Source organism: Lygodium microphyllum, chromosome 14 (genome assembly GCF_053477565.2).
Source record: "Lygodium microphyllum isolate KBCC chromosome 14, Lygodium_microphyllum_v1.1.10, whole genome shotgun sequence".
NCBI lineage: Eukaryota > Viridiplantae > Streptophyta > Polypodiopsida > Schizaeales > Lygodiaceae > Lygodium > Lygodium microphyllum.
The window spans coordinates 112658266-112802444 of NC_141148.1; the positions used below are offsets into that span (position 1 = coordinate 112658266).

The 144179-nt window shown below is 43.3% G+C and overlaps 1 protein-coding gene across 7 annotated transcripts; it reads left to right on the forward strand.

The window, feature by feature from the left end:
* Positions 1-10323: 10323 nt before the first annotated feature.
* Positions 10324-101253, forward strand: LOC148026003 (uncharacterized). Of its 7 annotated transcripts, XM_087693236.1 has the most exons (12): positions 10325-10560; positions 10953-11080; positions 11186-11248; positions 12483-12601; positions 96101-96216; positions 96378-97218; positions 97322-98053; positions 98733-98918; positions 99173-99268; positions 99868-100038; positions 100120-100203; positions 100316-101251. In XM_087693236.1, the coding sequence occupies exons 1-12, from the start codon at positions 10328-10330 to the stop codon at positions 100586-100588; spliced, it is 3042 nt and encodes a 1013-aa protein (XP_087549362.1). In that variant the 5' UTR covers positions 10325-10327; the 3' UTR covers positions 100589-101251. The 7 variants fall into 7 exon arrangements, 6 of the variants coding, with proteins under 6 accessions (XP_087549366.1, XP_087549362.1, XP_087549364.1 ...); XR_015693175.1 differs by lacking the exons at positions 100120-100203; positions 100316-101251 and having other exon boundaries at positions 10324-10560; positions 98733-98967; positions 99868-100003; XM_087693238.1 differs by lacking the exons at positions 10325-10560; positions 10953-11080 and having other exon boundaries at positions 11209-11327; positions 100316-101253.
* The last annotated feature ends 42926 nt before the right edge of the window (positions 101254-144179 follow it).

Below are 144179 nucleotides of genomic sequence, written 5' to 3' on the forward strand. Positions count from 1 at the left end.
TTGCATCTGTTGTTATAACAACAATTGCTATTGTTGTTATTGTTGCAACAAAGCAATCATCTATTGTAAAGCATCACCACCACTTGAACCTGCAGAATCTCCCATCTTTACATACTTGCTCCCGACTTTCATGTCGGATTCACCACTTGTCGAAGAGTTTGGGGTCAAAAGTCTACCACAAAGGTAAGAGATAGTAGGGTGAAGGGAGATTCATGAAGAGGAGTAGACAGAAGAGAAGGGGTTTCAAGAAATAGAAGATGTAGAAGAATACGCATAGAGGTGAAGCCTATCAATTTATTTTTTCATCCTAAGAAGATAAATCTCTTGTAGACCAAAAACGTGCATTAAAAATACATTCCTCTATGTTACTCAAACCACCAATCTAATGCTTTTGTTGGCTCCAAAAGGGAGGTAAAATACTATGACACTTGATGAAAATACTCCCAAATCACTCCTTCTTCTTCTCCCAGTTCGAAGTGTTGTTTGCTACCTGTAAATTGCGATGGCACGTCATACGATTTCGCCAATCCTTCTTTTTGCATAAAATCCCCCAAAAATGGCTAAAAGCCACTTACTTTTTTTTCATATCATCTTGTTCTAGAAGTTGTCTACAGCTTTTGGATATTTACAATAAATAATATCTAAAATATAAAAAATAGGCTAAACTTGTCCAAAAATCTAGTATTTTTGAACCATCCACACTACGAATACTGACACCAATGACTAATATGGCATTGACTCTCTAGATCAATAAGAAAGCCGAATGACGATGCACTCTAGAGTTTTTCACGCTGTGTCTGTGTAGTGGCACAACAACATCGTGGGCTCAAGTCATAGGTTTTCTCTAGTTAGTTTAAGTTTTCTGATATTGTTATTTTCATTATTGTTTGCCTTGTCACCCTATCCCATCTCTTAAAGGTTCATCTTTATGGTTTTTAATTATCTCTAAAAGCAAAGGTTTCTTTATGTTAATTTAGCTTATGTTCAAGCACGTCTATGTGCATTATTTGGAACCAAGCTTTCCCTTTTTTCTCAAACATTGTGTGTGATATGATAGTATACTTAATTCACAACACCTCACAAATGATTAACCCACAAGTAAAATGTTTTCAAGTTCAAGTTTCAATGGTTTGAGTGGTGGATTTTCAGTTGGGATTTCTTGATTGTATTGTTTGTCTTTTTTCAATTTATTCGATTTTCAAGGTCGTTTTCCCTTCTTATTTTGTGCATGCCTTTCCCATTTAATTGTTAGTTGGGTGGTTCTTTTTTTTTTAAATGTAATTGTGTGAAGTTGTGTGTGTGCACTTGTATGTTGATGTGCTTCTTTTTATGCCCTAGTATTGTGGATTGTGTGCTTAGTGAGTGTACTAGAAGATGCATGAGTGCACTTGCACATGTGCACTAACATATGTGTGTTAGCCTAAGTGTAGTGGAATCTATAAGGATTATGTGCAAGGGTTAGCATGCTAGGTTTACTTGCATATGGGTGTGTACTAGGTTACGTGTGCATGGATCGTTGTGCATTAGGTAGTGTACTTGAGCCATAAACTAGTGCACATGTGCTCGAGTATGATGATGTAGTGGTTAGGTACACCATGGCACAATGTGTGCACTAGGGTTCATATGTAAGAGGGGTATTGGAAGGTAATATATGGTCATGCAAGGGATTTATGCATTGTACATTATGCATAAGGTGAGCAATGTGCATTAGGGTGAATTAGGGTGGCTACTTGTAGTGAACTATATGTAGGGTATGTGCAAGTGAATGTCCTAAGATAGCCTACAATGGGATATCTAGTGCATGTGTGCACTAGGTACCATGCGTTGTATGTATGCAATAGTATGTGTGCACACTAGTGCATGTGCATTATGCATGAATATAGGGTAGTAATGCACAATGTAGTGCACCAATGTACAATGAAATGAGTGTGGTTGGGTCAAGGTGTAGGCTACTTATGTGGGTGCAGGGTATGCAAGGTGCACTAGTGTGTGTGAACAGTGCGCCAAAGTGGGGGTGTGCTAATGTACATGTACGCAAGGTGGATTGATGTGCCCTATGCATCGTGATATATATGAATGGAGGAATATACAAGGTGAGTACACTATATGGCTTTGAAAATGTGATGTACTAGTGCACACCTACACTAGTGGGCATATATAGTGCATTGCACCATCCACTGTGCAATATGCACTATGCACAATGTAGTATGCTAGTGCACTATGTTGCACACTCAAATTGTGCACGTAGAGGATGTCATAAGGGTAATATGTATTAGGCTAGGAGCAAAATGAGTTCACTAGTCGAGTTTATGCAAGGCTTGGTGTTAATGCACTGTGCACTTGTGCACAGTTCACATGTGCACTATATGTGTCATTGTCATGTGTATATTATACATTATACATATGTATTAAGCACCTGGATAGTCTACTATATAGTGTACTATGGTGAATGGCTAGGTGTTATGCAACACTGGCTTTATGTGCTAGGCTATGTGCAAGGTAGTACAGTGCTCTACATGCAGTGCAATAGATACAATGTATGAGGTGTCGTACACTAACGTGGAGTACTATGTGTGTATGCTAAGATATAGTAGTGCACTATATCTAGTGCACCACACGTGGGTGTATGGAGATGTAATGCACTATGGTGAGATTAGTCCACAGTGTATGTGCACTAGGATGGTATCCTTGTGTAATGTGCTCTAAGTGCACAGATTCTATGTGTACTGAATGAGTTGTGGGGTCATGCATAGGTGGACTGTAAGGTGTCACCTTCCTTTTTCCTTCTTCCTTGTTCCCCTTGATCCCCCCTTACATGAGTTGTAATGGACCTAGAATGAGTTATCGTGTCGTGCATGGGTGCACTGTAAGGTGTTACCTTGCTTTTTCCTTCTTCCTTTGTTCCCCTTGACCCCCCCTTCTGCAAATAAGGAAGGCGTCAAGTGAGAGAGAGGACAAAGATACAATAGTGAGTGCACAAGTATGCATCCATCTATGTTCATGGAGGTGTGTGCATGTTCAATAAGATATGTTAGTACACAACGGATACACAATGCATGTGCACATATGCATAGTGCACTATGGTGGGACTAACCTAATAGTGGAATCTATGTGCTAGGCATAAAGCTACATGCATGATGGTATGCAAGGTGTATGTGGGTGTTTGTACACTAGAGTGTGAGGTTTGTGCAAGGGTATAGCACACTAGGTCAATGCGCTAGGATAGAGCAAATGCATGGTAGTGTGCATGAGTAAGGCATGTTAGTATACTAGGTTAGTGTATGGCACACAAAGGTGATTGCACCAAGGTTAGTACACAATGTAGAAATTACATGGCACAACATATATGATTTGAGCAAGGAGTAGAAAATACATAGCAAATATGAGAAGAAAAGAGATTGCTTTAATTACAAACAAACTAATACAAATATGGCTTTGTCCATCCATGCACTTTCGCTATGAAGCTTAGATATGGTGATCTAAACAAATGATAGGCGATGAGCTTAAGGATAGCTGGAAGAACTCTGACTGGGTCAAAGATAGATTGGTGATGGCTTTAGAGGGGTCTTCCTTTTATAGCCCAAGAAGGTAGTCTAGTCGACATGTCCAACCATATTATGAATCTTCCCTAGTTGACCAAGGAATATTTCCTTTATCGTCAGCCCGAGGGCACTACCCCCAAACCCCTATTAGAGGGGCCCTGAGACCCCCCAGAAAGGGGCCGCTTCCGTGTCCCCCCGACCCCAAAATAGGGACCTTTGATAACTCCCACACACCTACAACTCGATGCATTATGCCTTGAGTTGCTACTTGCATAACTACTCTATCTAATCTAAAGGCTAAATCCACAAAGGTCACATTTTTGCCATCTGATCATATAGACCTCGTCTAACATACAAGTTAGAACCCATCCCAATCAATGTTTATGCTCACACATGGCTTCTCCTCATAATGGGGGCCTTATAGCTTGGAGCACCATGGATCATTAGTGGCACCTTACGAGGGTGGGGCATTGAGCATATCTAACACACCAGAGGTTGAACTAGGGTGAAAAGTTGAGGTTAGTACAATGTGGAGTGCACTAGGATACATGTTACAATGCAAGAGGGTAATACACTAGGATGGAGAGTGCACTGTGGTGTACACATGTGGTAGGTTATGTATGTGTACATGTATAGCAATGCAGTGCACTATGGATAAGGGTTAGTGTGCAAGGTATAGCAGTCACACCAAGTGTAGTGTAACAAGATAAAGTGTAGTTTGTGTACTATCCTAGTGCACGAGGATTGATACTTCATGGTGATGTGCACTAGTATGTGTGCATTAGGCAATGTGCACTCATGCAATGCACAAGAGCTGGTGCCCAAGGATGGGATTTACTGCACTAGCTGTAGTGCACTTGGGTACACTGGGTGCATTGCAAGGTGCCACCTTCCCTCCTCATCCTTCCCTTTGATGCCCCTTGCAAACAAGGTGGCATCATACTAAGAGTGGAAATAAGGAGACATAATGAGTGCACAAGCATGTTGTTACCCCAAGTGCAAGGAGATTGTGCACGTGCATGTGCATGTGCACTAGGATGGGGCTAGTGAATGGTGGTGTGCACTAGTGCATTAGTGCATGTAGGGTGTACACTAGTGTAGTGTGCCAAGGTAGAGTGCACTATGCATGAGTGCATGTGCATGTGCATTGTGTATGGGATAGTGATTAAAAAGAAAGCTAAGAGGTAAAATATTGACTTATCTATTATGGCAGGCAATCGAATGTGCTTCGCAGGCATTCGAATCTGCTAAGGGTGCCAAGGTGTCAAATGGCCCCCACCATGCTCTCCTCTCTTTCCTCCTTTAATGGAGTACATTCCCCCTCGATAAATGAAAACAACAGGCAGAACCCAACAGACATGCAATAGCATAGGATCCATTGAATCAGAGACGATGATCAAACAAACGTGATGAACTGGAGGCTGTAGCATTGAGATGATGGCACACAACACGAAAGCAATGGCCACACTACCATGATGATGATGGCAATGCTAGTGTTGGTGATGATTGTGGCTCTAGGCAATTGTGAAAATTGACAGACTATGTGAGGGAGGGAGTAAGCAGGGATGAAGACTTACACACCTCTCTCTCTCTCTCTCTCTCTCTCTCTCTCTCTCTCTCTCTCTCTCTCTCTCTCTCTCTCTCTCTCTCTCTCTCTCTCTCTCTCTCTCTCTCTCTCTCTCTCTTATTAATACATAGTGAAGTCCTTAAGTTCCCCTTTTTTCCTTCTCTTTGTTGGGATGGCTCTTGTAATGGCCAAAAGTGCAATTGCACATGATATAACAAATCATATTCAATATATTCTTACTCCTCTCTTCCCAAGCATGATGAACATATACTCTTCCAATCCTGGTTCTTTTAACATCTCAATGTATGTTCTATCGAGAATAATGGAGTCCAAATAGCCTTACTACATTCCTTTGCAAGTAGTCTTACTGCATTCCTTCACTCTTTGCAGTTACCATATGTGGTTCCATTATGTTTCTACTTGGTGCTATGTGTTCTCCGAGAAAGAATTGTCATGAGACTATTTTATTCCATGAAAAGCGACATCAAGCATTATCTTCCCATTAACATGAACAAAACTTGACTATTCACATGTGTTTCAGAGTTGATACATGCGCACCCTCTTTTTTTACAACACAAGGCATGTAAGTGACTATGTTGTTGACTTGTTTTTGGTCCAGGCACAACAATAGAACCAAACATTGCTCTACAAGCTCAAAGCCAGGACCATTGAACACATCCTCATTATCTCAAGGATTTCATCTCATAAGGCTTGTGGCCATCTCTCAATTAGTCTACTCACATATTTAAATGAATCTAAACAACTCAATGGAAATAGAGAATACACTTATCAATACTCACCATGTTGTAGTCATTACATCAGCAAGCCACATTACATGATCTAGATGTGCACCTTTCACTCTCAACCTTGCTTCCATTTCTATCCATGTATAAGAGCAATTGCCAACAATGAGCTTAAGGAGATAAAGAGGGGAAGAGAGTTTCGCATATCATGTCCCTCATCCCCTCACACTGTCAACTTCATGTACTTTTGCTTGCATTCACTACTTACTAAGAGGAATGGGATAAAGAAGTAGGGGAAAGAAAGGATCTCCTCATCACCGTGTCCTCAATCCACATACACTTTCACACTTCCTCTCCTTCACTATCACTCATAGAGATAACAAAGTAGCAAGAAGGATAAACACAACGTTTGCACAAACATGAATAGCTTGTTCTATTCTTTTCATCTCTTTTATATATGGGTTTTAGGGTTAGGCCCTCCCCTTTCCCTTTGGGTATCTAGCCCATTTGTGGCCACATGGCTAGTCATCCTTTATTACATGGTTTTAAGGTGACAATAGAATAAAACTTTCTCATTTTTGCCTCTACCGCTAAAATTACAAATTGCACGAGAGAAAGCCTAGTTCTTCGATTTATCTTACAAATTAATAATGTAACTACTCATGGTTTACATTTCATTGAAATGTACAACCACTTTGTTGCACTTTGTAAACAATAGTCCTAAATTAGTTGTGGCACTGTATTTACTCTCTTGCTTGACTTACATCCTCTTGCTCTATGTATCGGCTCTTGCAATTAACAAATGGAGACTCAAAGCAATCATTTTATTTAAGCCAATACAAGCTTGAGATACAATTTCAACATCACCCATGAAATTCTCTTATGTCTATCATGCTATAGGCATGTGGTTCTATGAAGATGTTGAGGATCTTATACTGGATAGAGATAAGTCTAGACATCCTTCCTTGAGGTAGTTATTTTGTCAAGACATTCCCAATATTGCAACTCTTTAAGGATATGCCACTTTTATCGCTCACTCATAAATGTAGTGATTTGACAAACTTGCTTGTCCGTAATGTGCAAGGTAGCATTCGCTTTGGCTTCTTTGAAAATAAATAACTTTGCCAACTTAAGCTCATCCATCCAATAGATTCACTTGAAATAGGTGAGACAACTTGTGTCAATGAAGCAATAAAGTCATGTTGACGTTAAAGATAGAGGGTGGTTTCTAGATAGGCCAGTTGACTTGTGTCAATGAAGCAATAAAGTCATGTCGACGTTAAAGATAGAGGGTGGTTTCGAGATAGGCCAGTTGACTTGTCCACATCCATCGACATGTTTTGTAAAAGGGAGATGAATTATAGATCCTTTCAATGATCATCGTGAGTTGATTCCTCCAATCATAGATTGTCAATGAGTACATGGAGTGGAATAGGAAAAAAATAAGACCATGGATCTATCTTGCTCTATCACATAATTAATGGAAGTCAATCCTCATGCTTAGGATATACCTAAAGGTTTAAAGCAAATTTTCAAAAATGCACTTCTCAATTTAAATCAAAGCAAGATTCATGAAAACAAAATATAAGAAACCAAGCTCCTTTATCTCATTATCGAATGTTTTTACAAAAATTTAGATGGGTCTAAAGTAATGGGATGACCTTGAGAGAGGATCCCTAAATTCTACAATCGATTCCTTGGGAGGTACTTTCTTAACATCAATTATAGTCAAAGGGTAATCCATCCCGCTTATACAATCACTATGACTCTAGAGGAATATCAAATGCATGAGGGTGTATTACAACTCGATCAAGCTTCACGATCTTTACAAGTTGGGAGTGGATGTATTGATTGTGATTAACTAATTTATTGTCTACAAGGATGAGAGCATTGTAATCTTTTGTTTCAATGAATCAAAAGGCTAAGAAAATATATAATTGTTCTAGTATTTTAGCTCTTTTTAGGTCCTAGCTTGGATGATCTAATTGAAGTATATAGCACTTGGAATACTTCATGGTATGTGAGTTGATTAAAGAGGATTTGAAAAGAAACCAAGTCCTTTGGTCATGAAGTGCAATCCATTGTCAAACTTAATTAAATAAGAACGAACAAAATCTAGGCTTCTTTCCATCTAAAATTTTTCGCTCCAATCTCACATGAGATACACCTACCCTAGCATGGCTAGAGAGGCAACATTTGGCAATTGCTTGATTGCCTTTCCTAAGTGGCATCATTTGGACCTTATGGAACACATGGGCTTAGCTAGTTAGGTAGTGTCCAAGTCACTCGTAGGAGAAACATATGGATTGACCTAAGGGTTCCTACATACTTGCTAAGTCTCCTATTGACATTCTAGCATCTAATCGAAATGGATCACTTCGCAAGTTGGATTAGAAGCTGGCCCACACCACACTTAGTTCTCACTTAATTCAAAGAGAGTGATAGATAAGAGGGCGTAGAACACTATCCCCTTTGCTTATAACACATAATCTCACATTAGTGCCTTAAATTGGTGAGCAGGCCAGGTTCAAGGCACAACCCTAAGTAAGTCAATGAGATTGGCCCTTGTCTTGAGAATCCACATAACTAATCAGGTCCACCCATTTATAGGGTGCTTTTATTGAGAAAATCACCCACCTCGCTTCCTATGCACACACCTAAATCATCTTTAGTTTTCAAAGCAAGCCCTAACACATTTAGATTTAGTTAAGAAAGTATTTTTCTTAATTATATTTTTAAAATATTATTCCTTTACATATATTAAGGGCACTAACACAAAACCAAGGTAGGCAGACCTTTGAAAGTATTTCTCTATTTCAATTTAAAAACATACATTTTATTTAGGGTATCAACCATCCTAGCCATAATCCAAGGTAATCCCACCCATACTTTGGCCCTAGCTAGATTGAGGGCCTTTAGAACTCCATTAGATTTGCAAGTTGCTTATCTCTTCTTAGCACACCATGGACATCAATACCAGAGCCCCACTCGTCTCCCCATGCATCTTGAGAATAGAAACTACACCTATGGAGAGACTTATTGTCTTACTAGCACAGGTCCTAGCACTTAGGATGGAGACTAGTTTTTGGTGGGGGGAAGCCTAGTGAGGGATCTAGGGATAGTTAAAACCACCCTTCATATTGATATGTACAAAAATCCATTTAGAGGAAAATCAAATCTAAAGCAACAAGTTTGCTCTAATTCAATAGCCTTCTTTTCCTCATGAAAACATTTCTTTGCAAGTAACTAATCCTTCGTAAACAATTTCCTAACTTGATTTAAAGCTAGCACAATCACTGTAACGGAACAATATTGATTTTTAAACATTCAACTATTGTCGGTTTATGTCTCATGTATTTGACGACAAGAAATAATTCATTGGACTTTCCATTTACCCCTCAAATTGGCTACAGATAGTGGTGGATTTGACGATGAGAAAGAAAGAATTAGACGACTATAGGTATTGTTGGATCAATTCACATGAAGGGTAAGGAGACAGGGGTTGGAAATAGTATCTAGTTGACAAAAGATTGGGGATGAAATAGACGGAAGGGAATGATTAGATCCAATGAGGTTCATGGTCACATCCCTGCTTGTGGGGTATTAGGGAAGTATTTGAGCATCATCTTAGTATAGGAGAGTTATTTTGGTGAATTAGGAAAAAGCCTATTCCTTCTTTCGAAATGACTAGCCATGGAGGGGCCTACTTGTGGTTTTAAAGGCAACTCCCCCCTCTTGCCTACCTGACTACGAGTTGAGTTGAGTGAATTGGAAGTCTATGAGAGTTCAATGCCTTCTCAACTTATCTTGTTATTCAATGCCTTCTCAATCTATCTTGTGCTAATCCATTCCAAAATTAGTCTTCCATTACTTTTAAGAGGGAGTTATGGATAGTTTGATGAGTTCAATTCCTCTCTTTTCTCCTACTTTGGCCACATAAAGCACTTGACTTCCTCAAAAGGATGGATTTGATTTGTTCTTTTCCTCTTTCTGAATTTGAATTGAATCTGATTTAGGAATCATGATGGTGCTCAATTTGGTGACATGATCTTTATCATGTTATCCCTTTAGTCATCATTTTTCTTCTTTTAACCCTTCACAAGCTTTTTGTTTAAAATTAAAACAATGAATTTTTATTAGATCACTTCTCCTCCATTATTATTCCCCCCTCTTATTATGGTTATTTTTAAATTCATAATACCTATCTTGAAACTTTGAAAGATGAGCAGTTCCATTAGATATGAACATATATTTTATTATGCCTTTTGGAGATAAGATGCGAGAGGTTTGAACTCATACACCCGTGTAACTCAACACACACCCAAATCACTACACCATGACCCTATTGACAAATTTGAGGTACATTAGATTCGTGTCCAAATATAAAAACTCGTAGTATAACTAGGAGCAGCCTATAAAAATCAGCAGCATAATAACGAACCAACTGCTGTTGCATTAAGACGAATCTGAAATCAATGTTTAGACGTTTGTTTGTAATTATCATCCATAATCCTACGAAAATATTCTTCTTGACATCGCTCCCTCACACACACACACACACAGACTCTCTCTCTCTCTCTCTCTCAAACACAAGCACAGAGAGACAACCTCAACTAATGGCTGCCTTTCTGACACTGCTCGTGATCTTGCTGGGGAGCTCGACCGCCATCTTTGCTTTGTTTGAAGACGAAGTGGGCGTGTGGGACTGGTATCTTCCTTTCTTTATTTATTTGTGAGAATTCTAACAGCTGTTGTTTGTTTCGCGTACATACTCTCTGTGCTGTGTCCTACAGCTACTCTATCCACTCGGTGCAGCAGTCCTTATGTGATAGCTGAGGTGTTGTTTGTTTGTTTGTTTGTGCTTGTGTGTCTATGTTGCAATTCAACGCGATGGTTGCACACCAGAAAAGCTGGTGTGTTTTAATTTTATCATTGCACTTCATGACGGCTGAGTGTCAATGGTCTGGAATAGGAATACACTGCTATGCCGCTAAATGCTTGACCGTTTCACCTTTTTTGGTTGGCTTGGAATTTGAAGGGGGTAGTGTATTATTATTAGATTGATGTACATCCAATTGATTTGGTGATTTTCTGCTTCAGGCATAAAAGATACATTGGCAGAGTAAAATATGCCGTGTTTCACACATCTTCAAAGGGAAAGAAGCAAGTTATAGTGACTACAGAGCAGAACGTGGTTGCCTCTCTTAATGTCCGCAATGGAGAAATCTGTGCGTGCTTACAAAATATGATGTTATTTGGGCTGAAGTGTATTGGAAAGGTAGATAACCTCCATAATGGAATTAGTACTCACATGATACTGTCTTTCCTAACAGTTTGGAGACATGTGCTAGGAGATTTTGACAAGATCGAAGGTCTTGACATTGTTTATGGAAAATGTAAGTACAAACGCCATATGAAACTTGATCATGAATATCCTCCATGGAAATTTTGGGTCAGGCTCGAGTATATTTGCAGGTTTGTCAACCTCCACTTAGCAAGAGTTCATATGACCCAAGGCTTTGATGAAAATGCTTAATTATTGTCATGCTACTGGTTATTAATGCAATCTATAGGTTGTGCCCAAGTGTGAACCAAGGGTTGGGGATGAGAGTTGCACCTCGATAGCAACCAAGTGATGACAGATTACGTGCTATCCGCACAAGTGCAAAAATGGGCATTTTACATGGATGGAATGCGTGTGTACCCCAATAGTGCATGTTTGAAGGTGGGGAATTTTGTGGGCATACAACATTTAGGATGTAGTAATAGTAGTGCAAATGGAAAAATACATTATGGCCTTTCAAGCTTCAATTGATATGTATTCTATTGGAGAGATAGAGACATCATCACACTAGCTCAGAATTGAGGTAGGATGGTATATGCATGTTTGCGGATGCACACGTTTGCTAGTTATGCCACCAAGAGGTTGAGTCTGAGGAGCAATTCATTTGTAGATGTACTACATCTTATGAGATCAGAGAGAGATTTCATTGCCTTTTTCAACAGGGGTTTGGGTCTCTCCTTAGGGTGATGTACTATGAGGATCTTATCGGAGCTCTGAATACATAGAGAGAAGTTTTTGAGGAGTCGGAGAGGTAGAGGCAGTGAGCCAGCAGGTTCTTATAGATTTTTTTCAGTGCTAGCTTACTTGGTGCTACTACTACAGTAGTGTCACCACACCATCGTTGAGTTAGAGGGGTCACAATAGACCAGGGCAGCCACACTCTGTAGAGTACAATGCCCACCACCCCGTCACCGTGCCCAACACTCTAACCTTCAAGAGATTTTGAGACATCATTGCTTGCCACCGAAGAAGAGTACCTCCGTTAGTGGATTCCATGTCTTAGACCACCCCATGATAGATATTCTTGTCTCGAGGAGGGTACGGGTGGGACTCTATTGTTAGTAGTTTTGTTAGCTCATGAGTGAGTTTGGGCATGTGGCTTAGTGGGCTAGACATTGTAGTGATTTTAGGTATTTTTTATGTGCCATTATTATGGTGAGTCATGACTTATTGGCTTGTGAGACACACTTATTTCACTTTGCACTAGTTGAGTATTTGCTCTGATTTTTTTCTTCTTGTGCTCCTAAATTGTGTTACCGTTTTTTTTTTTTTTTTTTTTCATTCAGATGCCATTACTCTTTCAGGAGGGAACATTTTGAGGGCATGGAACATTAATGATGGACATTTGATATGGGAAACATATTTATATCCATTTATGTCCCCTCCCATCCTCAATGTTACACCAGTAAGCTTCTATCTTTTTTTCACTTTGTTTTCATGCTCTCACTCTCACTCACTCATGCTGTGTCTGTCTGTCTGTGTGTGTCTCACTTTCTCTCAAAAAAGCGGCAGCCTTAGCACTCGCTTCTCATGTTGTCACTGTCGTCCTTCTTGTTGCTTCTCTCTCTCTCTACCCCCCCCCCCCCCCCCCCCCCCCCCCCCTCGTGCGTGCACACACACACACACACGTATTTACGTATGTATGTTTCCTTTCCACATTTTTTTTCCCAGGACATAGCAGGTTTCCTCCCCTTTTGGAGGACTTGAAATCAGGCAATATTTTAGTGGATTACATTTTGAGTCTCACAGGCAGATATTCAGGCTCAAGAGGTGTACCATCTACCTCCAGGTCCTTTGAGAGGGGAACCTAGTCCCTCACCTTTGTAGACAAAGTCTCCTTTGATTGCAAGTTGGCCAATTTCTCAGCTTTTGCCTATGTATATGCTGCCTGATGGAAGCAGAGGCCTAGAGGTGGGTGGACAACAAGAAAGAATGAAGGCAAGAGAGTGAAACAAGGCTCCCAGACTGTGATCTCAGGCCAATACTGAAGTGAGAACTGAAGTATGTACAAGTATGTGGGCCAATAAGGAGGCAAAAGATGAGAAATTGGCCGACTTGCTATTAGGGAAATGGTGGACCTTAGTAAGTGGGCCATGTGGCATAAGTAGTGATGCCTGAAATGCAAGGAAAATGGACACCCAGACTTATGGTGCAAATTGCCCTAGACCAGGGTGCAAACACCCTGATGATGCCCACAATATGGAGCTAGACATACTAACTGAACACACTTCTCAGTGTCACAAGGGGAATAAGAGCCTGAATGAGATGAGGGGCTACAAAGGGCATACATGCAAGGGGCTGAGGGGTAAAAGGGCATACTAGCAATGGACTGAGCAGTAAATGATATGGTACCCCTCTCAACCATGTTGCAAAATGGGTGCACAAAAAAGTAGAGAAGCAAGAAAATGAAGCTGTATTGAGAATCCCTCATGTGAACAAGTATTATGAACAATAATATATCGCCTCGTTGTGACTAGCAGGGCAATAGACCAAGTTGATATCCCTTGCATGAAGCTGTTCTGTAACAAAATCATGGTGAATGTCAATGTGTTTCATGTGGGCATGAAACACAAGGTTTTGTGCTACAGTGCTACTACAATACCACATTGATGGTCAGTGTGCATAAGAGTTTGCTCTTCAACTAAAATGTGTACATCATCCAACAAATGCCTCTGTGATATACATTCAACCACAGATGACAATGTGGTGATAGTGGATTATTTCTTGCTCAACCAAGAAATGCGTGCATGTCCAATAAAGAAAAGATTACCATGATTGATTGACGTGCATCGACATCATCAGCTCAATTTGAATCACTAAAAGCATGTAGCTTGAAGTCACCTTGTTGGATAGAGTAAGCCAAAGAGAGAGTACCTTGCAAGTAATGAAACACAGTTTACAACTTGCCAATGTGTATACTTTGGGCTGTGCATAGATCTGCTCAAATTGGAAATTGCATACTGAATATCTGGCTGCCTGTTACATGAATATACAAGGCATCCAACTGTGAAAATGTGCTGGAAGCAGGAACACGGAGATGAGCAGAGATGAAACACAAAAGAACAAAGGAACACTGATCTGGAAACATTGAATACAAGGCTGCACACAATTAGACCCTGCACATTGCAGAGTGTCAGTGAGGGTGCTGAACTGGTGGCAAAAAATCAGAGGAAGGCATGGATTATTAGGAATGGAGCCAAGAACAGACTGACCTGCTGCAATGCCAAAAGATAGGACCTAAAACAGGTCAACCAAGATGAAGACAAATGTTGCCAGCTGCCTACGTGGCTAAAATAGGAATACACTTGTAACTCCAATAAGTGATCAGTGCATAGTGTAAATAGGCTAAAACAGATTGGTGGAGGAAATGAAGAAGCAGCCCTAGTCTCCACCTATGATGTTAGCTGGCCCTATTGGATGAGGGTGACCTTTTGGATAGAGGAAACGACTGTTGGGAATCTATGATAGCTTGCGGTTTTGATGAGGGAGGCCTGCTGGCCCTGTTGGATGAAGGCGACCTGATGGATGGATGAAACAACTGTTGGGAATCTGTGATAGCTTGCATTTTTGATGAGGGAGGTCTGGTGAAAGCTGCATTTTGGGGAGGAAACCTGTAGAATGATGAAAGAAATCTGCTAAATGATGAAAATTTCCTGTTGTTAGGTGAATGCCTTCAAAATGATGTTACCAACTGGTTGGGGGACTGTTGACAGGCAGAAAAGGGTTCAAAACAGGTCAACTGGTTGTAAGGTACAAATATGCAATAGATTGGATGGAAAATGCTGCAGTAGATGGTTCTGGATGCTTTCTTTTATGATGATACCATGCGAGAGTGCACAATGGAACATGAACATGGAGAGAAGAGGATCTGAGATGAAACACGTAAAAACAGAAGAAACACTGATCTGAAGACACTAATAGAAGGCTGCACACAATCAACCCCTGCATGTTGTGGAGGTGCATCAGTAAGGGTGCCGGACTGATGGTAGAAGATATCACCGAGGAAGATGAGTGAGAATGATGATGGCTGGAATGATGATCAGGGAATGTGAGGAGGCATGGACAGGGACAGTTTCTAAATAGGCAATGGAGCCAAGAACAGACCGACCTATTGTAATGCTAAAAGATGGCACTAAAACAGGCCGTCCATGACGAAGACAGATGCTCCGAGCTACCCACTTGGCTAAAATAGCAATGCACTCCACTAAGTGGTCAGTGCAGGTGAACAAGCTAAAATGGAGAAGAAATCCTAACCTCCACCTATTGTGCCTGAAATGGAGAAGGCTGAATGAAAATAAACTGACAGATCGTGACATTGACAAAGCTCCCAAAGTCATCATTTGACTAAGACCGAGGCTCACAAGCAGGAGATGTAAATGGAAGAAGACAGAATAACATGCCTACTAACACCAACAGCCTGACTATAGGTAGTGACATGAAATAATCACTGATATCATGCAAATACATTTTGATATTGGCTCCATTGGAGTGTTGACGAATTTGCAATCCTGGAATTCAAAAGGTGTAAGCAATTTTTGACTGTATTTAGCCCCCAAAAGACCAATACCCTTGTTATCTTATATATGGAATTTCCAAATAATATTAAAGCAGTCCCAAATTAGACATAGCAAGTATCTCCTATAATCACCCCCATCTTTTTTGACATAGAGGTAGATTTAGTTGGACTATTCAAATCTTGCCTAATGGAAACAAAGGTACAAAGGTGAGTGAAGGAGGATAAAGATAAAAAGCAAGATGATGGAAGAGAAATTTGTGAGAAATCAGAATCAGCTAGGGAGGAGAGAGAAACGAGATAGTGATAGTGAGTGGGCTGAAGCAAAAGAGTAGTACAGTGTACTTGCTAAACTGAAACATAGAGTGAAAGTGCAACTTTAGTTTAGGTCATAGGTTGACCTAACCAGCCTTTCACCAATGAACTAGAGTTAGGTTTGTTTACTCTAGAGCCTAGTGTCACTACTTTACGTTCCTAAGACACTAGGTGTGTTAGCCAGTCATTACCTGGACAGTCAGTGCCACATCAGCACCGTATGTCAGAGGAGGTGCCATGTCATCATTGCCACGTCAGCAGTGCAGTCGGACTGCACAGTCGGCCAAATTTCTGCTGTCGGCTGCATTTAATGCAGTGGACCTGATGCTGTTTTTAAATTATTTCTTGGCTATTTATAGCCGGTTCCTGTGGCACACTTTATCATTCGCTCTTCAGTGATTTCAGATTCTGATTTTGAAGATCTGTTGGCTGAGACAGACTGTGCTTGGGCTGATGGAGATTGAGGTCATCAAGTCGGAGACATACACAGGTATTTTCTCTGCCCCCTTGTGTATTTCTGCACTCTTATACAGCATACTACACCGCAGATTTTCTGTGTTTACACTATCTCCTTCTCTCTCTCTCTCTCTCTCTCTCTCTCTCTCTCCTCTCTGTGTTCACTCTCTCTCAGTCTTTGTCCTACTCTTCCACATCGCTGCACTTTGACATGGTGTCAGAGCGGTAAAGATGGACTGACTGAGGGCTGAACCTATCTGAAGAGGAGATTTCAGCGTGACACAAGGTTGCTTTTCCAGGTTTCGGGGGCGAGTGGGAGGGTTGCACATCGGATCAAGGCTGAAGCGAGCGTGGGCATGCGGGAAAGGAGTCTAATCGGTGAATTTGCTGCAGGTTATTGCTGTTCGAAGGAGAGGAAGGCTGCGTTTAAGGCCTTCCATTGCAGATTTTACATTTTCATCGCCTTTGGCGGGTGAAGACGGTTTGGGCAGCGGAGGAATCAATCCTAGAAGAGTGCGTTTTCATAGTCAGAGGGGGCTGTTTTTTGCGTTTGTGCAGGTATTGCAGGTTAACATGTCTACAGAGACTGATTTGGAGTTCCAGGCGATCATGGACAGGAAGATGCCTGTCCTACCGGATCTTCCAACGGATCAAAAGCTTGATGGTGACAATTACCGCATTTGGCGGGTGATGATGTTGGCCATTTTAGAGTCTTATGATTTGGCGGAACTAGTGATGGAGGAGATTAACAGGCCCTCCGTGAGAGATGAGTTCAAACTCTCTTCCAATGCTCGTGCGGAGTTGACCAAGGCCCAATCTTATTGGGACAAATTGAATGCTAGGATTCAATCTTTTTTGTTTTCGTCTTGCACCACAGCCACGATAGCTCATATCGAGCATTTGACGGTGGCTCGTGAGATATGACTGGAGCTCGACCAGATATATAACCGGATGACCCTGATGAAGAGGGTTTCTTTGGAGGTGCAGATGCGGACTTTGTCCGTGAATAAGTCTTTTTCGCTTGGGGAACACATTAACAAGCTTTGGCAGCTTCAGATGCAAGTTCAAAATGCAGGGAAGCCTATTTCCTCCGAAGACATGGCGATCACTTTACTATCCCAGTTGTCGCCACGATTCGGTACTTTTTATTTTGCTCTTATTGCTTCAAGGCAGGAGTCGACTCTTCGGTGGGAAGAGTTGGTTCCTATGGTCTTGGACCAGGAGGAGCAATTGAAGGGACAGAATGCTTCCAAATCAGAGGCATTAGTTGGTCAAGCCTCTTAGAAGAAGGGGAATGACCAAAAGAAGAAGAAGGAGAACAACAAATCCAAGAAGGACAAGGAGAAGGAATCAACTTGCCATATTTGTGGTAAGACTGGTCATTGGAAGAAGGATTGCCCCGACAAAGATAAGAAGGATACCAAGAAGAAGGACACAAAGGACTCTGGAGCGGTGGCTGCACCCTCATCAGCTGCTTTTCTACACTTAGCAGTCATTGAGGACTCTACACCGACAACTTCTGATGTTGCGATGACAGCTCCCCAGGCTCGAGAGTGGATTGTGAACAGTGGTGCCTCACGGCACATGACTCCTTCTTCCGTTGGTGTTGCGACCTTTGCATGGGCAGATTCTCATTGGAGACAACTCTTCTGTGTCTATTGCTGCGCGGGGTGAGATGCAGCTTATTCCAGATGGATGTGGTGGTACCCATACCTCTGAGGTGTTGCATGTGCTAGGATTGGGGTATCATTTACTTTCAATTCATAAGATTTGTGCTCTTTACCTCTTGGTGGAGTTTGACAGTGATACTGTTCGAGTCCTTGATCGTGGATCGAGGAAGGTTCTCTCTGCAGGGTATGAGAAGAATGGAGTCCACAAATTGAAGTCTTTTTCAGCTCTTACTTCTCTTCTTCTTACTTCTCAGACAGAGTTCGAGCTATGGCATGCTCGGTTTGGCCACTTGAACTACGAGTACCTTCAGAAGGCATCGTGAGGGTCCTTTGTCTGAGGCTTGCCGGACATAGTGGTGAGCTATCAGCCATGTGTCTCCTACATTCGTGGGAAACTACATCGGGATGCGATTCCCAACAAAGCTTCTAGGAGGTCTACTTCACCCATGGAGCTTGTATCTACGGATCTTTGTGGCCCGATGAGGACCGAGTCCCTGAAGGGAAGATTGTACTTCATGTTGATCGTAGATGACTACAGTAGGATGACTTGGGTCTATTTCTTGACTTTGAAGTTGGAGGCTTTCTCTCATTTCAAGGATTGGCTTCTTTTTGAGGAGAACCGTTTTGGCCGGCGACTGAAGACCTTGCGTTCAGACAAGGGAGGTGAATTTATGTCTAACGAGTTTGCTTGTTTTTGTGCAGATAGGGGCATTCATCTAACACCAATACTTCCCAAGAGAATGGCATTTTGGAGTGGAAGAACCGAAGTGTGATCGAGATGGCACGCACCATGATGGAGCACCGACAGACATCTCAGTTTCTGTGGACCGAGGCAGTGGCTACCACAATTCACATCCTTAATCGATCTCCCACTTCGGCCGTTGACATGATGATACTTTTTGAGGCTTACTTTGGGACTAAGCCTGATGTCTCTTATTTCAGGATCTTTGGGTGTGACGCTTATGTGCACATTCCGAAGACACAGTGTGATAAGTTCGAGGCGGCTTCCCGACGACAGGTTTTTGTTGGCTATAGCTCCCAATCCCAAGGTTATCGTTTGTTTGATCCCGTTAAGTGGGATGTCTACACGAGCCGAGATGTACGGTTCGTGGAAGTACTGGCTACAGAGAGCGAGGAGCACCTCGTTCTTGGAGATCCAGGGGAGAGTTGGGCTCCCGAGATAGTTTCTTTGGAGCCAGAGTCTCTTGATGGAGTTTCTTCTTTGGATTCAGAGTCTTCTCTTCCACCGGCCACCCCCGAGGAGCCTCTGCCGGTGGATGTTCCTGAGTCTTCAGCAGATGGAGAGCGACGGGGAGAGGTTCGGGGAGAGGTTTGTCCTCCTCCTCGTTGGGCCCGTGACACCCTCCGAGATTCAGGGATCGAGGGGGTCCCTGAGGAGTGGGAACCAGAGGATGGACCGTGGAGGTCATGGAGGAACTAGGCACATTCTTCGGAGCTTGTTTGCTCCAACTATTGTTTGCTGATCCGTGTTATGCAGGATTGAGAGCCCACTTTAGTGAAGGAGGCTTTGTAGTTTGATCATTGGCGGAAGGCCATGGAAGCCGCGATGGAGGCTATTGAGAGGAATGGCACTTGGTCTCTTGTGCCTCGTCCCTCTCACAAAAAGGTGATTGGTGTCAAGTGGGTCTTCAAGACCAAGTACCTTAGCGATGGTTCTTTGGACAAGCACAAGGCTCACCTTGTTGCTAAAGGTTTTGCTCAGCGCCCAAGCATTGATTTCCATGATACTTTTGCCCCCACTGCTCGTATGGCGACTATTCGAGCTGTTCTTGCCTTGGCTGGCCATAGAAGATGGCCTATTTATCAGTTGGATGTGAAGTCGACCTTTTTGAATGGTGACTTTCAGGAGGAGATCTATGTTGAGCAGTCTCCTGGCTTTGGATCCTCGGATGGGAAAGTTTACAGGTTGAAGAAGGCCTTGTATGGCCTCAAGCAGGCTCCGCGTGCATGGAACGAGAGGATTGACTTGTTTCTTCAGTCGAAGTTGGGATATCAGTGCTCCAAGGCCGATCCGCAGCTTTATGTGCACACTTTCGAGGTTGGTCGTGTGTTGTTTGTGTTGTATACTGATGATTTGATTTTGACAAGGGATCATGCACAGAAGGTCCGAGAGACCAAGATAGCTTTACATCAGGCATTCGAGATGACGGATTTGGGGCTTCTTCATTTCTTCTTGGGTTACAAGATTTATCAGTCTCAGAGGGGGATTTTCATCTCTCAATAGTGGTACATTCAGGAGCTCTTGGTGACTTTTGAGATGGAGACTTGTCGGCCCATTACTACTCCTATGGATCCGAATTTGAAGGCCACTTCACACTCAGACTCTCCCGTGATGGATGCTTTACGCTACCGTCAGTTGATTGGATCCTTGATTTGGCTTCTCAACACTCGTGTTGATCTTTGTTTTGCTGTGGGTCTTTTGGCAGGGTTCATGACGGAACCCAAACAAGTGCATTGGCAGGCTGCCCTGAGGATTCTTCGGTATTTGAGGGGGACCTCTGACTTAGGGATTTCTTATCCCATAGGTACATATGCTTCCGATTTGATTCTTGTTGGAGTGACTCGGATTGGGCTAGCGATGTGGACCACCGACGGTCTACTACATGCTTTTGTTTTATCTTGGGTACAAGTGTTATCTCTTGGAGTAGCAAGAAGTAGCCCACGGTAGCCCCTTCTTCTACTGAGGTGGAGTATTGGACTACGTCTTCCACCACATGTGAGGTTGTGTGGCTTCAGAGATTGTTGGAGGAGCTTAGCTGCCCCCAGACTCGTCCTACTCTGCTGTGGTGCGACAATGAGAGTTGCATTGCCTTGGTACGGAATCTAGTATTCCATGCTCGGACAAAGCACATTAAGATCTAGTATCACTTCATTTGGGAGAAGCTTCTGGATGGGACCATTGATGTGGAGTATTGCAAGACGGAGGATAATCTTGCAGATTTGTTTATGAAGGCGCTTCCCCAGGCTCTTCTTCGGCAGCATTCCAGATCCCTCAGTCTTTTCACCCGTCCAGGATCTGAGAGGGGGTGTTAGCCAGTCATTTCTTGGACAGTCAGTGCCACGTCAGCACCGTACGTCAGAGGAGATGCCATGTCATCATTGCCACGTCAGCAGTGCAGTCGGACTGCACAGTCGGCCATATTTCTGCTGTCGACTGCATTTAATGCAACGGATCTGATGCTGTTTTTTAATTATTTCTTGGCTATTTATAGCCGGTTCCTGTGGCACACTATCATTCACTCTTCAGTGATTTCAGATTCTAATCTTGAAGATTTGTTAGCTGAGATAGACTGTGCTCGGGCTAACGGAGATCGAGGTCATCGAGTCGGAGACATATGCAGATATTTTCTCTGCCCCCTTGTGAGGACTTGTTTGAGGCCATAAAGAGCTTTATGCAACTTGTATAACATGTGCTTTTTCCCTTTAATCACAACCGTGGAGGTTGTGACACAGAAACATCCTCATGTAAATGCTCATTCAAGAATGCTATCTTAATGTTCAATTGATGTACTTTCTAGCCATAATTTGCAGCCATAGCAATCACACATCTCACTGTACTCATATGGGATGTGGGAGCAAAAGTTTCCTCATGGTCTATGTCCTTCTGCACATAATGTGTTGTCGCACGGAATATGTGCAGGAGTTCGTGAAAGTTGCTCATCGCAGGAATGCTTGGCGAGACGGAAGCCCCCCTTCACAAAAATCGCTTGTCGCAAGGACTCTATGCAAGAAAATTTTCAAAAAGAAGTAGAGTAAGGCAAATATCTCTTATTAAGATTCAAGAAGCCTCTTCGAAGATTTGAGAAGCCTATTTCAAGAAGCCTCTACAAAAATTCGAGAAGCCTCTTTCAAGAAGCCTCTACAAAGAATAGGATGATGTGAGATCTGTTAGAGATATCATTCCCTGGACAGCAGTGTTGCAGAGCAGTACGGCCAGAGTGCCACATAAGCAGTCGCAGGAGCCATGTCAGCAGTCGGACTAGTTGCCATGTGGCAGGTGTACAGCAGCAGTTGGACAGGTGTACAACAGCAGTCAGACAGTTTTTATGCACTCAGCTGCATTAAATGCAGCTGACATGATTCTGGCCATTCTTTTTGTGGTATTTTTCTGCTATTTATAGCAGTCCTCCAATAAACTTTGCCCACTTGCATCTGACAGAGATAGCCTGCTGGTGATAAATAGCACGCGGGCTGACAGAGATCGAGGTCCTCAAGGTGGAGACGTATGCTGATATTCTCTCTGCACCCGTGTATATTTCTGCATTTCTATACAGCATTCTGTACTGCAGATTTTTTGCGTTTCGTTGTCTCCTCTCTCTCTCTCTTCTCTCTGTGTTCACTCTCTCTCAGTCTTGGTCCCACGCTTCCGTATTGCTGCACTTTGACAAGAGCACTCTTGATATAAGTAACTTTTCAAGGAATAGGGTACCTAGAGCACCACAAGTGCCTCCTTATATAGTTTTCAAATACACTCATTGTGAAGAAAACTGCTAGTGTTTGCATTGAGGAGACACAGAGTGTACGACCACGACAGAAACACAAAGAGACAGACACAGACACAAAGGGAAAAATTCAAACCCTAAACGCAAAACTCAAAAACTCAAACCCTAAACGCAAAAACTCAAAACTTAAACACGGAAACTCAAACACAAATAGAAGAAGGGAGAGAGAGAACACTACTCTGAAGTGAATGAATGCTGTAAATGAATGTAAGAGTGTACAGTGTGCTCAAGGGTAGAGCAATATCGGAGTGTGATGTCCAATCGGAGACGGACGGATCCCAAGTTTGTGACCACCACTTGGAGTGTGAAGAGAGAGAAAACTGTAAAATGATGGTCCCAGAGGTTGCTGGAGAACCAAATGCAAGTTGTACAAGATGTAGAGGGCAGAGGGTGGCCCTAGAAGGCTGCAAATGCAGCAGACAGAGTGTCGCTTGATAGAGGAGGGCTGCCAATTGTCGCCAACTGCGAGAAGCTGCAAACGTAGAGAATAGATAAGGTGGGAGGTGTTGGCGATGAGGAACATGGCCAAACACAGTAGGAGGGATGGCGCCAGACAGTGGGCGACAACTAGAAGAAGGCGCCAGGGCATTGCAAGGTTGGATGGAGTGGTGACAGCAGTCACAAAGACTGGACAGCCACGTGGAGGTAGATTGATGGTGGCTGAAATCTGCCCTGGAGAGTGTGAAATCTGCATAGACGGAATAAATCTGAATGGGGGCAGCTTGTCTATTTATAGATGTGGAAGGGCATCCCAAAAATTAGGGTTTTCATTGAACTCTCTTGAACCGCTCCCCGTTTTAGGGTTTTTACTTTAAAAGAGCATTTTTTAGTGTGTTTTAGGGATGCTTAAGAGGCTAATCAGCAAGTAATGCATATTTTACCCCAACACCTCCTCTCACGCCCAAAACTGAGCCGAAAGGTTAGACCAACCACTGTGATGTTTATTGACCCCAAGGCGTTCCATCCCAAAGCAGCTAGGGCATCAGACAAAGGGTGCACGTCAGCTACCCAGTGGCCTACCAAGATTGTAGAGGCGATGGTTATCTTACCAAGGGAATCCAAGTAGTCACCCCACAGAGGACAGGGCATTGGACAAAGGGTGCACGTTGGCTGCCCAATGGCCTACCAAGCCCTACAAAGGCAGATGGAACCGCATGGAACTTTTTTTTTTTTGTTTTTTGAATAAGTGAAGTAAATTTTATGGGATGCGACCGATTGAGTAATAGTGACCCAAAAGACGGGAGTAGGGAGGGTACATCCAATATATCACAAAACAGTACAAGCTAACCCATCCACTCAGGGTGTTGATGACGAGGAAAAATAGGTGATGAGATATCCATGTGATGAAGGAGGATGGTGGTGTGGTGACAACTACCGCCGGTGGAAATAGCTTTGGATTTGCGTAAATGGTGCTTTGCACAATGAGATGCAAAGTATGCTATATGCTGAAGGATGCTCATGCAGTAGGTGCCACTTGGACAGTGTCCCTCATGGGGAAATTGTTCACTTGCCCAAGCGCTCTAGTACAAAGATGATGAAATCATGCAATGCAAAGGGCAAGGTACAACTGGGGGAAGAAGCCGATGCCGAAGACAAAGTGCCGAAGCCTGTAGAATACCAAGAAGGGTAGGAACCCCCTCTCAACCTGGACGTAGATGCTGAAGAAGGAAGAGAAGCCTGATGTCGGTCTTCATATGGTGCCAAGAACCATAAGGAATGAAAGAAGATGAAGTGGATGAAGCACTCCGCTAGAAGAGCAAAGAGCAAGGTAGAAGTCACCGCCATGATAGCATCGAGAGAAATGCTGCACGATCCGCCTCGGAAGGGGAAACCACCATGCTGGAAGAAGAGCAAGCACTCCTAGGATGATGAAACCATGAAAGGAATGATGCGCAGCCCCATGTCTCTAGCCTAGGCAGGACCAAAGCAATTTGCAAGTTAGTCCTACATTGAAAGACAAAACCCTGAAAAAGAGATGAGAATCTGCAAACACAGAGGTTAGTGGTGAGATGCTCCAAAGCAAAACAGAAGAGAAAGAAAATCTAACTCAAAATAAATGCAATGAATGTGTATGTGTGAGTAAATGCAGTGGAAGACAAAAGAATGGAAAAGCTAAGGACAATGAATCCTATGGGCCCGACTCTAAGAGTGTAAAAAATGAATGCTAGAGTGACCTAGGATATTTGAAAGGACCTAGAGACATACTAGTCTAAGAAGGTGGCCACCATCGCGCACGTCCAGTAGCAGGGCTTTGCCAAGGGAACTTTGACAAGGTGGGGAGGAAGGTGAGATAGATACATGAAGTGCAACGGGATCGGAACCTGCAGACCAATCAGCCAGTCCCTCAAGGGTAGTGAGAGAGATGGGCTGCTGAGGTTGTACTCGAGCCACATGTCCAACAGCAACAACGGGTGCTGAAGGAGCAGATGAAGCGAGAGCGGAAGGCATAGCCCCACTGGGCTGTGCAGTTGCAGTGGTCTGTTGAGGCTTTTTAGGTGGAAGACCTTGGGCCTTGGAGCGACACTCCTCGTCCACATGGCCTACTCTCTGGCAGTATGTGCAATGTTGGGGTAAAAGGCCTTTGGGCCTGCCCGTGTACAATGACTGCCCATATTTTTTATTCATATATATATGAAAGTGCAATAAGGCTGTCATAATGAAACCAGCCTTCCTTCTTGGAATGGTTGGTGATAACCTGATTTAAGAGTTAATTACAGCAATAAATAAATGCACATAAAATGAAACACACTTTACCATAACATTCTTGGACAGTATACACCCTATTGGCTCCAAAATTGGTGCCCCTTGCGGTATTTTTTTAGCTTTCTTTCAATTGGAAGGAGTACAACTTGAGATTCTTCAATCTCCTCCTCCTAACCAATTGCTCTTGCTGTCATAAATGACCAGCAAGCCTTTTGGGTCATTTGCCCCTTGATTCACCTAGGACTTCTTCTCCAATTTGACCCTTGGCTGGCCAAATGCTGGCCCAAATCAATTCGGGATGGGCCGGCTCCTAAAATCCCTTGATAATCTTCAATTATCAGCTGCTGATTTCAGTCCCTTGAGCCTTCAATCTTTGGCACGGATCCCAAGGTGACTGCTAAACCCTAATTTCTGTTGTAAATTAGGGTTTACTGCAGAAATTACAGATCAGCCCACCAAAAATGGCTGAGATCTCCTCCGAATGGCTGAGAATGGTTGAGCATAGGCTGAAGGAGATAAGAGAATGCTGTAGAGAGAGAAAATTCTGAGATTTGTCGCGAAGAACTGATCAAAATCAGCTGCTGCCCTGTTATACCAGCCCCAAATGGATGCACCAACAACAATAGGAGCATCAGAGGCTATGATCTTTAGGAGAAAGTGCATCAACAGCAATTGTCAGCTTCCCAAGGTCAAGCATATGCAATCTCCATCACCAAAATGGTCTCCAATGTTTGGGAAATGGCACCAAAAGCTGGCAACAACAGTCCAACACATCTTTCCAACAGCTCCAAAATGAAAAAAACGAGATTTCCCTCTCCCTTCAGCCCTATTTAGCCTTTCCCTCACTTGCATGGGAAAGTTTTTCCAAGTGGCAGCTTTCCTAATCCATTTTCAGCAATTTTCAGCCATTTAATTAATTTTCAAAATTAATTAATTCCGAAAATTAAAAAAATTAATCCATTTTCGGCAATTTAATTAATTTTCCGAATTAATTAATTTCGAAAATTAATTCAATCCTTAATCCATGCCCAAAAAATTGACCTTGCCCATCCAAAAATTAATTGGCTAGGCCATTTGCAACCCAAAGTGGTCCCATGCATTAATTGACCCTTGGACAAGCATTAATCCATTAATTAATGCCTAGTCCAATGGCCAATTAATGGTCCTAGGGGCAAACTGACATCAAAATTCACCTAGAATCTAACAAGTGTAACTTGTCACAACTTTTGTCTTTGATACCCATCTTTTTCACAGGGTCCTTGGACCTTCAACTGTAAAAAAAGTAGCTTGCATCTCACATGTGCATCTTTTAATTACACATTTGATTAATCCTTTAATTAAATGTTAATTAAACATAAGCAAAGCATTAAATTTTCACGTCCTCATGACACACAACATTGTTGGACAGCACCTACATTGTGTGTGCTCTTCTCTCCCGCATCTCCTGCATCCCTTTCAACTGGTATTAGAGCCACTCTTTCGCGGGCTCTTCCTGGCATCTACACAAGATATGAGAGCTTGCTTCTCACTCAGTTCTCAGCCATTCTTTGGCATGAACAACAGGGTTTCATGAAGAGGCAGCCATAGCTTCCATCATTGAAGCTTGTTCTCTTCACCTCTTGTTTGGACTTGTCCTAGGCTTGTGTAGGCCTATTGTAGGCCTTCATTGGGCTCTTGCTTATCCCCTACCCACCCTGATTTGGCTCCTCAAGTATAGCAGCATGCTCACGCTTTATTTGCGTTTGTTTGCAAAAATGGCTCAAAAATCACTCTTTTTGTTATATCTCGAGCATTTCGGAATCCGATTCAGGTAAGGTAAGAGTCTAAGTTGGGGTTTTGGCACGCTCCGGACGTGATGGTGATGTCAGATTTGCCAAATCCTGATGACAGAATATTGTGCAACAGATTTCAGGTATGAGAACAGCATGTGTTTGTATGCCTATGGCTTATGTGATGCTTCTACTGATGTCTATTGATACCAGATCACTTGTGGATGTTATGTCTCTTATGTGAGACGCATTTGGAGCTAATTTAGCTCAGCCATTGACTGTTTTGAATAATCCCAGATCTGTCTAAAACAGGGCAGCCACTTGCTACTTCAATTTTATGTTTATAGGTCTTGGCATTTGATGCCCGATTATGCCCGGTTGGTGCCTATACATACGGGAATTTGATTTGTCTAAAACAGGGCAGCCACCTGCTATTTCAATTTTATGCTTATAGGTCTTGGCATTTGATGCCCGATTATGTCCGATTGGTGCCTATACATACGGGACTGTATGTCTATGGTTTGCCTATGGATTTGAGCTTGGATTGAGCACTGATTTGCTCAATTTACAGAGGTTATATGCTGCTGGAAACTTCAGGGCTGAAGCTATTTAATGATTTGCCAAGTTATGCCTATTGCGTACAGGGTGCTCCCGGCTACTTGGGTTGATGTATTTACACATTTGGATGATGCCACATGGTTCTTCTATGCTTCGAAATTGTTTTGAGCTGAGATTAGAGCTCAATTTTATGGTTCATTGTCACTTCCTTGCAGGAGGCATTTCACTGTCATGACATGGTTTATGTCTAGGCTATCCAGTACGGGTTATGATGTCTTGGTGAATTCTTTATGCTTTGGCTGTGGACGGCAGTTGTTTGAGCTCGTCTCGACACTCATTTGAGTATCCCCTTGAGCAGTTGGACATTGACTCCGCTTTTTCCGTTACGACTTGGCTTTTTCCGTTACGACCTTGGATGCTATATGGGATTTGATGCTCCGATTATGGATCTTGGCTATTACTTGGATCCACTTATAAGTATTGAGCAGAGACTGCTCCCTTGTTTTGGCAGTTGCCTATTGAGCTGTGATTGCTCGTTTGCATTTGATATGCGGGATACTTACTGATCAGTGGACTTGGATAGTGCTTGGGATTTACAGTTATGGCCGTCTTGCTTCTCTGTTGTATGGCATCTATGCTATTTGGGTTGCTATTGCTCGTGTATGTCACGGAGCAGTTAATCTTTATGGCCACCCGTGTATGCACATGGTTTGCTGCTATGTATTTTACAGAGCCTCTTACCTAGATGCTTTTACACAGATATTTGGGCTTTTATTGGAGCTTGATTCTTGTAGGTTTATTTGCCACCTGCCGTTCTTGACTGGACATGTATGTCAGTACATGGTATGAGACACTGCAAAGTTATGTATACTCCTATGTTTTGGGGATACTTATGCATTTATGGCTCCGAGGCATGCTTATGCTTTTATGGCTGCGAGCTACAGTGGTTGGATATGCCATGCTTTTGTCTGCTAGGCTTATCCGTGTGGGAGCTTTTGCATCCGTGGTTGATACCTTTGTGTTCTTCCCTTTTGGTTTGGATGAGTCCCCTTTGCAGTATGCTATGACGACTTCAACTCTTCTAGTCATGCAGACAATCCTCTTGATGAGTGTGCTCTCTCTGATGAGAGTTCCCCTGATTCTTTGAGCTCCTTGGATGTATTGGACAGCCCTACTCATGCTATTACAGAGCAGTTGTCCTCTTCTACAGGTTTTACAGGTTCTGTTTGCTTTCATCGTGGAAAGACAGGGCATGTGAAGCGTAAATGGTTCAAGTGGATTAGAGAGCAGAAAAGATTACGCCGCACTAGACATGAGAGCAGAGTCAGTGATACAGTAGGTGAGACCACTGTTGATAGTGGTATGGTGTATGTAGTTATCCATGATGATGCATCTGAGCCTAGACTCATGGCATTGTGTTACCCTGTAGAGTACTTGCTCAGTGATACGGCCTATACCTTTGATTGGCTTTTAGACAGTATGGCATCTTGTTATGTTACTCCGCATAGAACTTGGTTCTCTTCTTACAGGGAGGTTGACGGATGTATTTCTTTGGGCCTTGAGCAGGATTGTCATGTTATTGGTATAAAGGATATACACTTGGCTTTACCAAATGGGTCTTCTCTTATGCTCCGTGATGTCTTGTATATACCTACACTCAGTAAGAGCTTGATATCTGTCAGTCAGTTGCATGGTGCAAGATATTATGTCTCTCTTGGGGATACTTCATGGGAAATCCGTCGTGGTTGCTTGGTATTGGCCAGAGGTGCTAGATATGACAGTGATTATGTAGTGCATGTCTCTCACGTGGGAGATTCTATGGTTGCAGTTATACAGATACCACATGCATTGTTATGGCATTGTCGCCTAGGCCATGTACGACGCACTGAGATGGATGCTTTATGTGATATGGGCTTATTGCCTGCTCTTCCCCATGCTACTTGCCCTCATTGTACTCATGGTCCGTGCAGAGCCTCTTTGGCTTATGGCGATCGTGTAAGGCATGCTCCTCTAGATCTAGTCCATGTTGCAGTGTATGGACCTATGCCTTCCCAGTCACTTGGTGGAGCGTCGTATTTTGTGACCTTCATGGATCATGCTACCCATCGTGTTTGGGCTTACCCTTTGGTATGGATTGAGGATGTTGTTACTATGCTTGACAGGTTTATGGATTTTGCTGGTAGCAGGCCTAGATACTTGTAGATGGATTATGAGAGTCATGCTATCTCTCCTAGCTTACGGATCTCTTGTCAGCAATATGGCATTGATTTCTTATGCCCACGGTATTATGGGATTGCTCATGGCATGTGCCTGACTTTACATGCAAAGGTTGCTTCTATTACTTACCACAGCTAGGTTGTCTTATGGCTTTTGGGCTAAGGCCCTTATGACGACAGTCTACTTGGTTAACAGGACACCGTGCTTGACTTTAGATGGTATTACACCGGATGAGGCATGGAGTGGTATGAGACCCTCCTATGATTACTTGAGGATATTTGACTGCCAGACCACTGTCAGTATGCCATATGAGCCTATGTCACGCAGATGTCTTCTCTTTGGTTATGGAGATGGTGACTTTACGACTTACAGGTTTTGGGATTTGGATGCCCAGCAGGTTCTACGTAGCTGTCATGCTGTCTTTTATGAGACACAGACAACTCTCAGGCCTCTTGATGCGCATTCACTGGGCTTTATGGCTGATTCTATAGCCGTATGTCAGTCTTCCGCTTTGCTGAGGCCGCATACTGTTTTAAGACCCTGTTTGACTTGTGTCCGGGATGCTGGCCCTCTTTTAGTGATCGACTCTGGAGAGTTTGGATGCTCTCCGCTGTCTTGTATGTGCCACGTTGATGCTATGTGCTACTCTGATGATGATGATATACAGCCTTGCACTCATGAGTTGTGCTGGATTGCTTCGTTGTATGGAGCTGCGGGATCACTTGCCTCCTGGATGTCTTGGACTTGGAGATTCCCGACACTTATTGCACAGCTCACTTTTCGATTGGGCGTTAGGTGAGATGTCATGATTCTTCATCCTGTCTCTTTTCTTTTGTTTTGTTTTTTCACTCCTCGTCCCATTGGCCTTTTAGTAGGAGGTTGTTGGGGTAAAAGGCCCTTGGGCCTGCCCGTGTACAGTGACCGCCCATATTCTTTATTCATATATATATGAAAGTGCAATAAGGTTGTCATAATATTGTTGGACAACACCTACATTGTGTGTGTTCTTCTCTCCCGCATCTCCTGCATCCCTTTCATGCAAAAATGGTTTTTCTTAGGGAGTTGTTGCCAAATAGGTCTAGATTCTTTGGTTCCATTTGAGGAAGACGAGTCACCCTTTGATTAGCTTGCCTTCGGATCTTGCAAGTTTTTGCCACTGGTGGTTTTCCCTCCCGAAGAAGAGGCAACCAACCCCTCTGCTCCAAATAAGGCTGTGATGAGGATTTCTTGTGGACTTGATCATGTAGCCTTGCGTTAGGCAAGAACTGGCACTCAAACTCGTAGAAGGTTGGGAGATGATGTGTTGAATGAAATTGAAGTATTTTTCGGGCAACTTATTCAAGAAGAATGTAACCTGATTGTCATTTGAGTCTTTGACTTTGGAGAGCCAATAGTGGCATACTCGGTAAGTAACCGTCTACATTCAGTTAGCTTGACTTTCAGATAATTCCCTTCCTTAATAGAAAACTCTTAAAGCTCAAAGTTGAGATTGATGCGCCGAGTACGATCACGAGCCGTATAACGGTCGAGAAGGCGACTCCAACGCTCTGATGCTAGAGAGAAGTGCTGCAATTGAGAGTAAAACTCAGGAAGCAACCCCTGCATCAGCTCAACATTGGCTGTGGCATTGCGGGCTCTCCATTGACGGATGTAGTCAGGGTGAGCTAGTCGAGGGTCTGGCATAGGCTCTAGACCAATGACGAGGTTCCAAAGACCCTGAGACTCAAACACTTGTTGCATGAAATTAGACCAAGTGGTAAAATTTGACTCATTAAAATGTGTCTTATCCGTGAAGGCATTCTTGGCCGTTGCAATAGGAGTGGTGTTGCTTGGAGATGGATAGTGTGAAAAAGTATAGTGGAGGTAGGAGGGGAGAGTGGAGTACACTTGGAAATGGGCCCCAGAGTGCCCACCAAGCATGTGGGTAGTGTGCAAGGTGGATCCATAGGTAGGGATGGGCTGACTAGGCATGGGCATGGTAGCCACATGAGGAACCCAAGGAGGTGGGATGGGAACACGGGGAGTAGAAGATGGGAATCCTTGTGTAGATGTAACCTAAGGAGAGTGTGAAGATGCACCATAAGCTGAGGATGGAAACCCTTGCGTATGAGTAGTCATGTGAGATGTGAACATAGTACGGGGGAGTTTCAGAAATGTGGAAAACAGAAATGGGAAAAACTGAAGTTTTGGAGTTTCGGCCAAATTTTGAAAACGGGGAAATGACTTTTCGGATTGTACACTAAAATAAATACAGTATTATGTGGGTATGTAAATATATCAATGCCTACAATAACATGTACCCAAATTTCATACAAAACTTTTTGAGTCCATGTTATATGATTGAAATCATGATTCATTACATATATCACCACTCATGAGTGAAGATTGAAGAGTTAAGACTCAATGGTTGAAACTTAAGACAACTTAATACAATTAAGACTCAATTTTCAAAATTGAAGGCAACAAATGAATTATAATTTATGACTCCTAAATCATCTATGATCTAAAGAGCAGTGAAGACTGACATTAAGAACAATAGAGATTGACATCAAGAACAATGGAATAAGAATCAAGATGCATAATAAATGAAATCAAGATACAATGATACATGTAACTATGTCATGTGAATAATTAGTTAAAACTCCAAAGTCCAATGAGCACTGAGCACCACCACTTCTTTGATCTGTCGGAGCCCTTGTATCCCTTGATTGGAGTGACCTGTCTCCAATATGGATCCAACGCCATGATTAGCCTTTAGGTAATGGGGGGAAGAAGAAGAAGAAGAAGAGGAAGAGGAAGAAAAGAAAGAAGAAGAGGAGGAGGAGCAAGAGGAAGAGGAAGAGGAAGAAGAGGAAGAAGTAAAGGCTAATGGGGGGAAGAAGAGGAAGAGGAAGAAGAAGAAGAGGAGGAAGAGGAAGAGGAAGAGGAAGATGAAGAAGAGGAGAAAGAGGAAGAAGTAAAGGCTAATGGGAGGAGGAGGTGGCGGCGGCGGCGGGAGCTGGAGTGCCCCGAAACGGACCGCAAGATGCCGAAATGCCGGTCTGCCGTTTCCGATTCGGTCCGAAACGGCCGGTCTGTTTCGGCAGCCTCGAAACGCCGTTTCGGGGTACTAAGGATGTGAAGCTGGGGATAGTGAGGGGGATACCCATCACAGTTGACCTAGGAGTTATGGGTGTGCTCATTTGCTGAAAGGTGAGAGGCACTATGTTAAAGGGTGGCATTCCCCCTAACGGAGTATCATGGTGCAAAGAGGTAGAGAATGGGGTGAAGGAAAAGGTGCTAGGAGCGGAGATGGGAGATCCAACCCCTAGGGTGTGTGATGCAGATGTGGAGTGTAATCCAAGGTTTGGAAAGATGATGAGAGGTGATCAAGGTGTGATATAGAAGAGAGTGGGATGGGAGGGAAGTGAGAAGTGTGTGTGATATGCTCAAATGAAACAGAAGTTGTAGATGTACCTGAATTTCGTCTGCTTCATGAGCCCCCTCTATTGAAGCTCACATATGCAAAGCCATCCAGATTCTGTACCTCAAAAGAAGAAACATGCGAGGGTTTTGATTCATGCAACACAAAAGAATTGTACAAACTTGACATTGGAATTGGCTGAGATGATGAAGATGGATAGCCAGACGTTTTGAATGCCGTATGTCCTCCATGATCAGAGAGGTGGCTAGCCTCACCAACCGGTCCAGATGTGGTAGCAAAACTGGTAGGAGGGGTGTAAACATCACCGTACTTGTTGCAATAGTACTCCTCAAAGTCCTCCTCTGTCATGTTATGAAATCTGGAATAGGAGTAGAAGAAGGTGAAGGTGAAAGTAGACTGTTGTCCTCCTCACCGAGTCCATAATGTCGTCTCAAGCCCTCCAATGATGGAGAAGCCTGATAAGACATCATAGGAACTGGAGAAGAAGGTGTTTGGGACATTGTGATTCGGGTACGAGTCGTATTGTGTGCCTCGCACAAAGACTAGCTCTTCTTGATATCTGCAGGATACTCTTTACAAGAGCACTGGCTCTGATACCTTGTGAAGAAAACTGCTAGGGTTTGCATCGAGGACACACTGAGTGTACGACCATGACAAAACACAAAGAGATAGACACAGACACAGAGGGCAAACTCAAACCCTAAATGCAAAAACTCAAAACTCAAACACAGAAACTCAAACACAAGCAGAAGAAGGGAGAGAGAGAACACAACTCTGAAGTGAATGAATGCTGTAATGAATGTAAGAGTGTACAGTGTGCTCAAGGGTAGAGCAATATCGGAGTGTGACTCTAATCGGAGACGGACGGATCCCAAGTCTGTGACCACCAGTTGGAGTGTGAAGAGAGAGAAAATTGCAAAATGATGGTACCAGAGGCTGCTGGAGAACCAAATGCAAGCTGTACAAGGTGTAGAGGGCAGAGGGTGGCCCTAGAAGGCTGCAAATGCAGCAGACAGAGTGTCACCTGATGGAGGAGGAGGGCTGCCTACTGTCGCCAATAGCGAGAAGCTGCAAACACAGAGAACAGATGAGGTGGGAGGTGTTGGCGATGAGGAACAGGGCCAAACGCAGCAGGAGGGATGGCGCCAAATAGTGGGCGACAGCTGGAAGAAGGCGCTAGGGCATTGCAAGGCTAGATGGAGTGGTGGCAGCAGTTGCGAAGGTTGGTCAGCCACGTGGAGATAGACTGATGGCTAAAATTTGCACTGGAGAGTGTGAAACCTGCACAAACGGAATAAATTTGAATGGGGGCAGCTTGTCTATTTATAGATGTGGAATGGCGTCCCAAAAATTAGGGTTTTCACTGAACTCTCTCGAACTGCTCCCCGTTTTAGGGTTTCCATTGAACTCTCTCAAACCGCTCCCCATTTTAGGGTTTTTACTTTAAAAGAGCATTTTTTAAGTGTGTTTTGGGGTTGTTTAAGAGGCTAATCAGCAAGTAATGCATATTTTAGCTCAACACTCATATCATGTTGAGTTTTGTTTTGGCTTTTCAAAAAAGGCCTAAGGCTTTTTGATACGTTTGTTTTTTTTTTTCCAATACTCAAAAGCTAAAATGTTTGTCAAAAATTAAAGTCTCTAAGGCCCTTTTAACAAATAGCCTTACACTTTAAGGCCTTAGTCTCCCTACTTCCACAGTGTTTAGAACGGCACCCATCTTGAGTCAACGGACTGCCCATGCTGTGTATCTTCTACGACCGTTCTGCCTTTCAGCCTGCGGAATATATGCTGACATGCTGCGTTTTGAAGGCTGATTCGTCATCCCTGCAAATTGTCAATTATCAATTATCATCATGGCCATCGAATTACCTGCATCATCAATAGACATTGTCATCGATCTTGCAATGTCATTAACCAGCCCTCGTCTTTGCTCGTAATGCCATCACATTGTGTTGATTATGCCATCGTTTCCCTGCGATGCGTGCGTTATCCTGCAGAAATTGCCATAAGCCATTATGCTTTGCGATTTCTTCACTGGCCGTTTTCTACATCATTAGTTGCCATCCAACTCTTTGAGCAGTCCTGATTAATCAGCAGCTATATTTTGATCAAAACTACATGCCGAATGAATAAGGTCGCCATGATCGTTAATGCTCCGCTCTTATAATAAATGCCAACTGGCCGCTGAATCAATCTTCTCTTCAATATTCAGAAAATGTAGCTTCAGGAACCATTTTTTTACTAAACCACATCGATGCTTTCATCATTGTTATGGTTTTCAAATACATTGTGGAATCCTTGTGTTCGTGAAATACTTGTATGATTGTCATCAGCTTGCTTGACTATTGGCATCGGCGTATTGCATTGTGGCATCGGATTCTCTACCACAAGGTTGTAGTATGCATATCTCTGCTTCATTGAATGATGGTGCATGTTTCAACTATCTCATTGATCAACAACTCCAATAGCCACTAGATTGGATGCATTGATAGTGACAATAATTACAATGGTTCCTTCTGCAAGATATCCAATACAATGTCTCCTTCAAATACAACTATAACGTATACTGTAGAATGAAGAACATAGGGAGCCCTCGAACACGCATAAATGTTCTATTGTACGTAGCAAGTCTCCCAAACATCTTGATTCTCAATATTCACAATGCAACTTATATTGCCACAATGATCTTTCCTTCGTCATAATAAACTCGTCACCTTTAAAACATGTTATCTTTTCCATATTTCACATAGTCCTTAATAACCATCTCCAGCTTGAATGAAGGAAGTCTTCTCCTAGATCAGAAGTTATGGCTCATCTTGACTTCTCCTCTGATTCTTCAAAGCCTTAGATTTTCCATGTATACTTGGTTTCGTTTATGCAAAATGTCCTAGAGAATATGCTCTTTGAAATGAACTCCATGCCCAGTCATTCATGATTTCAAGAAAATATGCAATGTTAGATCCATGCCATGCAACCATTCAAGCGATGCTTCACATAAAAATAATGGATGCATTGAAGAAAATGTGCCTAGCCTATCTACATGTGCTTGTGCGTCATGAAAAATGCAAACAAAAAGACACACACAATAGAAAACAAATTCCTAATGACGCTGACTAATGAGTTCAAATTCCTGGCGAAAAAATTCCGCTCTCAGGTTCATAATGGTGGATGTGCAACCTCATGACATTGTTGCTATCAACTGTGCTTTGTACTTGTCAATTATGCCTTTAGCCTTACATTTGAGTTTAAAAACCCATTTTGTGCCAATGGCCTTTGTGCTAGGTGCAACCAACCTTTCTTCTTGGATAGGATAGTAAATAACCTGATTTAACATTAATTACAATAAGCATAAAATTCACTTAAACTGAAAATGCAAACATTACCATTTTAATCTTTGACATTGGATGCCTTGTTGGGCCCAAAATTGGCGCCTGTTGCGGTATTTTTTTATCTTATATTGTAAATGAAAGGAGCACAGTTGAGATCTTTTGATCTCCTTCGCTAATCCAAGTGGCTCTTGTTGTCAGCAAACTGACCAGTAAGCCTCCAAACTAATTTTCCCCTTGGTTTGCTCGGGGATTGGCCTTCACCTTGCTCCTTGAAAGTCAATTGTTGGAATTCAAGTCCTAGGCTCTCAATTTTGAGCATGCATCCTGAGGCAGTTGTCAAAATCCTAAATTTTGCTGCAAATTAGGGTTTATGGCAAAGATTGATTGAAATCTCTTCCTCTAATGGCTCAAACTGCTAAAAAATGCTAAGATAACTTGAGAGATGGTTGGGGATGAGAGAGAATGGTGTAGAGAGAAAAAATTCAGAGTTTCCATTGTGAGAAATGTTGAAAAATTGCTGCTGCCCTGCTCAAACAGACATGGAAGTTGTCATCTATAGCTTAAGACCACCAAAAAGATTGCTATCCCCTTGTGTATATTGCCATCTAAACGAGAAGGACCTTGGGCTGCTATCACCTACTCTTGGAGGGCTCCAAATTACTCTCACATGTTGTAGGACTAATTGCTGGTGGTTGCAAATCACATCAGTAGGCTCTCCTTGCTCTCCAACAGCCTTCTTCTCTCTCACAATGACTGGATAGACTCCACCAGCACCTAAAAACGTTTTTCCTAGTTGCATGGACAAGTTTTGCCAAGTGGCAGTCTTCTAATTCCATTTTTCAGCTTATTAAATAAATTTTCAGATTATTATTTTTGAAAATTAATTTAATGCTTATTCTAGTGCTCGAAAAATTAATTCCACCAGAGCCAATAATTCAATTGGCTAGGTCAATTTGTCTTTCTAGTATCCCTGAGCAGTTATTATTCCTTAGACTGGCATTAATTAATAATTAATGCCTAGTCTCTAATGTCACCACCGACATCAGTGGCCAATAAATTGGTCTAGGCCCAAACCTAACATCAGGTACCACCTAGTACTTGTTAGACATAAGTTATTACAATTTTTGCCTTTGACACCCATTCCATTCTCGAGTTCCTTGGCCTGTTACCATGAAATAACTACCATGCGCATGACGTGCTAAACAACCTTGCACGTTTGATTAATAACTTAGTCAAATGCTATCGGCAAGATTTAAGTATCTCAAAATTTCACGTCCGCGTGATAGACCTTCCCCTTGAAATCCTTGTAATCGTCCTCGATTGCATTGCATTTTGCCAAAGAAAAAGCATACTGCATTGAAATTTTCTTTAGGCATCACAGTCATGACATTGGCCACTGTTGTCCAACCATGCCATATGCCCCAAACCTACTGAAAATTTCCACCCAGCATATACATAACATAAAATTGAAAATTAGTCGAGAATTGTTGCTAGAAACCCATTGGATGCATCATAACTCATGTTTCTTAACTGTTTTGACTATCAACAATGGGGAAGTATTAATTCAGCATAAACCATGGCTGAACCTGCCAATGGCATTTACTAACATGCTGCTGTCTATGGAACTAGTTGTAAACCATTGAAAATTGAGTATAATTTGATCACAAACTGATCACTTGCTGATCTGATCACAAATTGCTGCAAATGTGATCCCAAATTGATCACAAACCGATTGCAAAAACTAATCAGTAACTAACGCAAAACTGATTCCGAAAGTGACCATAAACAGGTCTCGAACTACTCAAAAACTGAGCTGAAATTGATTAGAATTTGATTTCAAAACTGAGGCAAAAGATGCCAAACTGATCATGAACTGATCTCAAACTGATGGAAAAGTATAGTCTCAGAGCCGTGGTAACAACTATACTCATTTGCATACATCTCACAGTGACTAGTACATTGAGTAGTCATCTTATGGCAGACATACTGTCAGCATAGTACCTTGGATGCATGTTGAATATATCCGAGATCCACTACATACAAGAGCTGTCCACAAGTAGAGGAGTGGAAGTGCTACCTTTCCCTTGAGCATTAGGTAATGCTCTAGGGACTCCTACTCTACTGAACTTGACTGAGCCTAAATTCGAGTCGGCTCTAACGAAAAGGCATCTAGGTAAAGGTGCAACAACTAAGGATGGTCTGCCAAGTTATCTTTTTCCATCCACTTTGCATCTATGACAATGCTGAAGCTTCACCAAGAGGCATATGGAAACTTTACCTCTAATTTTACGTGCCTCAAGCCTCCACTAGGTTGTAGGCTTTTTTTCCCCTTAAGCATTGCAATGCTGTATACTTTCACATTGCTGCAATTCCAACTTAACTAATATGCAACATTGCATCCAGTTGACTAGCCCCTCATGTGTATCTGACATGCTAGGAGCACTAGATGCATAATGAAATATTCTTGTTTGCATACTGTGGACCATTGCAATGTGATTGTGCATGGGAATTTGTATACTACTAGCCATACCAAGATATATTTTCCCATACATTGTATGTATTACTAGTAGCATTTTTCCTCATGACCAACACTATATATAGTATTTGCATGACCGCATTAATACCACGAGTCCCAAACACAGTGGACTGTATGTATGCATTGCCAAACTTGCCACTTTGTGCCCCAACATCATGTCAACTTTGTTATGTATGGGGTTAGGCATATTACCAGCCATACCCGGATATATTGGGCCGTGCATACCACGTATTGGTTGTTGCATGCCATAAGGAGTTGTACCATATATCTCCATATGCGGTCCTTGATCCACCATAGCATGGAAACTAGTGCCACCACCAAAGTAATGTGGCTACCCCATAATTGCATTGCATGCCCTACCGTCCAAAAAACATTGGATTGGCACTTCCAAGTTGGCCTTGCCTATGCATCATTTGCCCCATTGGTATCATTTGCTTATACTCACTATCCACATTTGGAACATCATGCTATTGTATTGGCTCTTCCTTCGGTGCGTCTTGCTATCTCGAATCTCTCAAAGATGATTTCCTTTTCTTGCCGTTGCTGCCCTTCTTTAAGGGTTCAAAAAGCGCATAAACTAAGGATCATTTTCCAATTGTGTAAACATTTCAAATGCTATCCTTAGGTGATCTTTAAACAGGTCATTAAATTCCTCTTGCTCTTGCTAGTCATAAGCTTTTGAAGGCCTAGAAAGACCCACATTTTGGTCCAAATCAACATTATCAGCTTGGTGTCCATGCTACATGCCTTGTCCAAGATCAAGCATTGCATTTTCCCTGACACTTTGTGAATTTTCAGATCGAGAGGCATCATCCTTGCTTGATCTCATCTCACTATTTAAAGACATTCTTGCTGTAATGCTCAGTTGAATACAATCTGAGCACTAGAGCAAAGCTTCTGACCTCCAATCAGGTACCTCATGTCCACCAATTTGAGCAAATTGATGGTATCCCGGCAATGGAACCATGCAACCAACCTTTCTTATTGGATAGGGTGGTAAATAACTTGATTTAACACTAATTACAACAAGCATAAAATTCACATAAATTGAAAATGCAAATATTATTACTTTTATCTTGGACATTGGACACCCTGTTGGCCCTAAAATTAGCATCCCTTGCAGTATTCCTTTATCTTATATTGCAAATAGGAGTACAATTGAGATCCTTTGATCTCCAAGTGCCTTTTGTTGCCAATAAACTGACCAACAAGCCTCCAAACCAATTTGCCCCTTGGTTTGGCCTTCACTCTGCTCCTTGAAACACAAATTCAGCTTCAAATCTGATATTGATTGGCTAGCCTCTTGAATCTTCTTGAAATTCCTCAATTTCAACTGTTGGAATTCAAGGCCTAGGTCCTCAATTCTGAGCATGCATAATCCTGAAGCAGTTGTCAAAACCCTAAATTTTGCTGTAAATTAAGTTTACAACAGAGATTGATTGAAATCTCTTCCTTTAATGGCTCAAATTTCTGAAAAATATTGAGATAACTTGAGAGATTGCTAGGGGATGAGAGAGAATGTTGTAGAGAGAAATTTCAAAGTTTCATCTCGAGAAATGCTGAAAAATTATTGTTGCCCTGCTCAAACAACCATGGAAGTTGTCATTTATAGCTTAGGACCAACAGAAAGATTGTTGCCCCCTCTTGTATATTGCCATCTAAACCAGAAGGACCTTGTGCTACTGTCACCTACTCTTGGAGGGCTCCAAACTACTCTCATGCTATAGGACTGATCGCTTGCGGCTGCAAATCACATCAATAGCCTCTCCTTGCTTTCCAATAACCTTCTTCTCTCTCACAATGGTTGGAGTAGACTCCTACAGCCCCTATAAACGTTTTTCCCAGCTGCATGATTAAGTTTTGCCAAGTGGCAGCCTTTCAATTCAATTTTTCAACATTATTCAGCTTATTAAATAAAATTTCAAAATATTATTTTTGAAAATTAATTTAATCAATATTCTAGTGCTCAAAAAATTAATTCCACTAGCCAATAATTAAATTGGCTAAGCCAATTCGTCTTCCAAGTTTCTTGAGTAGTTATTAGCCCTTAGACCGGCATTAATTAATAATTAATGCCTAGTCTTTAACGTCACCACCGACATTAGTGGCCAATAAATTGGTCTAAGCCCAAATTTGACATTAGATACCACCTAGTATTTGTTAGATATAAGTTATTATAACTTTTGTTTGATATCCACTGTATTCTCAAGGTCCTTGGTCTGTTACTATGAAATAACTACCATGTGCATCATGTGCTAAATAACCTTGTGCAGACCAAAAATCTCTAAATTTCTTGTGCAGATAAAGTAGAAGTCATGTAATGTTGGGTTGTCGGATGTCAATTCGAACGTTGAAAGAGGAATTGAGTAGAATGCACAATTTCGGGATGCCTTAGGATTTGTGTGTAGAGTTTAGTCCCTTTGATGGATCGTGGGCAAGCGCAGCGCTAGTAGCTACTTTTGTGGACTGAGGTGGTGGCAGCAAACGGTATTGCAGGTAGCGGTAGTTGTGGTGAAAAGTGGAGCGAGCAACAACACATGCTGTAGGTGGTGATGTGATTGGGAGTTGCACAGGTGTTGATTGGGAGTAAGTGGCGTGCTAAGTATTAGGGAGTAGGCGGAAACGAGTAGGGAGTAGAGGGCAGAGCAGAGGTGGCGGCATTAGGCAGGGAGCAAGGGCACACGCCACAACTCGACTCATGTTGCACAAGTATGTGTGGTGACAAGAGAGCAGGTGGGCACTTGTACGAGGTGCAGAATAGAGTGTGCGTTGTTACAGACATACCATGGTCAAGTGTACGAATTAATTCTTGATCATGCCATGTGAATCCACACTCCATGCAAATGCACCCTTAACAGGACAATCTCGAGCCAACCATACGAACCCACCCTTGCCATGCCATCATAGAACCTTCTAGAAGATATGCCATGTCATCTCCTGCATTATCGATGATGTCATCATGGAATAACATTCTAGAAGATCTGTAGCCGCGCTTCAATACCTATAAAAGGAAGGGCTTGCTATAGAGCTCCTTAGTCTTGCGAAATTGTTATGGGAGCACTAGATTGTGCTTGAGAGACTAGACTAGATGTAAGATTTATTACAAGAATTTTGATTACAAGATAATCCCATGTAGGGGCACAAGGTATAATGATAACTTAACAAGATACAGAAAATCCCACAACCTGAGATTGTAGGTATAGAAAACAGGACTCAATAGGATATGAAGGATCCCATAACTCGGGATTGTAGATATAGATACAAGATATCAGAATTACAAGATCTCTCTCGATGGGGATGAACAAGATATAAGAGAGTACTAGACAAGATCTTGTACTATGAGATTACAAGGGGACAAGACAACAGGAGTATAATGGAAGACAAGACAAGACTAGATACCATGACTAAACAAAAACTAGAACTGAAACTCAAAATTACTTCCTTAGAGGTCTTGACTCACTTTCTAGCCAAAATGAGTACCATGGAGGCGACCGTTGAAAGGATCGTGGCCTCTCTTCAAAACCTCCAGCAACAAATTCAAGACTTGAATGAATGACAAGCGCAACTTCAAATAGAACACCCTATGCATCTAGGCCGGACACTTCAAGAGATGCAAGAATAGATCAAAGATTTGCAGAACAACAAAGAAAGTGATCAGATAATTCTGTGTGTTTATCTCACCCCAATAAGAGAACCCAAGATCAGCATGCCAGAGAAGTTCAATGGTGATCGTTCGAAGTTCAAGGGATTTCTGCAACAAGTAAAGCTCTATACTTGCATGTAACCAGATAGGTATCTAGATGATGCTTCCAAGGTGGGATTCATTGGGACTTTGCTTCGTGGTCAAGCTTTATCATGGTTTGCCCCAATCTTGGAAAAGAATATGCTAGTTGTTTATAACTATGAGACATTTCTTTGCAAGCTCACTTCCACATTTGGAGATGCAGACACTGGTTGAGTAGTAGAAACAAAACTTCGGAAGCTATGACAAGATAGCCTCCTTGCCTTTGCTTATGCATTTGTATTTAGGCAATTAATCTATGACCTCACTTGGCATGACGTGTATTTTATGAGCCAATTTAGATGGGATCTTCAAGATGACATCAAGGACCTCCTGCTCACTATACTTGAGTCAAAAATACTTTATGATTATACTATGCAAGCTATCTAGTGTGATAATAGATTGTTTGAGAGGAATCAAGAAAAGTGAGAAGAATTAAGGTCTCGCCAATGGAACCAAGCCCTAATCAGAGAAGAAACCAAGCCCGAACCGATGTAAATATATAATACCAAAATTTAGCCCTTGACCCCATAAGAAAATCAAAGATGAAGAGAGAATTATCTATGTCTATATTGTGGAAACCCTGGACACATCACCCTAAATTAAGAGGGCTAGAACCCTAAGAGTTGTTGCAACCATCCTCGAGCAAGAAAACAAGGATGTCTGGTCGTAAATGAGATCGTACAACTAGACCTTGATATAAGAAAGGGTCACTTGATCCCAGCCACACCCATGGGAACTTTCCTTGTTATCACAATCTGGATGATCCTGTTGAGAAAGACCCTTTCCCTCACCACGACGTACGGAACAATCCGTACGGTACGAATTTGTACGTTAAAACATGCCTGTTTGGGCCACCTGGCCTGCGCGTCCTCATTCCGCGTTTCTTGCTCCCCCGCATCTCGCATTTCCCGTGTTTCCTGCACTGTTGCACTTTTTTGGGGGGTAGGAAGCCTTGGATACCTCATTCCACCCCCTTTTCCAAATTCCAGCCATGCAAAAGGTGCTCCTCTTTGGATTCCTTCCAGCTTGCAGCCCTCTCTTTTGATTCCTTCTAGCTTGCAGCCCTCTCTTTGACCGTTGACCCCTCTCTCTTTGACTGTTTGAACTTTGAACTTTGACCCTTCTCTCATCTACAAAAGGTGCTCCTCTCCTCCATGCTTCCACACCAATTTAGCAAGCACTTACAAGTTACCATTCTCATCTTTCTCTCTTGGATCTTGATTCTTGAATGGACTTGTGATTTGTCATTCTTGAATCTCATCTCCCATCCCCTCTTTCGCGCACCCTATCGAAGCATTTGCCATTCTCAAATCTCATCTCCCATCCCCTCTATCCCGCACCCTATCAAAGCATTTGCCATTCTCATCTCCCATTCCCTCTCTCTCACTCTTGCTCTTTCAACTTTAACCCAACCCTCGGGCCTCTCGAGTCTCCTTCCCTTTCAACTTTCAAGACTCAAGTTTCAAGAGTCGAGACTCAAGCATCTCTCTCTCTCTCTCTCTCTCTCTCTCTCTCTCTCTCTTTTGGGCCTCTTTATTCGTCATCGGCACCATGACTCGTGAGAAGCACAAGACCTTCAATTTGCATGCGATCCATGTGGAGAGGGACACAAAGAAGTAAACTCCCACCATTGGACATGTAAGTATTGCAGGAGGCGCTATACAAGTGGTGCAACTCGACTTCTTCAACATCTTTCCAAGACGGGGGGGCAAGTTGCTCCATGCAAGGAGATCTCTCAAAACATTGCAGAGAAGATTCTCGCCAAGATGAGAGGGGGATCCACAAGAGGAGAAAGTGGCTTTTTGGCACCAACTCCTATGCCTACTAATGAGGAAGTATCCAATGTGGGCGTATCTTCAACTGATGCAAGAGAGGCCTCTATCATTGGTGGTGGGGGCTCCACATCTGCATCCGGCTCGAGTAAAAGACAAAGAGTGAAGGCTTATGCGGTGTCGGAGAGACAATCGTGTCTCTCTCAAGCTCCCGGTTATGCGCGTGGATCGGTTGCCTTTCTTAGAGAAAGGTAAGGACTTGCGAACATTGAAATTGTACGCACGGTGATTGAGTGCAATCTTGCATTCAATATCCTAAAGTAGGAGCAATGGAAGAAGATGGTAAAAGCCATTGCCAATGTGGGTCCATGTGAAGGATGGACCGGTGTCACATACAACGACATGAGGACGAGAAAGATTGATGAAGAGAAGGAGAGGATTGATAGAGCCCTTGATTCTATTTGGGCCGCATGGATAAAATATGGTTGCTCCATTCTCGCTATGACGGATGGAGCAATCGTAAGAAACGGGGCATCATCAACATACTCGTCTCATGTCCACTTGGCACTTACTTTTTGCAGGCCGTTAATACCGGCAAGAGGGGGAGAAAAACGATGGGTGCATTCATCTACCACCACATTCGACAAGCTATCATTGAGGTATACATTGCAATTTGCATTTTAAATTTGTTTCACTTTCTTTCATTGTGATAATATCATGGTTCATAATTGAAATTTGATTTATACATAACTTGTAATTTGTAAATTGTGGTTGTAGGTGGGCCCCTCAAATGTGGTGTAAGTTGTTACTGACAATGTATTGAATTGTTGATGCATGGGCTGTTTGCTTGAGGCCGAGTTCCCTACGATTGTGTGGACTCCATATACAAGTCATTGGTTGGACTTACTCATGGACATTGGGAAGCTCAAGTGGGTGAAGAGGGTGGTCCGCAAAGCTACATCAATTGTTACATTCTTCATGGTAAATGTAAAGGTGCTTACGAAGTATCGTGAGCATAGCACATTGGAGTTGAAGAAGCCTTCTTTAACTCGCTGCTTACATGTGGTTATTGTTGGAGCGCCTTTATGAGGTGCGGTCCTAGACAGTGGTGCCCACTCTATGGAATGAGTGGGATGAGCATGAGACAGAGGAGGCCAAAGCCATGCAACTCTTGTGCCTTAATGAGCAGCTTTGGCAAAAAATCCGTGCCGTTGCCATTGTCGTGACTCCCTTTTATAGGGTATTACGTATGAGTGATTGCAAGGAGTCCACCATGGGCCTTCTCGTTCACTTCTTTAGAGCAGCATTGATGGAGGCACGTGCTTGTACAGTGATCACAGAGACACAACATGCACATGTTTTAGAGATAACAGAGAGGAGATGGGCGTGGATGCATAAGCCCATCCATGGTTTTGCTGCATTGGTACATCTGGCCTACAAGTCACCAATGGTCATGGATGATAGAGAGTTCTATTTAGACCAGCTTGCTTATTTGACTCGTGTGGTTCTTGTTGATGACCGCAATGCAGTGCTAGAGGAGCTAGGATGCTATGCAGATCAGAGAGGGCATGTGGCTTTTGCTTCTCCCACTTGTTGGAGGAGTGAGTCACTTGTGAAGCCTTTATTTTGGTGGCAAAACTTTGGATACGCATTGGAGACCCTTCAGCCCTTAGCCATGAGGGTCCTTGGCCAAGATTGCTCTTCGGGTGCATGTGAGAGAAACTAGAGTGCTTATTCTCTCATTCACACAAAGATTCTCAATCGGCTTAGCACATGACAGTTAGAGTGGCTAGTCTATTGCCGCACTAACTTACGCATGATGAGGGCTATGATGAGCATTGGTAGTCCGAAGCAGGTAAAGTTTAAACACTTAACCATAACATTTAAAATTTGTTGTTTTAACTTTTAAACTTTGAATTTGAAGTTTAAACTTTATACTTTACAATTTAGACTGTAGCATTTACCATGATCAATCTTACGTGCATCACTGCATTGTGTAGGTGAATGTTGATACGTTCAAGTTGACAGGCGACACTCTTCCGAGTATACATAAGGAGGTGGATGAGGAGGAGATGATTTTTGTGGAGCTCTATAGAGAGCTTATAGCAGCAGATACTCGTGACACTCGCGGTCAGCGTGCTTGTGGGCGAGGAGTTTGAGTAGGTGGTAGCAGGGGTATGGTCAATCGACGCTCTCCATCATCGAGGAGGGGTGGTTCGAGTGGCTTGCAGACATACGTAAGGCAGGGCTCTAGTAGCTCACATCCTGTGCCTCATGATGACATCCCCCCCTTGCCTACACAACTGCCACCTAGGGAGCCATCATTTGATGATGATGTAACCTCATTAGTGAGGATGAGTATGAGTGTGTCTCATCATCGGATGTCGAGGAGTCATCTTTAGACTCTCTTGATGAGCACTCAGATGGTTCTGATGATGATGATAGTAATGCCTCATCATAGATTCATCATTCATATGACAGGTCTTTTTTTTTTTTGTATCAGATATACTAGACTGTAGTTGTATTGCATGTTTTGCGTAGCCTATGCGACCGTGATGGTCACCCTCATGTATTTATCTTATTCTGTAATGAAATGGCTATTTCCACTTTAAACATGTATTCTATGATCTATCATTTAATGATTTATGGTTTTTGTTATTTAAAAAATCATCTTAAATTTTTTCGTACTAATATCGTACTGTACCTTATAAAATCATAAGGTACCAATTAGTACCGTATTTTATCGTACCGTACCATATTGTACCTTTTGTACCTAGCAACTATGCTCAAAGCCCTGGTCGACTCCGGAGCCTTTGCATGTTTCATTTATGATGGCTTTGTGCATAGATACCAAATTCTTGTACTCCAAAAGACCAAACCTGCAATAGTTGAAGCCGTGGATGGAAGACCTCTAGCATCCGGAGATATTACCAAGGAAACCTGACCACTCTTGGTCACTCTTTGGGATCACAATCTCGTGTATGCTTTAATGTCATATCTAGTTCTACAAATCCAATCATCCTTGGGATACCCAGGCTAAAGAAACACAACCTAGAAATTGATTGGGTTAAGCAAAAGATTAGACCTCATGAAAATTAAGGAAAGTTAGTTAATCTAGGAGCCAAAGCCTTTATGCACACTGTAAGGCAAGAATAACTTACATGATATATCATATACCAGCTCAAGAATCTAGTAAGGATGAGTCAGTCAAGCTACCAAGCCAATATCAAGAATTCCAAGATGTCTTTGAAAAAGAGAATGCAGATCTCTTGCCCTAACACATATCATATGATTGTGCCATAGAACTCCATGAGGGGGACTCAACCACCTTTTGGACCCATCTACAGGCTATCCCTTGGATGAACTAGCTGAACCACGCAAGAATATTGATGAGAACTTAGCCAAGGGGTTATTAGGCACTTGAAGTCTTCTGGTGGAGCCCTAATTCTATTTGTGAAGAAGAAAGATGGGTCACTTAAAATGTGTGTGGATTATCGAGGACTCAACAAGATAACAACCAAGAATTGATACTCTTTGCCGTTGTTACCAAAGCTCTTGGAACGCCTTGGAAAAGCCAAGATCTTCACAAAGATTGATCTATGAGGGGCTTACAATCTTGTTGGGTGTAAAGGCCATTTATGCGCTCTCTCTTGTATATATTACTTCACACATGTGAACCCACATTAACGGGTGTAAGTGTACTATACCCTAAGTATAAATACATTCTTTTATTCTTTGTGTGTACCACACTCGTACACACCTATCCGACGACTCACTCTCACTCTATCACTGTCAAACACTCTTCAGCTCCGAGTTATCAAACTCCTCGATTACTATGCCTGCTCTTAGCTCTCTTTCTCTATCCGCTTTCTCTTCGCCTCTGCAAATTGGTATCAGAGCCAATGGCTCACACAAGTTGTTGAGGAGTAGACCAACAAGCATAACAGTCTGGCAGATTGTTGAGGAGTAGGAGACACGACAAGTCAGTCGAAGACTGCACAACAAGTCAATCAAGCTGTTGGGGAGTAGGCGAATAGGTAATAGTCGATGGCAGACTGACGACATGTCAGACGGACTGTGTGACAGGTGACAGGCGACCATAGTCTGGCTTAGGCGACTCGCAAGTTTCGGGATGAGCATGCAATCAAGACTAGTGTGACGGGATCTGCATGCAGCCAGATGGATCGGACATGAACGTGATGTTAGACGGGCTGCATGACGACCGGCGGGGCTGGACAACGACCTCTATGTGACGGGCGACAGGTTATCCTGTCACATGAACGACGGGTAGAAGGTCAACGACACTTTTTTTCTCTTTAATTTTCTTCACCTTATTTTCCCCTCTCTACCGAGTGTTTACACCTATAAGCACAGAGTGCAAATCTGTGCAAATCTGTGTTGTAAAATTTGGGGCTTTTCCCAAATTTGGTGCCTGACACATATTGCAATGACCTCTAGACCATACATTGCAGACATTGAGTGCACAAGCCTCAGAAACTTTTGGGGATTCTCAAATGCAAATGAAATTTTTGCTTGGATGAGCCAATTTCTTGGAATTTGTGCATTGTTGGACCCTAAAATTTGGGGCTTTTGTAAAAATCGTGAAATTTCTGCAACATTAGCCCACATTTGATGCTTGGGATGATGTATTTATGTGATTGGAGCAGATTCACTGCAGAAAATTTGGGGCTTTTCACATTGGTGATGTATTTTTGAGTCGTTTTGAGACTGGACAGTGAAATTTGCAGCAGATTCATTGCTGAGTGGGAGTCTTTAGAGTTTTGGATGCTTCAAATGTTGAAAAAGGGCAGCTTCTCTTGGTACATGCATTGCCGAATACTCATTATGCAGTGAAACAATGGTAAATACAGCATTTGGGTCATTGCACTTGGGAATTTTGGTGATGTACCATTGAAGTGGGAGCTATGCTTAATACAAATGTATCAGATTTGATTCGTGCATATGCTGTAATTAGTACTTGAGACTGAAATTTGTAGCTAAACATCTGCGTTTTGGACACTTTGGAAGTACAAAAGTGTGCACTTGCTGTTATAATTCAGAAACCTTGCTATTGACTGAAAGCATTCAGCCCTTTATTGCAGTTGTGTATTGCTGAAGATGGCTGGCAGTGCATCTACATCTGACACAAAGAATCTCTTTGAGATTCGTAAATTTGATGGAAATGGTTTTGATATTTGGAAAGATTTTACATAGGGTATACTCTTTCTAAAGGATTGTGATGATGCTTTAGAAGAACATAAGCCTGTTGGTTTGTCAGATGAGGATTGGGCTAAAATGAATAAAAAGGCCATTACTTACATTAAAATGGCCGTCATAGATGATATCTTGGTTGATATAAAGGGGCTTAATACTGCCTATGTAGTTTGGGAAAAGCTTAAGGCTATTTATGAGGATCAGGTACATCTCATGCGGAAGTTGGTCAACTTGAAGCTTGATGAGTCCAAACCTGCCTCAGAGCATTTGAATGCTTTCACTGGTATTTTGAGTCAGTTACAGGATGGAGGTTTGCCAGCTTTTGATCCTAAATTGAGGGCTATCTTATGATTTTGCCTGATTCATGGGAAGCATTGATTGTCTCATTGAGCAATAATCCCAACTTGACATTTGATGGTGTGTGTGGTTCTATTCTGAATGAAGAGATTAGACGCACGGCAATTGGGGAAAATAGTGGATCAGCCTACAATGTAAGAGAAAGACCTAAAAAAAGGTATAATGCTGCAAATAAAAACAAAAATCGCAGCAAAAGCAAGGAAAAACAGCAAGATGTAACTTGTTATCAATGTGGTCACAAAGGGCATAAAAAACCCGATTGCAGGTACTTTAAAAAGGAACAAGAACGTAAGAAGGAGGCTAATGCAAAAGGAAAAAATAATGACAAGGATGGCAGCTCTACCCCTAAAGCGATAGAAAAAGCAAATGTGGTATCTAGTGTTGTTATTGAGGAGATAGAAGATGATAAAGATGCTGATTTGTTGGTTGCATTTTCAGATCCGCTTGCTATGACAATGGAGAACATGTATATCACTAAAATGGATGTGATAGATGCCTTGTTGTCAGCTCATGATGGTTTGTCACAATCGTGGATTGCTGACAGCAGTGCTTCTTTTCATGTAACTCCATCTTTGGAGTGTTTTTCTACTTATGCAGAAGGTAATCTTGGAAATGTCTACCTTGGCAACAATCATGCATGTGATATTGAAGGAATGGGCACCATACACCTGGCTCTAGAAAATGGTAAGGAATTGATACTTCATGATGTTAGATATGTTCCTGGCATCAAGAAGAGCTTGCTTTTTGTTAGGCAGCTTGACAACAAAGGCTATTTCACTACTTTTGGTGGTTGTATGTGGAAAATACAGAAAGGATCTATGCTAGTTACTAGAGGTGGTAAAAAGGGGACTCTGTATTATCTCTCCTGCAAGGCACTTCCTAGAGTGTTTGTTGCAATTGCTAAAGTACAGTCACACATGGAGTTGTGGCACAAGCGTCTTGGACATATGTGTTAGCCTGCTCTTCTTCAGTCTCAGTCTGTCATCTCCTGGTTGTGAGCTCCTGTCAGAGTCTGACAGGAGACAGAGGAGCTCTGTCAGGTCATTTTGGTGGCTACCCTAGTTAGCCAGCAGCCCTGGGTGTGTTACAGCCCAAACTGGGCTGTTTTTTGTCCAGACTGCCCATTTTCTGGACAGTCGGCCAGATCTGGCCAAAGTCGGCCAGATCTGGCTGGTCGGCCAAATCTGGCCAGGTCGGCCAGTTTGGCTGGTCGGCCAGTTTGCTGGCCTGGCGGCTATTTATATCAGCCCCCCCAGTCAGTCCAGCATTATGCTCTGCAGGTACAGCACTGCTCCCGTCGCCTCCGTCTCCGGCATTGGTGCTGCCACTGCTTCCAGTCTGTCCTGGTTCCCTCACTGACGCTCCGGGCTGCGTGCAGGGACTGTTCTGTCCATTTCAGTGTATTCAGCATTCATCTCAGTCAGTGCAGACTTTCTTCCTTCATTCTTTGCTTTCTCTCTCCTCTCCTCTGTGTTCGTGTTCTTCCGTTGCGCACTCTCACATGGTATCATCGCCTGATTGAGAGCACGGAGGACATACCCTCAGGAGTGAGATACCCTGCTGCTGCTGCCAACAGATCATCCACAGCCAGGCGACTGCTACAGGAGGCTGTTCAGCCTGCGTTTTGCTGTCCATGCTGACTGCAGAGGCTGCCACGTCATCCAGCGACGCAGCATCCCTGCGTTTTCCACCAGGCTGCCCCTCCTGTTGCTGGGCGACCTCCCTACAGGCTGCGTTTTGCTGTTCTGTAGGTCGCTACCACCTCAGGCGGCCCTTTTCCTGCTGGAGACCTCTATCCGGGCTGTTTCCTGGTGCTGGTAGTCTCTTCTCTGGTGTTCGACATGAGTACTCTTTGCGTTTTGCAGATCCAGGTGTTTCTAGGCACTCTCTGCCTGCGTCTTGGTGGTTGGTGACCACATTGCTGGTCCTATTTCGACAGCGGCACAACTTTCTTTGGTATTTTGCAGATTGGAAGATGTCTTACCAGTTTTCAGGCTTTGAAGACTCAGAGGATGAGCTTCTCTCTCATCATTCCTCTGAGCGGAGGCGGGATTATCGTGAAGTTCGACATCGGGAAGAACCTCCTCGCACTCGTCCTTCTTCAGTCCATGCATCTCAGAGGCTTCCATCTACTGCGAAGGTTTCTTCAGTGAAGACTGCTTCAGATGTGCGGATGCCTTCCTTGATTCCCTCTATACAGGTGCCGATTCTCCCTTCCTTTCCGAAGGAAGATAAGTTGGATGGTTCCAACTACTCCCTATGGTCATGCAAGGTGGCTTGCATCCTTGATACCTTTGACCTTTGGGAGCTTGTTTCTTCCCCCATCGACCGACCCCCCGTGGATTCGTCCGATGGCACCTCTCTGGACCGTGCAGCCTTACGGGATAGGCTCAACTCTCGAGCCCGTTCCTTTCTTTTTATGAGTCTCCATGATTCTGTTCTTGTACATGTTCACAGGTTACAGACCGTGGCGGAAGTGTGGACAAAGCTTGCATCTTTGTATCAGCACAAGACATTTACTCACAAGATTTCCCTGGAGAAGAAGTTGCGGATGCTCAGTCTTGATGGTTCTTCTTCCATGAAGGAGCACATCACGAAGATGGAGGATATGCGAGGCGAGCTAGCCTCTCTTGGTCGTCTGATATCATCTGAGGATATGGGGATGATTCTGTTGATTCAGCTGCCATCACCCCGTTATGATGTCTTCTACACCAGCCTCATCACTTCGAGGACCCGTGAGACACTCCTATGGGAGGAGCTTTCCCCGCTTGTCTTGGAGCATGACGAGCGCCTCAAAGAGGTGGGAGCCAGTGGCTCCACCAAGGCATTTACGGCCGGCACAGGTGGTGGCAAGAAGAAGAAACAAAAGAAGGAGAAGGCCAAGGACAAGAAGGAGGAGAACAAGAAGGATGCGAAGGAGAAGAAGCCCAAGTGTCCCCATTGTGGGAAGGGCACTCATCCCGAGGAGAAGTGTTGGCAGAAGTATCCCCATCTGAAGCCTAAGGAGAAGGACTCGAAGGCGGCCCCAGCCACAACAGAATCTGCGTTTGTGCATGTCTTTGTTGAGGAAGACACTGCCCTAGCTTCTACCACACAGGAGGAGCCTTGGCTCGTCGACAGTGGAGCATCTTCACATATGACCTTCCGTCAGGATTGGCTTCAGGATCTTCGTTCCAGAGGGGGTACAGTCACCATTGGTGACAATTCTACAGTTCTTGTTCGAGGCGTGGGGACTTTACCTATGTTTTCTGACAGGCGGTCTTCCTCCGCCAAAGTTCTCTATGTCCCTGATTTGGGTTTTAACCTATTATCTGTGCATGGCCTTACTCAGTTAGGTACCCGAGTCATTTTTACTCAGGATGGAGTCATAGTGGAGGATGCTTCTACAGGTGATGCTCTTTGGACAGGTACACAGGAGGGTGGGCTTTATACGCTCACAGCCTTGGCTGTGCGGATTTCCCATGAGCTTGGGCTGCTTTGGCATGCTCGGTATGGTCATTTGAACCTCGATTCTCTTCGCCGTGCTTCTCGGAGGAAGATGGAGGGACTTCCTGATTTCCCTCCTCTTCACACTTTGTGCCCTAGCTGCTTGAGGGGCAAGCAACACCGGCAGCCTCACCCGCACGTTGCTTCTAGGCGGGCTACTTCTCCGCTTGAGTTGGTTCATACCGACCTTTGCGGACCTTTGGGCACGGCCTCCCTTGGGAAGGCCAAGTATTTGATGCTGATTGTGGACGACTTTAGTTGTTATGTGTGGCCTTATTTCTTGGAGTACAAGAGCGAGGCGTACTCCCGTTTCTGTGAGTAGCAGGTGTTTGTGGAGACCCAAACAACTTCCAAGGTTCGTGGTGTTCGAGCTGATCACGGTGGCGAGTTCACTTCTCATCTTTTCTCTCAGTTTTGCAGGGATCATGGTATTCGGGTGGAGTATTCCCATCCGAACACACCATCAGAGAATGGTGTGGTGGAGCGTGCGAATCGGACCATGATTGAGATGGCTCGATCTATGCTGGAGCATAGGAGTCTTCCTCATTTCCTTTGGGGTGAGGCGGTGGCTACAGCGGTGCATATTCGCAACCGCTCTCCGACTTCGGCGTTACAGGACATGACTCCGTATGAGGCTTTCTTTGGGAAGAAGCCTTCCGTGTCCCATTTTCGCATCTTTGGGTGCGATGCTTTTGTCCGTGTGGACAAGAAGAAGAGGAAGACGAAGTTCGACTCTAAGTCGCGAAAGCTTATCTTCGTTGGTTATAGTACGACCACGAAGGGATATCGGCTCTATGACCCGACGACGCGGACGGTTGAGGTGAGCAGGGATGTGATCTTTGATGAGGCTTCGGCCTCTGAGGATCCGATTGATGGTTCTATTACAGATGTTTCTTCATCATCGACGGACACCCCCCCCCCCCCCCCCCCCCCCCCACCTTCTCTCCCTTCCCTTCCTTCCAGGATGCCCCTTAGCACCCCCTCTATTCCTCCTCCTTCGGCTTCCCTCTCCCCTTTGCTGGATGTGCCTTTGTCTACTACGAGCTCTTCTACCGCCACTTCGGGATCTTCACGGGATATACAGCCTTCTTCAGATGCGGAGGATCTACCTTCACTCGGTGAGGGGGAGTCCCTCTCCGATTTGGGTGCTTTACAGGTTCCGGAGACCCCCCGGTCTCCCTCACAGCCGCAGGAGTCTCTCAGGATTCCTTTATGGTATCGCCAGCTCATGCAGGATTCAGGTGTTACTCACTTTCCTGCTTCTTCTTCAGGTCCACGTCGATCAGCACGTTTACAGGCCCAGCGGGACAGTTCACTATGTGTGAACTATGCTCTTATGTCACAGATTCTTCAGGATTCCGAGCCTTCCACTATGGAGGAGGCACTTGCACAGGATATTTGGAGACAGGCTATGCAGGCCAAGCTCGATTCCATCGAGCGAAACCATACGTGGGAGCTTGTTCCTCGTCCCGCGAAACAGAAGGTGATTGGTGTGAAATGGGTCTTTAAGACGAAGTATCTTGCAAATGGCTCCTTGGACAAGCATAAGGCTAGGCTTGTTGCCAAGGGTTTTGCACAGCGTGCAGGGTTGGATTACTTTGAGACTTTTGCTCCTACAGCCAGGATGTCTACCATCCGAGTTCTTTTGGCTCTTGCTGCTCACCACCGTTGGCCTGTCTACCAGATGGACGTCAAGTCCGCTTTTCTGAATGGCGTTCTTGAGGAGGAGATTTATGTTTCACAGCCTCCTGGTTTTCTTGTGCAGGGGAAGGAGGATCATGTCTACAGGCTGCGGAAGGCTCTTTATGGCCTAAAGCAGGCTCCTCGTGCTTGGTACGAGCGGATTGACCGCTTCTTTCTACAGAGTGGCTTTGCGCGGTTCGCTTATGATCCCAACCTCTACTTACGGGTTGTGGATTCTCTTTCGGTGTTCCTTATCTTGTATGTGGATGATCTTATCATTACAGGGAGCGACACTCAGCAGGTGGAGCATACACGGTCCATTCTTCAGCAGGAGTTTGACATGACGGATCTAGGGATCCTTCACTTCTTTCTAGGTCTGGAGATCTATCAGATGGCACAGGGCATTTTTATCTCACAGCACAGGTACATCTCCGAACTTCTTTCGGAGTTTGATATGGCTGAGTGTCGGCCTATCTCATGCCCCATGGACCCTGAGTCCAAGCTTTTGACAGTTGGAGTTCCTCTTACCGATCCCACCCGTTACAGGTGCCTTGTCGGCTCTCTTATCTGGCTGCTTCACACTCGGCCGGATATCTCTTTTGTGGTGGCTTTATTGTCTTCTTTTATGCAGACTCCTACCCAGGTTCATTGGCAGGCGGCCTTGCGGGTTCTTCGCTATTTGCAGGGGACTCGCTCCTTCGGGATCATGTATGGAGATGGGATTACCCTTTCTGGATGGAGTAATTCTGATTGGGCAGGTGATGTGGATTCGAGACGATCCACTACAGGTTATGCTTTCACCCTTGGATCTGGTGCTGTCTCTTGGAGCAGCAAGAAGCAGCCTACTATGGCACTTTCTTCTACAGAGGCTGAGTATTGGGCCCTATGTTCGACCGCTATGGAGGCAGTTTGGCTCCGTCGCCTGCTCGCGGAGATTGGCTTTTCCCAGACCGGACCTACGGAGCTGCGCGTGGATAACCAGAGTGCTCTTGCTCTGGCCAAGAACCCGGTGTTTCATGCTCGCACGAAGCACATTGAGGTTCAGTATCACTATGTTCGAGAGCGGATCGTGGATTCGGAGCTGGTGGTGGTCTATTGTCCTACGGCGGCCAATGCAGCTGATCTCTTTACGAAGCCGTTGCCTCAGGCTTCTTTGCTTCATCACATGCGGTTCTTGGGTCTTCAGACTCTCCCAGGAGTTGAGGGGGTGTTAGCCTGCTCTTCTTCAGTCTCAGTCTGTCATCTCCTGGTTGTGAGCTCCTGTCAGAGTCTGACAGGAGATAGAGGAGCTCTGTCAGGTCATTTTGGTGGCTGCCCTAGTTAGCCAGCAGCCCTGGGTGTGTTACAGCCCAAACTGGGCTGTTTTTTGTCCAGACTGCCCATTTTCTGGGCAGTCGGCCAGATCTGGCCAAAGTCGGCCAGATCTGGCTGGTCGGCCAAATCTGGCCAGGTCGGCCAGTTTGGCTGGTCGGCCAGTTTGCTGGCCTGGGGGCGATTTATATCAGCCCCCCCAGTCAGTCCAGCATTATGCTCTGCAGGTACAGCACTGCTCCCGTCGCCTCCGTCTCCGGCATTGGTGCTGCCACTGCTTCCAGTCTGTCCTGGTTCCCTCACTGACGCTCCGGGCTGCGTGCAGGGACTGTTCTGTCCATTTCAGTGTATTCAGCATTCATCTCAGTCAGTGCAGACTTTCTTCCTTCATTCTCTGCTTTCTCTCTCCTCTCCTCTGTGTTCGTGTTCTTCTTCCGTTGCGCACTCTCACATGGTATCATCGCCTGATTGAGAGCACGGAGGACATACCCTCAGGAGTGAGATACCCTGCTGCTGCTGCCAACAGATCAACCACAGCCAGGCGACTGCTACAGGAGGCTGTTCAGCCTGCGTTTTGCTGTCCACGCTGACTGGAGAGGCTGCCACGTCATCCAGCGACGCAGCATCCCTGCGTTTTCCACCAGGCTGCCCCTCCTGTTGCTGGGCGACCTCCCTACAGGCTGCGTTTTGCTGTTCTGTAGGTCGCTACCACCTCAGGCGGCCCTTTTCTTGCTGGAGACCTCTATCCGGGCTGTTTCCTGGTGCTGGTAGTCTCTTCTCTGGTGTTCGACATGAGTACTCTTTGCGTTTTGCAGATCCAGGTGTTTCTAGGCACTCTCTGCCTGCGTCTTGGTGGTTGGTGACCACATTGCTGGTCCTATTTCGACAGCGGCACAACTTTCTTTGGTATTTTGCAGATTGGAAGATGTCTTACTAGTTTTCAGGCTTTGAAGACTCAGAGGATGAGCTTCTCTCTCATCATTCCTCTGAGCGGAGGCGGGATTATCGTGAAGTTCGACATCGGGAAGAACCTCCTCGCACTCGTCCTTCTTCAGTCCATGCATCTCAGAGGCTTCCATCTACTGCGAAGGTTTCTTGAGTGAAGACTGCTTCAGATGTGCGGATGCCTTCCTTGATTCCCTCTATACAGGTGCCGATTCTCCCTTCCTTTCCGAAGGAAGATAAGTTGGATGGTTCCAACTCCTCCCTATGGTCATGCAAGGTGGCTTGCATCCTTGATACCTTTGACCTTTGGGAGCTTGTTTCTTCCCCCATCGACCGACCCCCCGTGGATTCGTCCGATGGCACCTCTCTGGACCGTGCAGCCTTATGGGATAGGCTCAACTCTCGAGCCCGTTCCTTTCTTTTTATGAGTCTCCATGATTCTGTTCTTGTACATGTTCACAGGTTACAGACCGCGGCGGAAGTGTGGACAAAGCTTGCATCTTTGTATCAGCACAAGACATTTGCTCACAAGATTTCCCTGGAGAAGAAGTTGCGGATGCTCAGTCTTGATGGTTCTTCTTCCATGAAGGAGCACATCACGAAGATGGAGGATATGCGAGGCGAGCTAGCCTCTCTTGGTCGTCTGATATCATCTGAGGATATGGGGATGATTCTGTTGATTCAGCTGCCATCACCCCGTTATGATGTCTTCTACACCAGCCTCATCACTTCGAGGACCCGTGAGAGACTCCTATGGGAGGAGCTTTCCCCGCTTGTCTTGGAGCATGACGAGCGCCTCAAAGAGGTGGGAGCCAGTGGCTCTACCAAGGCATTTACGGCCGGCACAGGTGGCGGCAAGAAGAAGAAACAAAAGAAGGAGAAGGCCAAGGATAAGAAGGAGGAGAACAAGAAGGATGCGAAGGAGAAGAAGCCCAAGTGTCCCCATTGTGGGAAGGGCACTCATCCCGAGGAGAAGTGTTGGCAGAAGTATCCCCATCTGAAGCCTAAGGAGAAGGACTCGAAGGCGGCCCCAGCCACAACAGAATCTGCGTTTGTGCGTGTCTTTGTTGAGGAAGACACTGCCCTAGCTTCTACCACACAGGAGGAGCCTTGGCTCGTCGACAGTGGAGCATCTTCACATATGACCTTCCGTCAGGATTGGCTTCAGGATCTTCGTTCCAGAGGGGGTACAGTCACCATTGGTGACAATTCTACAGTTCTTGTTCGAGGCGTGGGGACTTTACCTATGTTTTCTGACAGGCGGTCTTCCTCCGCCAAAGTTCTCTATGTCCCTGATTTGGGTTTTAACCTATTATCTGTGCATGGCCTTACTCAGTTAGGTACCCGAGTCATTTTTACTCAGGATGGAGTCATAGTGGAGGATGCTTCTACAGGTGATGCTCTTTGAACAGGTACACAGGAGGGTGGGCTTTATACGCTCACAGCCTTGGCTGTGCGGATTTCCCATGAGCTTGGGCTGCTTTGGCATGCTCGGTATGGTCATTTGAACCTCGATTCTCTTCGCCGTGCTTCTCGGAGGAAGATGGTGGAGGGACTTCCTGATTTCCCTCCTCTTCACACTTTGTGCCCTAGCTGCTTGAGGGGCAAGCAGCACCGGCAGCCTCACCCGCACGTTGCTTCTAGGCGGGCTACTTCTCCGCTTGAGTTGGTTCATACCGACCTTTGCGGACCTATGGGCACGGCCTCCCTTGGGAAGGCCAAGTATTTGATGCTGATTGTGGACGACTTTAGTCGTTATGTGTGGCCTTATTTCTTGGAGTAGAAGAGCGAGGCGTACTCCCGTTTCTGTGAGTGGCAGGTGTTTGTGGAGACCCAAACAACTTCCAAGGTTCGTGGTGTTCGAGCTGATCACGGTGGCGAGTTCACTTCTCATCTTTTCTCTCAGTTTTGCAGGGATCATGGTATTCGGGTGGAGTATTCCCATCTGAACACACCATCAGAGAATGGTGTGGTGGAGCGTGCGAATCGGACCATGATTGAGATGGCTCGATCTATGCTGGAGCATAGGAGTCTTCCTCATTTCCTTTGGGGTGAGGCGGTGGCTACAGCGGTGCATATTCGCAACCGCTCTCCGACTTCGGCGTTACAGGACATGACTCCGTATGAGGCTTTCTTTGGGAAGAAGCCTTCCGTGTCCCATTTTCGCATCTTTGGGTGCGATGCTTTTGTCCGTGTGGACAAGAAGAAGAGGAAGACGAAGTTCGACTCTAAGTCGCGAAAGCTTATCTTCGTTGGTTATAGTACGACCACGAAGGGATATCGGCTCTATGACCCGACGACGCGGACGGTTGAGGTGAGCAGGGATGTGATCTTTGATGAGGCTTCGGCCTCTGAGGATCCGATTGATGGTTCTATTACAGATGTTTCTTCATCATCGACGGACCCCCCCCCCCCACCTTCTCTCCCTTCCCTTCCTTCCAGGATGCCCCTTAGCACCCCCTCTATTCCTCCTCCTTCGGCTTCCCTCTCCCCTTTGCTGGATGTGCCTTTGTCTACTACGAGCTCTTCTACCGCCACTTCGGGATCTTCACGGGATATACAGCCTTCTTCAGATGCGGAGGATCTACCTTCACTCGGTGAGGGGGAGTCCCTCTCCGATTTGGGTGCTTTACAGGTTCCGGAGACCCCCCGGTCTCCCTCACAGCCGCAGGAGTCTCTCAGGATTCCTTTATGGTATCGCCAGCTCATGCAGGATTCAGGTGTTACTCACTTTCCTGCTTCTTCTTCAGGTCCACGTCGATCAGCACGTTTACAGGCCCAGCGGGACAGTTCACTATGTGTGAACTATGCTCTTATGTCACAGATTCTTCAGGATTCCGAGCCTTCCATTATGGAGGAGGCTCTTGCACAGGATATTTGGAGACAGGCTATGCAGGCCAAGCTCGATTCCATCGAGCGAAACCATACGTGGGAGCTTGTTCCGCGTCCCGCGAAACGGAAGGTGATTGGTGTGAAATGGGTCTTTAAGACCAAGTATCTTGCAGATGGCTCCTTGGACAAGCATAAGGCTAGGCTTGTTGCCAAGGGTTTTGCACAGCGTGCAGGGTTGGATTACTTTGAGACTTTTGCTCCTACAGCCAGGATGTCTACCATCCGAGTTCTTTTGGCTCTTGCTGCTCACCACCGTTGGCCTGTCTACCAGATGGACGTCAAGTCCGTTTTTCTGAATGGCGTTCTTGAGGAGGAGATTTATGTTTCACAGCCTCCTGGTTTTCTTGTGCAGGGGAAGGAGGATCGTGTCTACAGGCTGCGGAAGGCTCTTTATGGCCTAAAGCAGGCTCCTCGTGCTTGGTACCAGCGGATTGACCGCTTCTTTCTACAGAGTGGCTTTGCGCGGTTCGCTTATGATCCCAACCTCTACTTACGGGTTGTGGATTCTCTTTCGGTGTTCCTTATCTTGTATGTGGATGATCTTATCATTACAGGGAGCGACACTCAGCAGGTGGAGCATACACGGTCCATTCTTCAGCAGGAGTTTGACATGACGGATCTAGGGATCCTTCACTTCTTTCTAGGTCTGGAGATCTATCAGATGGCACAGGGCATTTTTATCTCACAGCACAGGTACATCTCCGAACTTCTTTCGGAGTTTGATATGGCTGAGTGTCGGCCTATCTCATGCCCCATGGACCCTGAGTCCAAGCTTTTGACAGTTGGAGTTCCTCTTACCGATCCCACCCGTTACAGGTGCCTTGTCGGCTCTCTTATCTGGCTGCTTCACACTCGGCCGGATATCTCTTTTGTGGTGGCTTTATTGTCTTCTTTTATGCAGACTCCTACCCAGGATCACTGGCAGGCGGCCTTGCGGGTTCTTCGCTATTTGCAGGGGACTCGCTCCTTCGGGATCATGTATGGAGATGGGATTACCCTTTCTGGATGGAGTAATTCTGATTGGGCAGGTGATGTGGATTCGAGACGATCCACTACAGGTTATGCTTTCACCCTTGGATCTGGTGCTGTCTCTTGGAGCAGCAAGAAGCAGCCTACTATGGCACTTTCTTCTACAGAGGCTGAGTATTGGGCCCTATGTTCGACCGCTATGGAGGCAGTTTGGCTCCGTCGCCTACTCGCGGAGATTGGCTTTTCCCAGACCGGACCTACGGAGCTGCGCGTGGATAACCAGAGTGCTCTTGCTCTGGCCAAGAACCCGGTGTTTCATGCTCGCACGAAGCACATTGAGGTTCAGTATCACTATGTTCGAGAGCGGATCGTGGATTCGGAGCTGGTGGTGGTCTATTGTCCTACGGCGGCCAATGCAGCTGATCTCTTTACGAAGCCGTTGCCTCAGGCTTCTTTGCTTCATCACATGCGGTTCTTGGGTCTTCAGACTCTCCCAGGAGTTGAGGGGGTGTTAGCCTGCTCTTCTTCAGTCTCGGTCTGTCATCTCCTGGTTGTGAGCTCCTGTCAGAGTCTGACAGGAGATAGAGGAGCTCTGTCAGGTCATTTTGGTGGCTGCCCTAGTTAGCCAGCAGCCCTGGGTGTGTTACAGCCCAAACTGGGCTGTTTTTTGTCCAGACTGCCCATTTTCTGGGCAGTCGGCCAGATCTGGCCAAAGTCGGCCAGATCTGGCTGGTCGGCCAAATCTGGCCAGGTCGGCCAGTTTGGCTGGTCGGCCAGTTTGCTGGCCTGGGGGCTATTTATATCAGCCCCCCCAGTCAGTCCAGCATTATGCTCTGCAGGTACAGCACTGCTCCCGTCGCCTCCGTCTCCGGCATTGGTGCTGCCACTGCTTCCAGTCTGTCCTGGTTCTCTCACTGACGCTCCGGGCTGCGTGCAGGGACTGTTCTGTCCATTTCAGTGTATTCAGCATTCATCTCAGTCAGTGCAGACTTTCTTCCTTCATTCTCTGCTTTCTCTCTCCTCTCCTCTGTGTTCGTGTTCTTCTTCCGTTGCGCACTCTCACATGGTATCATCGCCTGATTGAGAGCACGGAGGACATACCCTCAGGAGTGAGATACCCTGCTGCTGCTGCCAACAGATCAACCACAGCCAGGCGACTGCTACAGGAGGCTGTTCAGCCTGTGTTTTGCTGTCCACGCTGACTGCAGAGGCTGCCACGTCATCCAGCGACGCAGCATCCCTGCGTTTTCCACCAGGCTGCCCCTCCTGTTGCTGGGCGACCTCCCTACAGGCTGCGTTTTGCTGTTCTGTAGGTCGCTACCACCTCAGGCGGCCCTTTTCTTGCTGGAGACCTCTATCCGGGCTGTTTCCTGGTGCTGGTAGTCTCTTCTCTGGTGTTCGACATGAGTACTCTTTGCGTTTTGCAGATCCAGGTGTTTCTAGGCACTCTCTGCCTGCGTCTTGGTGGTTGGTGACCACATTGCTGGTCCTATTTCGACAGCGGCACAACTTTCTTTGGTATTTTGCAGATTGGAAGATGTCTTACTAGTTTTCAGGCTTTGAAGACTCAGAGGATGAGCTTCTCTCTCATCATTCCTCTGAGCGGAGGCGGGATTATCGTGAAGTTCGACATCGGGAAGAACCTCCTCGCACTCGTCCTTCTTCAGTCCATGCATCTCAGAGGCTTCCATCTACTGCGAAGGTTTCTTGAGTGAAGACTGCTTCAGATGTGCGGATGCCTTCCTTGATTCCCTCTATACAGGTGCCGATTCTCCCTTCCTTTCCGAAGGAAGATAAGTTGGATGGTTCCAACTCCTCCCTATGGTCATGCAAGGTGGCTTGCATCCTTGATACCTTTGACCTTTGGGAGCTTGTTTCTTCCCCCATCGACCGACCCCCCGTGGATTCGTCCGATGGCACCTCTCTGGACCGTGCAGCCTTATGGGATAGGCTCAACTCTCGAGCCCGTTCCTTTCTTTTTATGAGTCTCCATGATTCTGTTCTTGTACATGTTCACAGGTTACAGACCGCGGCGGAAGTGTGGACAAAGCTTGCATCTTTGTATCAGCACAAGACATTTGCTCACAAGATTTCCCTGGAGAAGAAGTTGCGGATGCTCAGTCTTGATGGTTCTTCTTCCATGAAGGAGCACATCACGAAGATGGAGGATATGCGAGGCGAGCTAGCCTCTCTTGGTCGTCTGATATCATCTGAGGATATGGGGATGATTCTGTTGATTCAGCTGCCATCACCCCGTTATGATGTCTTCTACACCAGCCTCATCACTTCGAGGACCCGTGAGAGACTCCTATGGGAGGAGCTTTCCCCGCTTGTCTTGGAGCATGACGAGCGCCTCAAAGAGGTGGGAGCCAGTGGCTCCACCAAGGCATTTACGGCCGGCACAGGTGGCGGCAAGAAGAAGAAACAAAAGAAGGAGAAGGCCAAGGATAAGAAGGAGGAGAACAAGAAGGATGCGAAGGAGAAGAAGCCCAAGTGTCCCCATTGTGGGAAGGGCACTCATCCCGAGGAGAAGTGTTGGCAGAAGTATCCCCATCTGAAGCCTAAGGAGAAGGACTCGAAGGCGGCCCCAGCCACAACAGAATCTGCGTTTGTGCGTGTCTTTGTTGAGGAAGACACTGCCCTAGCTTCTACCACACAGGAGGAGCCTTGGCTCGTCGACAGTGGAGCATCTTCACATATGACCTTCCGTCAGGATTGGCTTCAGGATCTTCGTTCCAGAGGGGGTACAGTCACCATTGGTGACAATTCTACAGTTCTTGTTCGAGGCGTGGGGACTTTACCTATGTTTTCTGACAGGCGGTCTTCCTCCGCCAAAGTTCTCTATGTCCCTGATTTGGGTTTTAACCTATTATCTGTGCATGGCCTTACTCAGTTAGGTACCCGAGTCATTTTTACTCAGGATGGAGTCATAGTGGAGGATGCTTCTACAGGTGATGCTCTTTGAACAGGTACACAGGAGGGTGGGCTTTATACGCTCACAGCCTTGGCTGCGCGGATTTCCCATGAGCTTGGGCTGCTTTGGCATGCTCGGTATGGTCATTTGAACCTCGATTCTCTTCGCCGTGCTTCTCGGAGGAAGATGGTGGAGGGACTTCCTGATTTCCCTCCTCTTCACACTTTGTGCCCTAGCTGCTTGAGGGGCAAGCAGCACCGGCAGCCTCACCCGCACGTTGCTTCTAGGCGGGCTACTTCTCCGCTTGAGTTGGTTCATACCGACCTTTGCGGACCTATGGGCACGGCCTCCCTTGGGAAGGCCAAGTATTTGATGCTGATTGTGGACGACTTTAGTCGTTATGTGTGGCCTTATTTCTTGGAGTAGAAGAGCGAGGCGTACTCCCGTTTCTGTGAGTGGCAGGTGTTTGTGGAGACCCAAACAACTTCCAAGGTTCGTGGTGTTCGAGCTGATCACGGTGGCGAGTTCACTTCTCATCTTTTCTCTCAGTTTTGCAGGGATCATGGTATTCGGGTGGAGTATTCCCATCTGAACACACCATCAGAGAATGGTGTGGTGGAGCGTGCGAATCGGACCATGATTGAGATGGCTCGATCTATGCTGGAGCATAGGAGTCTTCCTCATTTCCTTTGGGGTGAGGCGGTGGCTACAGCGGTGCATATTCGCAACCGCTCTCCGACTTCGGCGTTACAGGACATGACTCCGTATGAGGCTTTCTTTGGGAAGAAGCCTTCCGTGTCCCATTTTCGCATCTTTGGGTGCGATGCTTTTGTCCGTGTGGACAAGAAGAAGAGGAAGACGAAGTTCGACTCTAAGTCGCGAAAGCTTATCTTCGTTGGTTATAGTACGACCACGAAGGGATATCGGCTCTATGACCCGACGACGCGGACGGTTGAGGTGAGCAGGGATGTGATCTTTGATGAGGCTTCGGCCTCTGAGGATCCGATTGATGGTTCTATTACAGATGTTTCTTCATCATCGACGGACCCCCCCCCCCCACCTTCTCTCCCTTCCCTTCCTTCCAGGATGCCCCTTAGCACCCCCTCTATTCCTCCTCCTTCGGCTTCCCTCTCCCCTTTGCTGGATGTGCCTTTGTCTACTACGAGCTCTTCTACCGCCACTTCGGGATCTTCACGGGATATACAGCCTTCTTCAGATGCGGAGGATCTACCTTCACTCGGTGAGGGGGAGTCCCTCTCCGATTTGGGTGCTTTACAGGTTCCGGAGACCCCCCGGTCTCCCTCACAGCCGCAGGAGTCTCTCAGGATTCCTTTATGGTATCGCCAGCTCATGCAGGATTCAGGTGTTACTCACTTTCCTGCTTCTTCTTCAGGTCCACGTCGATCAGCACGTTTACAGGCCCAGCGGGACAGTTCACTATGTGTGAACTATGCTCTTATGTCACAGATTCTTCAGGATTCCGAGCCTTCCACTATGGCGGAGGCTCTTGCACAGGATATTTGGAGACAGGCTATGCAGGCCAAGCTCGATTCCATCGAGCGAAACCATACGTGGGAGCTTGTTCCGCGTCCGGCGAAACGGAAGGTGATTGGTGTGAAATGGGTCTTTAAGACGAAGTATCTTGCAGATGGCTCCTTGGACAAGCATAAGGCTAGGCTTGTTGCCAAGGGTTTTGCACAGCGTGCAGGGTTGGATTACTTTGAGACTTTTGCTCCTACAGCCAGGATGTCTACCATCCGAGTTCTTTTGGCTCTTGCTGCTCACCACCGTTGGCCTGTCTACCAGATGGACGTCAAGTCCGCTTTTCTGAATGGCGTTCTTGAGGAGGAGATTTATGTTTCACAGCCTCCTGGTTTTCTTGTGCAGGGGAAGGAGGATCGTGTCTACAGGCTGCGGAAGGCTCTTTATGGCCTAAAGCAGGCTCCTCGTGCTTGGTACCAGCGGATTGACCGCTTCTTTCTACAGAGTGGCTTTGCGCGGTTCGCTTATGATCCCAACCTCTACTTACGGGTTGTGGATTCTCTTTCGGTGTTCCTTATCTTGTATGTGGATGATCTTATCATTACAGGGAGCGACACTCAGCAGGTGGAGCATACACGGTCCATTCTTCAGCAGGAGTTTGACATGACGGATCTAGGGATCCTTCACTTCTTTCTAGGTCTGGAGATCTATCAGATGGCACAGGGCATTTTTATCTCACAGCACAGGTACATCTCCGAACTTCTTTCGGAGTTTGATATGGCTGAGTGTCGGCCTATCTCATGCCCCATGGACCCTGAGTCCAAGCTTTTGACAGTTGGAGTTCCTCTTACCGATCCCACCCGTTACAGGTGCCTTGTCGGCTCTCTTATCTGGCTGCTTCACACTCGGCCGGATATCTCTTTTGTGGTGGCTTTATTGTCTTCTTTTATGCAGACTCCTACCCAGGATCACTGGCAGGCGGCCTTGCGGGTTCTTCGCTATTTGCAGGGGACTCGCTCCTTCGGGATCATGTATGGAGATGGGATTACCCTTTCTGGATGGAGTAATTCTGATTGGGCAGGTGATGTGGATTCGAGACGATCCACTACAGGTTATGCTTTCACCCTTGGATCTGGTGCTGTCTCTTGGAGCAGCAAGAAGCAGCCTACTATGGCACTTTCTTCTACAGAGGCTGAGTATTGGGCCCTATGTTCGACCGCTATGGAGGCAGTTTGGCTCCGTCGCCTACTCGCGGAGATTGGCTTTTCCCAGACCGGACCTACGGAGCTGCGCGTGGATAACCAGAGTGCTCTTGCTCTGGCCAAGAACCCGGTGTTTCATGCTCGCACGAAGCACATTGAGGTTCAGTATCACTATGTTCGAGAGCGGATCGTGGATTCGGAGCTGGTGGTGGTCTATTGTCCTACGGCGGCCAATGCAGCTGATCTCTTTACGAAGCCGTTGCCTCAGGCTTCTTTGCTTCATCACATGCGGTTCTTGGGTCTTCAGACTCTCCCAGGAGTTGAGGGGGTGTTAGCCTGCTCTTCTTCAGTCTCGGTCTGTCATCTCCTGGTTGTGAGCTCCTGTCAGAGTCTGACAGGAGATAGAGGAGCTCTGTCAGGTCATTTTGGTGGCTGCCCTAGTTAGCCAGCAGCCCTGGGTGTGTTACAGCCCAAACTGGGCTGTTTTTTGTCCAGACTGCCCATTTTCTGGGCAGTCGGCCAGATCTGGCCAAAGTCGGCCAGATCTGGCTGGTCGGCCAAATCTGGCCAGGTCGGCCAGTTTGGCTGGTCGGCCAGTTTGCTGGCCTGGGGGCTATTTATATCAGCCCCCCCAGTCAGTCCAGCATTATGCTCTGCAGGTACAGCACTGCTCCCGTCGCCTCCGTCTCCGGCATTGGTGCTGCCACTGCTTCCAGTCTGTCCTGGTTCTCTCACTGACGCTCCGGGCTGCGTGCAGGGACTGTTCTGTCCATTTCAGTGTATTCAGCATTCATCTCAGTCAGTGCAGACTTTCTTCCTTCATTCTCTGCTTTCTCTCTCCTCTCCTCTGTGTTCGTGTTCTTCTTCCGTTGCGCACTCTCACATGGTATCATCGCCTGATTGAGAGCACGGAGGACATACCCTCAGGAGTGAGATACCCTGCTGCTGCTGCCAACAGATCAACCACAGCCAGGCGACTGCTACAGGAGGCTGTTCAGCCTGCGTTTTGCTGTCCACGCTGACTGCAGAGGCTGCCACGTCATCCAGCGACGCAGCATCCCTGCGTTTTCCACCAGGCTGCCCCTCCTGTTGCTGGGCGACCTCCCTACAGGCTGCGTTTTGCTGTTCTGTAGGTCGCTACCACCTCAGGCGGCCCTTTTCTTGCTGGAGACCTCTATCCGGGCTGTTTCCTGGTGCTGGTAGTCTCTTCTCTGGTGTTCGACATGAGTACTCTTTGCGTTTTGCAGATCCAGGTGTTTCTAGGCACTCTCTGCCTGCGTCTTGGTGGTTGGTGACCACATTGCTGGTCCTATTTCGACAGCGGCACAACTTTCTTTGGTATTTTGCAGATTGGAAGATGTCTTACTAGTTTTCAGGCTTTGAAGACTCAGAGGATGAGCTTCTCTCTCATCATTCCTCTGAGCGGAGGCGGGATTATCGTGAAGTTCGACATCGGGAAGAACCTCCTCGCACTCGTCCTTCTTCAGTCCATGCATCTCAGAGGCTTCCATCTACTGCGAAGGTTTCTTGAGTGAAGACTGCTTCAGATGTGCGGATGCCTTCCTTGATTCCCTCTATACAGGTGCCGATTCTCCCTTCCTTTCCGAAGGAAGATAAGTTGGATGGTTCCAACTCCTCCCTATGGTCATGCAAGGTGGCTTGCATCCTTGATACCTTTGACCTTTGGGAGCTTGTTTCTTCCCCCATCGACCGACCCCCCGTGGATTCGTCCGATGGCACCTCTCTGGACCGTGCAGCCTTATGGGATAGGCTCAACTCTCGAGCCCGTTCCTTTCTTTTTATGAGTCTCCATGATTCTGTTCTTGTACATGTTCACAGGTTACAGACCGCGGCGGAAGTGTGGACAAAGCTTGCATCTTTGTATCAGCACAAGACATTTGCTCACAAGATTTCCCTGGAGAAGAAGTTGCGGATGCTCAGTCTTGATGGTTCTTCTTCCATGAAGGAGCACATCACGAAGATGGAGGATATGCGAGGCGAGCTAGCCTCTCTTGGTCGTCTGATATCATCTGAGGATATGGGGATGATTCTGTTGATTCAGCTGCCATCACCCCGTTATGATGTCTTCTACACCAGCCTCATCACTTCGAGGACCCGTGAGAGACTCCTATGGGAGGAGCTTTCCCCGCTTGTCTTGGAGCATGACGAGCGCCTCAAAGAGGTGGGAGCCAGTGGCTCCACCAAGGCATTTACGGCCGGCACAAGTGGCGGCAAGAAGAAGAAACAAAAGAAGGAGAAGGCCAAGGATAAGAAGGAGGAGAACAAGAAGGATGCGAAGGAGAAGAAGCCCAAGTGTCCCCATTGTGGGAAGGGCACTCATCCCGAGGAGAAGTGTTGGCAGAAGTATCCCCATCTGAAGCCTAAGGAGAAGGACTCGAAGGCGGCCCCAGCCACAACAGAATCTGCGTTTGTGCGTGTCTTTGTTGAGGAAGACACTGCCCTAGCTTCTACCACACAGGAGGAGCCTTGGCTCGTCGACAGTGGAGCATCTTCACATATGACCTTCCGTCAGGATTGGCTTCAGGATCTTCGTTCCAGAGGGGGTACAGTCACCATTGGTGACAATTCTACAGTTCTTGTTCGAGGCGTGGGGACTTTACCTATGTTTTCTGACAGGCGGTCTTCCTCCGCCAAAGTTCTCTATGTCCCTGATTTGGGTTTTAACCTATTATCTGTGCATGGCCTTACTCAGTTAGGTACCCGAGTCATTTTTACTCAGGATGGAGTCATAGTGGAGGATGCTTCTACAGGTGATGCTCTTTGAACAGGTACACAGGAGGGTGGGCTTTATACGCTCACAGCCTTGGCTGCGCGGATTTCCCATGAGCTTGGGCTGCTTTGGCATGCTCGGTATGGTCATTTGAACCTCGATTCTCTTCGCCGTGCTTCTCGGAGGAAGATGGTGGAGGGACTTCCTGATTTCCCTCCTCTTCACACTTTGTGCCCTAGCTGCTTGAGGGGCAAGCAGCACCGGCAGCCTCACCCGCACGTTGCTTCTAGGCGGGCTACTTCTCCGCTTGAGTTGGTTCATACCGACCTTTGCGGACCTATGGGCACGGCCTCCCTTGGGAAGGCCAAGTATTTGATGCTGATTGTGGACGACTTTAGTCGTTATGTGTGGCCTTATTTCTTGGAGTAGAAGAGCGAGGCGTACTCCCGTTTCTGTGAGTGGCAGGTGTTTGTGGAGACCCAAACAACTTTCAAGGTTCGTGGTGTTCGAGCTGATCACGGTGGCGAGTTCATTTCTCATCTTTTCTCTCAGTTTTGCAGGGATCATGGTATTCGGGTGGAGTATTCCCATCTGAACACACCATCAGAGAATGGTGTGGTGGAGCGTGCGAATCGGACCATGATTGAGATGGCTCGATCTATGCTGGAGCATAGGAGTCTTCCTCATTTCCTTTGGGGTGAGGCGGTGGCTACAGCGGTGCATATTCGCAACCGCTCTCCGACTTCGGCGTTACAGGACATGACTCCGTATGAGGCTTTCTTTGGGAAGAAGCCTTCCGTGTCCCATTTTCGCATCTTTGGGTGCGATGCTTTTGTCCGTGTGGACAAGAAGAAGAGGAAGACGAAGTTCGACTCTAAGTCGCGAAAGCTTATCTTCGTTGGTTATAGTACGACCACGAAGGGATATCGGCTCTATGACCCGACGACGCGGACGGTTGAGGTGAGCAGGGATGTGATCTTTGATGAGGCTTCGGCCTCTGAGGATCCGATTGATGGTTCTATTACAGATGTTTCTTCATCATCGACGGACCCCCCCCCCCCACCTTCTCTCCCTTCCCTTCCTTCCAGGATGCCCCTTAGCACCCCCTCTATTCCTCCTCCTTCGGCTTCCCTCTCCCCTTTGCTGGATGTGCCTTTGTCTACTACGAGCTCTTCTACCGCCACTTCGGGATCTTCACGGGATATACAGCCTTCTTCAGATGCGGAGGATCTACCTTCACTCGGTGAGGGGGAGTCCCTCTCCGATTTGGGTGCTTTACAGGTTCCGGAGACCCCCCGGTCTCCCTCACAGCCGCAGGAGTCTCTCAGGATTCCTTTATGGTATCGCCAGCTCATGCAGGATTCAGGTGTTACTCACTTTCCTGCTTCTTCTTCAGGTCCACGTCGATCAGCACGTTTACAGGCCCAGCGGGACAGTTCACTATGTGTGAACTATGCTCTTATGTCACAGATTCTTCAGGATTCCGAGCCTTCCACTATGGAGGAGGCTCTTGCACAGGATATTTGGAGACAGGCTATGCAGGCCAAGCTCGATTCCATCGAGCGAAACCATACGTGGGAGCTTGTTCCGCGTCCCGCGAAACGGAAGGTGATTGGTGTGAAATGGGTCTTTAAGACCAAGTATCTTGCAGATGGCTCCTTGGACAAGCATAAGGCTAGGCTTGTTGCCAAGGGTTTTGCACAGCGTGCAGGGTTGGATTACTTTGAGACTTTTGCTCCTACAGCCAGGATGTCTACCATCCGAGTTCTTTTGGCTCTTGCTGCTCACCACCGTTGGCCTGTCTACCAGATGGACGTCAAGTCCGCTTTTCTGAATGGCGTTCTTGAGGAGGAGATTTATGTTTCACAGCCTCCTGGTTTTCTTGTGCAGGGGAAGGAGGATCGTGTCTACAGGCTGCGGAAGGCTCTTTATGGCCTAAAGCAGGCTCCTCGTGCTTGGTACCAGCGGATTGACCGCTTCTTTCTACAGAGTGGCTTTGCGCGGTTCGCTTATGATCCCAACCTCTACTTACGGGTTGTGGATTCTCTTTCGGTGTTCCTTATCTTGTATGTGGATGATCTTATCATTACAGGGAGCGACACTCAGCAGGTGGAGCATACACGGTCCATTCTTCAGCAGGAGTTTGACATGACGGATCTAGGGATCCTTCACTTCTTTCTAGGTCTGGAGATCTATCAGATGGCACAGGGCATTTTTATCTCACAGCACAGGTACATCTCCGAACTTCTTTCGGAGTTTGATATGGCTGAGTGTCGGCCTATCTCATGCCCCATGGACCCTGAGTCCAAGCTTTTGACAGTTGGAGTTCCTCTTACCGATCCCACCCGTTACAGGTGCCTTGTCGGCTCTCTTATCTGGCTGCTTCACACTCGGCCGGATATCTCTTTTGTGGTGGCTTTATTGTCTTCTTTTATGCAGACTCCTACCCAGGATCACTGGCAGGCGGCCTTGCGGGTTCTTCGCTATTTGCAGGGGACTCGCTCCTTCGGGATCATGTATGGAGATGGGATTACCCTTTCTGGATGGAGTAATTCTGATTGGGCAGGTGATGTGGATTCGAGACGATCCACTACAGGTTATGCTTTCACCCTTGGATCTGGTGCTGTCTCTTGGAGCAGCAAGAAGCAGCCTACTATGGCACTTTCTTCTACAGAGGCTGAGTATTGGGCCCTATGTTCGACCGCTATGGAGGCAGTTTGGCTCCGTCGCCTACTCGCGGAGATTGGCTTTTCCCAGACCGGACCTACGGAGCTGCGCGTGGATAACCAGAGTGCTCTTGCTCTGGCCAAGAACCCGGTGTTTCATGCTCGCACGAAGCACATTGAGGTTCAGTATCACTATGTTCGAGAGCGGATCGTGGATTCGGAGCTGGTGGTGGTCTATTGTCCTACGGCGGCCAATGCAGCTGATCTCTTTACGAAGCCGTTGCCTCAGGCTTCTTTGCTTCATCACATGCGGTTCTTGGGTCTTCAGACTCTCCCAGGAGTTGAGGGGGTGTTAGCCTGCTCTTCTTCAGTCTCGGTCTGTCATCTCCTGGTTGTGAGCTCCTGTCAGAGTCTGACAGGAGATAGAGGAGCTCTGTCAGGTCATTTTGGTGGCTGCCCTAGTTAGCCAGCAGCCCTGGGTGTGTTACAGCCCAAACTGGGCTGTTTTTTGTCCAGACTGCCCATTTTCTGGGCAGTCGGCCAGATCTGGCCAAAGTCGGCCAGATCTGGCTGGTCGGCCAAATCTGGCCAGGTCGGCCAGTTTGGCTGGTCGGCCAGTTTGCTGGCCTGGGGGCTATTTATATCAGCCCCCCCAGTCAGTCCAGCATTATGCTCTGCAGGTACAGCACTGCTCCCGTCGCCTCCGTCTCCGGCATTGGTGCTGCCACTGCTTCCAGTCTGTCCTGGTTCTCTCACTGACGCTCCGGGCTGCGTGCAGGGACTGTTCTGTCCATTTCAGTGTATTCAGCATTCATCTCAGTCAGTGCAGACTTTCTTCCTTCATTCTCTGCTTTCTCTCTCCTCTCCTCTGTGTTCGTGTTCTTCTTCCGTTGCGCACTCTCACATGGTATCATCGCCTGATTGAGAGCACGGAGGACATACCCTCAGGAGTGAGATACCCTGCTGCTGCTGCCAACAGATCAACCACAGCCAGGCGACTGCTACAGGAGGCTGTTCAGCCTGCGTTTTGCTGTCCACGCTGACTGCAGAGGCTGCCACGTCATCCAGCGACGCAGCATCCCTGCGTTTTCCACCAGGCTGCCCCTCCTGTTGCTGGGCGACCTCCCTACAGGCTGCGTTTTGCTGTTCTGTAGGTCGCTACCACCTCAGGCGGCCCTTTTCTTGCTGGAGACCTCTATCCGGGCTGTTTCCTGGTGCTGGTAGTCTCTTCTCTGGTGTTCGACATGAGTACTCTTTGCGTTTTGCAGATCCAGGTGTTTCTAGGCACTCTCTGCCTGCGTCTTGGTGGTTGGTGACCACATTGCTGGTCCTATTTCGACAGCGGCACAACTTTCTTTGGTATTTTGCAGATTGGAAGATGTCTTACTAGTTTTCAGGCTTTGAAGACTCAGAGGATGAGCTTCTCTCTCATCATTCCTCTGAGCGGAGGCGGGATTATCGTGAAGTTCGACATCGGGAAGAACCTCCTCGCACTCGTCCTTCTTCAGTCCATGCATCTCAGAGGCTTCCATCTACTGCGAAGGTTTCTTGAGTGAAGACTGCTTCAGATGTGCGGATGCCTTCCTTGATTCCCTCTATACAGGTGCCGATTCTCCCTTCCTTTCCGAAGGAAGATAAGTTGGATGGTTCCAACTCCTCCCTATGGTCATGCAAGGTGGCTTGCATCCTTGATACCTTTGACCTTTGGGAGCTTGTTTCTTCCCCCATCGACCGACCCCCCGTGGATTCGTCCGATGGCACCTCTCTGGACCGTGCAGCCTTATGGGATAGGCTCAACTCTCGAGCCCGTTCCTTTCTTTTTATGAGTCTCCATGATTCTGTTCTTGTACATGTTCACAGGTTACAGACCGCGGCGGAAGTGTGGACAAAGCTTGCATCTTTGTATCAGCACAAGACATTTGCTCACAAGATTTCCCTGGAGAAGAAGTTGCGGATGCTCAGTCTTGATGGTTCTTCTTCCATGAAGGAGCACATCACGAAGATGGAGGATATGCGAGGCGAGCTAGCCTCTCTTGGTCGTCTGATATCATCTGAGGATATGGGGATGATTCTGTTGATTCAGCTGCCATCACCCCGTTATGATGTCTTCTACACCAGCCTCATCACTTCGAGGACCCGTGAGAGACTCCTATGGGAGGAGCTTTCCCCGCTTGTCTTGGAGCATGACGAGCGCCTCAAAGAGGTGGGAGCCAGTGGCTCCACCAAGGCATTTACGGCCGGCACAAGTGGCGGCAAGAAGAAGAAACAAAAGAAGGAGAAGGCCAAGGATAAGAAGGAGGAGAACAAGAAGGATGCGAAGGAGAAGAAGCCCAAGTGTCCCCATTGTGGGAAGGGCACTCATCCCGAGGAGAAGTGTTGGCAGAAGTATCCCCATCTGAAGCCTAAGGAGAAGGACTCGAAGGCGGCCCCAGCCACAACAGAATCTGCGTTTGTGCGTGTCTTTGTTGAGGAAGACACTGCCCTAGCTTCTACCACACAGGAGGAGCCTTGGCTCGTCGACAGTGGAGCATCTTCACATATGACCTTCCGTCAGGATTGGCTTCAGGATCTTCGTTCCAGAGGGGGTACAGTCACCATTGGTGACAATTCTACAGTTCTTGTTCGAGGCGTGGGGACTTTACCTATGTTTTCTGACAGGCGGTCTTCCTCCGCCAAAGTTCTCTATGTCCCTGATTTGGGTTTTAACCTATTATCTGTGCATGGCCTTACTCAGTTAGGTACCCGAGTCATTTTTACTCAGGATGGAGTCATAGTGGAGGATGCTTCTACAGGTGATGCTCTTTGAACAGGTACACAGGAGGGTGGGCTTTATACGCTCACAGCCTTGGCTGCGCGGATTTCCCATGAGCTTGGGCTGCTTTGGCATGCTCGGTATGGTCATTTGAACCTCGATTCTCTTCGCCGTGCTTCTCGGAGGAAGATGGTGGAGGGACTTCCTGATTTCCCTCCTCTTCACACTTTGTGCCCTAGCTGCTTGAGGGGCAAGCAGCACCGGCAGCCTCACCCGCACGTTGCTTCTAGGCGGGCTACTTCTCCGCTTGAGTTGGTTCATACCGACCTTTGCGGACCTATGGGCACGGCCTCCCTTGGGAAGGCCAAGTATTTGATGCTGATTGTGGACGACTTTAGTCGTTATGTGTGGCCTTATTTCTTGGAGTAGAAGAGCGAGGCGTACTCCCGTTTCTGTGAGTGGCAGGTGTTTGTGGAGACCCAAACAACTTCCAAGGTTCGTGGTGTTCGAGCTGATCACGGTGGCGAGTTCATTTCTCATCTTTTCTCTCAGTTTTGCAGGGATCATGGTATTCGGGTGGAGTATTCCCATCTGAACACACCATCAGAGAATGGTGTGGTGGAGCGTGCGAATCGGACCATGATTGAGATGGCTCGATCTATGCTGGAGCATAGGAGTCTTCCTCATTTCCTTTGGGGTGAGGCGGTGGCTACAGCGGTGCATATTCGCAACCGCTCTCCGACTTCGGCGTTACAGGACATGACTCCGTATGAGGCTTTCTTTGGGAAGAAGCCTTCCGTGTCCCATTTTCGCATCTTTGGGTGCGATGCTTTTGTCCGTGTGGACAAGAAGAAGAGGAAGACGAAGTTCGACTCTAAGTCGCGAAAGCTTATCTTCGTTGGTTATAGTACGACCACGAAGGGATATCGGCTCTATGACCCGACGACGCGGACGGTTGAGGTGAGCAGGGATGTGATCTTTGATGAGGCTTCGGCCTCTGAGGATCCGATTGATGGTTCTATTACAGATGTTTCTTCATCATCGACGGACCCCCCCCCCCCCACCTTCTCTCCCTTCCCTTCCTTCCAGGATGCCCCTTAGCACCCCCTCTATTCCTCCTCCTTCGGCTTCCCTCTCCCCTTTGCTGGATGTGCCTTTGTCTACTACGAGCTCTTCTACCGCCACTTCGGGATCTTCACGGGATATACAGCCTTCTTCAGATGCGGAGGATCTACCTTCACTCGGTGAGGGGGAGTCCCTCTCCGATTTGGGTGCTTTACAGGTTCCGGAGACCCCCCGGTCTCCCTCACAGCCGCAGGAGTCTCTCAGGATTCCTTTATGGTATCGCCAGCTCATGCAGGATTCAGGTGTTACTCACTTTCCTGCTTCTTCTTCAGGTCCACGTCGATCAGCACGTTTACAGGCCCAGCGGGACAGTTCACTATGTGTGAACTATGCTCTTATGTCACAGATTCTTCAGGATTCCGAGCCTTCCACTATGGAGGAGGCTCTTGCACAGGATATTTGGAGACAGGCTATGCAGGCCAAGCTCGATTCCATCGAGCGAAACCATACGTGGGAGCTTGTTCCGCGTCCGGCGAAACGGAAGGTGATTGGTGTGAAATGGGTCTTTAAGACCAAGTATCTTGCAGATGGCTCCTTGGACAAGCATAAGGCTAGGCTTGTTGCCAAGGGTTTTGCACAGCGTGCAGGGTTGGATTACTTTGAGACTTTTGCTCCTACAGCCAGGATGTCTACCATCCGAGTTCTTTTGGCTCTTGCTGCTCACCACCGTTGGCCTGTCTACCAGATGGACGTCAAGTCCGCTTTTCTGAATGGCGTTCTTGAGGAGGAGATTTATGTTTCACAGCCTCCTGGTTTTCTTGTGCAGGGGAAGGAGGATCGTGTCTACAGGCTGCGGAAGGCTCTTTATGGCCTAAAGCAGGCTCCTCGTGCTTGGTACCAGCGGATTGACCGCTTCTTTCTACAGAGTGGCTTTGCGCGGTTCGCTTATGATCCCAACCTCTACTTACGGGTTGTGGATTCTCTTTCGGTGTTCCTTATCTTGTATGTGGATGATCTTATCATTACAGGGAGCGACACTCAGCAGGTGGAGCATACACGGTCCATTCTTCAGCAGGAGTTTGACATGACGGATCTAGGGATCCTTCACTTCTTTCTAGGTCTGGAGATCTATCAGATGGCACAGGGCATTTTTATCTCACAGCACAGGTACATCTCCGAACTTCTTTCGGAGTTTGATATGGCTGAGTGTCGGCCTATCTCATGCCCCATGGACCCTGAGTCCAAGCTTTTGACAGTTGGAGTTCCTCTTACCGATCCCACCCGTTACAGGTGCCTTGTCGGCTCTCTTATCTGGCTGCTTCACACTCGGCCGGATATCTCTTTTGTGGTGGCTTTATTGTCTTCTTTTATGCAGACTCCTACCCAGGATCACTGGCAGGCGGCCTTGCGGGTTCTTCGCTATTTGCAGGGGACTCGCTCCTTCGGGATCATGTATGGAGATGGGATTACCCTTTCTGGATGGAGTAATTCTGATTGGGCAGGTGATGTGGATTCGAGACGATCCACTACAGGTTATGCTTTCACCCTTGGATCTGGTGCTGTCTCTTGGAGCAGCAAGAAGCAGCCTACTATGGCACTTTCTTCTACAGAGGCTGAGTATTGGGCCCTATGTTCGACCGCTATGGAGGCAGTTTGGCTCCGTCGCCTACTCGCGGAGATTGGCTTTTCCCAGACCGGACCTACGGAGCTGCGCGTGGATAACCAGAGTGCTCTTGCTCTGGCCAAGAACCCGGTGTTTCATGCTCGCACGAAGCACATTGAGGTTCAGTATCACTATGTTCGAGAGCGGATCGTGGATTCGGAGCTGGTGGTGGTCTATTGTCCTACGGCGGCCAATGCAGCTGATCTCTTTACGAAGCCGTTGCCTCAGGCTTCTTTGCTTCATCACATGCGGTTCTTGGGTCTTCAGACTCTCCCAGGAGTTGAGGGGGTGTTAGCCTGCTCTTCTTCAGTCTCGGTCTGTCATCTCCTGGTTGTGAGCTCCTGTCAGAGTCTGACAGGAGATAGAGGAGCTCTGTCAGGTCATTTTGGTGGCTGCCCTAGTTAGCCAGCAGCCCTGGGTGTGTTACAGCCCAAACTGGGCTGTTTTTTGTCCAGACTGCCCATTTTCTGGGCAGTCGGCCAGATCTGGCCAAAGTCGGCCAGATCTGGCTGGTCGGCCAAATCTGGCCAGGTCGGCCAGTTTGGCTGGTCGGCCAGTTTGCTGGCCTGGGGGCTATTTATATCAGCCCCCCCAGTCAGTCCAGCATTATGCTCTGCAGGTACAGCACTGCTCCCGTCGCCTCCGTCTCCGGCATTGGTGCTGCCACTGCTTCCAGTCTGTCCTGGTTCTCTCACTGACGCTCCGGGCTGCGTGCAGGGACTGTTCTGTCCATTTCAGTGTATTCAGCATTCATCTCAGTCAGTGCAGACTTTCTTCCTTCATTCTCTGCTTTCTCTCTCCTCTCCTCTGTGTTCGTGTTCTTCTTCCGTTGCGCACTCTCACATGGTATCATCGCCTGATTGAGAGCACGGAGGACATACCCTCAGGAGTGAGATACCCTGCTGCTGCTGCCAACAGATCAACCACAGCCAGGCGACTGCTACAGGAGGCTGTTCAGCCTGTGTTTTGCTGTCCACGCTGACTGCAGAGGCTGCCACGTCATCCAGCGACGCAGCATCCCTGCGTTTTCCACCAGGCTGCCCCTCCTGTTGCTGGGCGACCTCCCTACAGGCTGCGTTTTGCTGTTCTGTAGGTCGCTACCACCTCAGGCGGCCCTTTTCTTGCTGGAGACCTCTATCCGGGCTGTTTCCTGGTGCTGGTAGTCTCTTCTCTGGTGTTCGACATGAGTACTCTTTGCGTTTTGCAGATCCAGGTGTTTCTAGGCACTCTCTGCCTGCGTCTTGGTGGTTGGTGACCACATTGCTGGTCCTATTTCGACAGCGGCACAACTTTCTTTGGTATTTTGCAGATTGGAAGATGTCTTACTAGTTTTCAGGCTTTGAAGACTCAGAGGATGAGCTTCTCTCTCATCATTCCTCTGAGCGGAGGCGGGATTATCGTGAAGTTCGACATCGGGAAGAACCTCCTCGCACTCGTCCTTCTTCAGTCCATGCATCTCAGAGGCTTCCATCTACTGCGAAGGTTTCTTGAGTGAAGACTGCTTCAGATGTGCGGATGCCTTCCTTGATTCCCTCTATACAGGTGCCGATTCTCCCTTCCTTTCCGAAGGAAGATAAGTTGGATGGTTCCAACTCCTCCCTATGGTCATGCAAGGTGGCTTGCATCCTTGATACCTTTGACCTTTGGGAGCTTGTTTCTTCCCCCATCGACCGACCCCCCGTGGATTCGTCCGATGGCACCTCTCTGGACCGTGCAGCCTTATGGGATAGGCTCAACTCTCGAGCCCGTTCCTTTCTTTTTATGAGTCTCCATGATTCTGTTCTTGTACATGTTCACAGGTTACAGACCGCGGCGGAAGTGTGGACAAAGCTTGCATCTTTGTATCAGCACAAGACATTTGCTCACAAGATTTCCCTGGAGAAGAAGTTGCGGATGCTCAGTCTTGATGGTTCTTCTTCCATGAAGGAGCACATCACGAAGATGGAGGATATGCGAGGCGAGCTAGCCTCTCTTGGTCGTCTGATATCATCTGAGGATATGGGGATGATTCTGTTGATTCAGCTGCCATCACCCCGTTATGATGTCTTCTACACCAGCCTCATCACTTCGAGGACCCGTGAGAGACTCCTATGGGAGGAGCTTTCCCCGCTTGTCTTGGAGCGTGACGAGCGCCTCAAAGAGGTGGGAGCCAGTGGCTCCACCAAGGCATTTACGGCCGGCACAGGTGGCGGCAAGAAGAAGAAACAAAAGAAGGAGAAGGCCAAGGATAAGAAGGAGGAGAACAAGAAGGATGCGAAGGAGAAGAAGCCCAAGTGTCCCCATTGTGGGAAGGGCACTCATCCCGAGGAGAAGTGTTGGCAGAAGTATCCCCATCTGAAGCCTAAGGAGAAGGACTCGAAGGCGGCCCCAGCCACAACAGAATCTGCGTTTGTGCGTGTCTTTGTTGAGGAAGACACTGCCCTAGCTTCTACCACACAGGAGGAGCCTTGGCTCGTCGACAGTGGAGCATCTTCACATATGACCTTCCGTCAGGATTGGCTTCAGGATCTTCGTTCCAGAGGGGGTACAGTCACCATTGGTGACAATTCTACAGTTCTTGTTCGAGGCGTGGGGACTTTACCTATGTTTTCTGACAGGCGGTCTTCCTCCGCCAAAGTTCTCTATGTCCCTGATTTGGGTTTTAACCTATTATCTGTGCATGGCCTTACTCAGTTAGGTACCTGAGTCATTTTTACTCAGGATGGAGTCATAGTGGAGGATGCTTCTACAGGTGATGCTCTTTGAACAGGTACACAGGAGGGTGGGCTTTATACGCTCACAGCCTTGGCTGCGCGGATTTCCCATGAGCTTGGGCTGCTTTGGCATGCTCGGTATGGTCATTTGAACCTCGATTCTCTTCGCCGTGCTTCTCGGAGGAAGATGGTGGAGGGACTTCCTGATTTCCCTCCTCTTCACACTTTGTGCCCTAGCTGCTTGAGGGGCAAGCAGCACCGGCAGCCTCACCCGCACGTTGCTTCTAGGCGGGCTACTTCTCCGCTTGAGTTGGTTCATACCGACCTTTGCGGACCTATGGGCACGGCCTCCCTTGGGAAGGCCAAGTATTTGATGCTGATTGTGGACGACTTTAGTCGTTATGTGTGGCCTTATTTCTTGGAGTAGAAGAGCGAGGCGTACTCCCGTTTCTGTGAGTGGCAGGTGTTTGTGGAGACCCAAACAACTTCCAAGGTTCGTGGTGTTCGAGCTGATCACGGTGGCGAGTTCATTTCTCATCTTTTCTCTCAGTTTTGCAGGGATCATGGTATTCGGGTGGAGTATTCCCATCTGAACACACCATCAGAGAATGGTGTGGTGGAGCGTGCGAATCGGACCATGATTGAGATGGCTCGATCTATGCTGGAGCATAGGAGTCTTCCTCATTTCCTTTGGGGTGAGGCGGTGGCTACAGCGGTGCATATTCGCAACCGCTCTCCGACTTCGGCGTTACAGGACATGACTCCGTATGAGGCTTTCTTTGGGAAGAAGCCTTCCGTGTCCCATTTTCGCATCTTTGGGTGCGATGCTTTTGTCCGTGTGGACAAGAAGAAGAGGAAGACGAAGTTCGACTCTAAGTCGCGAAAGCTTATCTTCGTTGGTTATAGTACGACCACGAAGGGATATCGGCTCTATGACCCGACGACGCGGACGGTTGAGGTGAGCAGGGATGTGATCTTTGATGAGGCTTCGGCCTCTGAGGATCCGATTGATGGTTCTATTACAGATGTTTCTTCATCATCGACGGACCCCCCCCCCCCCACCTTCTCTCCCTTCCCTTCCTTCCAGGATGCCCCTTAGCACCCTCTCTATTCCTCCTCCTTCGGCTTCCCTCTCCCCTTTGCTGGATGTGCCTTTGTCTACTACGAGCTCTTCTACCGCCACTTCGGGATCTTCACGGGATATACAGCCTTCTTCAGATGCGGAGGATCTACCTTCACTCGGTGAGGGGGAGTCCCTCTCCGATTTGGGTGCTTTACAGGTTCCGGAGACCCCCCGGTCTCCCTCACAGCCGCAGGAGTCTCTCAGGATTCCTTTATGGTATCGCCAGCTCATGCAGGATTCAGGTGTTACTCACTTTCCTGCTTCTTCTTCAGGTCCACGTCGATCAGCACGTTTACAGGCCCAGCGGGACAGTTCACTATGTGTGAACTATGCTCTTATGTCACAGATTCTTCAGGATTCCGAGCCTTCCACTATGGAGGAGGCTCTTGCACAGGATATTTGGAGACAGGCTATGCAGGCCAAGCTCGATTCCATCGAGCGAAACCATACGTGGGAGCTTGTTCCGCGTCCGGCGAAACGGAAGGTGATTGGTGTGAAATGGGTCTTTAAGACCAAGTATCTTGCAGATGGCTCCTTGGACAAGCATAAGGCTAGGCTTGTTGCCAAGGGTTTTGCACAGCGTGCAGGGTTGGATTACTTTGAGACTTTTGCTCCTACAGCCAGGATGTCTACCATCCGAGTTCTTTTGGCTCTTGCTGCTCACCACCGTTGGCCTGTCTACCAGGTGGACGTCAAGTCCGCTTTTCTGAATGGCGTTCTTGAGGAGGAGATTTATGTTTCACAGCCTCCTGGTTTTCTTGTGCAGGGGAAGGAGGATCGTGTCTACAGGCTGCGGAAGGCTCTTTATGGCCTAAAGCAGGCTCCTCGTGCTTGGTACCAGCGGATTGACCGCTTCTTTCTACAGAGTGGCTTTGCGCGGTTCGCTTATGATCCCAACCTCTACTTACGGGTTGTGGATTCTCTTTCGGTGTTCCTTATCTTGTATGTGGATGATCTTATCATTACAGGGAGCGACACTCAGCAGGTGGAGCATACACGGTCCATTCTTCAGCAGGAGTTTGACATGACGGATCTAGGGATCCTTCACTTCTTTCTAGGTCTGGAGATCTATCAGATGGCACAGGGCATTTTTATCTCACAGCACAGGTACATCTCCGAACTTCTTTCGGAGTTTGATATGGCTGAGTGTCGGCCTATCTCATGCCCCATGGACCCTGAGTCCAAGCTTTTGACAGTTGGAGTTCCTCTTACCGATCCCACCCGTTACAGGTGCCTTGTCGGCTCTCTTATCTGGCTGCTTCACACTCGGCCGGATATCTCTTTTGTGGTGGCTTTATTGTCTTCTTTTATGCAGACTCCTACCCAGGATCACTGGCAGGCGGCCTTGCGGGTTCTTCGCTATTTGCAGGGGACTCGCTCCTTCGGGATCATGTATGGAGATGGGATTACCCTTTCTGGATGGAGTAATTCTGATTGGGCAGGTGATGTGGATTCGAGACGATCCACTACAGGTTATGCTTTCACCCTTGGATCTGGTGCTGTCTCTTGGAGCAGCAAGAAGCAGCCTACTATGGCACTTTCTTCTACAGAGGCTGAGTATTGGGCCCTATGTTCGACCGCTATGGAGGCAGTTTGGCTCCGTCGCCTACTCGCGGAGATTGGCTTTTCCCAGACCGGACCTACGGAGCTGCGCGTGGATAACCAGAGTGCTCTTGCTCTGGCCAAGAACCCGGTGTTTCATGCTCGCACGAAGCACATTGAGGTTCAGTATCACTATGTTCGAGAGCGGATCGTGGATTCGGAGCTGGTGGTGGTCTATTGTCCTACGGCGGCCAATGCAGCTGATCTCTTTACGAAGCCGTTGCCTCAGGCTTCTTTGCTTCATCACATGCGGTTCTTGGGTCTTCAGACTCTCCCAGGAGTTGAGGGGGTGTTAGCCTGCTCTTCTTCAGTCTCGGTCTGTCATCTCCTAGTTGTGAGCTCCTGTCAGAGTCTGACAGGAGATAGAGGAGCTCTGTCAGGTCATTTTGGTGGCTGCCCTAGTTAGCCAGCAGCCCTGGGTGTGTTACAGCCCAAACTGGGCTGTTTTTTGTCCAGACTGCCCATTTTCTGGGCAGTCGGCCAGATCTGGCCAAAGTCGGCCAGATCTGGCTGGTCGGCCAAATCTGGCCAGGTCGGCCAGTTTGGCTGGTCGGCCAGTTTGCTGGCCTGGGGGCTATTTATATCAGCCCCCCCAGTCAGTCCAGCATTATGCTCTGCAGGTACAGCACTGCTCCCGTCGCCTCCGTCTCCGGCATTGGTGCTGCCACTGCTTCCAGTCTGTCCTGGTTCTCTCACTGACGCTCCGGGCTGCGTGCAGGGACTGTTCTGTCCATTTCAGTGTATTCAGCATTCATCTCAGTCAGTGCAGACTTTCTTCCTTCATTCTCTGCTTTCTCTCTCCTCTCCTCTGTGTTCGTGTTCTTCTTCCGTTGCGCACTCTCACATGGTATCATCGCCTGATTGAGAGCACGGAGGACATACCCTCAGGAGTGAGATACCCTGCTGCTGCTGCCAACAGATCAACCACAGCCAGGCGACTGCTACAGGAGGCTGTTCAGCCTGTGTTTTGCTGTCCACGCTGACTGCAGAGGCTGCCACGTCATCCAGCGACGCAGCATCCCTGCGTTTTCCACCAGGCTGCCCCTCCTGTTGCTGGGCGACCTCCCTACAGGCTGCGTTTTGCTGTTCTGTAGGTCGCTACCACCTCAGGCGGCCCTTTTCTTGCTGGAGACCTCTATCCGGGCTGTTTCCTGGTGCTGGTAGTCTCTTCTCTGGTGTTCGACATGAGTACTCTTTGCGTTTTGCAGATCCAGGTGTTTCTAGGCACTCTCTGCCTGCGTCTTGGTGGTTGGTGACCACATTGCTGGTCCTATTTCGACAGCGGCACAACTTTCTTTGGTATTTTGCAGATTGGAAGATGTCTTACTAGTTTTCAGGCTTTGAAGACTCAGAGGATGAGCTTCTCTCTCATCATTCCTCTGAGCGGAGGCGGGATTATCGTGAAGTTCGACATCGGGAAGAACCTCCTCGCACTCGTCCTTCTTCAGTCCATGCATCTCAGAGGCTTCCATCTACTGCGAAGGTTTCTTGAGTGAAGACTGCTTCAGATGTGCGGATGCCTTCCTTGATTCCCTCTATACAGGTGCCGATTCTCCCTTCCTTTCCGAAGGAAGATAAGTTGGATGGTTCCAACTCCTCCCTATGGTCATGCAAGGTGGCTTGCATCCTTGATACCTTTGACCTTTGGGAGCTTGTTTCTTCCCCCATCGACCGACCCCCCGTGGATTCGTCCGATGGCACCTCTCTGGACCGTGCAGCCTTATGGGATAGGCTCAACTCTCGAGCCCGTTCCTTTCTTTTTATGAGTCTCCATGATTCTGTTCTTGTACATGTTCACAGGTTACAGACCGCGGCGGAAGTGTGGACAAAGCTTGCATCTTTGTATCAGCACAAGACATTTGCTCACAAGATTTCCCTGGAGAAGAAGTTGCGGATGCTCAGTCTTGATGGTTCTTCTTCCATGAAGGAGCACATCACGAAGATGGAGGATATGCGAGGCGAGCTAGCCTCTCTTGGTCGTCTGATATCATCTGAGGATATGGGGATGATTCTGTTGATTCAGCTGCCATCACCCCGTTATGATGTCTTCTACACCAGCCTCATCACTTCGAGGACCCGTGAGAGACTCCTATGGGAGGAGCTTTCCCCGCTTGTCTTGGAGCGTGACGAGCGCCTCAAAGAGGTGGGAGCCAGTGGCTCCACCAAGGCATTTACGGCCGGCACAGGTGGCGGCAAGAAGAAGAAACAAAAGAAGGAGAAGGCCAAGGATAAGAAGGAGGAGAACAAGAAGGATGCGAAGGAGAAGAAGCCCAAGTGTCCCCATTGTGGGAAGGGCACTCATCCCGAGGAGAAGTGTTGGCAGAAGTATCCCCATCTGAAGCCTAAGGAGAAGGACTCGAAGGCGGCCCCAGCCACAACAGAATCTGCGTTTGTGCGTGTCTTTGTTGAGGAAGACACTGCCCTAGCTTCTACCACACAGGAGGAGCCTTGGCTCGTCGACAGTGGAGCATCTTCACATATGACCTTCCGTCAGGATTGGCTTCAGGATCTTCGTTCCAGAGGGGGTACAGTCACCATTGGTGACAATTCTACAGTTCTTGTTCGAGGCGTGGGGACTTTACCTATGTTTTCTGACAGGCGGTCTTCCTCCGCCAAAGTTCTCTATGTCCCTGATTTGGGTTTTAACCTATTATCTGTGCATGGCCTTACTCAGTTAGGTACCTGAGTCATTTTTACTCAGGATGGAGTCATAGTGGAGGATGCTTCTACAGGTGATGCTCTTTGAACAGGTACACAGGAGGGTGGGCTTTATACGCTCACAGCCTTGGCTGCGCGGATTTCCCATGAGCTTGGGCTGCTTTGGCATGCTCGGTATGGTCATTTGAACCTCGATTCTCTTCGCCGTGCTTCTCGGAGGAAGATGGTGGAGGGACTTCCTGATTTCCCTCCTCTTCACACTTTGTGCCCTAGCTGCTTGAGGGGCAAGCAGCACCGGCAGCCTCACCCGCACGTTGCTTCTAGGCGGGCTACTTCTCCGCTTGAGTTGGTTCATACCGACCTTTGCGGACCTATGGGCACGGCCTCCCTTGGGAAGGCCAAGTATTTGATGCTGATTGTGGACGACTTTAGTCGTTATGTGTGGCCTTATTTCTTGGAGTAGAAGAGCGAGGCGTACTCCCGTTTCTGTGAGTGGCAGGTGTTTGTGGAGACCCAAACAACTTCCAAGGTTCGTGGTGTTCGAGCTGATCACGGTGGCGAGTTCATTTCTCATCTTTTCTCTCAGTTTTGCAGGGATCATGGTATTCGGGTGGAGTATTCCCATCTGAACACACCATCAGAGAATGGTGTGGTGGAGCGTGCGAATCGGACCATGATTGAGATGGCTCGATCTATGCTGGAGCATAGGAGTCTTCCTCATTTCCTTTGGGGTGAGGCGGTGGCTACAGCGGTGCATATTCGCAACCGCTCTCCGACTTCGGCGTTACAGGACATGACTCCGTATGAGGCTTTCTTTGGGAAGAAGCCTTCCGTGTCCCATTTTCGCATCTTTGGGTGCGATGCTTTTGTCCGTGTGGACAAGAAGAAGAGGAAGACGAAGTTCGACTCTAAGTCGCGAAAGCTTATCTTCGTTGGTTATAGTACGACCACGAAGGGATATCGGCTCTATGACCCGACGACGCGGACGGTTGAGGTGAGCAGGGATGTGATCTTTGATGAGGCTTCGGCCTCTGAGGATCCGATTGATGGTTCTATTACAGATGTTTCTTCATCATCGACGGACCCCCCCCCCCCCCACCTTCTCTCCCTTCCCTTCCTTCCAGGATGCCCCTTAGCACCCTCTCTATTCCTCCTCCTTCGGCTTCCCTCTCCCCTTTGCTGGATGTGCCTTTGTCTACTACGAGCTCTTCTACCGCCACTTCGGGATCTTCACGGGATATACAGCCTTCTTCAGATGCGGAGGATCTACCTTCACTCGGTGAGGGGGAGTCCCTCTCCGATTTGGGTGCTTTACAGGTTCCGGAGACCCCCCGGTCTCCCTCACAGCCGCAGGAGTCTCTCAGGATTCCTTTATGGTATCGCCAGCTCATGCAGGATTCAGGTGTTACTCACTTTCCTGCTTCTTCTTCAGGTCCACGTCGATCAGCACGTTTACAGGCCCAGCGGGACAGTTCACTATGTGTGAACTATGCTCTTATGTCACAGATTCTTCAGGATTCCGAGCCTTCCACTATGGAGGAGGCTCTTGCACAGGATATTTGGAGACAGGCTATGCAGGCCAAGCTCGATTCCATCGAGCGAAACCATACGTGGGAGCTTGTTCCGCGTCCGGCGAAACGGAAGGTGATTGGTGTGAAATGGGTCTTTAAGACCAAGTATCTTGCAGATGGCTCCTTGGACAAGCATAAGGCTAGGCTTGTTGCCAAGGGTTTTGCACAGCGTGCAGGGTTGGATTACTTTGAGACTTTTGCTCCTACAGCCAGGATGTCTACCATCCGAGTTCTTTTGGCTCTTGCTGCTCACCACCGTTGGCCTGTCTACCAGGTGGACGTCAAGTCCGCTTTTCTGAATGGCGTTCTTGAGGAGGAGATTTATGTTTCACAGCCTCCTGGTTTTCTTGTGCAGGGGAAGGAGGATCGTGTCTACAGGCTGCGGAAGGCTCTTTATGGCCTAAAGCAGGCTCCTCGTGCTTGGTACCAGCGGATTGACCGCTTCTTTCTACAGAGTGGCTTTGCGCGGTTCGCTTATGATCCCAACCTCTACTTACGGGTTGTGGATTCTCTTTCGGTGTTCCTTATCTTGTATGTGGATGATCTTATCATTACAGGGAGCGACACTCAGCAGGTGGAGCATACACGGTCCATTCTTCAGCAGGAGTTTGACATGACGGATCTAGGGATCCTTCACTTCTTTCTAGGTCTGGAGATCTATCAGATGGCACAGGGCATTTTTATCTCACAGCACAGGTACATCTCCGAACTTCTTTCGGAGTTTGATATGGCTGAGTGTCGGCCTATCTCATGCCCCATGGACCCTGAGTCCAAGCTTTTGACAGTTGGAGTTCCTCTTACCGATCCCACCCGTTACAGGTGCCTTGTCGGCTCTCTTATCTGGCTGCTTCACACTCGGCCGGATATCTCTTTTGTGGTGGCTTTATTGTCTTCTTTTATGCAGACTCCTACCCAGGATCACTGGCAGGCGGCCTTGCGGGTTCTTCGCTATTTGCAGGGGACTCGCTCCTTCGGGATCATGTATGGAGATGGGATTACCCTTTCTGGATGGAGTAATTCTGATTGGGCAGGTGATGTGGATTCGAGACGATCCACTACAGGTTATGCTTTCACCCTTGGATCTGGTGCTGTCTCTTGGAGCAGCAAGAAGCAGCCTACTATGGCACTTTCTTCTACAGAGGCTGAGTATTGGGCCCTATGTTCGACCGCTATGGAGGCAGTTTGGCTCCGTCGCCTACTCGCGGAGATTGGCTTTTCCCAGACCGGACCTACGGAGCTGCGCGTGGATAACCAGAGTGCTCTTGCTCTGGCCAAGAACCCGGTGTTTCATGCTCGCACGAAGCACATTGAGGTTCAGTATCACTATGTTCGAGAGCGGATCGTGGATTCGGAGCTGGTGGTGGTCTATTGTCCTACGGCGGCCAATGCAGCTGATCTCTTTACGAAGCCGTTGCCTCAGGCTTCTTTGCTTCATCACATGCGGTTCTTGGGTCTTCAGACTCTCCCAGGAGTTGAGGGGGTGTTAGCCTGCTCTTCTTCAGTCTCAGTCTGTCATCTCCTGGTTGTGAGCTCCTGTCAGAGTCTGACAGGAGATAGAGGAGCTCTGTCAGGTCATTTTGGTGGCTGCCCTAGTTAGCCAGCAGCCCTGGGTGTGTTACAGCCCAAACTGGGCTGTTTTTTGTCCAGACTGCCCATTTTCTGGGCAGTCGGCCAGATCTGGCCAAAGTCGGCCAGATCTGGCTGGTCGGCCAAATCTGGCCAGGTCGGCCAGTTTGGCTGGTCGGCCAGTTTGCTGGCCTGGGGGCTATTTATATCAGCCCCCCCAGTCAGTCCAGCATTATGCTCTGCAGGTACAGCACTGCTCCCGTCGCCTCCGTCTCCGGCATTGGTGCTGCCACTGCTTCCAGTCTGTCCTGGTTCCCTCACTGACGCTCCGGGCTGCGTGCAGGGACTGTTCTGTCCATTTCAGTGTATTCAGCATTCATCTCAGTCAGTGCAGACTTTCTTCCTTCATTCTCTGCTTTCTCTCTCCTCTCCTCTGTGTTCGTGTTCTTCTTCCGTTGCGCACTCTCACAATATGAGCCAAAAGGGTTTGCAGGCACTCTCTTCAGTTGGAAGAGTTGATATGAAAAGCTCAAAGCTTGATTTTTGTGATGATTGTGTCTTTGGTAAACATGTAAAGAGTCCCTACTCTCATGGAGCCTCTAGGAAGGCATGTATTTTAGATTTAGTTCATTCTGATGTTTGCACCATGCCAATAAAAACTCATAGTGGTTTCTGCTATTTTATGTCTTTTGTGGTTAATACTCAAAAAAGGCCTAAAGTTAAAATGCATAAGAACAGATAGTGGGGGAGAGTATGTATCTAAAGAATTCAATAAGTTTTGTGATGACAATGGGATTAAACGAGAGCTTATAGCTCCTTACAATCCATATTCTAATGGTGTGGCTGAGTGAATGAATCGCACGTTATGTGAGAAGATTCGGTGCATGCACAACTAATCTCTCGTAATCGTTTTGGGGAGAGGCACTTAAAAGTGTGGTGCATATTTGCAACTGATCTCCACATCGTGCACTTGAAAAAAGTGGCATTCCTAAAGAAGTTTGGTTTGGCAAACCAGTTCCATATGATCACTTGAGAGTCTTTGGCTGCGAATGCTATGCACATGTACGTGTTGATAGCATAACCAAACTTGACATGAAATCTCATAAAGGCATCTTCATGGGTTATGGAGATGAAGGTGAAATGGGCTATCAAGTTTGGGTTCCAAGCATAAAAAGGGTGCTACGCAGCCGGGATGTGATATTCAATGAGTCAAAGCTTCGGAAAAATATCACATCTAATGATTGAGACAAAAAGAAAGTTAAATTTCAGCATGATCAGTTACTTAAGCAGCCATCAACCACTGAAAATTCAGCTCCCTTTGATATTGGTTATGACAATTAGTGTATCATTATTGAGCTAGATGAAAATGGGCAGCAAGGGGAGGTTGAATATCAGCTTGAGCACCAAAATCAGCATGCTGAAAATGAATTACAGCAGCCTGAAATTGTATTACAACAATCTAAACATGCAGTTCAGTAGCCAAACAATGAGGTCATTGACATTCCCTTGGACGTGGATCCATTACCTGATAACACAGATCATTGGGTAAGAAGGTCTACACGTGTCAGAAAACCTATAGAAAGATTTGATTCTTCTTTGGATTGCATTTTGCTCACAGATGAAGGTGAGCCTCTTACGTATAAAGAGGCCTTATCGTGTGAGTTAAAGAAAAAGTGGGAGCTAGCTATGCAGGAAGAAATGAAGTCATTGTATCAGAATGATACTTGGGATTTGGTTACATTGCCCAAGGATAGAAAAGCCATTACTAACAAATGGATCTATAAAATCAAATGTGTGGATTGCAAACCCAAATACAAAGCTAGACTTGTGGCTAAGGGCTATACACTAAAGGAGGGCAATGGTTTTTAGGAGGTGTTTTCTTCTATTGTCAAAATGACCACTCTTCGAGTGTTATTTGCCATTATAGCATCTATGGATCTTGAACTTGGTCAGATGGATGTTAGAATTGCATTTTTGCATGGTGATTTGGAAGAAGAGCTGTACGTGAAACAGCCCAAAGGCTTTGTTATACATGGAAAGGAGCGTTTGGTATGTAAGCTTAAGAGAAGCTTGTATGGTTTGAAATAGGCTCCTAGACAATGGTATAAAAAGTTTGATGCCTTCATGCTCTCACATGGTTTTAAAAGGAGTAGTGCAGATCACTGCTTATATATTAAGAAGGCTGATGATGGAAGCCTTATTATACTTATGCTTTATGTGGATGATATGCTTATTGCTAGTAAGTATAAAAGTCAAATTAATGCATTGAAAAGGCAGCTGAATTCAGCCTTTTCTATGAAGGATTTGGGTGTAGCTGATCATATTTTGGGCATGCGTGTCACATAGATAGAGAGCAACAACTCTTATTTCTCTCACAAGAAAAGTACATCAGCAAAGTGCTTGATCGTTTTTCTATGTTCAATGCTAAGTCTCTTGGTGTACCTTTTCCACCCTATCTTAAGCTTAGCAAAGCAGATTGCCCAAAAGATGACAAGGCAGCCTATTTAATACCATGAAGGCTGTTCCTTATGCTTTAGCTTGTGGTTCACTCATGTATGCTATGGTTGCTACTAGACCTGACATTGCTTATGCAGTGGGAGTTGTAAGCAGGTTCATGTCAAATCCTGGCAAAGCACATTGGGAAGTAGTGAAATGTATCTTATGGTACCTTAAGGGCACACAAAGGAAATGTATTTGCTATGGCAAGGGTACGTTGGATCCGTAGGGGTATTTTGATGCAAACATGGCAGTGACTTGGATACATGTAAATCTACTAGCGGGTATATCTTTACCTTGACGGGTGGGGCGGTTTCTTGGTGCTCTAGATTGCAAAAAATAGTAGCACTCTCTACCACTAAGACTGAATATATTTCAGCCACTGAAGCTTCAAAAGAAGTAGTTTGGCTTGGTCGTTTGGTCAAGGATTTTGGGCTGCCCACCAAAACACCTATACTTAGATGTGATAGCCAGAGCGCTATATGCCTGGCTAAGAATGCCATGTTTCATGCACGTACCAAACATATTGATGTTCAATATCATTTTATCAGACAGATTCTAGATGATGGTCTAGTCACCTTGACTAAGATCAAATTAGAGGATAACCCTGCAGATGTTCTCACTAAAAGTCTAGCAAAGGCTCCACATGAGCATTGCATTAGACTTATGGGAGTTGGTTAAATATTTGCTTAGGATCTTTAAGTGGGAGGTTGTTGGGTGTAAAGGCCCTTTATGCGCTCTCCCGTGTATATATTACTTTACACATGTGAACCCACCCTAACTGGTGTAAGTGTACCGTATCCTAAGTATAAATACATTCTTTTATTCTTTGTGTGTACCACACTCATACACACCTATCCGACGACTCACTCTCACTCTATCACTGTCAAACACTCTTCAACTCTGAATTATCAAACTCCTCGATTACTGTGCTTGCTCTCAGCTCTCTTTCTCTATCTGCTTCCACTTCGCCTTTGCAAATCTTGTATGGATTAGAGAAGGAGACGAATGGAAGGCAGCCTTCCGCACAAGGTATGGTCACGTATGTTGTTATTCCATTCGGTCTCACCAATGCTCCTGCAATGTTTCAACATATGATGAATGATATCTTCTGAGAGCATCTAGATGATTTTGTAGTTATATACTTGGATGATATCTTGATATTCTCAAAAGATCGAAAGGAGCACGAGCACCATGTAAAATTAGTTTTGGAAAAGCTCAGAGAAAAATGACTATATGCAAAACTTGAGAAGTGTTTTTTCCATCAGACAAGAATTCTTGGGGTACAATGTCTCCCAGAGAGGAATCTTCATGGATCCCAAGAAGATCAAGACTATTCTTGACTAGCAAACACCCACATGTGTTAGCGATATCCAATGTTTCATTAGCTTTGCCAACTTCTACGGGATATTTATCAAGGATTACTCAAAGATAGTCATACCACTCACCAGACTCACAGGAAACGCAAAGTTCTCATGGACCCCAAACGTCGAGAAGGCCTTCCAAACCCTAAAGACCACTTTCACCACTGTCCCAATCCTAGTTCACCCAAATTCTATCATACCATTTTTCTTGGAGACCGATGCATTAGACTATGCCTTAGGAGCCATCTTGTTCCAGCATGGAGATGATGGTCACATGCATCGAGTGTCATTCCACTTAAGGAAGTTCTCCCCTCTAGAGATAAACTATGAGATCCATGACAGAGAACTCCTTGCCATTGTAGATGCCTTTGATACTTGGGGTCATCATCTAGAGGGTGCAGCCTATAAAGTAATCGTCTATATAGATCACAAAAAACTAGAATACTTTATGACAACTTGCATCCTCAATCGAAGACAATCTCACATAATTAAAAAATCACTCATTGTTAATAATTGATAAAATCCACCTTGCATTAAATCTAAACCCATCTTTGTTTGGTGAGAAAAACTTCTTGCATTTTGTTGTACATCATCCTTTTACCTCGTCAAAGGAGTGGTGGACTTTGATCCACCATATTCACAACATCTCACATTGAGATAGCTTACTATTGCAGACATTTATGGAAGCTATTATCTTGGCTATACCTTGTTATCCTTCCTTTGTCTTACACAAGTTTTGTTTATAGAGGATGTTTAAACTTCCCCCCTCATTGTCATTAAGAGCCAATTTGGACAACAAAAAGATGCCCTTTAAATTAGGCTATTTGAAGGAAGATATCCATTGCCTATGTAGACTTGGTAAGTTCTTGGGTAGATGATGTGCACCCATTGACCTTGGTTGCGTTGGGGTGGGACTTTTCAGTTATGAAAAGATGGAGATGTGACTTGCACACCATCTTTGGCTTTTTGTGCTTGAGAGGGGGTGTTGAGCCACTAATATTAGGGTTTGCACTCACATAATTATATTGCATTAACCACTAATTTAGTCTCCTTAAACAGCCCCAAAAAGCAATTAAAGCTATATTACCAAAAGTAAATGGCTTTATTTTTGACAATAGGACAAATGCACCCCCAATCCCCTATAAATAGGACTCTTGTGTTTGTGCATGCTTATTCCCTTATTCCAGCCAGCCATGATACAGCTCTTGCAGTGTCTACACCCCTACTTGGAGGATATCTCAGTTTGTGGAGCTTCATCAAGTGGTGCCTCTATTGTTTGGGTGTCACCATCAGCCTGGTGACCTGTCTTCTCTTCAGTTTCAGCTGTGTTTATTGCCACATGCTTCCCCCACCTGATCATAGCTCTTCCTCACTAGTCAGCTGATTACCCTGCATTTTCCTGCTGCCCAAGCTGCCCAGCATCCATCACCTAGAGCTTCTGCCTTCATCAGATCCTTCTGTATTTTGCTCTAGGTTGAGCTTTTGGAGCTGGAGTGGTGTATTTCCTGTCAGACTGAGCCACACTGCTGATTGACTGCTTGCTGATCTGGTTTTTGGCTGCTAGCATCATCGTCTCAGCCAGGCCTGCGCTTTACTGCTTGGGAGCTGTCTACACTGCCTATTGCTCTCTCAGTCACCATTTGACACATCCAGACTGCTACTGCTGCATTTTTGGGATCCAGTTGAGTACAACACACTCCGACATTCCTGTGCCACCTCTTCACTAGTCCTAGAGACACGGAGGTTCAGGGCACTGTTGATTGTTTTAACATTCATTCATAATTCCATTAGGATTTGGGATTCTTTAAATTGTGTTCTCTGTGTTGTTACACACTTTGCATTTCTGTCTTTGCCATACCATTTCTTAACACCCAGTACACCTGATATGTATAAAGCAAACAAGAGAATTCACCTTTAGAGGCATCACAGGCTGCTGCATGTCAATAACAGCTCTTTCCACTGCCTTGTATTGACAAACATGGAGATGATTTATGGGATTTGGAAAAATCATTGAGATTGTGGAAGACTGCCCTCGGTAAGATTTGGAAGAACAAGCTGCCATGGGCTCTTTTTTTGGAGGTGCATGGTGGAGCTTTGCCAGTAGGTTAAAAGCTGGCAAACATTGCATTGCTTCCTCCCATCACCAAGATGTTTGTGTAATTGGGAGATTGTTTGGCTTCTCCTTTTTTATTGCTTGGCCTCTTGTGAGCCTTTGGATAGACTTTCTTGCGACTTGTATGCCAGATTTCTTTCACAACAATGCGGTAAATTCTTCTGGTTATCTGGCAGTTTCTCATCTACATTGTCCTACATTCTAAATTCTATACTGGGCTTAGTTTTTGGGCATTGTGGACAATTTGGACTCAACCAAACCAGATATATATGGCCATTAGCTCATTTCAGTCATACAACTATTTTGGTTGCTCACTATAGGAATTATTGTTTGATAGTTGTTAGTGGGGTGACACTGATGAATCTACTATGGTTTTGTTTTGCCACTGTTTTTGTAATAGGCTTTGGGATGATGTCTATTCTTTGTACATTGATGATATAATGAACAATGGTTTTACCAAAAAAAAGTTGAGAGAGAGAGAGAGAGAGAGAGACTTTGTAACTCTTAGGTCGTCTGGTTCTTGTAGAGAGACAATGTGTTCTTTACACACGATGGGGTAGAGCCATCGTGTATCTTGTAATCATGTAAACTTGTACCTTTTTTGTAATTAATACAATTACCTTTTACGAGAGAGAGAGAGAGAGAGAGAGAGAGTTTACGAAAAAGAGAGAGAGAGAGAGAGAGAGAGAGAGAGAGAGAGAGAGAGAGAGAGAGAGAGAGAGAAAGAATCTTTGAATTCTCATGTCGTCTATCTTTGAATTCTCTGCCCTTATAAACCATGGACCTTTTTATGTGAGTAATGAAGCATCTGCTGCAGATTGAGATTCACCATCTCAAGTCAAAAATGATTGTGGTTTTTGGGGGCTCAATCATCCAAGGAATTTCTAGTATAGATGGAGATATTCTTTGGACCAGCAATACTTCTAGTACCAGGTATATTTGAAAATATTAAACAAAAAATTATAAAATTTATGTGAACTGTCCGACTGTGAGCTCAATAAAAAGCCCAAGCATTGTGACTATATATGATCTAGATACATCCAATAAACTTCCCAGGAACAACATAGTAGTGATTTTTTTTTTTCTACACTCAGTCAAGGTGGTAGGTTCAGACTGAAGAAAATACTATCAGGAGAAGATAAGAACTCGTTGTATGGAGTAGGATTTACAGGTACAGCAGGCTTCTCTGTTTGGAAAGTTTATCTTTTCACTGGTCGACTTGTTATGCAAGAAGCTGCAACCATCAAAGGTAACATCTGCACAGATGAGCTAGTAGTGACAAAGCACACCATTATTGCTTTGGACTGTGAAGGAAAAGTGATATATACTGGTCACATAGGGCCAAATCAAAGTTTCTTTGTACATAAAACTCTTGTTACGGATATAATCCCAGATGCTTTTGGGAAGGCGCGGCTTCTTGAAGCAACATTAGAAGGAGTTTTTTCTCTGCGATTTGTTGATAAAGTTGTTTTTGTTAAGATTGGCTCATCTGATCATGACCTGGAAGTTATGGAGAAATTTGAGCGTCCTGCTGTCATAAGCAACACTTTGGAACTCCCGCTTAACAAGACAGCTCTGATGGTAGCTCAGCACATGGGATCTTCTTTAGAGCATAAATTAGTGTTAAGGGTTATTCTTAAAGAAGGAGAAAAAGATCAGACCTCAAGTCAAGTCGTGGATTTAGAGCTTGACAGGGGTCTGGTGCAGCAGGTTCACTTGGGAGGTTATATACGCTCTGACATGTCGTATGGCTTTCGAGCACTGCTAATTGCAGAAGATTACTCATTATCGTTGGCACAGCAGGGGGAAATCTTATGGACTAGAGAGGAAGGACTTGCTGCAATTATAGATGCTGCTACAGTCGAGCTACCCAAAGAAAATGGTTCAGTGTTGCCTCATAAAGCAGATAGCAGACTGAGCGCATGGTTTTCAACGGTATTTTTGATTTCAATGTCTCATTATTCATGTGCATTGAGTGTTTCAGTTTCATAACCAACAAAGCACTTGAAGGGATGAAGGAAGTTGTATGGTATTGCAGGAATATAATTTCAGGTTCTTGAAATTTGCTTTGCAAAAAAGTTTAGTAGATCTGTCTGCCCCAAAGAACAAGATGAGAGGAAGAATCGATTTGACACAAGATATCGATGGTTTCAGAAAGCTTCTTATTGTTTTGACAAAGGGAGGAAAAATTCTAGCACTTCATACCGAAACTGGTGGGATAATCTGGTCTCTATTCTCTCCTTTGTTTCAGAAAATATCAAGAAAAAGTAAGGCCATTGCTGTCAGGCTTTTTCTTTGTTACCATCCCAAGAGGTCAGTGTATAATAAGAATCCGATAATTCTTGTGATTGGAAGATCTAGTACTGGATTGAATGCCTCCGGGTGTCTTATTTGGATTGATGCTTACACTGGAACAGAAATATACTCAACAGTATTGACTTACCCTGTAGATCAGGTCTTACCTCTGGATTATATGACATCAGCGAGTGAAAGGCTTTACCTTCTTGTAGATCTTAAGAAAAAAGTGCATTTATTTCCAAGGACAGAGGAAAGCTTGAGTATCATAAAGAATGAACGGTTGAACATACATTTCCCGATGATCGATCTGGAAAGGGGTATTGCTGTTGGACGAGTCGTTGACATTCCGCGAAACCAAGATTCTGAAAATAACACTTCTGAATATGTATTTTCATCAAACAGAATCTGGATGGTTAGTTTTTCACAGAAGCAAGAAAAGATATTAGCCACTTCAGTTAGCAGGCGTTGTAAGGTAAGATCCAGTAGGGAAGTTGCAGTTGCTATTAGTAATTAGAAAATAATTTACAATGAATTTTGTAGCAATAATCCTTGAGGTTTTCTCTGCTATCACACTGAGAGTTTCTAGTAGCAATGATATGCAAAGTTGCCATGTCTTTTGCTGATTAGGCAATATTGAACACAATAATGCCATGCCTTCAAGATCTAAGACGTCAAACTGAAACAAGAATAATGGTTTACATCTGAATTTTTGCCTGGGCAAGGTGTGTGCACTTTGTTGTATTTTGGTGCAGAACATAGAGAGCTCCAGCTATCAGTTTAACTATTTTGATTTCAGATTAGGTTTTGCACTCAGTCCCCTTTTTACCAGCTGTTAGAATGAAGTTTTCCAGGAAGATACCAAAACAAACAGCATAGGCACCAAGTTCATTTCCTACCTTTCATTTTTTACAAGCATGTGAATTCTGAGCCATGCATCTGGGTTCATTTCTTTAATATACAGCAACATGTTCTAATCACTGTGAAATTCCTGGAGCCAACTATTAGTTGGAGAAATTACCCATATTGAGTGTCAACTTGCACACTTTGGTCCACTTGTTGTATGACGAGTGTGTATCAGAATGAATGGAATTTTTGCTACCTGCAATTTTTGTCCCATGTATTCTAGACATACAAGATGTGGAGCTTGTTAGGTGGACACTGCACACTGGAGTAGCACTTATCAGAACAGCAATATTGCGTTTATTGCAACCATAGCAAAGAACTCCAACGAAAACTGCTCGGAAGTTCCTTGCTTGATGGTGTACATTTTGGATCTTCTAACAGGAGACGTTCTATGGCAAGTTCAACACTCCAGCATGCAAGGACGAGTTCATGTGGTAAGCTGCATCAACAATATTGGAAGACATCCTGGAGTGTTTGGAAAATGTATTTGTCTTGAAACCTTCTATGTGTTTTCACTGATCAGAGGCTCAATAACAGTCACTAAAATTTCCATACTGCAGCCAATCCTTTGTCCTGTTGAAAAATTCTGTGCATTTAGATATCAAGTATATCAGCTGGACCTCTGATAGTGTTGATCACATGAAGCTGATGATTTGAGTTTTGTGACTGACTTTGGAGAAAATGGCAGGTTTCTGGTGGAAATCAGTTTGTGTATCACTTTTATGATTCGAAATCATGTACATACAAGCTAGCCACATTGGAATTCACAGAAACTATTGATAAGGTAAGTCTTTAATGAGACTTTTGAATTCACCATCAATTCATCTTGAGCATCTTTCCTTGGAGTAATATCTCACCATTTTATGTGAATTCTGGATGGAGCTAATAAATCATGGGAAGTTGATCACATACTACATGATAGCTATTTTATGAATCACTGGACAAGTTTGCCAAATTTTCAAGGACCATTAGTAAAACAGCTTCAGCTGGGGAAGACTGTCATCCTGTTGACGTAGGCATAGACTATCAACTGTACTCACAGATATGAATGTATGAGTTTTTGTACATGATTGTGCTTTGATATATCACACATCTGTTCCCTTCACAAGGCAGGCTCTAGGATTGAGTGCAGGCAAGCCTGTTATAGGCAATGTTGCTTTCATGGCATATCCATGCTATAAGTCTCATTCACAGAATACCTCTGCACTATTCAAAAATTTCCTCTCCTGGTCAGGCAATTTTCTCCCTTTCTCGACACCACCAAGTTGAAATTCTGTCAGGATCAGATAGCTGCAGAGACATCATCAGATACATGCAAAGACTGTTCTACTGTTCTAATTTCATGTTATCATTACAATCCTTTTGATCACTTTTCACTTGAAGGATTATGCGATTGCAAGCACCCTGATGAATGCACACGAGGAATCAGCCAGAAGTATACGTGTATCTCATTCATGGACAGTTCCTATTGCTCACTCAGTAAAAACAATGGCTGTACCAGAAACTTCTAGTAGTGTCACAAAGCAATGGCTGATTGGAACTGTGGGCGGTCAGGTTAGAGTTATTACATTTTCACTGAGTGCATATGATATGTTGCCACTTCTTCTTGTCAAATGACCATTGGCCATATAGCAGATCATCAGTTTGGATGCACGTGAAATAGAACAGTCGAGATCTGGTACTGTATATGGACCGAAGATGAATTATTCACTAAAGCAGGTCTAGCTTTTGCTAATTGTAACCAAATTTGAGTTTGTTTTGAAGATCTTTACAAATTTTGGGGATTTCGTACTTGGAGATGCATATCGCTAATAAATGCTGTCTCATGCAGTCTTACTTGACACACAATACCCTGGTAGAGGGTTTACAAAATATTATAATAGTTCCTGGGGGATATGGATCAAAAAGTTTGGTGTTTGCTTATGGTGTCGACATTTTCTTCACCCGTGCAGTTCATAATTATACAAGTCATTCTTTACTCACGGGCTACACATATTGTATTGTCCTGATAACTGTTGGAGCTATGCTGATGGCCATCTTCGTTACCAAAATCTTTTCACAGCAGAGGAGATCAAAGATAAGATGGAAAACATGGTTGATGTAGCTTGATGGGTTGGTGGCATTTTGTGAGAAGCACATGTGCTAGGAGTCTGTATGACATTCAATTCCAAGCCAAATTGTCATTCTGTATGCTGGTATGAACACATTGTTCACCTTGAATCCTGTTCAGATATGACATTAGTGTTCACGTTGCCATGTATTCGCTTTGCAACACAGATGAAAAGCAGAGAACTCTCTGCGCCCTCCCTACAAGTCATCCAAATGGACTTCTGATTTCAAGGACAAGAATGAACTTTGACAACAGTTTTTGACAACAAGGCGCTTTTATATCTCAAGCTTTGACCATAGACACCAGCTGTAGGCAGCAATAGTGTATGCATAGCACCATAATAGGCTTTCCTATGGAAAAGAGGGTATGATTTGTATCTATATGTAGGGCATTGAACACAAAGAAATGTGCAACCTGCTAAAGTAGTTGCATGACTGGAGCACAACTGTTGCAAACCACCCTTGAGCCTGCCAATTTTGTTAGACTTTAAAGCACAAAATACTCACCCATTGGTTCTTTTAATGTATACGAAATAATAGTAGCACTGTACACTGAATGCTTTTCTTGTTGCACTGCCAAAAAGCTGCCCCGCAAGCATTCGTTACATTTTTGTGTCCTTATCTTCATCCTCACTTAGCTTCTTACTTCAGCAGTTAATGTTGGCACCATGTGTAATGATACCATGTGGGACTACACTTGGGCTGTGGGTTCATGTTGTATTCATGTAAGCCCAGTCTCTTGCCTGCTTAAGTACTTGGTCCTACTTGGTAGAATTTTTAAGGAGATTCCCAATGATCAAGCTCCATTGTCCATTGGGGTTGCAAGCTCGATTGAGTGTTGTTTACAAAGGACCATAAACAAATTAAGCTTTTTCAACAGTTGCACTCTATCATAGCCTAAGGTGGCAGTTGTCATTTGCCCGCTAGAAGTTTGGACCTTAGTAGTCTTCTTTGAGGGATGGGTGATTGATCACCATCACTCCCTTTGAATGACATTTTATCTGAGTAGATCTCTTAAGCACATGTATTTGGGTTACTAAAGTAGGTATCCCCCAAGGGTTGCTTCAGGGCCTCTTTCAGCACTACAGAGTAGTTCAAGGTTGTGTGTGCCACCAGCCTGCTAGATATTTGAACCTTTTTCGACAAGTGGGATGAGGGCAGGGTTTACTGCACACTTGGTGATGGTAGGATCCGTCTCCTAGGCCTCAATGGGCACTTCATCCCCCATATGGCACAACTTTGAATGGCTTGGACTTTAGATTTGTCGCATGTAGGGAGGTAGCAACATCAACTACTTGGCCACCTCTAGAGGTAGTACCTTGTCTTACCACTTGACTATATCGCCCTTGGCTTCCTTTGAGACAACCCTAACTTTTCCCAAGCAATTGACGACCAAGATAGTTGTACTTGCACCTCCATCCCCACCTCCACCTATAGACATTGTTCCTATGGTAGCTACTAATCAATCATTGATTCCTACAGCTTTAACTTGTATACCTAAAAAAATTATAGGGCTCTTCCCTTGCAAGAGAGAGAAAGAGAACTTGGTGGTTGTGGCTTAAGATGAATAGAGATGATGTGGCTTTAGATGACTCCCTAGGTCTTGAAACATGTGGTTGCAAAGATTGGAGAGAGAAGGCACGATAGAGTCTACATAAGAGAGACAACAAACATGCATGGATAGTGGAGCCACATCAATTTGAGAGACTCATGTGATCTTGATGAGGATCCTTTCTTGGGATATTGAAGCTTTGTTGGGTGTTTATTTTGTTAGTATTAGAGCTTGATGAGTTGTGGTCTTCATAGAGCACTAGTTGCAGGTCGATTTGATTTTCAAGGGCATCATCTTTTGGTAGAAAGGATATTGCATTATAGTGGGAAGTTACTATGTTAGAGATGGAGTGCCTTTAGGTTTTTGTGAGGCTAGATGAGGTACTCATCACACTATTGATGCTCCCAATGGCAAATGAGTTAGAAAAGTCTCGGACCACACTCAATCTCTACCCACATTGATAATTGAGTAGTTGATGGGGACTAATATATACTAGAGGCTTTGGAGGAGAGCATGAAGCCTAGATGGAGGTTATATTCTAGATTAGGGGATACAATCGTTTGGCAGATATATAATCTCTCTTCAGTTTTCCAATAGAGGTAGAGCGATAGGGGCTAGGAAAAATGGTATGTAGGTGACTAGGCCAATGAGAGGGCAATCCTAGGAGCAAGGACAATGTGAATGTAGATGACTGGGTTTGTGCTAGGGCGGACGGGGCTTGGACAAATTGTATATAGGCGACTTGACTTTTGACAATGTGGTCCTAGTTTACATCATGTTTAGCATGGATTATTGGATCACTCACCTATAGAGGTTTCCTAATAATTAATATAGATTCAGTGTGTAAAAAAGAAGAGTAAACATGAGCGATATTTTGGATGGAAAAATGAAATTAAGATACAATTGCCATATGGTGGTGGGTGATGAGCTTTTTGCAAACTATACCTATAGGCATATTGTTTATCCATTACACTCTTTAAAAATGTAATCTCCATTACACTCTTTCAAAAGTTTGCAATACCTCTAGTACATTTGAGGCTTTGGTATTAGGAAAACAAAGGGACCATAATAAATCAAAGTCAGAAACACACTTGCAAATCTTTTGGGCAACTTTTTGTCTTAGAAGAAACATTTGGAATCTTTTCAAAGATTCTCTAAAAAACTATCATTTTTTCATATTATTATTCAAAATCACTTTTTTGAGTCAATGTTTTAAAAAATGATATGAAAATGACTAAAATTTTGAAAAGTATCATATTTGTCATCTTGAAATGTACCTTGATTTTGAAAGAAAATTAAGAGGCGACCATAAGAGAAGTACATATATTTTATCCATAATGTAAAATTTACTATTCATTACAAGACTTTCTATATACGTATTGGTCAGATTTTGAATCATTTACTAAATTTGTACTAATTGAAAAAATGATAGATATTTCAATAAGAAGAGATGAAAAAATATCGATAAATTTTATTACTATAAGACATTCGCTCTTCATCTTTCTCTTGTGTTGCACCATCAGTATCACTAGCTTTTGCTCATTCACCTTTTGAAATAGATGATGCATTTTCTTATCTACTATCAAAAAGAGCATTGCTTTCATCTAAATGTAGATATTGCTTTTTCAAGTTTTTGGTTTTGCTTCTAGTACATCTTGTATTTCTAGGCTCATCATGATCAGTACCATTATCATCATCATCTTTTTGTAAACCAAGACCTTTCTCTTTAAGAATTGTAATGGTTGGCTTTCTAAGATGTTCAATCGTTTGTAAGGGAAAAACCATATACTAATATATCCACCTCATCAGGTTTTAATATGGTTTGTGCATTGGCTTGACTTTGCTCGCTTTCTTTTTATTGTAGGTTTTTTGTAGAGTCTATGGCTAGTATGTGTTTATCTACTAGTGTATCCTTATGCTTTGCTTGAAACCAGTGTATTTTTATGGTGTATATCTTACCTAAAGTATCATTCTTTTTAACTTTCAAAACTTTTGCTATCTAGTATGGATAGTCCATCTCATCATCCTTAGCTAGTATTGCCACAAGTGATCCTATCTTAATATCATATTACCCTACTATATTTTTTGTAGCTTCTCAATTGTTGTTCTTAATCTTTTACTACCAATATAAAATTCTCACTCCTTAGGATGTAAGATCATTTGGATCTTCTTTGACATTTGTACATTGCTCTTTGTAAGAGGATTTGCTATACTTAAACTTTTAGCCTATACAAAAGGTTTTATTAGATGTCATTCATTATTTGGTATTTTTGTAAGTATTTTCTCTTGGCCTTGGAAAAAAATTCTCTCACCAAGTCACATATTGTGTGCTTGTATACTTTTTTTCTTTTTCAATTAAGTGTCTTCATTATTGTATACATTTAGCACGGTCGATCTCTTGTTCTTTCTAGGATGCTTCTTTGCCTTCTTTGCCTTCTTTGATGGAATCAAGGGGTTCTTGTTTTGCTGTAAGCATTATGGTATTTGGGACATATCTCAAGAACTTAAGCCCCTTGGAAGGCAAACACTCCTTACTGAAAGAGAATTGCTTTTTATACAGATGTACTCTACTTCCTTTCTTTTTTCTCTTGATTAGAAATGCATGTTGAAACTTGAGGTCATTTAACTTGTGCAAAGATGCCACATTTTTTTCCTTTATGGCATAAGCAAAAAGCTTGAAGTCATATGTTTCTCTTAGGCACATGACAATTGGTTGCGGTGTATAAGCATCTTGTATGATACACATCATTTTAGACAAGTTAAAAGCATTATGTCGAGATAGTTGCTTAGCAAATGTGTTGAACATTTGATCAATATGATTGTTTGTAAGATCCACAATAAAAAATTTCGCTTTTACTTTTTGAAATACCCCCATGTTACAAGCATATTGAGGTAGCCCAAAGTTATTTAATTTTGTTTTCTCTTACTATGTTATCTAATTGCAAATAAAGAATAGGCGGTAAAGCAACCTCCCAGTTAGAGAGCTTAGTGTTCAAAATTGTGAGTGTAAAGTTAGGATCATTATGAACATTTGGATAAGTAAAGAACAATCTAGGATGAACTCTTTCATGGTACACGAGGCATTTCACTAAATGCATTGTATAGAGAGTTTCTTCAGTGACATTCTTTGAAAGATAAAAAAAATGAGGTAAGTATGATTCCTTTTGGTCCATACCATCAATGATAGGTAGTCTAATATATTTTTTTGGGACAATAAAACAATCACGTCTATGGTAAATGGCATTTTTTTTCTTTGTTGATTACTATTCTTGATGAATTTGTAGTACTTCCTTTGTCATCGCAAGCTCCTTTTCATCTCTTGTATTCTTTTGTCGAGCTTTTGAATTTGTAAAGATACTACATACCACCCATTTTGATTTTCATTGGGATTTATGCATTGTTGAAGAATGACTTTCATAATCTAGTGAAATGTGGATAGCTAATAAACTTATCTATATTTTGAAGCATAGCTTGCTTATAGGTGGAATATACTTGTCCTAGTAAAGTTATTTGCAAGATACGACCTCTCAGTTGTTAGCATAACTTCACAATGTGCCTTAAAAAGTACATTTTCATCCAAGAAACTACAGCCTTGCCCAGAGTACCAATGGTAATATTTGGCTCAAGTTTGTATCCATCATAGTTAGACATTTTGCATTTGATTCTTTCAAGATGCCTAGGCTCAAACCTATTTTAAATGCTATCCTACAAACCATTTTGTTATAAAAATAATACTCAAACTTTCCACATGTTCATGGTATTAACATTGATAAGAAAAGCATCGTGTTGATTGTATGTCAAAGAAAAATAATGCTGTTTGAGTGCCTTCAAATTTTGATAACCATATGTAGCAAGAGAATTCTTTTGGCAACAATCACATTGCAATGCATACTTGTTTTGTGCATTAGTTATAAGTAACCTAGTGTGCTCCATACCATAATTTTTTCTATTCTTTTGGAATTGCATCATTATTTTACATCTATATCCTTTTTGCATACACGAAACATCTTTAGGCGATTTGTGATATTGATAGTATAAGTGATCTATATGCTTTGATGATTGCACCTCTACATCATTTAGGAAACCTTTGATATCCTCCAAATTATTTGGATTAAATGAATGAAAAAAACAATTGATCTTGTTCCTTGGCAATATTCATATCTTTTTTTTTTTGGTAATTTGGGTTGGGTTGCATGCACTTGATAGAATCTCCAAGTCAAAGGATTCAAAAGATAGAGCATTGGATCCATCATAGGAATCAAAAGAAAAAGCATCCATTCATATAAGAAAAAAGATTCAGTGTACGTGCTAGCAAGAGAATTAGAGCAAATGGCTAAGGATAATTCTATATCTCATTGACAATAGCAAAGTGGAATATAGGCTCGATGGTCTTTTATGAGGAGAGTAGTTGAGGTAAGGGTTAGGTTAGGGTTAGATAAGGGATAGGGCCTATTGTAAAGGTATCCTAGGGTTAAGGACTTGCAAAGTTGGGGAGCTTTTGTTTATAAGAAGAGAAGTATACCTCATTCGTTGTCTCATTTGCAAGTAAGAGATCAAAAAGCTAGAGTAGAAGAGTATTGTAAACTAAGTAAGACAAACTCACATAAATCTAGTTTAATAACCTTGTAACAACAATAAAAAATGCCAATGTAAGTGATTTTTGGCTCGTGTTAAATGATTTTAAAAAGATTCTTTTTATTGAAATGATAGATTATAAAAAGTTATCAAGCAAGCAATTGAGTTGTAAGAGGTATATATAGTTGGATTTAATAGGCCTTCTATTTAGGTAATGACTTGATTAAGAATAATGATTGGTGATTGATAAAAGTAGATAAAGTTGATATAACATATGAAGTTATAGTGAATATAAGAAACATTTTTGATTACTTAAGCAAGGAATTGTCCCAAGACTATAGACAACTTCATGCACTATATCAATGTTCTAAAAAACTTTTAACTTCTTAAAGACAACTTGATGGATTATATTGAATTCTTGTCAATATCTCCACCAATTTGATGCAATGCATCAAGTTTGAGTACATGTATGTTATAATATATAGTTTCACTTTATTTAGTGCAATAAGATTCTTAGAAATTATGTTAATACTTTGGTATACTTGATGCAATGTATCAAGTTGCTTATGGTCATTGTTAATATGTCTATTGATCCGTCGTAATGCATCAATCTTACATAAATATTATATCAAGTTTTGTTTCTACTTGATGCATTACATCAAGTTTTCTTGAAATTTTGTTAAATGTTGTAGCTAACTTAATTCAATGCATTGATTTGTCCAGAGTTTTTTCTAATATTTCATTTCATTTTGATAGAGTGCATCAAATTTATCCACTATGTATTAATTTTGAGTCTTAATTGATACAATGCATTGAGTTCACAAAAACTTTATTAAATTATTTCTAAGGTTATATAGTGCAGCAAGTTGCTTAGAAAGTTAGTTAAATTTTTGGCAAAGTTAATATGGTGCATCAAGTTTCCTAGAATTGTAGTTAATATTTTGGATGAGTTGATGCATTCATTTTTTGTCTTGGTTGATATATTGCGTCAAGTTTTTTAGAATTGTAGCTAATATTTTGGATGAGTTGATGTAGTGCATCAAGTTTACTTGGTATTTATATCATTTTTAAACTTGGTTGATACATTGCATCAAGTTTCTTAGAGAGTTTGCTAATTTTCTAGCCAAGTTGATGCAGTGTACAGATCCATAAAATTAGATATTCATAGGATTGATTCTATGGAGTTTTTAATTATTTGTTTTACATAGAACAGAATAGTTTTTGGTTTGAATAACAAATAATAAATTTTATAATGCATGTTTGATGCTTGGGAATGCTATTTTGGTGCTCAGGTAGTATGGTTATGCTATTGGGCTAATGTGAGAACACATTTGGCTCAATTTCTCAAAGATTTTATTATTGTGATAATAAGATTGAATGTCGTTTATCTAGAAAAAGCATATACTTCTTGTGACTTGATGCTTTTATGGCTTGGTATTGATGTTTGAATATTCGCTTGATACTTGGAGATACTTGGTACATGTCTTAGAATGTTTTTGGGCTTTGATTGAGCTCGCATACACTTAGTTTTGACTATCATATCTTTGCTGTTCGTAGTGTATAACAAGCAATTGTTTGATAAAGATTATGCTCATTATGCTTTGAAGCTACTCGAGTACCACATATTGGATATATCGATACTTTGGTTGCCAACTATACCTATGGATATCTTAATGACATGCTCCTTAGTTGAGATTGGAGCTTGGATGCTTTGACACTGGTTATCATTCTCATTCTTGGATGCCACTTGGATACTACCATCACAATCTTGTAGGCTACTTGGATTCAATGCTTTTGGATGAATGCTTTATGTATCTTGGATACTAAGATATCATTCACATGATGTTTTGAGCTTTGCTTGCTTATTTAGCTTTCAACTTTTGCTTTAGTGGGAGTTACTCGGCTTTATGTATTGAGCCACATTGACACTTGGATGCACTATAGAACATTAGGTTTATGCAGTTGAGCTTGAGTTTATCACGGTGAGATAATGGGACTCATTGTGATATGTACATGCTCTCTTGATATTTATTTGATGTAGTTACTCTATCATGGGATGAATCGATCTCTTGGCTTGGACTTGGTACTTATGTTTGTTAAGGTGTTGTCGGTATTTATATGCTTTCGGATTATGTATTGAGCTTCACTCAATGGGCTATGTATCTAGCAGTTCTCTTCATTTACCTTTGAGAACTACCTTGTGCATGATGTCTATGACTATTACACGTATGGTTTTTAATACATTGTAGTTGTGAGAGTCTTCAATGCCGTTTGTTTTTAGCTTATTTCTTCTTGGTTGCTCACAATTGGTTTTTAGTATATTACTGCAATTTATTACAGTAAACCCATCATTGTAGTTCTATGCATTTTATTCGAGGATAGTCACCTAGTCTTGATAGTTTTTTGCTTATAGTTTATAGATAGCTCATTACTTTGGTAGTATCTCCTATCTCTTGCTTGATTTAGCAGTGGTTTTGGGGTTGATTTGCAGGATATTACAACAGCTCGCTTCTTGCCCTTTTGTGTACTTCCTTGGTTTCATTATGGCTAGTGGTTCTTGCAATAGTACTATATTTAATATTGAGAATTTGAATGGGACCAAGTAGAGCTATTGAAAGACCTAGATATGGTAGGCTTTAGTACATCAATTACATATTAGACCACTCAGAAATGAAGGTGCCAAACGTAAAAACATTATAATCGAGGATTGGGATAAACTAGATGAGCTATGTAAGTCCATAATCATTTTATCACTCTCCAAGTAAGTTTACTACAATATTGTATAACTAGAAATTAGATTGTATATGAGCTTTGGACACAGATTAAGAATCTTTATGACAAGCATAGTTTTGCATCTCAAATGTATTGGCTAAAACAATTGATGGACCTTTGCATGAAGAAAGTGACTTCTATGTCTACATACTTAAATGAGTTTTACTCCATCATTAGTCATTTATCTTTATAGGAGATTGAGATCAAGGATACTTTTTATAATTTGTTTCTGCTTGGTACTCTACTTGAGTCATGGGATATTTTTCATATGGCTTTTTGTGCTAAGGATGGGATGAAATTGTAGGATGTTGAGTGTCCTCTTGGTAGAAGAGATAAATAGAAAGAATGTAGATGCTTCTCGTACGTCCTATGCATTGACTATGAGAGGTCAGCCGGATAGAAATGGCCGTGGTAAGCACTCTAATAGGTCTCAATCTAGGACACGTGGACAATCTTGCAGTAAGTCTCATGGCCATAAGTCTAGTCTTAATTGTCATTATTGTGAAAAAACAAGTTAGATTTAACCATAGCATCATAAAATGTGTGAAGATAAGTGCCAAGATAAGGGAAAGGATAAAGTGTAGGACAAGAATGATGATTGTAATATTATGCCTAGCAAGTCTAGTGTTAAGATTGAGGAGATTAATGTGGTGTAACTTGATATTTTATCTTGGCAGCTTCTTCTTTGGATGCTTTACAAATGACTGATGCTTTTTCAGGATATATTTAGTATTGGTTGATAGATTCATGGCCTTTCATATGACCCCTCATATAGAGAGTGGTTTCACTCATATAGCAGTATGACAAGATTTGTTCTTTTGGGTAATGATATGACATTGAAGATCGTTGGTATTGGTAATATCCAACTGCATTTTGGTTCAAGTAGCATATTCACTTTTCATGATATATGTCATGTATTGTCTCTCACAAAGAGTCTTATCTTTGCTAGCACCTTGGGATGATGTAAGTTATGTTGTCTCTTTTGGTGATTCATCTTGAAAATCTATCGTGGGAATCTTGTTATTGTACGTGGCGCTAAGTCTAGTGCCCACTATCCTTCACTTATATCTGGGTCAGTTGACCATACTTCAGTTGTGGCTGTAGTTTCATATGTATTTGTTTGGTATCATCCCCTTGGACACATGTCTTTGAAAGGAATGAAAATGCTTACTAGTTTTTGTAGTATGCTCCATCACTAGACTATAAGTGTTTTGAGTTTTGTTATCGTTGTTTATATGATAGGCACACATAATATGCATAAGAAGTCTAGTATGAAGTGCATGGGTTAGCCTTTGGCTCTCGTTCATTCAAATATATGTGGTTCCATGCTTGTTAATCGCTAGGTGGTGTGAAGTACTTTGTTACATTCATCAATGATTACTCATATAAGACGTGAGTTTTTTCTATTAAGGAAGTCTTGTCTACCTTTTAACATTCACTTGTTGCTCTTGTTGAGAATCTGTTTGGGTGTATGCTAAAATGCCTAAGGTCAGATAATGGGGGTGATTATGTCTTAAGCTTTTGAGTAGTTTTGTGATGAGAAGTATTAAGCGTTAGTTGACTACCCCCTACATTCCTCCCTAGAAGGGTATTTGTGAATGCATGAACGTGACAATTTAGGAGAGAGTCTACATTATGCTCATTCAAATAGGCTTACCTAACACTTTTGGGCTGAGGCATCTACTATACTGCCATACATTTGATTAATAGGTCCCATTGCATTGCTATTGATTGCCAGGTTGCAGAGGAGGTATGGACTAGAAAACCTCCATCATATACTCATTTGTATATCTTTGGTTGTGATGTATTCTATCATGTTTCCAAGGACAAGCACATTAAGTTGGATTTTAAGTCCGTGAAATACATCTTTCTTGGTTATGGGGATGTATGTGAGATGGGATATCACTTATGGAATCGACAAGCTCGCAAGGTTATCTATAGGCATGATGTCATTTTTCATGAGAAAAGTATGTATAAGTAGCCTAAGTAGGGGGTTTAGATATGCAGGGTGATCTTTAGGAGAAGCCTTCTTATTTTATATAGCAGCTAGACAGCCTGCAACAGCTAATACTCCAATGTGCAGGATCAACCTGCTTTGAGATACTCTACTAGAGTTTGCCCAAGCCCTTTATACCCTCCATGAATTATGTTATGGTGACAAATGTAGGTGAGCCTCTCTCTTACAATGAGGCCATGCATAGAGATGACAGTCATTTATGGGTTAGGGCTATGTAGTTGGAGTTTGAGTCTTTCATAGACTAACCATGCGTGGAATTTGGTTCCTTTGTGTAGTGGCAAGAAGGCATTGCCATGAAAGTGGTTATATAAGTTGAAAAGTATCCCTAGACGCCCTAAGCCGATCATTCTTTATTTTTTTAGTGACACTTGAATAAAGGGAAAGTATTGTAATTATTGGAGTTTCCACATCTTGTGTGTGTGCGTGCATCTCTCTCTCTCTCTCTCTCTCTCTCTCTCCCCCACCATAGCTCTTGCTTTTGCTTGCATGCTTCCACTCCGAGCTCACTTCCTTCTTCTTATATATATATATATATATATCTCCCCCACCATAGCTCTTACTTTTGCTTGCATGCTTCCACTCCGAGCTCACTTCCTTTATCTTTTTCATTTTGCTTTCTTGATTTTTTGATATACTTTCTTGCTTTTTTGTCGCCAAGCTTGAAAAGCAATAAATCTTGTATTTTTTAAGACCAACTTGATGTAGTATATCATCTTTTATAATTGAGGTAAGGTTTTTGAAAAAGTCTCCAAAATCACAAGTTATTTCAAGTGAGTTGATAGAGTGTATCAAGTTTTCTTCCTTACATGTTTAGTCATTTGCTGCCTAAGTAGTAATGTTTCATGCTTTTTTTTTTGGGTTATTATTAAGATAATCATGCTCAAATTTATTAGAATGCTCATGTCCAGCCATAGTCACGATTAGCACCACTTTGTAGCTATTGACACTATCATTTCAGCGACCATGGTAACTTTGGAACACATCATAGTTACTGTGAATAACCATGGTAATTCTCAAATACATTTCATCGATTCACACATTATCCTTTCATGATACGTTAAAGGAGCTATCACCTTGTTTGTGGGTTATCCATGGTAGTTGCTCACTTTGTTCATGATGGATGTTGCAATGGATATGTCATTATCACTTTTAAGATGTTGGATGCTATGAAGATGAATATATTTGTATTATAGGTATACTTTATTTCCCACCTTGGTATTATTGTGTATCACTTCTATCATGGCTTTGTTACCTATGATCCACTTGCAATTCAAGTGCTTCTATATTTATTGAGCATTTAGATTGAAATAATAATAGTCCTTTCTACCTTCATCAATATGATTATGGTCATTGTCAACTCTTAGCCTTTTTTTTTCGTAGTTTAGATTTTGATGACAATTTAGCAACAAGTTCAAGATTGATTATGCTATTACAATTGTTTTGATTATGGACTATGATGATTATGATCGTGATTGGTAAACAAACGATTGTAATTATGGACATGATACTCTCAAACTTGGTACATTATTGATATTACATTAATATTCTTTTAAAAGTTTTTGATCTATTACTTGTTGTATAGCCTTGATAAATTAAGATTGTTTGCCTTTTATTTATCATTGGATTGATTTAAAGGAGTATTTCAAATAAGCTACTTGCTTCTTGTGAGTATTTCATTATAATGTGGTCTATTATTATACAAAGAAAATGACATAGACAATCTAAGGCAAAGCACCAAATATATGAGGTTGGGATGAGGTATACACTTTTTTAAGGCTTTATCTGATTATACTTTTTATGTAACTTTGCAAGCTAGATGTCAATAATTTTCAATAAAATTTAAAGATTATAGTTATAAGTACATATATTTTTAACGATCAGAACTTTTATTTTATATTTTGTAAAAAAATTATTTAATGGATTAGTCATTGTATATTCAAGAATTACAAAAATAATAAGGGTTTTTTATATAATGTATTGTATCGTATAAAATATTGGAAATTTAAAATTAGATTTTATAGTTTCGTAGTTTTTGTATATATATTTCATCTAAATTGGTAAATTGCATTTGATACATAAGTTATCTATATAGTTAGGACATACATATTATGAAAAATGTATATTCTATTTTCAACTTGATGCATTGTATCAAGTCTCCTTTATGGCATTTCATATTGTGCATTAAGTGATCTTGTGATTCATGTGATTTTTATTATTCACTTGAGTGCATCAAGAGGGTTTGAAAATTGTGATAATTTTTTCTTCCACTTGATGCAATGTATCAAGTGGGATTGAAAGTCGTAATAATTCATTCTCTTCTTAATGCATTGCATTAAGTTGGTATGAATTTGTGGTAAATTTCATACTAAGTTGATGTATTGTATCAAGTTGGCATGATTTTTTGTATTAAATTTATACTAACTTGATGTGTGATTTTTTGTTTTAAATCTATACGAGCTTGATGCAAAGCATGAAGTGGTCTTGACAATTTTGATACCTCATTCTCTTTTTAATATACTACATCAACTTAGTGTGAAGTTTTGGTAAATTTTATATTAACTTGAGGCATTACATCAAGTTAGGATGGTTTTTGGTTTTAATTTTATACTAATTTAATACATTACATCAAGTTGGTATGGTTTTTTGTTTTAAATCTATATTAACTTGATGTAATGCATCCATGCCTTATATATTTTGTTATGTTTTTGTTCTCCACTAATGCAATATATCAACTTGATATAATAACTTTATAGATTTGATACCAACTTGATTCAATGCTCAAGTGGCTAGTTTCTTTACAATTATTTTACCTCTACTTGAAGACTACATCAAGTTTATATTGTTTGGGATGATTTTGTCTTTTACTTTTTACTAAATTTCTTATTTACCTAATGTAGTGCATCAATTTGTTAGACTTTTTAGTGTGAGTACTTGACACAATGTATTGCTTCTATTGTATTTAGTGATAGTTTTATTTTTTAATTGATAAATTCTATCAAATTGGTTTGAATTTTGAGTAAATATTATATTAACTTGATGCATTATACCAAGTTTATTCTATTTTTCTACAATTTTGTTCTTCACTTGATATAATGCATTAAGTTGTTGCTTTGTGGTAAATTTGGACACTCTTATTGTCCACTTGAAGCACTACATCAACTTGATATATATTTTGAGTAGACTTTCTCACCACCATCATGTAAAACTTGAAGTTTCTAGTTAGTTTACTTTTCTTAAGATGTGTTTTTTGTATAATGCATTTTTTAACTTGATGTAGTGCATCGAGTTACTAGCTTAAATGAAAGTACTTAGCGTGAAATTCTTAGCATGAATAAATATACATTAGATACTATGAATCACTAATAGTTCATGCATTGAATCAAATAGCTGACTTCTATGCTTCTATTTTCATCTAAAATTTATCCTATTTTCTATGAGTTTATATTTTACTTTGTGTTAGTTAGGTACTCAATGCAATGCATCAAGCTTGTTAGATGTTTCTTCAAGTTTCTATTAAATGCATCATGTTTAATGTATCTTGTATAATAATTATTACATCCCGTTGTTGATTTTTATTAATTAGCTTAAACTTTAAGCACAATGTTTTGCTAGTGATGTCGTGTATCAACTTCTTTCTCTTTTTGTTATTTTATCATGGGCAAGACTTAAAAAGAGAGTAGCAAAAAGTCCAAGAAGACACATAAGTATACTCTTGAAGAGGATACCTTCGGTCCATTTGATTACCATCAAAGTCCTCATATCTATAAAATGAAAACCTAAATAGGAGCCATAAATATGTAAAACCATAGAATTTTGATTTGACTCTTTGACATTAGATTATATTTCTAGTATAAGGAGGAGCCAATGCGGCCTTGGACAAAGCAAATTGTTCGATTTATTGAGAAGCCACGATAAGTTGGGGTACCTCTTCTTGTAGCTAAAGGGCTTTCAACAAAGGATATCACACGAGAGTATCCTAATCATGAATGGTGTTTATCGTATCCTTCCTAAGAAAATTTCATTTTTTGCCTTGTAAGAAATATGGGGTTGAAGATGCTATCAACTAATAGGTCAAAGAAATGTGAAAAGGTTTTGCCATATAATTATGTAGATCCAAATAGCTTTATGGTTTACTTGACAATGTCTAATAGTTCAATAGTCCAAGATGTTGGCTTGGATGAAATAAAATTAGTTGAAATTGAGTGTAGTGAAGGGCCTTTGAGAGATGAAATTTAATAAGAATTTTTTAATTATGGTATTGTTTTTTTAAAATCCAAGAAAATGTACCATCACATGTACTTGCATCTCAAAAGTATATTCAAGCTAAAGAGTCATGTTATCCTATAGAAATCAAGACTAGTGGGATAGAAGATAGTAGCCTTATACAAAAGAAAAGAAGTCCACCAAGGCCAACACCCCCATCAAGGAAAAGACCACAAAAGAAATCTAAGAAAGAGATGGAACATGAGTCAACTACTAGTGCTGATTTTGAGGAGTTTAAGGGTGAGTCCACTATTGGAGGAGAGGAACTCATAATGCTAAGTGGGGAGCTTGAAGTAGGTATCTTACCTTCGGAAAAAAATATACTTAGGAGATATATAAAATAATATAAGCTTGTTAGATATAATTTCACCTCTTCCAATATGGCAAATACATCGTGCCTCCACAAATGAGAGTATAGGGCTTAGACCATTAGATGTACAAGAATCCATAAAAGGACATGTTAGTAACTTGAAGAGAAAAATAAAAATAAATCCTTATGCTATAGCTGTTCCTTTGGTGGTTATGGTGAGTCCTTACCAGCGTCCAAAAAAAGAAAACTTTGATGTGCTTAGAGCAAATACATGTGACCATTATGTCATAGGTGGCTCACACATAGCTCAAGAAATCCTCATATATATCACTTTAAATATGATAAATGTAAAATGTATGCAGGATTGAGTTCTAAGGAAGTAAAGCTTCTAGCTTACGATCACAATAATGACATTGATTTTATCCAACTACAAAATCCATGTTGATAAATTTTCACTTCATTTACGAGATGTCAAGGTGTTGGAGATTTCCTAGCATATTAATGTGCTCAGCCTTGACATGTTGGCAACTCTTGTAGCTCTTATAGATTTAGCAGCATGTGTTCTCTATTGCCTTGCCACTTCTTTCATTTTTCACACATTCACTCTATTCACTCTATTAGACTCCACATTTTGGCTGCAACAAAATACACAAATAATTATCTCCCAAAAAAGTATATAACACTTTGATTAAGCACAACTAGAATAACTTTCTACATCCATGCAAATGGCTCCAAGCATGCAAATGTCAAAGAGATGATATCATGGCCATTTTCCTTAATTCTACTGAATCCATCGCATTCAATGGAGTCAAAAGCACTATGTTTGGAGTAGCTTCCATGGCTTTCCTTTGTTTTATGTCTACATGAAACTTTCAAGAGAGTGTAAGATTTTCAACAAAGAAATCTCAAAGCTATTGAAGATATGATTGATGGATACATTTGCAATTGAAAACCCTAAATGAAAGGTGTCTTGGATGTTGGGGGTAAAGGCACATGTGCCTAACTGCCCATGTATTTATCATACTGATAGTATCTGCACACATGTGTACTACAAGTGGTAGGTATCCATCACTGTGCAATTCATTCTTTATTCTTTTAGTGACATTTGAATAAGGGAAGGCCAGTCAAACATTGTGATTGTTGGAGTTCCCACATATAATATCTCTCTCTCTTGCTCTCTTGTTCCATCCGTCATAGCTCTTGCTTTGCACTTGCTTATATTTGTGTGCTTTCACTCAGGCTCTATCTTTCAATTGGTATTAGAGCCAACCATTCAAGAAGCTTCTTGATGTTTTATTTCAGTTAGAGCCCATATTAAAAGCTTCAATTCATGGTTTCATGGTGGCCATTGTTTCTTCCTCTCGAGGTATGCATTGAGTCTTTTTTTCTTTTGGCTTGTTACAACTTGCTCGGTACTTGTTGAAGAGCTTCCCAAGGCTTAGTTTAGCCTTCTTGAGTGCTTATTCAATGGAGGAGCAACCATTTTATCCATTTTGAGTGGATAGAGAGCATGTTATAGAAGTCATAGACAACTATGGCAGCTTGACATCACTATCATATTTTGGCTATAGCTTTTACATACAAGATCAAATTTAGGTGTTCTATAGCTAGAAATGAATAGCATGATGAGAACAAAAAATAATGGTACTCATAGAGTTGATTTTGTATAGTTTTTTGTTCTCTATTTCACATAGAATAGAAATGTTCTAGTTTGGACAATAAATAGTAAATTCAATAATGTATGTTTGATGCTTTGAGGATGTTATTTTGGTGCCTGGATGGTATGGTTATGCTTTTGGGATTGATTTGATCTTAAAATAGCTCAGATTTTACTTTTATTTTAGTGCTATAATAACATGGTAGCAAACATTTATAAGTAAAAAGCTTATGTCTAGTGCTCATTGATGCTTTACGAAATACTCAATGGATGTGTCACTACTTCAGTTGTTATGCATACTTCTCGATATGCTATGGCATGCTTTTGAGATGAGATTTGAGCTCCATTAGATTGATCTTGGCTATGGCTATATGTCTTAGTTACTTTAGTAGCTTATGCAATTACGGGCTTGAAGAATCTATTAGGTTTTCTGCTCTCAACTTATGCTTCATGTATCTTAGATACTCAGATGTCATGTACTTGATGTTTTGAGCTTGTATTTTTCATTTGACATTTGATTTTGTTCTAGTGGGAGTTACTTGTACTACTTTGAATGCCTTATAGAGCCTTGGATTTATGCAATTGAGCTTGAGCCTACTTTCACTGAGACCATGTAACACTTACTCATGTACAAGCTCTCTTAATATATATTGTATACAATATTCCTATAATGGGCTAATTTGATCACTTACTTTGGACTTGGTACTTATGTTTGTTAGTGTGTTGTTAGTGATATTTATATGATTTTAGGTTATGTACTGATCTTTGCTTTGTGGGCTATGTATTTGGTAGTTCTCTTCTCATTACCTCGAGATATTCTATGTGCATGATGTCTATGTCTACCATATGTATGATTATTGATATATTGCAGTTGTGGCAGCTTTTAGTGTTAATTGTACTTGGTTTTTCTTTCTTGGTTTTTCACAATTGATTGTTGTTATACTATCGTAGTTTATTACAATAGCTTGTCATTTCAATTTTATGCATTCTATGTGAGGACAGTCACTTGAATTTGATAGCTACTTGATTACAATTTGTGGATAGTTTACTATTTTGACAATTTCTCTTGCTTAGATTTTGATTTGACTGTGATTTTGGGACTATTTTGCTATAATTTATAACAGCTTGTTTGTCTTGGATTGTGCTTTCATCCCTTACATTATGGCTAAAGGGTTGAATGATAATACTATCTTTAACATTGAGAAATTGAGTGGCACAAATTAGAGTTATTCAAAGGCACAAATCTTGCAGGTTCTAGTGCAAAAATTGTAAATTAAGCCATTAAGACATAAGGGTGTAAAGCTCAAAGGATTTGATGTAGAGAATTGGGTTGAGCTAGATGAGTTATATAAATCTACAATCATTTTTTCATTCTCTAAGCAAGTCTATTATAATCTTGTCTCTAAATGATAGCTAGACTGTCTGGTAGTTATATAATAAGATTTCCAATGTCTATGATATGCACATCCTTGCCTCTCAAATGTATTGGTTGGAGCAACTCATGGATCTCTCTATGGAGAAGGAGACTCCATGTCCACTCACTTAAATAAGTTTCATTATATTTTCATCCACTTGTCTTTATAGAGGATTGAATTTAAGGACAATCTTCCTCCCTTATTTTTGTTGGTTGCATTATCCAAGTTATGGGACACATTCCTGTTGAGATATCGAGCTCCACTCGTGATATGCTAGGGTGACCGTTGTGCATTTATGTCACCGACTTGTCAGTTGCAGATGCGGTTGGTACACCGCTCATGAATAATAGCTAGATGACAGCTATCCTTATCCACTCTAGTTCGTGGCTCAGTTAGTATGCCACCTTAGATAGTTGTCTTTGGTTTGAGACCCATATATAGGGTTCTTCTATTTCTTTGTATGAGAGTTCTTTTGGCTTACACAACTAAGAAGAGGAAAACTGTTTTCAGCCTCCACCCTTGTGTGTATTCCCTCATTGTGCAAGTGAGAAAGCTACAAGTGAGACTCCTTCCTTCTCTCCCGCAATCTTGACATGGTATCAAAGCCTTGTTCGTGGTAAGGAGCTCAAGAAAGCAAGCCAAGCTCGCGGTGTTCTGGTAAGAGGAGCAGTGTTGCTTTTATTTTCTGTTTTGGGAGTAGATCTCTGCAGGTAGCACAGCCGAAAATTGCAAGAGTGCATTGTCTAAGGTTGAGACGCCCTTCACGGTGAAGCAAGAGGGCAATATATGCTGCGGGAAAGGGCTTTAGCCCTAGGCGACCCTGTTTTTTTGATTTGAGGCCATTTCATGACCTGTTTTGGAGGCGGAAGTTTACTGCACGCACTCAGGAAAAGGCCCAGTTTTATGCTGTGCGACCATTGTTCTACAGGTCGGTGAAAAGTTACTGTAGAAATTGCATCGTATGCCTGTGCACAGACATTGGGAGTTACAGAATCATCCTTGTTGCTTGTTGATGCAAAATCGTCACTAGGAAGTGACTGTGTGGTTAAATACCACTTTCGTCAATTTTGCAGATTTGCCCTTGTGAGGCTGAAGCTGTGTTCTCTGCAGTGACAGAATTTTTTTGCAGTGTTTTGTAATGGTGTCTGATTCTCTTTCATAGATTGTCACTGAAAAGCTTGACAAGAACAACTTCCAAGCATGGAAGTTCAGAAAGACGAATTTCCTTATGGGAAAAGGATATTGGGAATTTGTTGCAGGAAATGAAGAAGAACCAGTTCTTCTTGATGTTCCCAATCAACAGCAAATGCAGGCATTTAAAGCATGGCATGAGAGAGCCAGGAAAGTTATGTACTGGCTGTCTATCAGTATTTCAGACTCTATGATTGTGCATATTCAGGATGCAAGTACGCCAAAGGAGGCATGGGATACTTTGTAAAAAATGTATAGCACAAATATGCAAGCCATGAAAATGCAGCTCAAGCAAGAGTTGCATAATGTGCAAAGAGAAAGTATGAGCATCAATGACTACCACATGAAGGTGAAGAAGATTGCAGATGCACTTGCTTCCATTGGGTCGCCAGTGGAAGATGATGATTTAGTTTCTGTGACCTTGAATGGTCTAGGAAAGGATTATGCACAGTTTCGGACATCAATTTCAGTTCGTGAAAGATTTCCTGATTTTGAGGAGTTGATTGCTCTTCTAATTTCTAAGGAGCAAAGAAATGGTGGTGCATCTTCTTCAGGAGGAACTTCAAAAGAAACTATCTTCTACTCAAATGCTGGAAGAGGTAGAGGTAGGGGTAGAGGAGGCCGATTTGGAGGCCGTGGTAGAAATCAGAATATGCAGCAAACTCAAGAAAACTAGTTCTATGGCGGAGGACGTGGTAACTCTAGAGGCAGGGGGAGCCAAAGAGGTTGTGGTGGATGGCAAAGAGGCCAAAATGCAAACATCAATGTTGAATGCTACTAATGTGGTAAAATGGGTCATATGGCTAAAGACTGCTATAAAAAGTAGAATGACATCATGAATGGAAAATTGCAACAAGGGAATTATGCATCTTCTAGTAGACAGGGTGATGACAGAAATGAGCATTTGTTTATGGTGCAGCACATGAACAATTCTGTGACAAGTGCAGAAGAAAGTAACGAAGTATGGTATGTTGACTCAGGTGCATCAAACCACATGACAGGTCATGCAGAATGGATGCAGGATGCAAGGAAAATGGAAAAATTAGGATTTGTGGAGACTGGTGATGATACTGCACATCCTATTGCATTTCATGTCTCGAATATCACAAAGAATCTGGTTTCTGTTGGTCAAATGGTTGAGCAGGGCTTGCAAGTCAGATTTAATCCTCATGGATGCTTTGTTGAGGATATGAAAAATAAAGGTCACTTGATAGTGAAAGGAAAGAAGAAGTTTACGTTGGATGCAGACATGCCTGAATTGAGTGCAGCAATGTTTACACATGGGATCGATGTAGTTGCAGATATTGATATGTGGCATAAACGCATTGGTCATGTTAATGTACAGTGACTTAAATCAATGCAGGCCCAAAATATTGTTGCAGGATTGCCTAAATTCAAGGTTGCAAAAATGCATAAGGTATGTGAATCTTGTCAATTTGGAAAACAGGCAAGGAAACCATTTCCTAAACATGTTCAAGAGAGTAAGAAGCCATTGGAATTAATCCACTCTAATGTGTGGACTACTAAAGCTGCATCTATTGGAGGCTGTCATTATTTTGTCACTTTTATTAATGACTATAGCAGAAAAGTTTGGGTGTAATTTATGAAAAAGAAAAGTGAAGTGTTTGGGCATTTCAAAACTCTTAAAGCTATGGTTGAAAAAGAAACAGGCCTGCAAATAAAATGCCTAAGGTCAGATGGAGGGGGTGAGTACCTCTCAAATGAGTTTGCAAGGTTTCTGTAGGAGCATGGCATAAAGCAGCAATATTCATGCAGTCATATCCCACAATAAAATGGAAATGCCTAAGGTCAGATGGAGGGGGTGAGTACCTCTCAAATGAGTTTGCAAGGTTTCTGTAGGAGCATGGCATAAAGCAGCAATATTCATGCAGTCATACCCCACAATAAAATGGAATTGCAGAAAGAAAAAACAGGCATATTGGAGAGGTATCTCGTGCCATGCTCAACGAAAAAGACTTGCCAGATCTTTATTGGGCTGAGGTAGTTGCTACAGCAATCTACATAATGAACAGGACTCCCACTGCAGCAATACATGGCATGACTCCATAGGAGAGGTATACTGGTAGGAAACCAGATATTTCTCATTTGAAAATTTTTGGCTGCATTGCCTATGTTCATGTGGCAGATGAGTTGAGATCCAAGTTGGATCCAAAAGCTGAGACGTGCATCTTTATTGGTTATTCTCTGCAGCAAAAAGGGTATAGATGCTATAACTCTTCTACTCGTAAGTTTACAGTGAGCAGAGATGTTGTTTTTGATGAGATGAGTAGTTGGTATAAACCAGTAAATGTGATTGATAATGTAGATGCACAAAATGGTAATGTTGCCCAGAATTCTCAGCAGCAGTCACAAGATATTAGTGGATCTGGAGCGTCCTCTAGCAGTGGTTCACATTCTTCGCTATGGACAGGTAGATTGAGATTAGGATAATCTTCTCAAGGCAGTGCAAATAGTGGTATGCAGGTATCACGAAAAGGAAAAGAGAAGGTAGATCAGCCCATGTTTGATGTGAATGCAGGTCACTCTTATGTGGATGGTGAATCCAGTGGCTCAGAATAGAGCATTGATGATGAGTTGGGTATTCCTTCTATTGTTACACCTGGAGTAAGAAAGACCAGGGATGTTTTGAGAGCACCTGGGAGTGAACCTACTTTGCGCAGGTCTACGAGAGCTAGGTATCCTGTGGATAGGCTACAATATGATGGATTTACAGCCATTCACTATGCATATATGGTCAAAGTGATACAGGAACTAGAACCCACTTCTTTTGAGCAAGCCATGGGAAAAGAAAAATGGGAGAAAGCCATGGATGAAGAAATGGATGCCTTGGAAGCAAATGCTACATGGGAATTGGTACCTTTGCCTAAAGGTAAGAATGCAATTGGTTGTAAGTGGGTTTATAAGGTGAAGCACAATGTAGATGGTTCTGTGAATAGATACAAGGCAAGATTAGTAGTCAAGGGGTATGCACAAACATATGGCATTGACTATGAAGAAACATTTAGTCCGGTTGCAAGGATGGCAACCGTAAGAGCAGTCATTGCTATGGCTGCATAAAAGGGATGGTCTTTACATCAGATGGATGTAAAGAATGCCTTCTTGCATGGTGATTTGCAAGAAGAGGTCTATATGGAGCAGCCACCAGGTTATGTGCATGCTGTTCATCCTGAGTTTGTTTGCAGGTTGAAGAAAGCTTTGTATGGCTTGAAGCAAGCACCTAGACCATGGTCTGAGAAGATAGGACAGTATCTTGTCACTATTGGCTTTCAGATTTCCAAGGCAGATTTCTCACTTTATGTGAGAAAAACAGAGAAAGGTATTATGCTACTTGTGGTTTATGTTGATGATTTGATTATGACAGGTGACAGTGATGAAGATATCCTTCATGTGAAAATGCTATTGAAGCAGAAGTTCGAGATGAAGGATTTGGGAGAGCTGCGTTATTTCTTGGGCATTGAGGTGATTAGATCACCAAGTGGGATAGAGCTCTTACAGAGGCAGTATGGATTGGACATGCTGTCCAAATATGGGATGACAGACTGTAAGCCTATTTCAGTTCCTTTGGAGCAAAATGTGAAGCTGAGCGTAGATGCAGGTGAGCTTCTGGAAGACCCTACTATGTACAGACGCATAGTAGGAAGCTTGATTTATATGACTATTACCAGGCCAGATTTGAGCTATGCTATTGGATTGGTAAGTCAGTTTATGCAGGCTCCAAGGAAACCGCATTTGGATGCGGCTAGACGCATACTCAGGTATGTGAAGTCCACATTGCAGTATGGACTATTTTATGAGACGGGTTCAGATACATTTGCATGGATACACTGATGCTGATTGGGCTGGTAGCATTTATGATAGACGATCTACCAGTGGATATGTGTTCTCTTTTGGGAGTGCTGCAGTCACTTGGAGCAGCAAGAAACAACCTATAGTTGCCTTATCCAGCACAGAGGCTGAGTACAGGGGCGCAGCAATGGCTGCATGTGAGGTAGCTTGGTTGCATAAGCTACTTTATGATATGCATCAGCCTACAGATGGGCCATTTGTCATTTATTGTGACAACATGAGTAGTATACACTTGGCAAATAACCCAGTCTATCATGCTAGAACAAAGCACATTGAGGTGCATTATCACTATGTGCGGGAGAGGGTTTTACTAGGTCTTATTGATCTAATTTATGTCAGCACAGAGGATCAGGTAGCTGACATATTCACGAAGGCATTGGGCGCAGAGAAGTTGCGCAAGTTCAGAGACTTGCTTGGTGTGCAGGAAGTGGGATTGAGCTCGAGGGGGAGTGTTGAGATATCGAGCTCCACTCGTGATATGCCAGGGTGACCGTTGTACATTTATGTCACCGACTTGTCAATTGCAAATGCGGTTGGTACACCGCTTATGAATAATAGCTAGATGACAGCTATCCTTATCCACTCTAGTTCGTGGCTCAGTTAGTATGCCACCTTAGTTAGTTGTCTTTGGTTTGAGACCCATATATAGGGTTCTTCTATTTCTTTGTATGAGAGTTCTTTTGGCTTACACAACTAAGAAGAGGAAAAATGTTTTCAGCCTCCACCCTTGTGTGTATTTCCCCATTGTGCAAGCAAGAAAGCTACAAGTGAGACTCCTTTCTTCTCTCCCACAATCTTGACAATTCCATACTACTGTATGTGTAAATTGATGGGATAAAATTATAGGATGTAGAGGGTGCACTTTTGAATGAAAAGATTAATAGAAAGAATATTAATACTTTTGGCACCTCTCATGCTTTGACAATCAAAGGTAATACTGGGAGGAGCAATAATGACTGATGTGGGAGAGACTCTCATAAGTCTCATTCTCAGTCTCATGGATAGTCTTGTAGTAACTTCCATGACTGTAAGTCTGCATTGACTTGTCACTATTGTGGGAAGCAAGATCATATTTGGCCGCAATGCCATAAAATGTACGATGACAAGCACAAAGAAAAGTGAAATGATAAAGTTCAAGAAAAGAATGATGATTAAAATATTGTCCCTAGCAAGTCCAATGTTAAGATTGAAGAGACTAATGCCATACAGACTGATTTTGATGATGACTATATACTTGCAGCTTCTTCTCTTGATGTTTCATAGTTGTCTGATGTGTTATCTATCTATACTTAGTATTGGCTACTTAATTTAGGGACTTCATTTCATGTCACCCCTCACATTGAGAGTGGTTTCACTTCTATCGCAGCATGGCAAGATCTATCAAATGGATAATAACTCATTAGCATTGGATATTGTTGGTATTGGAGATGCCCAATTGTAGTTCTCTTCATGTAGTGTGCTTACTTTGCATGATGTATGCCATGTTCTAGCTTTGACCAAAAGTTTACTTTCAGCTAGACAGTTGGATGATGCAGGTTATGCTGTTTCTTCTAGTAATTCCTCATGAAAGCTTATCGATGGAAATTTTGTCTTGGCATGAGGTGCCAAGTCTAGCACTCTTTACCTCTTACTTATATCTCAGTCTATGGCAATGGGGATAGAGTACGACATGCATCGTTATTGCATCATTGCCTTGGACACATGTCATTAAAGGGAATGAAAATTCTTACTCATTTATAGTATCTTCCCTCCCTTGACTATAAGTATTTTGAAACTTGTGATTATTATCTTTATGGCAGGTAGACTCGTAACTTGCATAAGAAGTCTAGCATTATGTGTATGGATGAGCCTCTGGCTCTTGTTCATTTTGATATTTGTGGATCTATGTCTTGCAAGTCTTTAGGTGGTGTGAGTTATTTTATTATTTTCATTGATGATTACTCATATAAGGTCTAGACATACCCCATAGCAAAAATCGAAAGTCTTGGCTACATTTTAATATTAGCTTGATTTTTTTAAGAACTAGTTTTGTTTGAAATACCTATGATTTGAAAATAGAGGTGAGTATGCATTTAAAGGCTTTGGGAAATTCTATGATGAGAGGGTATTAAGTGTTATTGATTGCCCCCCATGCACTCCACCCCAAAATGATATGACTAAGCACATGAATATGAAGATTCACGAGTAAATTCATTTATGCTTACACATGCTTATTGCAATAATTTTGGGTTGAGATAGTTACTACTACCATACATTTGATTAATTGATTCCCATGCAATACTCTTGACTATCAGGTTGTAGAGGAGGTATGATTTTGAAAACCTCTATTATATACTCATTTTTGCATCTTTGGATGTGAGGCTTTTTGCCATGTTCCCAAGGATAAACACAATAAGCTAGATCCTAAGTTTGAGAAATGCATCTTTCTTGGTTATGGGGATGCAGTGAGATGGGCTATCACCTATGGGATTTGTAGGCTTGGAAGGTCATCTATAGCCATGATGATGTTTTTCCATGAAGAGAAAATGCATAAGCAACCTAAGCAGGCCATTGAGGTACACAAGGTAAGATTTTAAGAGGAACCTTTTGTTATTGTACAACTAACTAGACAACTTGCAGTAGTTGATGCTCTAGTGACCTAGGACCATGATGTTAGATAGGAAGTACATGTTCCATAGCCTATTTTGTAGTAGTCTACTAGAGATAGATGTCAGCTTGATCGGTTTGCACCCTTTATGGATTATGTTATAGTGATAGATATTGATGAGCCGCTTACCTATGATGAGGCCATATGTAGAGGTGATAGTCACTCTTAGGAAAGGGCCATGTTGTCAAGTATACCTTACTGCAAAAAAATCATACATGGGATTTGGTTTCTTTGTCTAGTGGAAAATATGCTTTGCCATGCAAGTGGGTATACAAGTTGAAGAGCACCCTTGGATGCTTCAAGCCGCCTATAAAGCCAGATTGGTTGCTAAGGGTTTTAAGTGGAAGTAGGGTATTGGATTCGATGAAGTCTTCTCTCTTGTTGTCAAGATGACTACCTTACGCTTGGTTTTGGCTTTGGTTATAGAGTTTGATTTGGACCTCTATCAGATGGATATCAAGTAAACTTTCTTATATGGGGACATGCATGAGGATATTTATATGCAATAGCCTAAGGGCTTTGAGAAAAAAGATAGGGAATACCTAATGTGCAAGTTGAGAAAGAGCCTTTATAGCCTTAAGGAGGCACCTAGGGAATGATACCGTTAGTTCGATGCTTTTATGCATTCACTAGGATATACATATAGTGATGTAGATTTGTGTTTATACATGAAGAAGGCTCATGATGGTAGCCTTGTGATTTTAGTACTCTATGTGGATGATATATTGGTTGCTGGGAGTACTCATGATGAACTCGATGCCTTGAAAGGTCAGCTCAAGAAAGGCTTTGAGATAAAGGACATGGGATAGGTCTCGTATATTCTCGGGATTTCTATCACATGTGATTGCTATAAGGGGATCCTTTACTTGTCATAGAAGGAGTACATCCACGAGGTCCTTGAGAAATTCCATATATAAGATGTTAAGCCTATTGGTTGTCCTTTACCTTCTTATGTAAAGGATATAGTCAGACCAATTATTTGCAATTTGATGAGTAGAAGGCCAAGATGGCCAAGATCCCCTATGCATCCGGAGTGGGCAATTTGATGTATGCCATGATAACCACCCATCCTAATATAGTATTTACAGTGGGAGCTATAATATCTATGGCTACACATGGTAGACCATTGGGATGTTGTAAAGGATATTATGAGGTACCTTAAGAGCATTGCAGATATGTGTATATGTTATTTTGGCTAGGCCTGGGGGTTTCACCTATAAGAAATGATCCATATAATGTGTGTTCAAAGGACATTTAGAAATACCCTTTCTTTATATGCTATAAGGCATTAAAATGACTCCTTTTACTTTACTAAATTTAAAATATTTTTAATTTTTTAATAAAAAACTCTTTTTATAAATAGAATCCTATAAATATTAATAAATATAATACCCTTTATTTTAAACTCAGGTAATATCTTACATGTTGTGTAAGGTGGACCCCTTAGGTGTGGCTAGGATATAGGAGTCATGGGGTACAATGACTTTGATTATGGAGGACATAGAAACAATAAGAAGTCCATCTCTAGCTATGTCTTCACCTTTACTAGAGGCATTGTTTCTTGGATGGTTAGGATGTAGAAATACATGGCCCTTTCCACTACTACTACAAAGATAGAGTATATTGCAACCTTTGAGGCTTGCAAGGAGGCTCTTTGGTTAGGTCGCATGGTCGTAGACTATGGTTGATGTGGTCCCCTACAATGCATTGAGATTCTATGAGTGCTATTTAATTGGCCTAGAATCTGGTCTTCTATGCAAAGATAAAGCACATTGAGGTGCAGTATGTGAAGAAATCAGAGTGCAAGCCAACATTGAAGTGTGTGCACAAGTGGGAGAGGAGGCACAAAGTACATAAACATGCCTTTTTTATAAAGTTGCTTATGAGTACAATTAGGGTCACCTCACTCTATCAGTTGATGTAGACCCATGGGCTATTAATATAGCCCCAACTAGCTAGGGTTAGGGTTTCCCCTTCCCCTTAGGACCATTCACATGTGCCTACCCTTATCCACTCTTGCATAAGGAGAGTTCATATGTCTATACTCTCAACATCCCCCCTCAATGCTAGGTGGCATTGGAATGCAAAGCATAAGAGAATGCCCCCTATTAACCCAAAACAGGACGCCTTTATAGTTTAGGCTACAAGGATGGTTATAGGCAGAAAGGATATATGACTCAAAAGAGTTGATTATTGGTAGATTGGGAGGCAAAATTGGCCTCCAATTCCTTAGGTACTTCAGGATGGTTAGGACATTTACTGGTAATATGTCTTGTCTTCTTACATTTATTACGTTTCATATTTTTTGGGTGCCCTTTCTTCTTACAAAGAATACACTTATTGACAACTGTATGCACCAAGACTTGGTCATGGGATGTTGAAGTAGATGCATGACTGGTGCTTCCTTCTTTGTGATTCCTTTTTTCTTCATCCAAACAGGATTGGATGGTACTTGCCAAGGCAGGATTGGGAATATTAGTAAGAGTTGTTAAAAGTGTGGGAAATACTTTTTTGACAGCTTTTAAAAGAATGGCAATAGCACCCTCATCATGGATTGGTGCTTGTACTTAAGAAAGCTGTGTCATGAGGCTCTTCATATGAGAAATATTTTTCAAGTCTTCTCCTTCTTTATATTTCAAGATGAAGAATCCAATCTTAAGGAAAATCTTAGTGTTTTTACATGTAGTAGCTTTTCAAGCTCATCCCATTTCTCCTTGGTAGGGGAGAGCTGATCAACATGATGAATTAAGGATTCATCTAAGTGTAACATGATTATTGATTGAGCACGTTGATCATCCTCCACATCAGAAGGATTTGTAGAATCAATAGCTCTAGTTCCTTGAATGAGAGGCCAATAACCTCTCTCCATTATTTTGTACGAGAGAGAGAGAGAGAGAGAGAGAGAGAGAGAGAGAGAGAGAGAGAGAGAGAGAGAGAGAGAGAGAGAGAGAGAGAGAGAGAGAGGTTATCTTACTCAAATGTATGCAATGTATCATCTTATCTTAAAATTATATATATATATATATATATATATATATATATAATATTATATTCTTACTCAAATGCATGCAATGTATCACCCTATCTCAAAATATGAGAGAGAGAGAGAGAGAGAGAGAGAGAGAGAGAGAGAGAGAGAGAGAGAGAGAGAGAGAGAGAGAGAGAGAGAGAGAGAGAGAGAGAGAGAGAGAGAGAGAGAGAGAGAGAGAGAGAGAGAGAGAGAGAGAGAGAGAGAGAGCTTTTCTTACTCAAATGCATGCAATGTATCATAGGGCAATGTATCACCCTACGTCTCCATCTTGAAAAATGAGTTCCAATGATATGATTATTATATATGTGTCCAATTTTTGTTAGATATATCTATACATCATGTCTGCATGTCACATGTCTATTGTCTACTAAGAAAATCAAAGCTCAAATGATGTGCTATGGCCAAAAAATGATCAAAATATATGAGTCAAAAATTAATTTTCTTGCTATTTTTAAATATTTTTTTGTGCCAAGAATAAAGTCCAAGACAAAATCAAACCATAGTAAAATTTTTGTAAAATTTAAAAATAAATTTGGGGCCCCAAACAACCACCCAAAAGTTGCATAGAAATTGGCATTTTTAGTCTTTAAAACATTTAGTTTTTTCTCTATAGTGTGAACAAAATATTATGAACTAGTTTAGAAAATAACTAGCCCAATGGATCTCGTGTCTGAATACCAACTTCTAAAATATATAGTCCATCAAGTTCCAATGTCAACACATAAGTCCGAACCAATTCAGGGCTACAAATATAAATGATAAATTGAAGGGGGTTATTATTAAAGCTTTAATCCTCTAAGAAAAAAGCTAATCAAATTAAGTTGTGGAAGTAATTTTGTGCCATGAGATTAAGAAAAGACTTCTACATACATTAATGATGACGATTATTATCAGCACATCCTTGTCTCCTTGATTGAATTTAGAGCTTTGGGCTCTCTTAACAAAAGCACAAAGAAATCTCTCTTCTTTTATATGCTCATTAATTGAGTAAAACCCTTATTTACCAATAGGTCATATGCTTTGAGTTAAGCTATTCGGGCCTATGCTTTCAAACTGAAGAAGGCCCGATGCTCAAGCACATTGTGTGATTTAAATTTAGCTACCCCTATGCTTCCAAGCACAAGAAGGCCCTCTACTCAAGCAGGATGTGAGCTTAAGCAGCTCCATGCTTCCCACATCCATACATAGTTCAATCTGAGATGGAAAACAACCAAACCATTGCTATAATCCATTATTTGTAGCTTTCAATGGCTTCCCAAATGCATCAAAATCCAGTAATAGTGCTTGAAAATCTAAGCTACAATAGCTCTATCAATCCATGTACCTATTTTGGGTGGATTGATTGAAGTTTTGTACCTAATTTAATGGTAGACAATAAGCTTTGAATCTGATGTAGACCTCAATTTGTCACACTCCTTAGTCCCATTCTTCATAGTTGCATTCCCACTCTAATACCAACTGAAAGGATTCAATTTAGATTTGCAACAAAAGGGATATGACACAAGGTATGGAGACTTAATCCATCTTCTTAGTCATCATCTTCATTCTTCTCAACTCACAATGAGTATCTCCCAAAAAGTGGATAGATACTTTCATTTTAGGATACTTCACATATAGCCTATTTTTCATTTCATATAAGCATAGGATACAACTTAACTTATGAGTTATTTCTTAACATCAACAACTCTTCATGATGTAGAAGATAATTCAAAAATTGTCTTTTAGTTGATACAATCCTAACGTGGACCTTAGCTTTCTCAATTGAAGAAGCCTGATTGGTGGTGGAGTTTTTCAATATGATGTGCAAAGAAAGTGAGTGCTTATTGATGATGTAGTCTCATGTGCACATTGTTATGGAATTATTAAGCATAGCCTTAGTGGGCTTCATGCCTTATAGTGTATTGACAAAGGTACATGTTTTATGCTCCAACCCAATGTTGAGATGACAAGCTCAACACATGCGGACATTGATGATGGACCGCCTGGTTAGATGGGTCCACACGTCTACACTTAGCACGTCGATGGTCATTATGACTCTCACATGGCCACTGACTCATTACTTATTATATTCAGGTTGTTACACCTATTTACAGCTGGCATAGTTATAGCGCCAGTCGACTAGTGTAGTCGATTATGCATTGTTTGACTTAGTAGGCCACTTTCATTTTATGTTGTATCTTATCTGTACTTTGTGTACATTGTAAAGAGTGTGGAAGAAGAAGAAGAAATCAGCAAGAAAACGTTTTGGCCTCCATCTCTCTCCTTGTCTCTTGAGTGAGCTTCTCCTTGTGCATTTTGTGTGTGTTCGGCGCAGCATCTTGAGCAACTGCAAGGTTCGAGTAAGCAAGCCACGGGTAAGAAGCTCTCCCATCCTTCCACTCTTTCTCTTGGATAGTGCCTGTGGAGGCATCGGAAGCAGGGCAGAGCAAAAATCTCAGATTGCAGTTATTTTGGGCATTTGAGGCCGTTTCAGGGTCCGTTTTAGAGCCGCAAGGTTGCGGACAACAGTTTCAGGGTACGCTGTGACTTCGGCTATATCGACTGAAAGTGGGTGCGCAGGTTATAGATTTCAGATATGTAAGATCAAAGGTGTTTACCATTGAGTAAACACAAGGTTTATCTGCAAACTGGTTGCAGATTGCATGTATTGTTGAGCAGATAGTGAAAAAGGCTATCTGGTGTATTGCTGTGCACTACAGGTCGAGGGTTACAGAAGATTTGCTTGCTGTTTGGTATTATTCTTATGATAATGGCAGAGAATAGTGGAAGCCCCATCATTGAGAAGCTTGACAAGAACAACTACCCTTCATGGAAGTTCCGTGTCACGAACTTTCTTATTGGAAAAGGCTTCTACGAGTTCGTTTCAGGTGAAAAAAAGGAGCCGGAGGTGAGTGATCCTCCAACTGCAGAAGAGACAATGGCATGGAAGGAATGGAATGCAAAGGATAAAAAGGTCATGTATTGGTTGTCTGGAGTAATTGACAATAATATGCTGGGACACATTAGAAATGCAGAGAATGCATATGCAGCTTGGACCATACTTGAAAGTATGTTTTCTGTAAATACAAAGGCATGAAAGATTCAACTCAAGCAAGCGTTGAATACATTGAAGAAAGGGAAGATGTCTATCAATGAGTATGCATTGAAGGTAAGGAGCATTGCAGATGCCTTGGCAGCAATTGATGCAATGCCCAATGATGATGATTTGGTGTCGTCTACCTTGGGTGGACTTAACAATGAAAAGGCTTGGAAGTCTTTTGTAACTTCCGTATATGTCAGAAAGCCATTTCCAGATTTTGATGAGTTGGTCTTCCTTATGATCACTGAAGAGATCAACATGCAGAGTGAGACATCTGAAAGAAGCAGTGAACAGGTCCAAGCTTTCTACTCCAGTTCAGGAAGGGGACGTGGCAGGTTCTCTTCAAGAGGCCGTGGTACAGGACGTGGTAGTGACAACCAGCAAAATAGATTGAATCAGCAATTTGGCGATGTGCAGGTTTTAGGAGGTCATGGTAACTTTAGAGGCAGGGGGAGCTTTAGAGGAAGAGGTGGATGGCAGAACAGAGGTTCTAACAACTCTAGTATTGTGTGCCACTACTGTGGCAAAACAGGTCATATTGCAGCCCAATGTTATGCTAAGAAAGATGATATCCGTAGTGGTAAGTTGCAGCAAGGAAACTATGCATCGTCTTCACGACAGAATGAAGACAAAAATGAACGTCTGTTTGTTATGCAGCATATGCTGAATGCTGTTACAGGAAAGGGAGCACATGATGATGTTTGGTATGTTGATTCAGGTGCATCCAATCATATGACCAGCCATGCAGAATGGTTTGGAGAGATGCAGAATTTGCAGAATGCAGGTTATGTGCAGACGGGTGATGACTCATGCCACCCAATTTCACACATTGGAAAAGTTCCCTTGTCCTTGCATGATGGTAAAATAAAGAGTCTTTCAGATGTATTACATGTGCCATCTATTACAAAGAACTTGGTGTCAATCGGTCAAATGGTAGAGCAAGGGCTGCAAGTCAGATTTAATGCAAAGGGCTGCTTTGTAGAAGATTTCAATGACAAGTGCAGGTTGGTAGCAAAGGGAAGTAGAGTTGGACGTATGTTTACTCTGGACGCTGGAATTCCTACTATGAATGCTGCTATGTATGCCAAAGGAAAAGGTATTGTTGCAGACATTGAAATTTGGCACAAACGCATTGGACATGCAAATGTACAAAGGCTGAAATTAATGCAGTCCAAAGGGTTGGTTACAGGTTTGCCTACATTTAGAGTTGCAGAATTTCAGAAGGTATGTGAAGCATGCCAGTTTGGTAAGCAAGCAAGACAACCTTTTTCACATGATAGAGATGTAAGCAGAAATATCCTTGATGTTGTGCATACAGACATTTGGGGGCCTACACAAAATGTATCTCTTGGAGGCAGTTCATACTTTGTCACATTCATTGATGATTGTTCTAGAAAGCTGTGGGTATATTTTATGAAGGAAAAGAGTGAAGCGTTTGAGCACTTTAGAACTTTCAAGGCTATAGTTGAAAGAGAAACAGGCTTGAAAGTAAAGTGCTTGAGGTCAGATGGAGGGGGAGAGTACCTCTCAAATGAGTCCAGTGATTTTCTGAGGTCTCATGGGATAAAGAGACAGTTCACATGCAGGTATACCCCACAACAAAATGGGGTTGCAGAAAGGAAAAACAGGCATATTGCAGAAGTTGCACACGCCTTGATGATTGAAAAGAATATGCCTAAGCATTTTTGGTCTGAGGCTCTTCATACTGCTGTTTATATTATGAACAGAACTCCCACAGCTGCAGTTCATGGTATGACCCCCGAAGAATGTTTTACAGGTAAGAAGCTTGATGTTTCATACTTGAAAGTGTTTGGCTGCATTGCGTATGTTCATGTGCCAGATGAGTTGCGGAGGAAACTGGATCCAAAGGCTGAAAAGTGTATCTTTATTGGATACTCTTTAGAGTAGAAAGGGTATCGCTGTTACAACCCTGCCACATGTAAGTTCAGAGTGAGCAAGGATGTCATCTTTGATGAAATGAGCAGTTGGTATGCATCTAGTGGTGATGCATTGGATGTTGATGATGATCATGATACTCATGTGCAGACTGAAAAGCAAGAATCACGGACTCTTAGTGGACTAGAGACATCATCTAGTAGTCCTTGGTCTGGGAGACTAAGGAGTACCTCTACATCTTCAGGTGCATCTAGTAGCACTACAGGTAAAGACAAAGGAAAGAATAAAGTGTCAGAAGGCATTGATGCAGTTCTTGATGGAGACTCCAGTGGCTCAGAGAGCTTGGATGATGAGCTTGGCATTCCTTCAGTGAGGACTCCAGGTGTGCAGAGAGCACGCGTTAATGCAAAGACTCCATTGAGTGATCCAGTGGTACGCAGGTCTAGCAGGGTGAGATACCCTGTTAAAAGATTTGGTTTTGAAGGTTATGCAGCTCAGCATTATGCTTATATGGTGAAACTAGTTGAGGATGTTGAGCCCACATGTTTTGAGGAGGCTGTTGGTCATGCTCATTGGGATGCAGCAATGGATGAGGAGATGGCTGCATTAGAGGGCAATAAGACTTGGGATCTAGTATCATTGCCAAAAGGAAAGAAAGCTATTGGATGTAAATGGGTTTATAAGATTAAGCACAATGCAGATGGTTCTATTAGCAGGTACAAAGCTAGGGTGGTTGCAAAAGGCTATGCCCAAACATATGGCATAGATTATGATGAAACCTTCAGCCCAGTTGCTAGGATGGCAATTGTCAGATGTGTGATTGCTTTAGCAGCAGCCAAAGGTTGGAGGTTGCAGCAAATGGATATAAAGAATGCCTTCTTGCATGGTGATTTGCAGGAAGAAGTGTGTATGGATCAGCCAGCAGGTTATGAAGATTTAGAGCATCCCACGTATGTGTGCATGTTGAAGAAGGCACTCTATGGGCTCAAGCAAGCACCTAGAGCATGGTCTGACAAGATTAGAGAGTATCTTGTCAATATCAATTTTTATGTTTCTGATGCTGATCACTCACTTTATGTGAGAAAGGGAGATGCATGTTTGGTCATCATAGTCATCTATGTGGATGACTTGATTATTACAGGTGATAATGATAGTGGGATTGCTAAAGTCAAGGGCTGTTTGAAGATGAAGTTTGAGATGAAGGATCTAGGTGAGCTAAGGTACTTCCTTGGCATTGAGGTGATTAGATGTGATGATGGTATATGGCTGTCCCAAAGACAGTATGGCTTGGATATGTTGTCCAAGTATGGTATGACAGCATGCAAACCACTTTCAGTTCCGTTGGAGCAGAATGTAAAGTTGAGTGCTGATGTTGGGGATGAGATAGAAGACCCTACTATGTTCAGAAGGATAGTGGGGAGTTTGATCTACATGACCATTACAAGGCCAGACTTGAGCTACGTTGTTGGTCTTGTGAGTCAGTTTATGCAAGTACCTAGAAAGCCACACTTGGATGCAGTCAGACGCATATTGAGATATGTGAAGTCCACATTACATTATGGACTTTTCTATGAGGCAGGTACAGATGTACAGGTGTTTGGATACACAGATGCAGATTGGGCTGGTAGTATGTCTGATAGAAGATCTACCAGTGGATACATGCTCTCTCTTGGTAGTGTAGCAGTTGCATGGAGCAGCAAAAAACAATCTACAGTTGCTTTGTCGAGTACAGAGGCTGAGTATAGAGGTGCTGCTGTTGCAGCATGTGAGGTAGTATGGCTGCAAAAACTATTGGCTGATTTGGATGTGCAGGTGGAAGGTCCAGTTGTCATTTATTGTGATAACATGAGCAGTATACAATTGGCTAGGAACCCTGTGTTCCATGCCAGGACAAAACATATTGAGGTACACTATCACTTTGTGAGAGAGAAGGTACTAGCAGGTGAGATTGACTTGGTGTATGTTAGCACACAGGATCAGATAGCTGACATCTTCACAAAGGCATTGGGTACAGAGAAGCTTCAAAAGTTTCGAAGCTTACTTGGAGTTGCAGAGATGCAGTTGAGCTTGAGGGGGAGTGTTGAGATGACAAGCTCAACACATGCGGACATTGATGATGGACCGCCTGGTTAGATGGGTCCACACGTCTACACTTAGCACGTCGGTGGTCATTATGACTCTCACATGGCCATTGACTCATTACTTATTATATTCAGGTTGTTACACCTATTTACAGCTGGCATAGTTATAGCACCAGTCGACTAGTGTAGTCGGTTATGCATTGTTTGACTTAGTAGGCCACTTTCATTTTATGTTGTATCTTATCTATACTTTGTGTACATTGTAAAGAGTGTGGAAGAAGAAGAAAAAATCAGCAAGAAAACGTTTTGGCCTCTATCTCTCTCCTTGTCTCTTGAGTGAGCTTCTCCTTGTGCATTCTGTGTGTGTTCGGCGCAGCATCTTGAGCAACTCCCCCCACCATGCGATTCTTGACACCCAATGGCATGGAAGTAATTATATAGGTGGGGTATAAGAAATCCCAATGTAGTGCCCAAAACAATGTGAAGTGTATTGATTATGTCCCTCTTTTTCCCATGGTGTGCAAGAGTGTATGGCTCAAATAAATATACATCATCATTGTATTACCTTGGTCTCTAATGTCTAGCTCCTTTGTCTAACCATACAAACACTCATATCAAACAAGAAAATGTTATATGCATAAGGAAATTCAGAGAAAAAACAACATTTGAACTCCTAACCTATTAGAAGCTCAAGCCTTATTGACTTTGAAAGAAATAAAGAAACAACAATACATTTGTACAAAGTTTCCCTAGGTATTCATTGCAAAGTTAAGGTTTTTCAAAAATACATCACAATGGTTGTTGGCAATTGACAATGAACCAATACTTGTAATATTGTGGATCTATCAACTAGTATTGAAGATAACATGTGAAAGAGTAGTTATAGTGCCAAGAAGGCCCACATTTAAAATTAGATTTGTGGGGCTAGTATGCTAAATATTGTAAGTATATTGGCTACTTAAGAGAAACCACCAATATGTATGGATGTAGATCTTAATAACTTTCATGAGAAGAGAAATCATGAAATGATGTTTTGGTACATTGATTTTCAACAATAAACTTTGTCAAATGCTATTGTATATAAATAGAACTCTTTTTGTTGTGAAAACATCTAAGTATTGTGCCCATGCTTAATAGTTGACTTAGTTGTTTTGAGAGGTGAGTGATAGAGCACACCTTAAGAAATTTAATTTTGAAATCATATATGCAATTTCTTGTCAACTAGCCATATCAAAATTTTGAGAAAGCACCATGGCTATATTAGAAAAGATGCATTTTAGGATTTATTTGAGTTTATAGAGAGGCTTTAATTGGAGCCTAACTTGGGAATGGGATAACCCATACTTTTATATTGAGGTTAGCTTGTATGAAGGTGTAGGAACTCATCTTAAAATCTTGAAGTGGCTTGAAGAAATTAAATTAATTATACTATATAAGTATAATAATCTTCTGAAAGATAATATGAAGTTTATGGATGGGAAGTTTGTCAGAAACAAAAAATGGGTATATCACTAAGGTTATTCCACCCAATACGATTGCTCTTATTGGATGAGTAAAGTCTAAGAATCATGAGCTTCCTAAGTATCTTGATATGCCAAAATGTTATCGATTTCTAGAGAGTAGGGATAATTTGCCTTGGTAATGGAAGAGCTTAATGAGCTACATTGTCAAATTCTTATCCTTTCCCATGATAGTAAATATATTGTTGCTTTATGGATGTGTTATAATCTTTCAAAAATGTTGGTCATCCTTATAATTAGTTCATGCTATTCAAAGTAATGTACATGATTGCCCATTGATCCTTGGACATTGAGTTTTGTGAGACCATGATGATGATACTTGAGAATATATCAAATCCACACTACACTAGAATGCAATAGGGATGGTCGTGGGAAACACCATGGCGAATCTTGCAACTTCTTCACCATCAATTCCAATCAAACTAGAACCCTCTAAATAGACAAGATCATCCAGTGGGGGGATGGAAGAGCTAAAGTTAGATCATTGCTTCCTATTTGAAGGACAAAGGACTAATGGTATTGTTATGATTAATGGGAAAATTATGACCTCACATCATTGGGTGTTTGATCAAGTCACCCAGGTTATACCTCTTGATCATATAGTGGTGCACAAGAGACATGGTCAGAATTGATATGCTATTAGAGGACACCCTCCTTTATCTACAAAGGCCTAGAAAGAATGGAGGAACCCCATGTTTTTGTAACTATGTGGTTGTGAGAAGTCCATGATTGAGAGCCCCCAATATATCTAATGTCATTTTCAAATAATAAAGATGTGGCATTCCTAGGGTAAAAAATAGGGAACCACCATCTTTTTAGTTTGTAGGTAGGTGGGCAAATGTTCTCTTGATAAATAGTAAAAAGTTTAGAGAATTGGGCGAATATTAGGAGAAGACCCTATGTATCGAGCTCTTTTATGTAGAGAAAATGGAAATTTTCATGTGTCTTTAAACACATTTGGGTTTGGCTAAACATGGTTGTAGACATGCCTATGAACAATTGTCAAAGGTATTCCCATTTCATTAAATGTGTCTTAAAGAGTTTATTGATGTGGTAGGTTCTTGCAATAAATTGTGCCATCATCATTAGGTTTAATGTGTTATTTTGTATAGAATAAATGTGCCTTTTAACGAGTCCTAAAATGCACTAAGGTTTCATGGAATGTAGTTGTAGAGAGGATTGTGAACACAAAGTTTGCTCCCCAAGTATTCTCATTCAAGTAAACATGGGGTTTAGAGGTGGTTGATGGGATAGGGTCATGTTCTTCCACTAAAGATGTGATCTTTGCCAGGTAAATAAATGTGCTATAGAGATGTTTAATAAGAGTGTAAACAAGTTGATAAATGTGCTAGACATGTATTTCAGATTTCTTTGGTTCTAGTTTCCAATTCATGTTAGTTTGATTTTTTAATTCCTTGTTTTTTAAAGAATTTTTCCAAATTAAAAATGTAAGAATAAAAAATTTCTTTCCTTAGCATTACGGCCTAGTGCAATCATGATTCTTGTGTACAATTGGACTTTGTGTTTAATCACAAACAATTGGTGAGTACACATGCTCAAGGTGATCATTATGTGTAGTCAAGGTTTACTTTTCCATCAATTGGACTTTAAGTCAAGGGAATCCTTAGGTTGACTTGATTGACAAAGTTATGGGTAAACCCTAACATGTGTGTCCTTTGGTAAGTTCACTCTTAATGTGGTGATAACATACATAAGTCTATGGCGTGGTAGTTCTTTTAAGGATCCTAATGTATGTGGGTCTTGTGTTGTTTAAGTCAAGTGTTGGACACTCCACATTGGAAGTCAAATTCTTGGATAGTCCTTGATGAAACTCTAAGACAATGAATATGCAAGGACATGGAAAACTCATAAGGTGGCTTGCGATGAAAAGGTTAGGATGTGTCCCTAAAGTGATGTGTTATGGGTCTCAAGCTCCTCCCTAAGTGGCCTAGGTTTGATCACTTGAGATACTAAATGTGTTAATGAGCTAATGTAGGATCTCCTCAATGCTACAATAGAGCCAATCTAAGATGCTAGTATCTAAAGCTAGTTTCAACTCAGACTTGGAATGGTTCTAGGCCACTACTTATTTACTTTGACTATATGATTTTATAGACATCTTATTGTTACGACTCAATGATCATTGGTGTATGCTAAATATTTGAAGGTGGGTAAAAATTTTGTATGTTGCGCTTCTGATGCATATGAATTACTCTTGATAACTTGATTCTTATTGTTATAGTTGAGAGTATATTATATGTACATATCAAACTCATTTGTAACTTCATGGTTTACCTTTATATTTCTTTTTTAGGGATTGTGATATGGAAAAGGGTGTTCAAACATTTATGGGTTTCTCTTTCATATGATCTCCATTACATTTCATAGCTTAGGGTACACTTGGAAACTTGACCTTGACAAGGGTATAGTGTACATAGACTCATATAAGTTGGCTCTATTAAATGTTGGAAAGATGATATCATGAATCTTCAAATGCTTGCAAATAGTGGTGGGATTAAGCATGCTTTACTTTTTCAAGGCATGGGTCTAAGCTAGTGGCAGGCCTCACTTGTAATAATAAATCACTTTGTTAAGTCCTTACCCCTTGGATATCATGATACATGAGTACATCAATGACTAGCCAATTCCCTTGGAGCCTCAAACAAAGAAAGAGTTTGAAAAGTCAACTCCTATACTAAGTGACCTTAATCTTGAAGAATTATACAACTAGGATGCATAATTTGTATTTCATGCATATGTATAGAGGAACACTCTTAAATTCAATATAATTTGGTTCTTAATTTGGTTTTGAAATATCTAAGATAGTGTACTTTTAATAATTACATCGTGTTCTTTTTTATACCCCTAATATATAAGATATCTCATTTGTGTAGGTAGGAGACATTGAAGAGGGAGGCTTGGAAGTTAATCTCTAAGTGATCATTGATCTTGATTGTAGGCTTGAGTGTAGGGCCGAGATCTCATTCCTACAAAGTGCATACTAACACCTTAAGATAGAGTGTGAACTATCTTGAACCTAGTGCTAGGCTTGAGCATAGGGCCAACAAGCTTTGGGCCATCAATCATTATCACTAAGGCTCAAAGACAAAGTTGGAACTATCTTTCCCTCCATGCAAGGCTTGCAAGGCAGCCAAGCTATACATTCAAAGAGATGTCCAAGATAGAGTTGGAGATCCAAGGCTTGCAAGGCAGCCAAGCTATACATTCAAAGAGATGTCCAAGATAGAGTTGGAGATCCCAATATTTCTTTGAGTCTTGGCTTGGCTGTGTGGTCAAGCTCAATCCAAAGACAAACTTGGAATTGTCTTGGTCAAAGGAAAAGTTGGAACTATCTTACTCTTAGTGCCAAGATTGCAAGCTATGTTGTAATGAGAGTAAAATTATATTGGCACCATATAAGTGATCATTCACCTTGGTGGTAGGCTTGAGCATAGGGCCAAGCTTTGCATTTAAAGGGATCTCCAAGATAGAGTTGGATATCCCTACATTTCTTTGAGTCCTAACTTGTGGTTGTGTGGTCAAGCTCAATCCAAAGACAAACTTGGAACTATCTTGGTCAAAGACAAAGTTGGAACTATCTTGCTCTCAGTGCCAGGATTGAGAGCTAGGCCAAGCTGTGCCATAATGAGAGAGTAGAATTATATTGGCATGATCATAGGGCCAAGCTCTCATTCCTATAGAGTGTATACTAACACCTTGAGATAGTATGTGAACTATCTTGCACCCAGTGCTAGGCTTGAGCACATGGTCAAGCTCTTGGCCATAGAGGTCTTCAAGATTTAAAGGAACTATCTTGCCCTTAGGGCCTTAATCAGAGAATGAAACTATTTTGGTGTTCCCCATTCCTCAAGGCCCTAATGAGAGAGATTTTATTCTTTAAACTATCTTTCCCTTGGTGCAAGTTGTGCATTCAAATAGATCTCCAAGATAGAGTTGGATACTCTAATATATCTTTGAGAAACAGCTTGGCCGTATTGTCAATCCAAAGATAAAGTTGGAACTATCTTGATCTCAATGCCAAGCTTGAGCGCATGTTGTAATGAGAGAGTAGAATTATATTGGAATTCTCCAAGTGATCATTTACCTTGGTGGTAGGATTGAGCATAGGGCTAAGCTCTCTCTCCAAAATGGTGCTTACTAACACATTGAGATAGAGTGTGAAATATCTTGCACCTAGTGCTAGGCTTGAGTGCAGGGCCAAGCTCTGGGCCATAGAGGTCACCAAGATAGGCTAGGAACTATCTTGCTTTATGGGCATTTATGATAGAATGACACTATTTTTATGCTCTCAATGCTAGGCTTGCATTCAAAGCCTTGATAAAATATTCAGTATTCTCGAAACTATCTTTCCCTTCGATGCAAGGTATGACTACAAGGTCAAGCTCTGCATTTAAAGAGATCTCCAAGATAGAGTGGGGGATTCTAATATCTCTTTGAGTTCTGACTTGACTGTGTGGTCAAGCTCAATCAAATTGGGAACTATCTTGATTAAATACAAAGTTGGAACTATCTTACTCTTAGTGGGTTGCTAGTCTTGATTGCATGGCCAAGCTACATCCTAATGAGAGAGTAGAATTATATTGGCATTCTCTAAGTGATCATTCACCTTAGGGGTAGGCTTGATCATAGGGCCAAACTCTCTCTCTAACATGATGCTTACTAACACCTTGAGATAGATTGTGAACTATCTTGCATCTAATGCCAAGCTTGCACTCAAGGACTCGATGAGAGATTTGGTATTATCTAAACTATCTTTCCCTTAGTGCAAGGCTTGACTGTAGGGCCAACTTGTACATTCAAAGAGAGCTCTAAGATAGAGTTGGGGATCCTAATATTTCTTTGAGTCTTGGCTTGGCCATGTAGCCACAATACAAAGATAAATTTGGAACTATCTTGGTCAAAGACAAAGTTGGAACTATCTTGCTCTCAGTGGTGCTGGTCTTGAGCAAAAGGCCAAGCTGTGTCATAATGAGAGAGTAGAATTATATTGGAATTTCTTTAAGAAATCATTCACCTTGATGAAAGGCTTTACTACAATTCCAAGATCTCTCTCCAACATGGTGCTCACTAACACCCTGAGATAGAGTGTGAACTATCTTGCACCTAGTGCTAGGGTTGAGAGCGTAGGGCCAAGCTCCTGGTCATAGAGGTCTTCAAGATAAACTAGGAACCATCTTGATTTTTGGGCCTTAATGAACTGGACGTGTAGGTCCCCCTTGGTATGTCTAGTCTTGGTGGGAGGCCTAGGTATTTCTGGATCGCTCTCCAAACTCACTTGTGACTCAGAATCAAACTCCCCATCTTTGCTAGAAGAGGTAGTCTCTCTCGGCAGTCGTAGCTCAGAGGGTGACTCTGTTCTAAGTACTAGTGTGGTACTTGGTTGGGTTAGGCCTGCTTGCTCAAAGTCTATAGCTCCTATATGTTCCAACCAAGTGCGGTCACAGCACATGACCCCTCGCTCTATCCTGAAGGTGTTCTTTATCTGTGGCTTGGAGTCTACTAGTATCTGTTCTATCTCTTGTCCTTTAGTGTCATATTCTATGGTATCTATCGAGAGTGAAACTATTTTGATGCTCTCAATGCCAAGCTTGCACTCAAGGCCTTGATGATAGAGTTGGTATTCTCTAAACTATCTTTCCCTCGATACAAGCCTAACCGTAGGGATAAGTTGTGCATTTAAAGAGATGTCCAA

Excerpts from the sequence above, each read along its gene's own strand:
- LOC148026003 (XM_087693236.1), top strand. The coding sequence starts at position 10,328 with ATGTTTAGACGTTTGTTTGTAATTATCATCCATAATCCTACGAAAATA. Across the intron at positions 98,054-98,732 it reads CAGTTAGCAGGCGTTGTAAG|GTGGACACTGCACACTGGAG; the intron begins GTAAGATCCAGT and ends GGAGCTTGTTAG. Across the intron at positions 98,919-99,172 it reads TGCAAGGACGAGTTCATGTG|GTTTCTGGTGGAAATCAGTT; the intron begins GTAAGCTGCATC and ends AGAAAATGGCAG.